Below are 144,179 nucleotides of genomic sequence, written 5' to 3' on the forward strand. Positions count from 1 at the left end.
TTTCCCTAAGCAAAAATATATCAGGTAGAGCTTGGGCAGAAAAAAATATGCACTGCAATTTCAGTAACATACAGTCTGAACTACCCACCATCATGATAAAGATGGTGAGCTAATAAGAAAATGCATATAATGGTTCATGAAACAGTTCTATTTTAAAACTTTTTTTAGGACACCTGAAAAGACAAAATAGTCTGATGTTGATGGAAAGATCTGAAATTTAAAAATCACCTTTTATTCTCACAATAGCACTGTGCATGCCAATCATAAATAAATGTCAGATTTTAAGGTGTATCTCTATGCAAAAGGACCTTACACAGAAAATGACTTAAAATGTCTGCCAAGCAAGGTAACTCAGTCTTATAGTTTACCAGGCTATATGAAAAATGAAACCAAACCAAAAACCTTCTGATCTTCCAGAGGAAATTGCTCTTTGCTTAGTGCAGTTTTGGGTAGCAGTCATCCTGTGACTGCAGTTCCTTGAATACTGAAGAACTGTCTATGACTGACAAATAAGTGCAGGAGACATTGGCTGCATAGGTAAGGAAAAGGCTTCTGTTTCTCCCTAACAGTTTATCTTGACTTTATTACACAAGTAAAAGTAGTAAGCAATTAAGTAACGTTTCTCTTCCCATTGTCCATAGAAAAGATGCATTGGAATTTCCTTCGTTTGTGCTGATCAGTGTCAGAACCTATTAGGTTCACAGCTAGCAGCTCTCAGAAATTAAAGGAACTTGTGCAGTTATAGGAGAGAGGAGGAGAGTAATGTACATGCTAGTAAAACATCAGTGTGCTCTGCGTCATTAAAATAACATTTTTAGCCTTTTTGGTATATACATTCCTGTTTGAACAAAGAAAAGAACTTTTCTGAAGTTCAAAAATAAAAGCTTTTGGGAACAAACTGGAAGGAATATGTAAGAATTAGGAAGGTATTGCTCATTATATGCATGCAACGTGTCTCATTTGTTCAGTTTGATGTTAGGTCTCATTTTCAGTGACAGGGGACTCTGCATGCACAGTGGTAGGTGTACATGCCTTATTTCCTTCTGTGCTTGGTGTATCAACTGCATTCCTGAAAATAAGTTGAATTTCATTTCAAGCAATGCATCTCATTGCAAGTTTCTAAATGTATTACAATGCTCTTTCTGAGTAACAGCAAAAAACCTTGAGCAACTCTTGATGCTGAAGAAATGAGTTGTGCAACGCATGCTCAACATGTGCACAAAGAAACTATTCAACATAAGGTAAAACTGAAGAGGATACCATAAGGTTGGTGTTTTAGGGGAAAACAGGAACTTCTTGAAGCTGAAAAAACCTCTCACCTAGCTCACTAGACTTCATGGATGATTAATATTCTTTGGGCCTTACACAGACATTCTACACAAACTTTTATTTTCTCCTCAGCCAAATGACAGAAAATAAACATGGACACAATCACATTTTAGAAGTTAAGTCAACATTTTTCATGAATATGATGAATACTCTGTTGTGGCCATGTTCATGGACTGCTCAGTAACATATTAAAGTTGATTTTGTGTACAGGACCATGAGAGGTAGAAACCATTAAATTACATTTTTGTCTATGGTAAGCCTTGTAAGTAGTTTACAAGAAGTTTACACCTGCCATATAATATTAGAACTCGGCCAGTTACAACACTGGTTGAGCCTAGAATTGTTAATAAATTGAAGACTCATCTATCAACTTTGTTCTTCATACTTTTACAGTATTTTATGCTCTTACAATTTTTAAACAAAACAATTGAAATTTAAATGTGTTTACAGCCATTTTAGTTTGGAGGATATTGATTGACCCAAAGGTTGAAATAGATTGTCTTGTGGCAGCTTATCACACTAGAGTGCTTTTTTTCTGTGACCACCAATTTATGTTCCATCACTTGCAGCTTGCATTTCAAACAAACAAAACAAAACTCCCCAGACCTGTGGTGGGAAAACAAAACAAACAAACAAAAAAAACCCCAACCAACAACAAACCAAACATGGAAAAGCCAGGTGAGTACATCTACTGTCAGTGTGAGTATTTAGAGGATCTGCAATAGAAGATCCGAAAGATATGAAGTCATACACACACAGAGAAATTAAGAATACTGTCAATGAATGTATAAGCAAAAATGAGAGGTTTTCAGGGCATAAATGAGGAATTTTAGCACAGGAAAAAAGGCCATGATGGTTTTATTCTTATTTATTGTCCAATTATTTGGTTTCCAATGGAGATTTTATTGTTAGAATGGTCTCTTCTCAGGCAGGTGAGACAAGTGTGCTGCTGTTATGGCTACAAAGGCAATGAACCACTGAGTAAATTGTTCCAGAGCAGAGTGGTTAATTTTTCCTTATTAATAAGCTGGTGGTGAGCATGAGCAAAGAGACACAGTGTATTTGAGTTAGCAGCTTGAGAACGTCAGTGGCAGATATGGGAATTCTGAGGAAAATTAAAAAGAGGGAATATGAGAAGTTTGCTTCTTTGGTACAACTCCATATGTAGTATTGTGATGATTAGCACTGGAACAATAATTGTAGCTGATAAAAGATGTGTTTATTGAATCAGATTTAGACTCTCTTGTACAGGAAAATTGTTACAAAACAGAAGCAAGCCCAGCAGAGGGTCCCCAGGATGAGGAGGAGTCTGGAACACAACTCACAGAGAGAAATTGAGAACTGGTTTTGATCAGGTTTAAGAAAAGAGGGCTAAGGGAGACCTTTAGTTGTTTTCTTCAGTGATCTGCTGGGCTATTAAAAAGAAGATACACTCTTCCTAGAGGTGAAAAGCAAACGGGCAAGAGGCAGCTCACACAAACTGCAGAAGAGAAATCCTAATTAGACACGGAGAAAAGCTTGATGGGTGGTTTAGGCTTGCGCAGAGGGGTCATGAATTCTTCATCTTTGGACATATTCAGAACTCAACTGCACAAAGCCTTCAGCAACCTGATCTAACTAGATTCAGATCTGAGTTCAAAACTGGCCTTAGGTTTAGCAGGGATTTGAATCAGGTTATCACCAAGGTCTCTTCCAATTTTAATTGGTCTAAAATTATTTTTTCTTGCTTGAAGATGTAACTTTTTCTTATGAAGCATATACCTGGCTTTACTCATAGGAAAGTTTTTTTCAGGTACAAAGAATGCACATAGACACTGCAGAATATTTGAGATTAAAAGAAGGCCTGGATAACCAGGCTACAGTAAAATGCTGCTAGGTCTGATTCCATGAAGAAAGGAAGCATGTACCAAAGGAATCAAAGCAGTAACTGAAAATTTTGTAAGAAATCAGAATCTAAACTACAATGTTGTGTTCTACATAACTGGAGACAGGCAAAGATCAATAGGCTTCAAGTAACTGAAAAAGAAGGATAAGCCTAACTCCAAGTCACTATAAAGTAAGGTAATTGTGAGTTCTGACCATGGTGTTTATAGGAAATTTAATAATTCCAAAAATGCAGCTAATAGTCCAGGACAAAGAGGAAATATCGTCTATAAAAAGTTGCAATTAGTAAGTGCCTTCCCTGTCTATAGTTTGACCCATTAGCTCTGTCATCTTAGTTTCTCTTCATGTCGTGCTGAGAGAGGGAGTGAATGAGTGGCTGGGCAGACACAGGAGAGCAGCTGCCATGTTAATCAGCCCAAGGCAGGGAGTCTCCGTACTCCAAACTCCTTTTAGCTAAAACTAGCACTCCCCGTGATAAACAAAACACGCTGGAATTATTCTTTTGGAAGTACAGTTTACTGGTAACTGGTGGGATGATTGGTGTGGCAGGAATGTTAACAATGTGTGAGGAAAAGGGCAGGAACTTATCTCTGTAAAAATGGCATCATCTGTTTCCAAGTAACAGCTTCTGAGTATTTAGGGCTCAGTGTTCTAACAGATAAAGTAGAACATGGAGCAGCAGTAATTCTTTAGAGAAAGAAATCTCATATGAGCTTAGAGCTGCAGTTACGCGGGGTATTTAGGGCTTCCTGTGTATGTGCAGGAGAAAGCAAAGCTGCAATGTCTTTTGACTGAATGGTTGTTAAAAACTGAAAGGTCTTCTGCCAGTTGCTTGTCATGCTCAGAGTCTTAAATAGCAATATATTAACTCAGAACTAGTTGTATTCAACATGAGGAGGGAATTTGATATTTGATCTTCTTTTAAATTAATTGCAGAAAAAAATATCTCAGGTTTGAGTAATCATCATTCATGTACATTTTCTGCATGCAAAAACAGTGAAACTCAATCTAAAATAGGTTCAGGAAATTACATGGCAAGTTTGAAAGATAAATGTACAAGAAATAACATTGTTAGAATTGGGAAAACATTTTTCATCAAAAGTTAGAACAATACAAAATCAACATGACATAGTATAAATTAACTAAAAACTACCAAACTGATATGTCTCAATGAATTCATCAAACAGGGAATTGCACATAAATCTTTTTTTTCCCTTAACATTTTAATGATGAACTAGACTCATAATAACGATGACTGACAAAGTTTGCAATGACTCGAGGATTAGGACAGTAATAAATGAAAAGGAAGACAAAATACTCATAATAAGAAACACTTTCAAGTGGTTTAATGTGTTAGGTTCTTGTTATAAGACAAAGGAAATACCCTATATAAATGGAGCCAAGAATTTGTTAGTCTTAATAAAAAAATTAACAGTGTAAACAGAATGCAATAAACACTTATTAATAGTTCAGTTACAACAGTTACATCAACTTACAGCCCAAAATAATACAGTGAGGTCTCTGTAATAACACAGTTAAATTTGTTATACAAGAAAATTTATTGATATCTACCCCTTTTCTTTGTTGTACTCTCCAATATCTCTGTGGGTCTTATTGTCAGCAGTTGCAGCTTCATCAAGAATTGCGTGCATGGAGAGGGGCAGTTTATGAAGAACCATTAGTGTCCAAAATTGAACACTGGAAGGAGCGTGATGCTCTTGCATGGCCCAAGGACAGCACTGGCAGAGCTCAAGCTCAGGCTGAGGAGGCAACAGGCACTTGGCCTGAGGCAGATGCTGAAACCAGCTCGGCCCTGCTCCAGTCAAGGTCAGTCCAGGACAGCCTCGAGAGCTCAACTCTCAGCTCAGGACAGAGCCCAAGGGCTTCACCTACCAGTGGCAAAAATAGTTGTAAAAGATACAAATGACTTAATCTGTAATTACTTTATGAAGAACACTCTTATCAGAAACTTGTTTCTGAAAACACCTTAAAGAGTATCTGGTGGGTAGTGCACTAATGTGATGTTGTGGTCCAAGTCTGGCAAAAAATTTTAAGAAATTAATTTTTTAAGTTCTGATTCCAATTTATTAAAAATGACTTTTTTATAAAAAATAATGAATGCCTTCTCAGGTAGAGGTTAGTTTGAGGAAGTCTTATATCCAGTGTTATTCAGGCTGATGGACATAGCAACTGCTTTTGTCACTTTGATGCCATTTCACTGTTTTGATCAATAAGAGCAAAATAACTTTTGCTTTTTATTCTTGATCAAAGCCCACAAGACAGATGTCAGACAAAATGCTGAAAGCTGTTTTAAAGAACTCAGTCTGCTGTTTTACTGATGGATTCAGTGAATCAGATGGAGGAATACAGGGGAACTGGGAAGAAGCCAGAAGTGGCTTCTTTATGGGATACTATATGGCCCCTTTTGTAAGCAATATGGGATGAATAGATTTTTGGTACATTAAAAAAAAAATAGTGTCTTTAATCTAAAAAGCAATGGAGTAACACAAGTTTTTGGTCTAAAACTAGGGAAATCTTGCAAATGCTACATATATTCCAATGCTCTGGGCAGAGACTGAGAGCTCCTAAGTCCTGTTGTTTTTCACCCTATTTGTTTTTCCTACTTTTTAATGACAGTGCAGAGTCCAATTTTATGGAGTGTTACCCTTAACCAGGTATGACCCAAGAATCTGGATACATATAAAAAAATAGCTCCTGTACTGTCTTTGTGAAAGGAAATTCTTAGTGTAGAAGATAAAAAAAAAAATTCCAGTAAGTTTTATTTTTATACCTGTATCTCCTGATATTTCTTTAGGTACTGTCTCAAAGATAAATAGACATATTTCTATTGTAGATAACACTTTATTAAGTAATATATGTTAAAATGAGATATGTGACTTTTAATTAGGATTTTAACAGCTTAGATGAGATCTTAACATTGCATTTCTTTGCATAGGCCAAAACAGGTCAATCCAGTTCTTGTCAATTGACATTTCTTAATTTTTGTACCAAATTCGGCTACCACATATTTCACAGTGACATCTATACTTGCCTGATTTGCATTGTCCTGTTTTACTTAGAAGTGGTTAGACTAAATGTACCATGCAGAGGTTAGAAGTAAAATCAAGAGGAAAAGAAAAAACTACTGTGAGAAAGTCAAACTTCTATTTTAATGCTTCATTTAGGAAGATAATTTTCCGGCTGCTTGCTTCTTTTGCAAAATGGTTAATTGGGGGAAAAAAAAAAAGCCCACCTGAGAAGTATTTATTTTTACCTGTTTATTAGAAATAAAAACATAAGCACACTAAAATTATTTATGTTCTGTACTGAGAAATTAACTAATTATGTTCTTACTAGGTTGCTGACTTTTATGCTCAGTTCACACAATGCAGTTAGTGAATTTAAAAACTGGGACTGTTCAGATTTTATTTGGGAAGGAACAGAGTACACAAGTAAAACTTATCTCTGCCACTTAAGGAGTTGATAATTTGGAGGGAGGTTACTCACCTGGATGGCATCAAAACAGGGAGAGGGAGAAGGGATATAGAATTCTGTTTCACTTTGATGCCATATCACTACCTGGGAGTTAAGTGGGGCATGCTTTCTTCTTTATTATTTTTTTTCCTATTTTTTTCCAAAACTTTTGTAATGCCTGTACATCAGTTTGCCCTGCTGAATAACTGTAGTTGTAGGACGAGTAGAAACAGCAGCATACACTTTTGTTACCCATCACTTCATTATGATACAATGGGTTTGTTCTAGATAGGGATATGCACGTGTTCTCAACTGTGGCAGTCAGCAGTATGCTTTCAGAGGTTATTCTGCATTAAACACAGAACAAGGAATATGAACACGTATATCCTTGTTCCTGTAATCACTGCTACAAAACAATAGCCATGTTAAGCTGGTCCTCAAACTAAATAACACTGTGTACAAACAAGTCAAATTCTGTTTGCATCTTGAGATACAAGTCAGTACAGACAGTTATATGGTACCACGCCAGACAATGGTTTAAACAAGGAAGTGTCTTAGTGGGAAGGCAAAGTGAATAAGCTGCAGGAGAGTACATACAACCTTTCTTGTAATGCCACTACTACAGACAACGTCTTCTCTGTTTATACAACCAGGAAGATGTTCCAAAATAAAGGTGAACCCCTTTAAAAACTGTTCTTGGACTGGTAGGGCTGGAAATGGTATAGACTCACAAAAATCTTAACTACTGGATTCTCTGTAATGTATTTAGCTATGGATTCAAAAAAAAGTGATCATATGCAGAACTCCTCCTATCCATAGAGTTATGGAATTCTTTGTCATATGCAGTTTAGTTTGCCAATGCTGTGACCACTGGACTGTAATGCAGAAGCTGTTTTTTCCTCTGAACAGGACAGACATTTTTGTGGGCACGTAGAATTTTGTGAGGCTTTGCTTAGAAAGAAAAAAATAGGCAAAATTCAGAGGTTGTATGCCTAGACCTAGATCACTGTGTAGCTCTAGGCAAAGAACAGAATGGGCATTTCTGATTATATTTGACCTATGGAACTCTTAAGCTATGTAGTGAAAAAATTAATCAATGGAAGTAACTAAATGATCAGACAGACTGGATTATAACCTGGGACTTGGATAGATTTAGTCATCCTTGAGCTACTTATTCAGTCCCCAAATCCTTATACACTACGATGGAAGTGTATCTGTGAACATAAAGTCTTCATATGTAAACCATTAATTGATATAGGCTGAGAGATCTTATAGTGGCTAATAGGAATAACTGTCAGAAACCTCACATGTACAGTTTTAAAGTAAACAATTCATATTTTAAAAGAGAGGAACTGAACCTCTGAAAGGTGTATTCTCTTTTTTGTTGTATGTGGGTTTTTTAGAGATGGAATTATAACCCCATACAATGGATTATTATACAAAGCACATGTAAAATTCTTGTTGATATTAATTAAGCTTTCCATAAATCTTTCCGCCTCTTATGACCAAAGATGAGGTACATTCCTGCCCAGTCAAACCTTGTGTGATGTTCAGTAAAAAAAGACAGTGTTTTTGGAAAGTTTCTTGATGGATAAAATTTTATAATCTGTCTGAAATATGTACATGTGTATTAGAACTTGAAAAATGTACTGATAATGTAAGACAACCATGTGGATGTGCATATTGGGAGAAGATGATACCAAAGGACACGTTAAACAGGACAAAATTCATGTTACGCCACTCTGGTACTTTAATTACAGTTCTTACCTGTAACTCCTGCCACAAAGTGAATTTTCTGCTGACTGCTACCTTTTGCTTCAGATCATTACAGACACCAGAGATTTATCTGCCCATAAATTCTTGATTCTTGAGGAAAGTAATTAAAATATAAATGTTTCAGAGTTTCTCTTGTTTAATTCTTTTTGACCTTCATAGTGAAAACTTCTTTCATTTCCATAAAGTTTTTTCAGATTCTGTGAAATTTCAAAAACATTTTTGAAGAGATTTATTAAAAACTAGTTAATGCAATTAAATAGGCTATTTCTAATGTGCAACACTTTTAGATGTTACTGATAACTCAAAGATGTAAAGCTGTAAAATTTCTCAAGTTGTGCAGCTCATTGACATCAGTATAAATGCCACCCATTTTAATCATTGTCAATTTTTTTTTTTTGTACATAGAAAGTTCAATTCTGTCTGACATAGAGCCAAAATGAATAAAATTTCTATTTTTTTAAAAAAAAGCTTTAATAGGAGAGTATGTTTCTTGTTTGGTTGTTTGCTTTGAATTGGACAAGTGGTTAAAAATCGAACTTTTGAATTAACAAAGCCTAAAATATGGAATATAAAAAGCTAAATGTATACTGCATTCTTTAAACATATTGAATAGCTTTTAGCTTGTGTTTTATTGAGAGTTTGCTTATGGTATTTAATGAAAATATTTGTTATGGCATGAAGTCTGAAAACACTGCTCAGAAAAAATGAGGTTTTGACTGCATCTCTCCAGTTCTTACTCATCAGAAGTTTATAATATGTTCTGTGGTAACAACTGAAGTTCAGATAGTTGTCATGGGGGAGCCACCCCTGCCTGAAAGCTGTGAAATGCATCTGCGCTCCCTAATGCTTTAAGTATGTGGGGAAAAAAAACCCAAAGCAGCTCATTTGAAGTGTTAACAAATTTACATCCTTGTGATATATTTAGGACAGGATGTCAGCAGGAGATAATGATCAAAATGATGAAAACTTAATTGCTTTTAGAAATGGAGAAGAATGACGATATCTGATTAGTAAAGCCGTTTGTGGCTTATAACCACCATCTGAACTACCAAGAAATATGTAACTAAAAAACCCATCCCCTTGGGCATGGCAAAGGAAGAACGACTCAACCACCCCACACATTTTGTGCCATAGACGAAGACTCTGACCAGGGAACTGAATTAAAATCTACTTTCTCAAGATTTTACTAGTTGCATATATCCTGTTCATGCCAAGAAAATGCCAATGTGAGATAGTTTGTCTGTGTTTGCCTATGAATGGCAAAGCAATTTTCATGAAGTATATTGTAATTTATATCACTTACAAAAAGCAGGTATCCTTCACCAGAGAAAAGGGTAACTGTGGTAATGAGAGAGGAAAAAGCTTTTGAGTGAAGCATTCAGAGTTTTTTCTTCCTACTTAGACATTATCATTTCTTTTCATAATGACAACCTGAGTAAACTGGCACTTAAGTAGAACTTCTACTGATGCAGTAGTTAAATAAAATCCTGTGCAGAATAAAAAGGTGGCCTCTAGGGAAATAGGTACATTGAAAGCTTTATTGTAAGTTTTATTTATGAAGCTGTTATAAAACTGTTTTTCCATTTATAGTAGATATTTGACCAAGGCAATATACATGACCATACTCCAAGTGGGGAATTCTAGTTTACTTTTCTAATCTCTGTAGAAGTCTTCATGCCTGTAACCTAAGTTCTTTCCTATTGTATATGTATATAGTGAAGACATGATGATGTTTGCATCAGTAATTTATTCTTTTATGAAAGATGAAAGGAAATATGAAAGGCTTTTTATGAAATGACCTGATGAAAGACATAAAATACTGAAAACAAGAAACCAGATCTCCAGTTAATATTTTACACATCTATTTGCTGCAGTTGTATTGAACAAAAATGAAAACAACTTGCACCTCAGTTTCCAGTAGGAAAGTCAGTGAGAAAATCTTTTTCACTGTTAGGACAATCAACCATTAGAACAAGTTGCCCGGTGATGTTGTTTTCAAAGCCTGACTAGACAACGGCGTGAGCAAACTGGTCTAGCCTCACATCTTTGAGCAGGAGGATAGATTGGTGATCTCTGGACATCCTTTCTAACCTGAAGTGTTCTATAATTCTATGATAGTATTTACCTATTCACGTAGAGCTGGAAATTAAAAATATATCTAACTCTCAGGAGAATAAAACTCCAGATAATGATTTTGTTCTTTTTAAAATATGAGTAAGAGCAGAATGTATGCTAAAGCCAACAGAATTTGATTGTTTTAAGAGTTTGAAACTAGAGGGGCATTAACAATATTAGCCTCACTGAGATGTGCCAATTTGTCAAGTAGATGCACTTTGGCTAAAATATTTTAAACACTGCTCAAAAAAGGGAATTGGCAAAAATCATAATCTTACATTCAGATAATCGGAACTTCTGGAGGAAAGCAATCAGGTTTGGATCTGATTTTTACAGATGTTCCCTGTAACAAAATAGACTTTAAAAAAAATATTCCTGATTAAACAGTTACAAACATTTCAGATGTCTTATGCTCATAACTCCATGGACTGGGATTTGTATGAAAAAACCCAGACCCATACATGTGTCAGCATTTCATCTCTGAGACCTCTGTAAGAAGTAGCTATCAATGTTTCACCAATCTGTTCCAGCTTCTTACGTGACTCTGTATAGGGGACACATGCAGGTACAGTTCTGTCCCTGTAGTATCTTTTATATCATCCCTTTGGTCAGCTGGGGCAGCTGTGCCAGTTGTGCCCCCTCCCAGCTCCTTGTGGCCCCCCCCCAGCCCACCTGCTAGTGGGGTGAGGGGCAGAAAGGGCCTTGGCTCTGTGCAAGCGCTGCTTGGTGGTAGCAAAAACATCCCTGCGTTATCGACACTGTTCTCAGCACAAAACCAAACCATAGCTCCATACTAGGTACTATGAAGAAAATTGACTCTACCCCAACTGAAATGAGCAGATATGGGTAGTCTTATATTTTGCTGATTTAATAAAATTATTAGTGACAGTTTCTTCTGCATCTCATGTCTAATGGAATGCTAAATGTTCTCACAGACAATGTTGTGATCTCAAAACATTTTTTTTTTTTTTGGCCTTAGAGGGAAAATCAGTATTCTCATCTACTTGTCTACTTGAAAAGTTGTTTCCCATCATGGCAAAATTTAGTGTGAAAGAATAAAACATAAGGTACATATTGAATTTTGTTGAAAGATAAAGAAAATTAGGAATACATACCCATCCTCAGATATGTAATATGTTTGAAAGCTGCTGGGTGTGGTTTTTTTTTCTTTTTCATAAATACCATGGAAGATTATATGCATTGCAGTCTTCTGTTTTCCTTAGAATGTACAAGCATTCTAAAACAAATAGCTGGTAACTACTTTCCTTGATCTTTTAAATATATGGTTCTACTGTGCAACCTAAGTGACCTGTCTCCGTGTACTCCCTAGTGACTGAAATCTCAGTGTTGAAATTTGCCAGCTGGTGAAGCAGAGATGTCAGTTACCCATTATTCACCATCTGCATTAAGCAATCCAACACAAACAGGAAGGTGATAGCAATCCTGCTCATCTCTCAGCAAAGCCCCTTTACACATTATGTAAAGGCTCACAGATTGAAAAAAACACAGTTTTCTCAAAAGGCAGTGAAGCTGACTTAGCCAAAAAACCCCCATGATTTTGCAGCTGCCTGCTCAGTGGTAAAGAATTTGTAACATGGTGCAGAACTAACTTCCTTGCAGTTTTAGCAGCATTGTGAGCTTATGCCAAATATTTTGCTGCATCCTGTTGTAATAATTCCTGTTCATATCCTATCCTCCTTTTGGTTTAAAGAATCATCTTACATATATACAAAGTTGATCTATACTAAATTACAGTGAAGATTAAAAATAATTACAATTGAAAACATTTCTGGGATTGTTTTTAAGTGGAAAAGAGAATTTAAATTGTTCATTCTAACTGTGTAGTATTCCATAACCTGACATTTAGAGGGTATGGCTTGAGGACAGGTTGCATTACTGAATCCTCCAACTCAAAGACAAATGAGAAGAAAAAGAAAAATAACCTAACATTAAACAAAGCTGAGTCAGAAAACCCATCAAGCCAATAAACACTTGATGAGTAGAAAACTTTCAGAGTATAATGAAAGTTTCTCATGTTAACAGAAGGTAATGCATCTCTTGTATGGACTTCTGTCTGGTTTTTAACCTTTGCTCCTCACTTGTTACCTTGTATTTTGGTATATCCTACCAAGTAATTTTAATAAACTTTGCTGTTTTTTTCTTTGTTTTTCTTATGTTGCCAGCTGGCATTTAGCAGATGCATTAGGCTAATTTGTGGAAGAAAAGTCTTCAGGAACTATATAGATGGAAGCTACATCTATAGTGGTAAAGGAACCCTTTCCAGGAAATGAGCTGTGGCTCTCAGAACAGAGTAGAGTAACTCATGTTCACGTGGCTCAGGACTAGGCACCACTGGAGTGGACTGATAGATCCATACCAACCGTCCTTAGGCCCGGGTCTCTTCAAGGATGCAGTCAGTACTCCATAGTCTCCAAGGTAACTATTAATTTTTCTATTCTCCCCCAGACCCCTGGGTTCAAGTACCAGAAATGATACAGAAGCGTTGGGAGTATGGGCTGAGGATGTGACATAAAAAAAAAAAAAAAAAAAAAAAAAGTTGTGTGAAAGCACAGCATGCACTGGGACAGTACCATCATATACTACAGGAAGGAAAAACTGGTGCAGTTTTGTCTATAAAGACTCCATGGGGTAGTTTGTGGAGTGAACTCTCTCCAGAACATCAGCCTGGATTTGTCTGGAAGTAATCATTTCAATCAAAAAGATACCCGGGGAGTGAGCTATTCTAAGGGTTAGGGCCTAGGGATGAAATCCGGTGCTACATTATTTGCCAGGAGAGACATGAACTAAAATGTTATTTCTTAATCTGGAAGTCTCAAAGCTATTAATTTTCAGTGGTTGGGATAGTATGCTGGGGAAATATCGCTTTATCTTTATTGACTTCCTACAATGTTTTGTATGCATCTGCTACCTCCACTTCTGAGAGACAGGACACTGGGTTAACACCATCACTTTCTGTCCCAATATGACTGTCTTATAGACCTTTAGTGGCACTGCAGCACAGATCTTTATGCTTGAGACAAGAAATGAATGGAGCATGCAGGGGATCATAAAATTCAGAGGACAACTGAGAAGACCTTGAATTGTGCTTCCTTCCCCCCCCCCCCCCCCCCCTTCATTTATAAAGGAAAATCTGAAATGTTATATTCAATAAAAAAATGTAGCTGATGCTCAAGAATACGCAAAAGACTAAAATTATTTTGATAACTTTTGTCACATATAGTACAATACATGCTGCCATACTGCCTTCTATTTTAGTCCGTTTGGTTACGGAAATGATTTAAAGGTATTTAAATGGATCAAAGCATTAGAGAGAATTGTCAAAAAAAGAGAACAGTGAAGAAAAAGAGACCAGTAGGGTGAGTTGCATAGCTATTCTTTACCTTGAAACACCTTTGGTGCTTAGATATCACCTGCATCAAATTACACTCAATTGAAAGTAATGTCATTAATCCTTTCTTTCTTCTTGCCTATGCAAGACATTAGTTAGAAGTATTACATTTGTTCATAGACTGATTAGTAGCTATTTGCAAGGGGCACTTCATGACCACTATGCAGTTCTTTTAACTTTTTAATTGTGTATATATAATTAAATCTCTAAAAAGTCCCCTGTAATTCACAAGATGTGTTGTACTTCCAGCTCAGTAGTAGCTGTGCAAGTATTTGGCACAGAATAAAGGTTTATATTTGCTCACCCTCCTTCAATTTCTGTAAATATAGCTTGATTTCTGTTTCAAATATGTTTTTTAAATCATACTCTTTGAGTCTGGTTTCTCTTGGAGCTAAAGACTGTTTTAATTCTAAGGATTGTTTCTACAGGGGACAGTTGTTTTCTCCCTATAGTTTCTCTTAAGTTGACAGAGGAATGACTTGAAAAAAATCCTCCCTAGCAACACAGCTCCTTTCATAAATTCTAACAGAAATAAAACAACTGATTGTCACCCTCCTCTCCACCAAAAAAACAAACTAACAAATAAACAAAACCAAAATGATAAAACCTAATCAAATTGCCTTGGAAAAGGTTCATTGTTTCCCACACAAAACGACTTTGCCCACCAGCGCACTTCTATTTTTCACGGAATCAGAATTCTGACTTTTTGAAACATGTTCAAACATTTCACAAGACCCATAGGTCAATGGAACATGTCCCCTGTTTCATGGGGAGCAACAGTTTTCTTATAGCATGTCTGACTCTAGAAATAGAAAGTACTAGTATTAAGGGTATTTTGCCTTACTTCCTTCCTTCTTCTTTTGAAAACTAAAGCTAAAATACTTGTTAAAACATATAACATGTTTTATATAACATATACACATATATACACACAACATAGATATATGGACTTTCTGAATTTTGTCTGCTAATAGCAAGTAGTTTGCTTTTCTTCTTCAAATCTATATCAGAGAAAACCAGAAAGGTTAGAAGTAGTCAAATGACTATGGGTACTATTCTAAACCAGCTATTATTTACTAAAAGAAGAGATACAGCCTAACAGAATTCTGATTTCAGTATTGAAGCTTACAAAACTCAAAATCATCTTCAGTCTTTTTATGTCATAGTGAAGGCTGAAGGTTTTTCAGAAAGTTGACCTTCAAGAAAGTTTCTGTAGCAGGTGAGCAGGAAAATGGAAAATTTTTATTTGGATACCTATTTCAAATCTAAGTGAAGAAAAGCTCTCTCATAGCAAATCTGAACAATCTAAACAATCTAGTTATTTGGCTTTTGTGTGCAACAGGGACATACGAAGAAGGTACATCCTTTTCCTTTTTTTTTTTTTTTTTTTTTTGAGAAAAGGTTTTTAAATTGTTTTTGAATTCAACTAATAGAAATAGGCAGCATGTTGCAAATTCAAACTCTACGATAAATGTATTTGAAAAAACTTTTGCATAAGCTTAAGAGTTCTGTTTGATTTTGCTGGCATAGTACTTGAACTCGATGGTAAGCCAGCCTCATGACTGCCTGTGGGTAGACAGGAATATTCTTGTGATCAGGAGCTCCTCCTTTTTTCCAATTTCCTACAAAATTGCCTATCTCATATAAGGTACACAGATACTGCGTCAGTCTTTCCTGGGCCTCATTGTGATCATGCCTTTCCATCTTAGCATTTTTAACCATCTGCTGAAGTTCTTTAATAATTTATATATCTTTATAATACGAGCAAGACAATGAGAGAGTTACCATATCTGGGTTTTCAAATCATGATGTCAAGGATGTATATCACGTGTGAGAGGGCACTGTCTGATGAGGGATAACAGAATAATAGATAAAAGAATTGAAACGTTTGCTGAAGCATTGTCATGGGACTAGGCTAGAGAGAGTAGGCAGAACCTGGAGCCTGCAGGAGCATCTCCTCAAACAGTCAAACTCCAGACCTGCTTTGGGTTATGTCTTGGGAAGTACCTAGTGAAAGGACTATGTCAGGAGGCACGCACTGTAGGGGATCAGTGGAGAAGGTTCAAGCTAATAATATAACTGAAACCTAGATGTCTAACATCAGTAGCAAAGGCATGTTGACACTGAAGAACAAATCCCTGAGTTAGGACTAAGATTAGGTAATTTACTCAATGGAGTGAAATTCTGTGAGGATGTCTTATGAATTTGAGACTGGTGCCAACAGTTTTATCTTCTGGAGTAAGGTGGGTCATTCAGAGCAGTAGCATTTCAGGGTTTAGGGTTAGGCACAGAACACAAGTGTCTATAAATCTATGGCATAGACCTCAAAAACATGTCTGACTAATTTTGCATAATGGCCTAAAAGGGTCCAGAATGTCTAAAAATCAGTTATGATGCACAAGCTGCCTGGATACCTATTCATACCTAGTTGACATGAAAATAGAATTTTATTACCAAAAAATATTGAAGATTTGAGTCTGAATTGAAGTTTTCTGTTTTATAATGAACAGAACGTTGGAACATGGACAGCAAGAATATCCGATTTTTCTGTTCATGAAGGTGTGTTTTGTTTATACTGACATGTCTGCACTTCTGAGATTTTTTTTCACTACCAAGTTATGTAAGGGAATGTGATTTTAAATTTAAATATTTCCCTGAATAAGACATGGTATGAATTATAAAAATTAGCTAAAAAAACTATGGTCTGAATTTTATTTTGTTGGAGGCTAGAGATGCACAGCTTGTATCCTGCATTGTGACTCTTCATAGGAAAAGGCAAGTCTCATCTATTGAGCAACTCTGTTGCAAAGCTGAAACGAGGAAATGAAAAGCTAGTATTCAGTCCGAGACCAAAGTCCACAGACATGAAGGATACTTTGAGCATAATAGTTAGGACAAAAAACCCCCAAACAAACCCACAAAAACATTAGCCTTACCCAGTAGTGTTACAGTGAAAAGAAACGATGTCCGTAACAGACTCTTTCACAAGCTTACAGACATGTTGCAGCATTGAAGACTGAAAACCCCTGCCTATTGCTTAATTCTAAATCAAAGGCATTTCTGAGAGTCCACAGCAGAGTGCATAAAGTCAGAAGCTCATTTAACATGATTTCTTCTTATAGGGAAGCACAGTGATTTCTCACTTTGCTTTTACATATTTTTTTTTAATCTTTTTTTTTTTCCCCTTTACTATGTCAAACAGCTGCAAATAGTATCCATTCCCCTATGATGTTACATATCAACTATTTCCAGAAAATATTCTTAATGGGCCAGAAGTTTTCTACAATACAGTAGTCCAAAGTTCCAAAGGAATACATTAATCATACAACTTTTTGTGTAGTGATGACCAATTCTCTTATATGATTTATATTTGTAGACCACTATAGCACAGATGGAAGTCCATGTCAGAAGATTTTTGGGATCACAGAGTCTGGATAGCTCTATTACACTTAAAACTAACAATAACAGCAAAGATTTTATATTTGCTTGAAAACATTTTAAATATGTATTTCATATCAGGAAGATGTAAAATGTGTTTGTAACATCTGTGTACAGAAGTGAAACATTGGAAAGAGAAACTCTAGGGATACTCTTCATTAGCACGTGTCATAATTGAACACCCTGCAAGAATATTATTCAGGCTCTAAGTTAATCATACTGACAAACTCATTGGGTTTCCCTACATTGCCATCTTTGGTTTTCCTCTACCAAATATAGCACCACTTCCTTGCAGTAGAACTTAAATATATTAGAGAAAGAGATATATTAAAAAAAAAAAAAATAATAAATATACATACACACCTATATGTTGCAGCACTCTCCAAACTAGCCAGCTGCAACAAGGTCTTTTACCATCACATACCAAGATACTCTTCACATCAGTCCCTCTGCTGCCTTCTCCTTGTCCCTCCTCACCCAGGGCACGTGCTCTTTTCTCTCTGTTCCTTCCTCCTCTCTCTTCACTGGTTACCCAACCCCTTAACAGAACCAGCCACAGCTGCACCTTGTCTACATCAGCCAGCCCGCCACCCCTGAAGCCAACCCACAGCTGTATGTTATCAATATTAATTAACCCAGCTTCATTCCTCTACACCTATATATATTTCTTATTTATTTATTTATGTATATAATTATACATACACCCATATATATATGTAAGTTTAAGTAACAGTGAGCTGAGTTGCTGGTTTATACAGAAGTGAATCTAGCTTAGGTTTTGCTGTTTTCAGCTATTGGATGGAACAAACCATATGTGATGAAATTATTTATATTTTTTGTTACAACATAGAGAAACGGCTATGTAGTTTTAGTGTTCAGCATTTGTTATGAAGTATCCAGACTGGCAGCTTTTCTTTGAAAACTATTCACATTTTAAACCAGAGGTAAGGATCTGATATTGAATGTAAACATCTGCACATGTTGTAGGTGAAGCCACTAACTGGTATGTCCTTGTTTTCCTATGTTTTCCAGTAAATAAAATTAAAGGAATAACTCATGTGTCAACATGAAGCCTGATATCTCTTTGGGTAAGGTAATAAAAGTATCCATAGGAATACGATGAAAATCCCTTTGTATCATTAAGAGATATATTAACAGGATGAGGTGAAATGGTCTCAAGTTGTGCCAGGGAGTTTAGATTGGATATTAGGAAAAAATTCTTCATGCATGAGAATAGGCTGCCCAGGGAAATGGTTGAGTTGTCATCCCTGGAGGTATTTAAAAGAAGTGTATATGTGGTGCTTAGGGACGTGTAGTAGTAAGGACTTAGTAGTGGACTTGGCAGTTAGTTTTATGTTTGGACTTGATCTTCCGGGTCTTTTCCAACCTAAATGATTCTATGATTCTCTAATCCTTTGAAATTGTCTTGACACATTTAGGCTGATTTCTTCCACTAAGTGGCAACTACTCCTGGGATTAAATAATTTTTAACAAATAACAAATAATTTTAACTTTGAATAAGTAGAACACATACATATAATTGATTTCACAAAATATGTGTGTATATATATACATATATAAATGAAATAATCTTTTTCATATATGTACCAGACTTTGGTGATATGTTTAGAATCTACACATTTGGGTATTATAATATTATGAAATACAATTCAAAGCAGAGTTCCACATGTGAATAAGCCAACAGATGGCAAGAATCCTCTAAGGCAGTCTGTATGCCAGAGTATAAATACTGCTGCAGTAAAACTAACCACAAGAGGAAACTAAAGCCTGTAGATGATGTATCATTAAGCAAAATAGTGCAAGAATTCTGGACTCTCAGCTTGGCTGATTCAGTTAATCTCACCATGTCACAAGTTATTGTCAAGTTTTCTTTTCTGAAGTAGAGAAAAACAATTCTTAATTTTAATGGCTGAGATACATTTGCAGGGAATGGTGTAGAGAGAAGTTGTATTTGTCCTTACTAGGTGTAAGAATTGTGTAAAGCCCCAAACATCTTTGAAAAACATTCTGTGAAAACACTTGACTAGAAGCTGTGTAAATAAAAGCATAGGTAATGACTACAAGACTTATTCCAAAGTGAGGGTACAATTTTCTGTCCGCACCCAGCTTGGCTAGCACCAATCTATTTGTATGTACTGCCTTATGCTTCTTGACTTCCAGCCTGAAACTGGAATCTTAATCAGACTTTCCAGCGGTGGTGTAACTCACAAATACATGACATAGTCTTCTAGAAGGATGATTTCAGTCATATCTTTACTATTTTCTGCTTACTGCACTCTGATAATGAACAACCTATACATCACCTCCCAGAAGTCAAACTATACAGTTAAATACTTGGCCTAAAGTAATTGAAATAGAGATGAAAATCTAAGTGTCTTATTTAAGACACTTTACGTCTTTTAAAGCACTTTACAAAAGACCTTACAGGATTACAGGAACGGTAAATAAAGAAGGTGCCATGATATGCTTCCCCAAGACCTGCCTTTGATTGCACTTCAGCCTCAAAGATGACAAGTCAGACACTCCTGGAGATGATCACACCTTGCACTGCATGTTCCACATCATCTTAGGAGTGAAACTCTTTAAAAATTCAGTTGCATCTTTGTAGAGCATTGAGAAAATAGTAATTACTGTTTGCCTCAGTATGAGCTTATTAAACAATGAAACCCAAGTTAGGCAGCTCACGCAGTGTGATTCACTGCTGTTCTGTACAACTGACCCAGCAGATTTGTCTGCATGAAGGGCTGATGAATCTGGCTGAATCAACATTGGTTCTTTGCCCACAGTTTTAAGCAGAATTTCACTATATCATCTCAAAGGTGGGATATATGATTTTCATTTTTTGCCCCATTTGTAGGAAGTCTTAAGCCCTAGACATATTTTAGCCGTACCTGGATGTATAGTACATGTTGAGTAATTGGTTACAGTTGTCCCTGGCTTTGATAAAAAGAGCTATTTATTAGTATCTAACTGAAATCAGACTGCTGTGCTCAGTTTTAAGTATATCAATAGGCCTTTCCAATTAAGCCAAAGAGTGGGAAGGTTTTGCTATGAACAGATATACTGCTAAAGAGATGGTTCCTTAATAGAATATGTGTGTAGATGTCCAGAAGATCGTTTTGTGTTGCCTTAAACTGAATAATCAGGTGGTTTTAACTCTAGCAGCACTTCATGTTTTCATTCAGTTTTGCTTTTCTTTCAACATACACCTAAGAACACATTGTCACTAGTGCTGATGGCTCTTTTTGTGTAAAAAAAGACATGTATAATACAAAATTTTCAAAAGAATCGAGAGAAATAGATAAGACTTCCTTGGAAATATACCTATAACCCTCTAGGCAAGGCATGTAAAAAAGCGCAGTCCCAACGGATGTGTTATGCTAACACATTCACTCTCTCTGCCTGAACATTTTTAGGCAATCCCTCTGCAAATGTGATTGCTGGCTGGTTTGATAGCAAATACAATCTGCCACACTGTTGTGTGAGTTATGCACAGCTGTGTATATAAGCTTCTGTAAAATAACCCATATGCTAATTAGATGAATTGGAGAAGGCTGCACTAGCGCAGGAATGAAAATAAGGGGGCAGTTAAGGTTTTCTTTTTTCTTGACACTCTCCCCTTGCTGTGTTCTCTCATGTTCCTTGTAAATCTAAAGTGAAATGCATCAGTGACTAAGATTTGGTACACTATAAGCAGCCACCACTTTGTCACTCTTCAGTCCCTCTAGTACTCCGGTGGCACGATTCTGGGTTTCCCAGCAATGAGGTTCTTCTATGTCCACCTCTTGGTGGCCCTTCATTTGTGATTTCCAGTGCTAAATAAGTAGCAAAATGTTGTTACTACAGTTACACAAAAATAGGGTTTTTTTACAACACAGTTGCCCTTTTTTTTCCTCCTAGCTTTGCGGAATATCTGCCCAATGTTTGTCACTCATTTCTGGGGACCAGTGCAGAAGAAGAGTACCAAGACTTGCTTAGAACATCTCACTGCTAAAACCAACCTTCTGTAGGATCCTACCAGCCCAGGTGAAATAACAGGCTTGTTTTCCCAGTTTATAGTATTTGTTCACAGCTGGACTGCTATCTGTTTCTCTCCAGCCAGCCACACAACCGCGACGTCATAGCCTATTCATGAGGGAAACTGGGCTTTTTCTGGGCAAAACCAAGTCTATTAAAAACATTTTAATTAATCTAAAGAAATGTATTGCTAAATATTTCCTTTGTATATTTGATGCAATCAAAAAGAACTTCAGGAAAAAAAAGAAGACGTAAGAGAGACAAAAAACAGAGATATAAAAAGAAAATTCAGTCCTCCTGTGAAACAACAATGCTGCTCTGACAGAAACAAAAGGCAGAGAGCTAAATGCAAAGGCAATTGGAGGGAGGTTTCAAAAGCTGTCTTGTAGCAAAATCCATTAATGAAACATAACAAAGAGGCACCTTTGAAAGAGAGTAGAGTATTCCAGTCTGGAAGAAAGCGGGCAGAAGAAACTGATTTGCTGAAGGATACTTTCCAGGTTCACATTCCCCACTACAAGACATTGAAAACAAAAGAAAACACAAAAGAATAAACAAACAAACAAACAAACAAACAAACAAAAACAACGCAGCCAAACCCCGCCAGTAGCTATCTTACTACCACAACAGGTAGTAATCTTTTCCAACAGGCTTCTGTTTTCCACTGTGTCTTGTGGAAATAGGAAAATAAATCTTTAATTTGATTACTTTTAAATTTTATTTACTATTATCTAAGCATAATAATGTTGATCAGACTTTTTGTTCCAGTTCAGTAATACAGCAATCTAAAAAAATACAAAAAAAACAACAAAAACAACCAACCCCCCAAATTGTAGAATCTTTGCAGCTCATTTACAGAGTCAGTTAACCAGTTATAAGTGCAAGTAAAATACAAAATGAAGATGTAAGAATTTGTTATTACTGTACAGGACATATTTATATCTGTAGTGTTTGGGTAAAACCAGATGTTGACACTTAAAAAAATTAATTTCTATATTTCTATGTATTGTTTACCTGTTTCACAAAATTGCAGACTGGTAATTGAAGAGCAACTGGATACCTACACTATTATCCAACAACATTCACCCTTTTTTACATTAAAGAAAAGGTATGAATATGCACTCACATATATATACACACCCATGTGCATATATGTATATATACAAACACATACATATTTATATAGAAATGGATATCTTTGGAGATTATGTTTCTTATGATGCATTTACACATGCAGTGGCCAAAAGCAGAGCCCTGAGAACCAAGTACCTTTTTCATTAAATGAACTTAGGTTTGATTTTTGTTTTCACACTCAGAAATGTTAATATTTAGAAAATTAGTGATAAAACTCAAATTAGCTGAGCACAGTATGCCATCAAATCCAGAAAGAATCAGGTGGAATATGTTTTATGTTAAAGCATTCAGGGCATCAGTTATCCGCTTACTCGAGTCAGTGTTAAAGCTCACATTGCCTTTAGTATGGTAAGGACAAAGATTAGGTCTGTCTAAAAAAGGGAGAAAAAACCTCAGTGAATTATAAAAGAGTAGCAGAAAAATATAACTGAGGTAAGAGTTAAATACAACAAAAATGTTATTGTTAGGTAATTAAGCAGGGGAAAATAATTAACTGCAACTGAATTCAGTAATCATTTACTTCTGATAATACCAGGTGTAATTGTCACTGTTGTAATTCTTCAGTTTGCTGTTTATTTGGGGCATTTCATCTTGTAGTAGGAATCTAGACATCATTTTATAAAAAGAAAATGCATGCATATATAAATACTTACATGCACATACATATTTATATACAAAATAAACAAGAATGAAACAGCCTCTTCAGCCACCCTGTAGAAAATTGCCTAAAATATACAGTAGAAGATGTTGTAGCATGGTTTATAATGTCAAAGCCTGGTCAGAAACCCAGGTCTATTTCCAACAAAAATCAGGGAGAATTGAAAACTACAAGACAGATTTTACAGGCCTGATGGAAAATTATCTGATGTCAGAGGAAGAATTCCCAAGCAGCTAGATGCGGTGGAACGATTGAATTACATTCTGGTTTACCAATGTTCATCTGGGTTGTTCATCCGCTGCATTTCCAGTGGATTATAGAGCTTCAGTTATCTGGACCAGGCATGGCAAGAATTTTTCTCACTCACAACAAATTGCCAAAATGCCCATGTAAGATAAAATCTCAAACTTCAAATACTTTAGTATAAATGATTACAGTTATAAAAATCAACTATTATCAATACATTTATGAAAATTGACTTAATTCTATTTGTTTTCTCAATGTCTATAATCTGGGTTTTAGATTTTCCTGCATCAGCCTGCTTCCAAAACTGATTATATGAGAGCTCTGGAAATGGAAAACGCAAGATTATAATCTGTTCTTCTAGACTTGCTTAAAGCCAGATATATTATAGCATTAGCATCCCAGCTGAAAGGTAATAAAAATATTCAAGTGTACTTCAAAGTTATTGAAAATAATGTTTAATTATAAATTTGATGCTGCAAATGAATAAAGATCTCTATAGAAAATTAAAATGGCTTAGTGCCAATGTCAAAGCAGTTCTATCCATATTTCATCCAGAGTTTGCTTATTTGTGAAAGTTATAAATTTTCCCTGTACATAAATGTATTGAAAGGGGTTCTCTCAAGCGTATTCTCCCAAAGAAAGAAATTCTGGGTATTGCATATTTTTCAGTGTTTGGCACATCCCTGGATTTCAAAACGGACTCTTTATGTAAATGACTAGTGTCAGCGACACCAGAGCTGCAATGTCCCAAGCCTCAAGAGGACTCATTAAACGGAGACTGTTTATAATCTCATCCTTGATGTTCATGCACGAGCATCATTCTGTCAGTATCCTTCGAAGTACATTCCTTTTTGTGGCACATCGAGGTGCACCGGCCGGGTAGGTTGCATGCAGGATTAGCTGCAGTGAAAAAGGAAACAACATGTGACTTAGAATTAAAGTCCAAGCTTCCATCACGAGCAACATTGTGACAGGATAGTATTACAAATCGGCTTGACTTTTCTATTGCACCTAATGATTTTCCAGGTTTAATATTTTTCCTAACCAGAGTGCCACAAAGGTGAAATGTGCAGTTGCATGTTGGGTGGTTTGCTTGGTTTGGGGTTTGTTTTTTGAAGGTCTTTCAATCCGCACGGTGCCGCATTGTGTATCTCATGGAGTTTAAACCAAGTCAGGATCAAAGTAGTTTATCGATTTCTTAATGTCTGTGTAATGACCAATCAGTGAACTATAGAGTCAGGATCTGCCTCAACAGATAAACTACAACACCAGACTGTTACAAAATGTTAACAAATGTTTTATTTTTTTAAAAAACATCCTTCTATATCTGAATCCCAAAACCTGGCTGCTCACAGCCCACGGTGTTGGGCCCACGGCCGCCCCTGGGTAGAGGGCAGAGGGCAGGGGCAGGGGGCAGGGGCAGGGGGCAGAGGCAGAGGGCAGAGGCAGAGGGCAGAGGGCAGAGGCAGGGGGCAGAGGGCAGAGGGCAGAGGGCAGAGGCAGGGGGCAGAGGGCAGGGGGCAGGGGCAGGGGGCAGGGGCAGGGGGCAGCAGGCTGGTGCCGGGCTCACAGCGGGGCAGGTCCCTGCCCATGGGGGGCAGTGCCCAGGGCGCCCCAGTGGGGCAGCGCTGCCCACCACCCCGGGGTCTCTCCTCCCCGTACAGATCTTCACACTTTGGTGCCACTTTCCAAGCCTGCTCCTTTGTTTCAAATTCTCCTGATTCATCCCCTGGGAAGTGCTAAATCCAGTTGGTGGTGGTCTTCAACAAGAGCAGTGCGGGGGCAGGCGCCCTTCTAGACAGTCTGGTGTATGTGATTCACTGTCCTGACAAATGTTGTTACGCAGGACTCTGGCCAAGGGTGAGCCATGAAAGCAACCACCAGTGTGTATACATAAACATATGTGTGTGAGCATATCTATACACACATATTTTTGCAAAAGACACTTTACATTTGTTTACCTATACACAGAGATACAGGTATGATATCCTTATCTTTCCTCACCATCTTTCCATCCTTCCCCAATATACTTTTTCAGTTTTAACCTCCAAACAATTAACTACTCCTCTCTAGCCCTTTTTCCAGTAATTTTAACTAAACTGTTGACATTTTCTCTTGTCAGGCTTAAAGCAAAATTGTTTTGATTTAATTATGGCCATAAAATTATCAAAGCCCTCTCATCTAAATCAGAGAATGATGTTAAGGTGTCAAACTAGTCAAGCAGTGTACATGCAGATTTGCGAAGACACTGGTGCAGTGCTGTATGAAGATTGATACAAATAATATCATTAGACGTCAATAGAGGGGAAGACCTCGTAAAGTTGTTTGCTCGGGATTCATGATGTGATAAACATGTCTGCAAGAATAATTTCTAATTTATATTTTAGCCTACAAAATTTCAGTTGCTTCAGCAAGGTGTTGTAAACTCATTACTGATACAATCTCCAACGCACTGCTGCAGTTCTGAAGCATAAAATGTCTCTTTCCCCCCCCCATCATCCTTCTGCTTTTCTCGCTGTCTCCTCCATTTCCTGGTTTTAATTTCTTGGTCGGTAGCATTACCTTATCTCTTATACCACCACGTTCTCCCCATGCTATCTGTTGTAATATATTAATTAAAAACATACAAATCAAATCCTCCCTCCCTACTATGAATGACGATTCACCTGCACTTTGACAGCCATTAAGTCTCACGACTTAAGTTCTGTGCTTTGTCCCTCTGTCTTCTGCTTTCTATGGGATTTTACACTGTTCAGTGATGCAGGAACCCGGTGTAAGGTCTGGTGGAACATTAATACATAAAGATTTATCCTGGCCCCTGACAAACAGCGGGGAGGCACACACATTCACTACCCTCCTTCCCCCACCAAGAGAGAGTCTGTGAAGCCACGTAGTTGTGATGGCATTATATGCACTGAATAATGTATAGTTTCAGATTCCACACTTCCATTTGAAATTTGTGAAAAGAAATAGTCAAGTGACACTAGATAATAAAATAATTTGGTGCAGCATAGGCATACAGGCCCACTTGGCTACCTGTACTCTGCCTTTGACTTCAAAAGGCATAGAAAAACGTATTTGTGGGCTGTCACGGAGTTTATCAATTCTGTGCCACATGTGCAAGGGATCTCGCATACAGTGTGTGTTCTGCTGTTAAGTGTGATGCATTCTAATGTAACTGGTTTTCCTGCTTTGAAACCCAAGTGGCTATTAAAAAGAAACTATAAGTGACTAAGCACATGATAAAGCATAAAAGGCAGTTTGTAAAGCATGGTTTTAAAACTAAAAGTCAAAAAATGGAATAAAAATAAATAAATGAAATTAAAAACTGAAAGGAATTGGAATTTACTAATACTCTTTCAATTTAAGTGAATGAAAATAAATCCTCAAGCACTGATATATTTTTTTCTCTTCTTTTTCTTTATCTCTAGAAGTCTGGGACATCTGTAGCACCTCACTTTGTTTTCCAGTAAAATACAGCTCAAGACCATAATGTAATTATTCGCATTTTGAAAATAAGAAAGTGTATGATGCACAAGAATATTTCTGAAATAAACTATTTTATTCAAATTACATCATATCTTATAAAATAGCTGAGGAACATTTTTGAATCTTTATCAGGGGCCTTTGAAAGCACCATGCAATAACAACTTTGCATTTCTATCTTCAGAAAACTTGCTTCATGGAGAAGAAAGCTAAGAACATCAGGAAAAAAAAACCACGAGGACCTACTAAAATGTAATAGCTTAAAAAATGCAAACTACTTTCAAGTTTTACAATTCTTTGAACCTTGAGACCCGGACACTAACATGATCATATTCATCATGTTTTGGCAGTTTTAAAAAATACAAAATAATAAATAAATAATACAGCAGAGCTGGGAGGGAAGAGATTTTTCCCTTCCCATGAATCTTTTTCTGATTTTAGGTGTTGCGCATTGCATGTGGACACTTAGACATGATCACTGTATGTCCACATGGGATAGAGAGACAAAGTTTTCATATTCCTGGGCTGAATTAATCATGGAAAAATCTTGTATTTAGTGAACTGAAAGAACATACATTTCCTCTTTCCCTCACTCCCTGGAACTATTTCTCTTTGAATAATTACAGAATACCCCAACTACCCAAGTGTTAGTCTCTTTCCCTGTCTGTCTTATTTGCCTGACTACTTCTGGTTTTGAAATGAACCATTTTGCCTTTTTGCCTTTTTGGTGTGGTGTGGTGTGTGTGGGCTTTTAGGTGTTTTTTCTTTCCTTTTTTTTAAATATTAGAACAGGCAGTATGGTGGGCAAAGTGGTAGATGATAGGAAATCCTGCCAGCAAAATGATTAAGAGGCAGAAATGGAGAGGAGACACCTGGAGAAATAGAATGCTGATAAAGGAAAAAAGAGACGTTTTATGCTTCACAACTGTAGCTGTATGTACTAGAGATGACATCAGTAATGAGCTTCCCCAGTTGAACTGTCTCCTACTCTATGTATTTATAGCCATGGTTTCCATTTTAATGGGTCAATATTTTCCAGCAAAAATCAACTTCCCTGAAAAATGCCCAGCTGCATGTTTCCTGTCTACACCTGTTCATGGCAGGTTTGTTTTTTTTTTTTTCCCCTGGAAGTTTTAGACAAATACATTGGAAAACAGTTGTGTGTTTCCAAACACCAATCTAGAGTAAGTAAATAAGAGATGTTTGTCTTTTTTTTTAACAGATATTCAATAAAGAATATTCAGAAAAATATTCTCTGACACAAATATATGAATTAAACAGTTACAGAAAAGTCCTGTGACCTTTAAGAAAGGTATATCTAAATGTAGATTGCTAGCTTGGAGTTTCAGCTTCCAGAAGTCCTTATGTATGTGTGGCAAAAGTGAGAATATGGCTGTAAAACATGGATATTTTGCTATGCTACAATCTTTACCTTTGCTCTGTGTTGCTTCACAAAGGCATAAACATAAAGAACTGAAGGATGAATGCCATTAAGTTTTACTTCAGTGTGTAAGTGTAACTCATTGCTTCTTCTGCATTGTGCTAGAGAGTGGCGGAGTCCTGCACTGAATTAAGCTCAAAAGACAACACACATGAATGGGTAACATTTTCTTCCCCTATTCCTTCTGTATATATCACACCATGACCAGCTTAGATGGTTTTGGAGCTTTAAATCTACATATAATGACACTGATCTAGGCTCTAGGGACATCATCATATCTTTTCTGGATGGGTTTGTACTGTCATGGAAAGCTCTGCATCATACCAATTAAAGAAATATTTATTTGCATCCTTTGAATAGATATGAGTAATATTCAGGTTTTATTACTGCTAAATAAATTCCCTTGGACCAAATCAGTGATCAGAGTTCCTAACACAAATGGATGGCATACTATCCAGTCCCTTCCTCACCAAGAGTTTGCACATAATCGTTTGGCCATTTTTCAAAACACATAGTGTTTTGACTCCAAACACCTACAATGGGTCATAGGGTGTGGAGGCGGAAGAAAATAAGGCAAAAATATGGTCTTTAAGAATATCCAGCTTTCTGGTGGGAGTAGCATAAGATTGTTTTCTTTTAAGCAGCAATGATACTTTTTGATTGATACATTGCAAAGCAGTTTGATGTGATTCCTAAGCGTGTTATACAGCATTACACTGACTTTTGTTTTTCTTTTCTAATCTCTTGCAGAGCCATGTCTAATATTTCACAGATTTAAAAATAAGTATTTGCAACACATGTGGTAATCGTATAGATTGTGTAACTAAATATAAGACATGATTACACAAAATATGCAACTAAACAGGTAGGTCTGTTCAGTTCTTAAAAACAAAAGAGACTTAAATGAGAGCTGAGATATTTCAAACTAAATTTTTGCTAAAAAAAAGATTCAGTTCTTTGCTTCTGTATTATTTTTAACTGTCCGTTATGACTAGCATTTTTTTCTGCAGAATAATCCATAACTTACTGGCTGCTGGATTTTCCCCCAGAGCAAAGCCCAATTCTGTACCAAAAGACAGGTGACTAGGGAATTGCAAGTACCCCAAGAACGTTAAATTCTATGACAGAGCACCTGCAGGTGGCGCTGTTCCACCACATTTCCTACAGCAAAGCGGATTAAAATGCATCAGTTGGTCTGTTCTTTCCTGTCTCATTATATACTGCCGCAACCCGCGCGGAGCTCTCACATAAAATGGTTGGCTGTGTGTGAAGGCCAAACTAGACAGAAAATGATACATAAAGATATAACATTTCCCCGACCCAAAGATCCTTCCTTTTTTTCCACCCCCACTTATAATATTAGCAGTTATCCAGTGATGTCATACTGCTTCTTAATAGGATAGAGCATTTTAGCATGGTTGGTTGCGAGACCAAAAAATGTAGTTACTCAGAGAGGCTACATTTAAAATTGTGTTTCTGTTTCAAACATGCTACAGTGTAGAAACAATTGTTAGCAAATGTTCTCTATAGAACATAATTACTTAGGGGCTACAGATTAAGAATTATACTTTTCTCACAAAGACTGTGGGGACTGTAGAAATAAATTATTGCTCCGCAGAGAGAAAAAATTTCAAAGCTATTTATTGCCAGAGCAGAAGACTGAAGGCAACGTGTTATAAAGTGAATTATTTCATCCTTCTATGCTATAAATTTAATGTTATTTCCATTGAAACTAGTTGTATTTCTTTTACTATTCTATAGTTTTTGGTTTTTAATCATGAATGAAAATATCACTACTACTACTAGAACTACTATGACTGCTACTACTACTTCTACTATTACTACAACTATCAATTTGTACAAATCATGGCTCTATACTTCATTGTCTCTATGGAGAGCCTAATTCTAGTCTCCATTCCAATGGAACAGTCTTGTTTAAATCAATAACACTGCACCAGTGAAAATCAAATAAGTGTCTGAAAGTAAATTATGATTTCCATATTTTAGAGCATAACAAGACTTTGTAACTGTATTTGAATAGGGAAAACGCTCAATTTCAGAAAGATTTCTATAGGACATTAACACACATTGCACAAGAAGCCCTAAGTAGTTCAATGGAGATCTTTTTTCTAAGTGATTATCTCAGAACATGAATATTTTATAACAGTAAGGAATAACAACTATTTTCACTTAGACATTTAAATCTCCAAAATTTTTGGCAGTATATAAATCAAGAAACATTAAATATTTTTTAAAATAAAAAAGATATGTGCATGATAAACAGATGTTAACTTTTAGTTACAGGGCAAGTTGGAGAAATATGAGTGGTTTAAATGGGAAATCTTTACCCACTGGCACTAGCGAGAGAATTTTCATTAACTTCACTGGTGTTATAATTACATATGCTAATCTTCCACAGTCAAAGCCACTCATTGAAACCAGTGGGAGGCCAGAATATTTCAGGGGTATAAACATAATTATTGAGTTTTCTGTTGGTTTTGCTGAGTTATTTACTTTGAGGGCCCATGTTATGCCTTCTAAAAAAGGAATAAATCAGAACTGATTCACTACTATTTCTTTGGAGAAGGAATGAATCAGTTTTTCTCACTCACTCTGCAAAGTATGCAGAGGATTTAATAATTAGCAGTTTATCATGAGATCCTTCGTATGCCCTGTGCATCTTCAGTATCTCTGACGCTTCACTTCACTTGCTGTTTGTATGTGGAAATTGCTCTACAGAAAAATATCTTCAAAACAAAACAAAAAAAATCAAAATTTTAAAATTTCAATCTAAATTTTGCAATGATATCTGTCAATACTTGAGGAAATTGATTTGTGTCATGTATACCTATAGTTCCGTGGTCATAGCCTGTGGACATAGGCTGCTATGAGTTCATTTGTGATATTATGATGTTAGATCCTAAACAAAACTCTTAATTTTAGCTCTATCTTTCTTCCTTGTTATAAACTCAACCTACTGCAAAGCTGCTTCAGATCTATCAATAACACACATGTTCTCAAATGGTCAGTCTAATGTCTGTCCATACCAGGTACTTGGATTCTTGAATCTTACAGACACACATTGAAGTGGTTTGGATTGCCTGTTGCTGATACCCATTTTTTGTCTTCAGACAGTAGGATTTTTCAAATTTGCTCATACTCAGGTTCCACTGTATGAGCTGTAAAGTGACTTACTCAAGCAGCACAATGCAATTCCATAAAAACTTAAAAAATATTTAAATTATTTTTAGTAGAAGTTCACTGAAGATTACCTTTGTTAATGCAGATAAATATACAAATAAAATATTGACTATACTTGATAAACAAAAAACCCACACCAGATTGGTAGTTGTCCGTGAACGGGTGTGGGTGTGTGTGTGGGTCACACCGAGTCAATACCATGCAATCCCCAAATTCCCTGCTGTTGATTTTTATTATTTTTGTTCTTTGTACATAATTATGTCTACCGTTAGGGACATGGAAAATATTAACTTTTTCAATACATGTTATGTATCTGTAAGTCAATTTGTAAATATCCATACTGAATTTACTACCTATCTCTTCTATTTGACTATGTAACACTAGCACATGCTGTGCCATTTAGACAGAAATGGATTCAGCTTAAGGACTCACCAGATAAAATCCCAGTGTTCTGACCATATGCACAATAGAAATATTTTAAAATATTGTTTTCTTGAGGAACTATTATCCCATTTTCATGCTTTCAGAGGGTGGGGAACGTTTGGCAGGAGGGTATCCCTGCAGGATAGCTGACCAAGAAAATGATGGGGCATTTGGCTAATTAATGTATTCATTTAACTACTATTTAATTGCATACACTTTCTGGAACTGAAAATTATTTTGTTGCATAATAAAGATAAATTTAGAAGAAAGGAATATGAAGTAACTCATTTATCTTGTCATAGAATAATCTACTAATGTAAAATTTCTCATTCTGCTTTCAGAGTTGTGGTCACCTGCAGGCATAATGTGACAGTCTTAAAATTCATTCTTTTCTACTTATGTGATACATATTTTTCAATGGCAGTAGCTGGTGTACAGTGCATAATACACTGGTTGTATTATACAGAGATTAATCTTTAACCCATGCTGAAAAATATTTCCAGGGTTTGATTAGTTTTCCCTACTCTTTATTATAAAGATCTTATTTTCGTCCATCCTTAGAAAGTTGATGACCCTAACTTACTTCTGTCTTTTGAGTCTCTTGATTTTTTTCTCTCCAGTTCTAATTTAATTTAGCAAAAAGATTAGAAACTCCCTTTTTCTCTTAAAAAGGAGATTTACTAAGCTGATAACGATAGTCTCCTAAAAACAAAAATTAGAAATTAAACCCAAATGTGTTCTTATATGTTCAGAGAAGGGCATCAGAAGAGGAAATTAGGTAACATTTGTAGAAAGTTATGCCATATATCACACAACATGTTTCAGTTCAGTTTGGTGAAATGCCAGTGCAGGTTTCTGTTTATGTTGTGCAAATGACAGCCTGCTCTATGCTAGCAAAATGTTTGTTTGGCAATATGTATAACAGATTTTTGATAATTTAAAATTATAAATTACTTAAATATATTTAATTTCTAAAATAACTTTCTTTTTGTATATGAATTTACTGATTTGACCCAATTCTCCTACTTCTTATTTCAATAATAATTACAATTGTGTGGTTTATGATGGTGCCTAAACAATTCGTTACAATTGTGTTTAGCAAAGTTGAAAAACTAGTCATCTAAAATTTTAGTTTGTCATCGAATAGAAGTCTAACGTTTCATCTAAAATTTTGAATTCTCTATTACTGATCTGTGTCATACCAGGGAGCCCAGCACTGGAGACAGTACTCCAGCTGTGTCTTACCAGTGCTGAGCAGGGTATCACCACTTCTGGGTTGCTACTACATTTCAGTACAAATACAAGATTACACCATATCAGTACATCAGCTTCTCATAGTAGAGTGCTATCACATTTAAAATTATTTTTTTAAACAAAGACTTACCTATAAACTGTTCTGAATACCAGAATAATTTACATCATGTGTTTTCCTCAGTTTTGACTTCAGCAGAGCCATTGTACCTGGAAGCTATTTCAGCCCCCAGGCTTCAGAATTTTAATTTTGAAAGGAAAAGTGAAAGTGGCCCTTCCAAAATGGAAATCATGGCCTTGTGGTATCCAGTTAGTACAACCTGAGCTAGGGTGTTCATGTAGAGATTGTTTTCAGTTTAGTTCAAAGAGAGAGAAAGAGAGAGAGAGAGAGAGATAATTTCTGATACCACTTACCTACCAGTTCAGACATTAGTTTGTATGACTTGTGTACCACCCACTTAATGTTCATCTAGTGTATGCAGATGGGGGGGGTGGGGGGGGTGCGTGTGTGTGAATATATTGCTGAGAGTGAATATTTGCCCTATATAGCTAGTAAAAATGTTCAGATCCAACAAGCCAAGAAAAAGCTGAAACAAAGAAACTCAAATTACAGGGTCTTTTTTCTTCTTTTTTTTTTTTTTAGGAAACTGAGTCAGGGTAAAAGTTATATACAAAGCTCTAATATTTAATGAGGTTACCAGAGTAGTGTAGGGCAACAACTGTTGCACTTGCAATAGGACTGAAATATATCCAAGGTTACTCAACAGTTACTTGCTGATTCTCAGGTCCTCTGTTACCAAACTGCAAGGCTGTGCATGCATTAATGCTCTTTTCCTGAAAATGAAGGTGTTGAATTTCCCCCTTTTGTAATATTTTTCATTAAAGCATATAAATAAATGCAGACATTTTATCAATACAGCACTCTCCATCATCATCTCTAAAACAGGTATTGAATGATTGGGACTGTGTATTAACAACTGAATGTCTGGTATACTTACATGGAAAAATAAAATGCTTAACTTGAATGCATAGAACTATCTCAAAATGCTTTAAGATAATAGCTTTTTGTAATTAATTAATTGAACTTGATTCCTGAGGATGCCTTTTCCATGAATTGCTAAAGGGATAATTAATTCTTCTTCATATCTGAGGAGACTCATTCTACTTCAGGTTCACTGTACAGACCTTGCATGTGTCTTAGAGTGCCCACGTTCAGGAAGCCAGGCTCCACGTTTGGCCCTGGGAGAGGTACAGGATGTCACAGGGGGTAGTTCAGAGTGGTGGTGCTGGGCGCCCTGGGTTAGGTAGTGCAGATGATACACTATGTCGTTATTCGGCTGAAGTGCTGGCATAGGCAATACAGATGTGACTTCTTTTGAGCACAGGCCAGAATGTGGCCTATCGGAGTTACTGCACAGGCAATGATCTTAAAAATAATTAATTAACAGCAGGATTCCCCAGGGATAGAGACAGACCAAGTTTTTTCAGCATTTGAAAGAGGAGTTGGTCTTGTAAAAATAACAAGTACAGATCCTGCTAAGTGACTCGTGCTGTCTGCCATACCAACATCTGTTTCTGAGTTTAAGAATCAAGAATCACTTTGTAGTCGGTGGGAAAATGCAAGCACTTGAGTATTTAGTTCACCTATAGCCGATTTTGAATGCCCACTTTTATCCAAGAAATGAATCATGACTTCAGAGTGACTGTCTCCTCCAACCATAATGGAAGGTGAGGATGGCTGGATACATACAGCATATTTGTTCAGGTGAATCCCTCCTTACAATAGTCCACGTCGCTGGGACTAAGTGTCTTCTAATCATTAGACCTGTAAGGATAATAAAACAGGCCTACAAATAAGATGGGGGTTGGGAGAAAAAATAACAGCACCTGCAAATCTTTCTTGCAGTCTTGTGTTCCTGTTAGATCAACTACTCGTGCTGAGTAATACAGTCAGTGCAACATTGCAACTGGGTAGATCTCTTGGTCATTTCTAATTGCCTTTATAAATCAAAAACCTTTATAAATAACAACTCCTCATTACTGCCAGATCACAGTAAAAAAGGCGTATGCAACCTCAAAACTGGCAGGAAGATAGCATATTCACCACTGGGAAACCACTGGTTTGTGTGGATACCTTATAGTAGCTCATGTACTGCAAATAGAATTTCACAGGATTTAATTATAAATTTTAAGAGCAATTTAAAAAAGCGCACTTCAGCAAAGTGATTGCTGAAGAAAGATAGTAAAATAATAACCCTAAGGGTAACTGCTGAGGTTATCTGTTTAGGGTTTGTTTGGGCTTTTTTCTTTTCACCCCTCACCCCCATCATTCAGAAAAAAAGGTAAAACCTTGCACTTGTAAGACTAAGTAGATTTCCCCCTTCCTCACCTTTCATGCTCACACCCATGTCTCTACCCGTCTCTTCCACACAAAAATGATTTGTGAGATAATATGCAGCGAAGAAAGGAGGAATGACACATTTTGAAGAATAAATTGAATCTTCTATGAGAGCTATGAGGTATAACAGGTCTTGTGTATTTTAAAGCATAATGGTCTGATTTCTGTTTGCATCATTGTGGTGATGCCTTTATTTTCCAAGGGCAGCATAGGAGATTTTACAATAAATGTAGGATTGGACGTAGGATTGGACTCAATATTAAGCAAGTGTGCATGTGGGTATTGTGTGTGTATCTTTACTGGTGCTTTGAATTAAGACATTGATAGAAATAATTCCATTTTTAAATTGCTCTTTTGTTTCTTTCTCCTTTTTTAATAAGGCCTTTGATTACAAATGATTTATACATAATTTGAGAGAAACATATCATCTTTAATAACTGATCAAACAAAGTAAGATTAAGGAAAATAACAAATTCCTATCATCTAACCTTAATAGTGTTCAGTTAATGATAATGACATGACACGTTTGAACTTGTATGATAAACAGGAAAGAAAAAAGAAACAAAAATAAGTTGAGTCAGTGAAGATAATTATGGTAATTTTATCCAGCTCAATTTCTCTTTCAAAAGAACATATAATTGCTTGTATTTTTTTCCAACCAACTTGTCTCTGAGCCAATTTAAACTAACGGCAAACTGGATTACCAGCTCCCCCTTGTCCCTGCTGTTTATCAAAACTTTATCTGACTGAAAGATTCAAAGCTCTCAGCCACCTCTTTGCCAGTTATCATCATGAGATGAAGGTGTTGGGATTAAGGGAACAAGAGATTTCAATCTGGGGGGACATGATACCTCATGAGGAAAAAATGCCATCTGGTTCCAAAGACTGTCTGAGATGCTGGCAATACATCACGTATAAAGAGTGTTCCTTGACATATCTTTTGAATGTATTGTTAATTTTTAATGTGCATCCTTTCCCCTTTTAATTTCCATAATGCTAAAGCAGTAATTTGTGTTCACAAAATACCTTTCAATAATTTTCTCAATTTCATTCAAAGTAAAATGGATTAGATAAGTTTAAGTTTCAGGACTTATCCCATCTCTGAGGCATGGTCCAGGGGTGGTGGTACCCATCCAGTTACAAGAACAATCTCATTTAGACACCATAATTACAATAATGAAAATCATCCACTGCTGCTTAATTGTAAGCTCCTGAAAACAATCAGTCAGAAATTAGCTAGGTTTCAGAGGTTTTTTTCACCTTTCTTAATAAGGTGTCATGACTTTAAATATTTTTATTCCTCTGAAGTTAGGGTGATTAAGTACTATCAGCTCAGAAGTGAGATTTCTCATTTTCTTCACCCTATCTTTGTACTTTAAATCATATTAAGTTGGTACCCACTGCAATAACTTCTAACATCCCTGAAGTGGGCTTTTTGGTACAACTAGTTCTATGGGCTTCATAACCTTTCTGATTTAGGTAATTGTCATGGATACCAGGTGCCCACCAAAGTCACACTATCACTCCTCCTTAACTGGACAGGGGAAAAAAAATATAATGAAAGGCTCATGGGTGGAGGTAAGGACAGGGAGATCCCTCACCAATGACCATCACAGGCAAACAGGTGCAACTTGGGGAAATTCTATGATTCTATGAAATTAGTTTAATTTATTACCAATAAAATCAGAATAGGCTAATGAGAAATGAAACCAAATCTTAAAATATCTTCCTCCCACCCGTCCCTTCTTCCTGGGCTCAACTTCACTCCTGATTTTTCTGCCTTCTCCCCTCCAGCAGTGCAGGGGGATGGGGAAAGGGGGGTGGGGTCAGTTCACCACACAGTGTCTCTTCTGCTCCTTACTCCTCACTTTCTTCCCTGGCTCCAGCGTGGGGTCCCTCCCATGGCAGATAGTCCTCCATGAGCTTCTCTAACATGGGGTCCTTCCCACAGGCTGCAGTTCTTCAGGAACTGCTCCAACATGGGTCCCTTCCATAGGGCGCCGTCCTTCAGGAACAGGCTGCTCCAGTGTGGGTTCCCCATGGGGTCACAAGCCCTGCCAGCAAACCTGTTCCTACCTGGATTCCTCTCTCCAAGAGTTCACAGGTCCTGCCAGGAGATTGCCCATGGGGTCACAGCCTTCTTCAGGCTTTCCCCTGCTTCAGCTCAGGGTCCTCCATGGGCTGCAGGTGGGTATCTGCTCCATAATTAAATTCCATGGGCTGCAGGGGGACAGCCTGCATCACCATGGGCTTCACCACAGGCTGCAGGAGAATCTCTGCTCTGGCACCTGGAGCACATCTTCCCCTCCTTCTGCACTGACCTGGGGGTCTGCAGGGCTGTTGTTCTCACATATCTTCACTCCTTTTTTCTGACTGCTGCTGGTGTTGCACAGGTTTTTTCCCCCCTTTCTTAAATATGTTATCATTGAGGCACTACCACCATCACTGATGGGCTCGGCCTTGGCCAGCAGCAGGTCCACCGTGGAGCCAGCTGGCTTTGGCTCTATTGGACACAGGGCAAGCCTCTAGCAGCTTCTTACAGAAGCCACTCCTGTAGCCCCCTTGCTACCAAAACCTTGCCACGCAAACCATATGCAGTAATCTAAATATCGTCATTACACCACTAGAATCTGAATGGTACTGAGCATGATAAAACAGTTGGGGAATTCCAGTATCTGCTCCAAGGTAACACTCTTCAAATGCATCAACACCCAACCTGCACTTCTGTCCAGTTTCATTTTAATACATCTATCTTTCAAAGGTTTATGCAAATCTATACACAGATATAATACTTCTTAAATCAGTACTGGATTTATTAAACATTGGTTTTCATGGTGTGACTTCTCAGGAACATTAAATAGATATTAAAATATGGAGGGAAAAATACCAACGCTCTGGGTGAAGAATGGGTGTCTGCTTGCATTTGTGTGATACCTCATACAGCCAAATGCTACCTTTGAAACATTTAAATTTATCTGCAATAGATACAATTAGGCAGTATTTTGTTTTGTATTCTATTTATGGAAAGAAGTTAAAAAAGATACTACAAACAGAAGTAGTATAGGTTTACTAATAATGTCAAAGTCACACTATTATAAGGCATAGTATAAGCACTTATTTTCTTGTCAGAGTCTATAAAAATATGAACTGAATGAATGTTTATTATAGATGTTTTATTCATGTATTAATTATTTATAAACTATATGAAGTTCCATTTTATATATAAAATGTGACTGTCAATAAATTCTGAGAGCAACTGGAAGAAATTTAAATGTCTCTCCTAGAGAACATAGTCATAAAATGCAAAATGTGGACCGTTTCTTACATGTGTCTCTAGAAACAGAGTAATTTTTCATGGCTGACACATCTGCTATACTTTATTTTGGTTTTCATCTTCTCAAATTCACAATAATTCTCAGGAGTAAGGTCTTTTCTTAATAAGTGCTGCTTGACATTTACCTTTACATACATGATAGATATTTGAAAATGATTATCTGTCAATGTTATGGCGTCAAATTTAAGCTTATTAGTCATGCAAATAACCTACAGATCTCATCATCACCTTTTCAAATTTTCAGACAAATAAAAAAAAGAAAACCCTAGCAGAACAAAGCTAAACCAGTTCTCCTCTTCGCCAGCATTAAAGAACTGCCAGTAAGAAACTGGCACATCTATTACTGTAATACTAAAGCAGAAAAGGATGTTTAAAGGTTTGGATTATATTAATTCACCTTTTCCTCTAGTGAATTTAAATTGAAAGTTTAATTTACAACAATGGATTAAAAAATGGATGTTAGCTGTTAGCTGTCGTGATCAAAATCCCATGATGCTATTTAAAGGACAAAGTGAATTAATCCTTATCCAAGTGTTTTAATGTTACATATTTTGTCTAACACTCAGAAGAGATACCTCAAAGAGAGTATTCAACCTGAACGTTGGGGTATTTTTTGCATAGAAGATTTTTTTTTTTTCTTGAATTTGAACAAATCTGAAAGGGAGCAGATAAGTCTTTCTTAAAATATTTGTCACTTCGGAAACAAAAAATATTCAGATGTGTTTTATTTTTCTTTTACTATATTATACTTGAGGTTTCTGAATATTCACAAAGATTTATTTTGTAAACCTCTTCTGGAGTGAGGAGGCAAGGAAAAATATTATAGAATTTAATTTTTAGGGATTTATTCCATTTCTTTTTGAAACACAACTGATTTTCAAAAAATTGCTACAAGAAGTTGAGTGTGTGATATGTCGTTGAAGTGATGACACCTAACCGCATATGGGGCTGCATTACTAAGAGTATAGCCAAGAGTTTGAAGGATTTCCCTCAAAGTATTTACTTCTATTTGGCACTTCTGAGACTGCTTGTGGAGAACATATGTAGTTTTAGGCTCTGCAATGCAAGAGGGGAACTGATACATTGCAGCAAGTCCAGCTAAAGGTCACTGAGATGCTTAGGGGCTGGAGCACATATAGAAGGAAACTTGGAAAGTTCAGTTTGAAGGCAAAGCTATATGGTTTGTATTGCTGTCTTCAATTACCTAATGGAAAACTATAAAGAAGATGAAGTCAGACTCTTCCAGGAGATGAACAGTGGAAAGGTAAAAGGCAACAGACACCAGTTGTTGGAAAGGAAATTTGAATTAGACATTAAGACAACAAAATTTGCAATGAGTTCATCAAACACTAGAAAGCAATTTTCAAGAGGGGCTGAAGAATCTCCAGTATTGGAGAAAGCCAAAATTTGACTGAATAAAAACACCAAACAACCTGACTTTGGAGTTGGATTTGATTTTCAAGCTGGTTCTGTTCTGAGTGGAGAGCTGGGCTGGGCTGGTTTCATGCCAGCCTCATAGCCAAGCACCTGTTGTCCCCCCTGCCTGAGCTTGAGCTCTGGCCAGTGCCCCTGTGCGAAGGGTCAGGAAACACAGTTTCTTGGTTTCTGTCTAAGAAACCAGAGCCCATAGGGAGGCTGAGCCTGTGAGAAGGCTGTGGGACCACACTCACAGTCAGCTGCAGGCAGCCAGAGGGGATCAATTGATAGAAATTACAAAGATAAACCCAGAGAAATCAAGACCAGGTGGACTTAACCTCTACTTCAAACATTAAACTCCTTACAGTGAAGTCTCAGGATGCTGATGGTTCATGGTAACCATCACTTGTCCTTCTTCAGGAAGACTGATACTATCAATCTTAGGACCTAGAGGGACATTGGAAGGGTCAACATAACACTGGTAAAAAGACAGAGATACTAGAAAGTTTATGTATAACAATTTTAGCTGTATTTTAGTGAGACTTTACCATGTTAATTTTGACTGTTAGGCAGTCAAAACATCAGTTAGATTGATAATAAAATTTTGGCTGCATATATATAGTGTGTTCCCTTTTGCTCATAACAGCTATAACACTGGGCTAGCATATTAAAAATATATACACTAAAAAGACTTTCATTCACTTCTGTAATTGGGCCATTGCTATATATAAAGAAATAAAAAAATAATAAAAAAAAAACATTCAAGTTGTAGGGGGATGAAGACAGTGGGTTGTTTGACATTGATAATGTGCAGCTGTGGCCCTGCTTTGATGATGTGCAGCTGTGATCCTGCAGCAAAGTGGTTAAATAGCTTTGAGGGAGTGTAGGAGAAAACCTAGATGAAGCAGAGACAGGGATGATGAAAGGCTGGTTGGAAGAAGAGCACCGGGTGAAAAGAGAATCTGGATGCAGCAGACAGTAGCCTGTGGTGGGCAGCAGGTGTGCATGGACAGTAAAGTTTGACCAATGGTAAATCTTTTGACTGTGTGTGTACAGAGTACAAACTTATGGAAGTTGTGGCTAGCTAACAGCAAAGGTCTTTGCTTCACCATCCCTGCAAGGTCTGTGCTATCATATGCCACACAAGTGACCTTAAAACTCATTCTTCTACTGCAGGAAATTATACTGCATTTTTAAGAAATTAACATTAATTAATTAAGAAACACATCAAAAATCACCCAGCTGAGCAACAAACAAGAGGAAGGCAAAAACCCCCCAATGATAATCAAGAGATGTGTTCTGGATATGGTTTTCCAACGCTTTGCTATGCTGCTTCTGATCAGAAATGTACTAAAAAAATTACTGAGTGTGTGTAGTTACTAAGAGCATCAAGTGCTGCTTGCTAAAGGATAAAATTGTAGCTGCCACTAGAGACCATCAGTACACAGATCTACATCTCCACTCTTATCATTTTACTTCACTTCTGGTGCTAAGATGAGGAAGTACTACCACCAGTGAGCTGTGACAAATGAGGTTGCATTAATTTATGAGGAAGTAAGAAGCCAGAGAGTAATGTAATGTATATTTTCCTGCAGATTGAGGTAAACTGACTCTTTTGTGTTGGGTAACAACCCACTTATGAGTTGTATGATTTGAACCAAACTTTAAACCTATTAATGTACAGAGTAATTAAATTATTTCATGTGGGAAGGCATTGCAACTCTATTATTAGGTAAAATATTGTCTTACAGGATGGTGGCAGTGGCTATCATTCAGTTGTCTGAGATTTCCTGAAGAGAAAAATATTGCTGTGTGCCAAAATCCATTTAAACTGTATAGGTTCAATGCAGCTCTTATTTTCAAATTATGTGAATTTACTGTATATGCCCACATCACCTCCACAGAGCACACAGGATAGGCCAGACTTTCCAGACCTGTTAAAATGGGGAGATTGACTGTGTGTGGAAAGATCTTTCTGAAAAAGAAATACTTTTACCTTAGTAGTATTGAGCCTATTGAACAAACTGATGCTTATTGACTGTGGACATGTGTGGTACATTGGTCTACAAGCTGCCTGTTTTGAGCTTCTGTGTAGTACCAACCAGACGGATATGGCTGGCAGTCACCTGAAAATCTTAGACAAATATAAAAAACACCCAAAAGCCAACTTAATTTATGTCATAGGAAAATAAATCTACCTGACAATATCTAGATATGAAATGGCATCACTAGACCAATGTGGTATTATTAAAGCCAACATTTTAATATTATTTTCACCACAGAAGAGGAATGAAGAGTTGAAATACTGAACATTTAGGCATAATAATGATTTTTTTACAAAAATCCAGTTTAATGACATCATTTTCAGACACTTCTAAGGTAAAATAAGTACATTTCTTTTCAGTTTTGAATTTCTTAGTTCTACCTCCGTTTCCCATTTTGACACTAGGATTAATTCCATTCTTATATGTTTGCCAAGAAAGCATGACACAAGTTAGAGGAGAAAGTAAATTGGATCAAAGGTCAGTTTAGAAGGAAAATGGACATAAACTGAGGAGGAAAAATGCATGTCATTGAAAAACATGAGCATCGCTACCATGAGCTAAACCAGTACTTGTAATCACCTGCAGAGATCAGCTCAAAAAGGGAAATATTTTGAACTGGGTTATAGAACCCAAAACAAGTTACTTTGTATTTTTTCCTGTAGGTAATTTGAAAATATGTTTCAAGAAATCTACAATTTTTATCAAAGAAAAATAAATTTCTCCAGATGATATAGACAAAGAATTCCTGAACCACTTTTTTAATGTATGCAAATACCTACTAGGCCCAATGAGGAGTTTGGGTTCCAAAGCTGAAAAGAAATCTCTGTCCCAAGAAGCTTACTTTTTACATGAGAGATAATAAATACAAAGAAATGTGAAAAGCATATGATAGGGGAAGGTGAAAGTCTGAGATTCTTAAAATATCTGTTTGTAGGGTACAAAATGTCCGGTTGGAAGGTTCCATCTGTCCTGTCAGAAGTTTTCATCAGTATCATCACTGTCTTTTCTTTCACCTTCTCCTATTAATTTTCTACTCTCTGATGTCTGATGATCATTTTACGTGCCTCAGCTTTTGGTTTCTTATCCTTTTATGATCTTACCTTTCTGGTTGGGCTCCTTGTGTCTGTTGCAGTTTGCCTTCTCTGCTTTGCTACCTTGGAAATCATTGAAAAAAAAATTCTACTTCTGTTAACATAAAAAAAGCAGTGTGTGCTTATACGGAAAGCAGGTTCTAAGACTGAATAATAAAGAAGAAGAGTAAAGGAAGAAGAGGATAGTATTTCATACTACTTTCTACTCACAGCTCTGCTGTGCTTACACTGACTTGTTTTAGTCATGCCAGCTGTAGGCATGCTATGGAAGTGTGAAAGAGATGTTTGTACAGGACAGTGCACAGACCCAGGCAGCCTGAACCCCCGGAGTGAAAGCAGAATGTAATCTCAAACATCTCTTTAGAAGACTTCTTGCATTTGGTGAGCTCAAGAACTAGTTGGAGGAACAGCTTTCAGCTGTTCAACTACTGGAAGCATTACAAATTCCAGAAAGAACTTCTAGTGTCCTAACCCTCTGCGTGCTGGCCAAAATGTGGAAAACCCATCATGCTTTTTCCTTTTGTACAGCCAGGGTCATTGCTGCTGCTTATTATGTTCCCAGAGCTCTCCTGCTGACATTACACCTCACATAGAATACTTCTCACTACTGCCAGCTCTGCAAAGGTGATTGCCAATTCATACACTTAGCAATGCCTTGGTATCCTATGCCAGATTTACTGCTTTGTGTGGAAATAATATGTTTGTACAGAGAGTCCACCTTTTCTTCTGTGAGTGGAACTGTTATTTATTCAATTGAATAAGCAGCATTTGTATGCAGCCTTAATCATGAACGTTTTGGAGACTGGCATCAGGCACTAAGTACAATCCTGTCAAATAGCTGGCAGTGGATTAACTTTGACACCTAGAAACATGCCAAATTCTGACAGAATAAGAACTCGCTGTATACTCAATGTCAATCATTCACTGAGTGCCACTCCAAATGCTTATCCTGTTAGTGATGACATCAATCTGCATTGGCATTCAAAATGCTGCTGCCCTTTGAATACAGAATTGAAAACAATGGACGAAACCTCAAAATGCATGCATTTCAGCAACCACTTATCCTTCCTTAAGAACTGGTGGCCACCTCCAATGTGGATATGCTGCTTTATTAATGGGCCGGGCAATTTACACAGCTGTTTGAAAAAAAAAAAAAGAAAAAAAAAAAAGTATTGCTCTACAGTTAGGCTCACTTGCAAGCAGTCAAAGTGATTTCCATCATGTTCACAGCAGTTCACAGAGCGATTTAGGTCTAATTCTACTTACATCCCAAACTGTAGAAGTCTACTCACATTAGTAACACCTAATAACTTATGACAAGGGTCACACATACTTTTTATAAGCTAGCCTGGTTATTAAAGCACTCACTTCCTAAGTGACAAAAGAGCAAGGTTCATCCTGAGGGGTCTCTGAACTATAAGCACCAAATATTTAGGTTTCCATTTTTTTTTGATCTTCTCTTGTCTTCATAAAACCTGCATTTCTGCCTGTACAGTGACCCAACTCAAGAGTAGCTTTCCATTTTCTCTTTCCCTTTTTCACTCTTTGATTCTATAATCCACCAGAGTGAGCATGACCTTGTGAAGTAAGAGATGAAGCTGAAAAGGAAATTGAACACATCTCCTATTTCCTAGGCAAGTGTTCTATTAAACTGTTCAAAAGATGAGTAGCTCTGCAACAATAGTGATGGACTAAAATGTGGCATATCTTTAGTCAAGTCCTTGCCCTTGGGAAAGGACTTCACTAACCAGTCATACTTAGCTAGAGTTCACTAATAAACAGGTCTGAAGCAAGTTCCTAAGCTTTCAAAAAAGGCAAATAACTTAATAAGGATATCTGTCCTTCCCTTCATCTTGCAAAGTTACTCACAACTAAGAAAAAAAAAATTCTAAGTCTTAAATATCACTGGAAATATACTTTTCCAACATGTATTTCCTGTTAGCTATGGATAATCCTTTGGTCATCATGTAGAAGCCACAAGCAATTCTTTGAAGACATGTCTCTCTTGATGGAAGTCTTGCTGTGTGATCCCCAGAAAAACCCATCTTGGACCCTGTAACTGGTTTTTATCTTTGAGGTACAGAAACTGGGCATTCATTTTAGAGATCTTACTTCTAGGATCAGATCATCAAATAATCTTATGAATCAATCTATCACAAATTATATACCTGTACTACTGTTTAGCTGCTATCATCCAGTCTGTAAGTTTCAAGTGGTGTATTTAGGCAAAGTACACATCAGAACTTCCATTCAACTAACAAACTCAAAGAGGGACAAGATCCTTATTCCTCTATCAGACCAGCAGGTTCTGATTCTAAGGCACTTGCAGGCCTATTTAAGCCATCTCAAAAAATTAGTAATGCCTTAATCTGGACTAGCTAAATGATATGGCCATTCACTAACGCAGGGCAGTCATGTTCTCAAGGAAACTAGATCTCCTATCATTGAATACTATCCCTTTATCATTATCAGATACACCCACATATAATTTCTTTCAAAAATCTAGCAGCCTCCTTTCCAAAACATGATTTACTCTATTTGACCTTCTAGGAGGTTCTTCCAGAAACAAACTTCAGCTGAGGAAAGTCCAACAAGCCTAAAGCCAGTTCTTCACAAATGAAGGACCACGGTAGCATGTCTATTACATACTGCTATGCAAATATTGTAGCTTACTTAGAGCTGAGCTATTGGAACAAGGTCAACACTGCTGTAAGTTTAGACACCTGTCAACTTGGCAGTTTCATAAATGAACCTTTTTTTTATTATTTTTTATTTGTCCTTGACAATATACATAGCTGATTAGTTGTTTACAAATCTTGTTATTAAACATCCAAATCTCACAAGGAGCCTGAACTTCTGATCTGAGTCTGATAATTCCACCGAATAAAAAAACACAGAAAATGTTAGATATTGCACTGCCAAAGTACTTCTAAGCAGCTGAGCTCCATGTGTGCAATCTAGCATCGATGGCTCAAAAAGGTGTCTTTCTGCTGCTGTCATGTGGAGGTCAGTGTTTGCACTCTAGTAAATAGCTGTGATAAAACCTGAAGTATTACTGACTTGCTTAAAATTCAGGCAACGTGGAACAAGTGCAACTGTCAGCAATAGGAGGCCTTGAATAGCTGTAAAGGTTAAATATCAATTTGTTTTAAAAAAGAAGTCAAACTTGTTCCTCTATGATAAACTGCAAATCTGATGGCCTTCAACCCATTAACACTCCTGTCAGACATTTGAATTTAAAGTGTTTGACACCCCTAAAAACCAGTACACACTTTTATTAAATATAGATTGCTTTGTAGAGGTTATTTAAATAGGTTCTTAATTCTATATACAGAAGCTTAGAAAACCTTGTTTAGGAATCCAAATTCTACATTTGAGGCCAGCTCCAAAGGCAGTGAAGGTTTTCTATTGACTCCAGTAGGTTTTGCATCCAGCCCTTAGGACTGCTTGAATACATCAAGAAAAGGGAAGACTGGATGCAGAAAGGACACATTTCTGACTGACCTCCGTGCTTTTGTCTTATGGATTTTTTTTAGGATACTTTCTGTCTTTACATGGCAAATTATCTATCTTATGTTTCCTATCAAGAAACAGAAAATGTTGTTTCTATAGTAATGAATGTTGTCTTTTATTCTGAAAGGCATATCCACAAATTTTAAAGGGTGCCAAATTTGCAAAGGCTTAGATCTAATTTTTACTTTGTTTTCAATGAAGGATTAAGTGATGGGTATCTTCGAGAGTAGAAAACCTTTTTAAAAAAATATTTGTGGAAGATACAGAATATTTGAAATTTAAAGCTTACAAGTAAAAATCTGATTCCAGTAAATCATGGTAATTAAAATAACAGCAGCAACAGCAGCAACAATAATAGCAGATACACTGAGTCTTTCTCTACCATTGCAAGACTAGAAAGTGTTGAGATATGAAACCAAACAGAAGTTATTTTTCAACGTTCAAGTCAATGATTGCAACACACTAGTTTTCTGAATTCATGTGCAAGTACATGATTCAGTTTCACCCATTGATAGAACACAGCATTTCTTCAGTTGTTCAACACAACTATGGTGGGTTTTTTTGTTTGGTTTTGTTTCTAACATATTTGGTATGTAAAAGCACCCTACCAACTCTTGTTGGTATCTACATTCATTTATTTTTTCTGCCTTTGAAATCTGGACGGAAGCTGAATGCTTTCTTTGGCGGATACTTCAAATTTTTAAGGTATTACAGATTTTCTTGTCTTATGGTAGAAGACTGATTAATTGAGAAGATTTCATTCCCAGATGATGTAAAAATTGGATAGGTTTGTTTATTTCTGGTATGATTCCCAAGTTGCTTATAGATTACCTTGAGCTTTTTTAATTATATTCTACCCCTCTTTCCTTTGCAGTATTAACTTGTAATAGAGGCTGGAGCAGCAGAAGCCTTTGTTGTACAGCTTCTTTGAACTCCTTGGACATAACAGCATGTGTGTCTATATTTTAGATTAAAGTACACATGCATATAAATCCCTTGTTTTGTAGGTGTATAGATTAGACATTTCTCAGGAACGATACCAATTAATTAGGGTGAAAAATTAGTATCCGCCCTATCCCTGCTTGGTCTTTTAGGATAATTTATACAGGCAAAGCTGCAGGGGCTGCGTGTCCATCAGGGCATATCCTCCAACATCCCTACATGAGTTTACCCACCCAGCTCCTGTGAGTTACAGCCCTTTTGGACCCCGTCCTGGTTTATCCTCACGCATATTCTGGCATCAGCTATTCGCTCTGTTCTCCTGTAGGTGGCGACAGAGGAGGGAGAAATCCCGAGGAGTACTACTATAATGGAGCGAAAGGATGAATCAAGAGAATGAAAGAAAAGGGAAAGAAAAATGGGAGAGAGAAGGGGAATGCTTCAAAGAGTGCTTCTTTCCTTGTCCTCCCTTCGTCTACAAAAGTAATGTTCCTGAGCAGATTATATTAACCAGCTTTTCATAGTAGCTTTAGTCGTTTGCTCTTCCTCACAAGCAGGGATGGTGGAACAGGCTTCCAATTCGATCAACGTTGTTCTCAGCAGTGGACTGGAGTCCCTTAGTGCCTTTGGACTGACTGCGGACCTGGGCAGCCTTGCCTGGGTGGAGAAGTAGCTGTAAGAGCTGAGCTGAGTTGTCAGGAAACACTGTGGAAAGAGGGTGAAACATCTGCACAACTTTAATGGATCCATACTTTCTGACACATTTTAAGAACAATCTTGATATAAAAGCCTCCTTTTTAAAAACACTGATGCACGTGAATGCTGATATCTTGCAAGAAAGTACCATTACTTAGTGTTAAATTTTACTTATCTCTTTTTCAGAAAAAAGTAACTTTTCTTACTGATCCAAAGAAAAAGCAAAGTTATTCAATGACTTCATACATATTAGAGCTATTTCTGTAGATTTTGCTGTATCAAATGAACAAACAACTTTTCACATATCAGTAGCAATTATCAATAATTACAGTTCACAGTCACAATGCTACGGTTAAGGCTTTATCGGTGCCCCCATAATACCATAAAATGTTATTTTTTTAATAAAAAGGTGTTTGAATTTCTGATAAGAACTAAAAAATAATTCTGCAAAGACCTAGAATTGGATAGTTCTAAGTCCTAACCTGTAAGAAGGTAAAACTTCAGACAATAATTGGAATTCACATAGACACCTGAAAATATGTTTGCAGTATTTTTTAAGTGATGTCCCTTAGTATTATTCTGATATTGTTGCACAGAAATGTGTACTATTAGATCGTAACCAGCTAAAGAAATAAGGCAGCCTGGGTGATCCTGGAGCTCACATAACATTCCTACAGCACCCAGACACAAACATGATGAGAAGCCACCACATCAGCTAGTCCTCGGACCAGAGGTGTTGCCAAGAATGATTAAAAAGGAGTCTAAGGAATGCAGGTGTGGGGAAAGTTCATTAGTAAAGAGAGGCAGAGAAGACTGTGATCAGTCATTGTAGGATGACACAGACTATAGGAAGCGAATTGTAACAGTGCATTAAGAATTAGACTAAATCCGGTTTTCCTATAGATTTGAGGAGACATTCATGCACAGGTGTGATATATGTCTTCTTGGCTACACCTAAAGTGAGGAACCCAGAAGGACATATAAACAAGTCAGTGCGATATATGTGGCAACCTAGCAGTAAGCCAACTTTAAAAGATGGGGCACATTGCAGTATATCCCCAACAATGTCTCCCATATCTGTCCTCAGTTATTTTAAAACAGTTTTTGACAACTGTGCACTTCCTGTGCATGCTTTTTTGGAAAAAAAGTTAAATTGCTTTCTCTTCCCTGAATTCTGTATGTCTGTAACTGCTAAATAGGAACTACTTACAAATGCAGTATTAATTTGACCTCCTAACTATCATGGTTATTAGCTGTAGGAAAACCGTTCAGAGGAGAATTGGAGAATGGCTGTTCTGTGCTGATTCATGGTTGCATCTCCAGAGTAGCAGAAGAGGAGATCTGTACTTGTAGGGTCAGAGAATCGTCTACCAACAAAGATCTAGGGACCATGGTTAATGAAAACAGGCTCAGATAGATAGTCCCTACAAACCCTCATTCCTGTAGGTGTGTTGGTGATGTTAAATAACTATACATGTAAATTCCAGAATCTCTGGAATTTTTCTTATTATGTGATGACATTACAGGTTGGGCTTCAATATACAGAATTCAGACTTGAGAATTACGTGATTTTGGATTGAAAAGAACGTAGAATAATGGTTATATTGAGAAGCCCTTTGTAGCTTTCTTCTTTACCCAGATTACCTTCTGGACCACATTCTTCACTTTGACTGAATCTATGTTAGGCTCCTCTGTTCTCTTTCTGACCTGTTTAGTGTACACTTAAAAAAGCCTTGGTTTGCCACCCAGGTTCCAATGATTAGTGAGACTTCCAGATGATCCCTCCTCTGCAAAGCTTTCCCAGTTAGATCCAGCACAGGTGCAAGGGACATGAGTCTAGAACCAGGCTGGGGAGGTACATCTCATCTCCCGATTTCATTAAGACATAGCACTGTCTATAAAGGATTTGTTTATCCTTCAGGGCATTATCTGACTGTACCAGAGCAGCTGGACAGTATGAAAGATTGGAATAGAAAGTCAGATTGTTATTGTCTGTCTTTCTAACACTAAAACCTACTGTTTTCAAGCTTTATTAACTTAATACTTACAGCTTTATATGTCCAAGCATCACAGAAGGGTTATACTATTCCTTTATGAATGTATAAGGTAATTCCTGCCTTCAGTGATCCATTTAGAAGAACATGTCTCACTGGCTGAAACAGAACCTTGTCAAATGAGTGAAGAAATGAACTCAAGTTTCTCCAGAAGGACATTCAGTATGTTTACACAAGATGACACAGAAGTGTCAAAGCAAAAAAACCATGTCTCTCTGATATGATTTCAGCGTAGAAAAGAAATTATACACAATCCTTACAAACATGTCTCTTGGGAATATGTACTTTCCAAACCTCTAAATTTAAAAAGCATGTCCTTGGGCAGTCATTCTGCACCTTATGAAATCTCTACAGAATATCTTTATATACTTATCTATAACAGGCATCCCAATAGGTTTGTATGTCTGTGTTGATACCTTTAACTGTAAACTAAACATGATGAAGTGCTGGTGTAGACCATTCATGCTGCTTAATTCTTATCTGAGTCTCTGTTATGAGTTTGACCTTGGAAAACTAGCTATGTCCCAAAAACCCATAGGAAAAGTTTGAAAATTAGTGCAGATCAGAGGCCATCCCTAATAAGTAGGCTGAATGTGCTACACACACACATCTTAGTGAGGTAAGAGAAGGTGGCTGCGTGAGCATGAGTTGTACTGTGCCAGGTGGTCTTAGGCATGGAGAATGGCACCTTATCCACTCTATGCACCAGTATAAATTAAACTTTTGTCTATTTATTTAAATCGAGACTTGGGAACCTTTTTTTGGTGAGATCTGTTATTGTACTTTTAATTTAGACAAGTAGTCCTTAACAAGTATTATAGCATTGATTACATGAGCACATTCGGTTTCTCCTTCAGTTGAACTTTAAAGTCATTCTTTAAAGCACAGTAATTACGTGCCCTCTTTTGAGAGCTAGCAAATATCTATTAATTCAGCAGTATGTGTATATTGATCTTCTGATCTTAACCTATTCTGGTTATTGTCCTTTAACGGAATTCTTCCACGCACATTAGTGCTCATGAGAAAGCAGAAAAGAGATTTATGTTACCTAAGGAATTTTGATGCCTATATTTAAAGATTAAGACTCCACATAAAGATATGACATCATTGTACTAAAAATTGCACTGTAATGTGTCTGTGGATTTTATCATGAATTACAGGATAATAGAGGTGTGCATATCTAACCATTTATTTGTCTTTCAGTAAGAATAACTACAGATACAGCATACTCTCCATATAAATACTTAATGCAACATAAAGATAGAAAACACTATTGAAATATTTAGATTTATGAACATATTTAGAGGGAATTTGCCATGTTCTAGAGTAGAAGCAGTTACTATGCATTTTCCTTAGCATATACTAAAATGATCTCTGTAATTTAAGAAAGTAGATATGAATTATTCTGTGCTTTAGGATATATTTTATGACAGATGATTGGCAGGTCTAGTTCTACCTAAAGTCTGCAAACAAGTTGAAGTATTCATTGTAACAGAGCTGTGGAGTTTATCACTTGAAGGACAGGCAGAGAGATATTTTTCTAACCACAGTGTTTTACCATTTCAAGGCATATCCTAGGAGGCAAAATACAGAACTTTTCAGGAACTGCAAAAAGAGATGTGGATACAAAGCTTCTTTATGAAAAACAAACAAACAAGCAACAAATAACTACCATCTTGGTCATTATGTTCTCTGAGAGTTATTTCTCTTTCAGGCTGGTACCGCTGTCATTTCTAACATCTGAAATAGAGGTAGAACATTGCTTTCTTTTCTGAACAAGCCCACAAGTGCCTACCCATTCTTGACAATAATAGCAACTGTGTTGTCTTTAACACTTTGCATATTCTTCAGAAATATATTCAGGTTATGGAACGTGCAACTTTACCAAAGTCCAAGAAGCTGGGAGGGAAAACTTCTGGGCTACAAAGGTGAGTAAATGCTGAGGCAGAAAAGAGTAGTGAAGATGGAAAGGAACCCCCATTTTAACTTTTTCTGCTACACTCGGCCAAATAATCAGTACAACCAGCACCAGCTTTTGTGACAGGTAGCTCCATGAAGTACCTTCAAAATGACAGTGGTTCATCTCATAAGCTATATATCCAAAAATATAGGTCCAATGAATAACCTGATAAAAGTAAATATTTTCATTAATCATTATAAATAAATACAGAGACACATAAATCAGATAGCAATCTAAACCTGGCATTTCTATACTGTTGGCAGTTTCAATGAGATGAGTTAAATCCTAACCATTTTTGTGCTGAGGCTTCTAGGGAGACATTGCAGCTCTGTGTTATGCCTGTATGCACTCATGCAGTTAAAGCAGATTTTTATTGCTATGCAACGTTTACAGTTCAATGGAGTTTCTACTGGAAATTAAAATCATCAAGAACTTTTATTTTTATTTTTTCCCATCACCTGATATTTTCATATTCTGTTAATATTCTTCCTTACATAATGGTATACAGCTTTCTCACTGAGGAAACATCACTCTTACTTTTCACACCACTTACTAAAGTGCTTGAGTATCAGTTTATCAAGACAGAAAATCACTCATAAGACCTTAATGGTGTACTATTAAAGGAATATTCCACCTACTCTTTGCAATTCCCTCCCAATTTTGGAAGTGTTAGAGAAGATAAGAAAGTATTGTCTTTGTTTCTGGTTTTTTCATGCGTCTCTTTGACTCCTATTCATGCTTCCTGTAAAGTTTTTCCTATTTTTAATGCTCAGATCAAAATCACCACTTTTTGTTTGTTTGTTTGTTAATGTGTGAATTTAGAAGAAAACAAATGTGGCATATATGCATTTATTTGTTGAAGAAAGTATGGTACAGATTTTCCAGAACAGGAACAAAACCAGTAATAGACTGTCATGGATTTTAATTCCTGCAATAAGTTGTGACATTAAAGAATGTTTATTTCCTTCAGTTTCTTTACTACAAAACTGAAGAACAGTTCCAAAACTAGATTTAATTGTACCTCTTGGTTAAGGCAACAAAAGAACCTTTGAATTTTATTTTTTCTTAATATATATATAAAAATAATTTATATATCTATTAAGAATACATAGTAATTTTAGTAGCATGTATTTAAAATATGTATACTATAAATTATAGAATGTATAATTTAATATAGTGTACACTATATATATTATGTAATATACAAAATATAGTATGTAATGTGTAACATATACATATTCATTTTATATATTCCTAGAAGTGGAACCCATAATCATAGAATCACAGAATGGTTGAGGTTGGAAGGGGCCTTGGGAGATCATCTGGTCCAACTTTCCTGCTCAAGCTAGACCACCTATAGCAGACTGCCCAGGACCAAGTCCAGAAGATTTTTGAATGCTGCTAGCAACACTCTTCCTCCTGCAGCGCAGGACGCTGTTCATCGTCTTTTCCACAAAGGTACTTTGCTGGCTCATGTTCAGTTTTCTGTCCACCAGAACCCTGAGGTCCTTCTTTGCAAAGATACTTTCCAGCTGGGTTGCCCACAGCATGTACTGTTTCATGGTGCTGTTCCTCCCCAGGTGCAGGACTTTGCACTTCTCTCTGTTGAATTCCATGAGGTTCCTGTCATCCCGTTTCTCCAGCCTGTTGAGATCCCTCTGGATAGCAGCATGACCCTCTGGTATGTCAGCCACTCCTCCCACTTTTGGGTCACTAGCAAACTCATTGAGGGCACACTCTGTCCCACCATACAGATCATCAATGAAGATGTTGAACAGGATTTGAGCTGCTATTGACCCCTGGGGTACATCACCAGTTACTGGCTTCCATGCTTTAGACAACAACGTCAGGTTCACATTTCAAGTCAACTGTATTGTGGATATAGCTCACATGTTCGGTGATAGTGAAATGTGCAAAACATTGCACAAAATGTTGATGGAGGCCATGGAAACTACTAACAGCTAAAGCAGCTTCAAATATAGAGTTGTCAATATGGACTCTTGTTCTCATGGAACATTTTGATTTATGAGATATTGTATATATAAGTATTTTCTAAGTATAGCCAACATTCTTGAACTATTAGTACATTCATATGTTATATATATAATATATGATGTGGCCGGCATATATAATAGCATCACTTGTTAATTTAATAATGATCAGAATGTTCTTTATTTCTTAGACCTGAACCTCCACATATGATGATAAATATCAAAACATATCCATCAAATTGTCATGTGCTGTTTGAAACAAGATTTGTTAGAGCGTATAGGGACAATAATTATAGTTTTTTTATGAAGTGCAGAAAAATAAAAAAAAAAATATTTCCAATTTTGGAAGATTAAAAAAAAAAGTAATTTCTCTTATTTTTAGTTATGTTCAGAAAAAAAAGAAAAGAAACCCCCCAAAATTAATACTTTCACTTGAAAAAATAGCTTCTATTCGCTGTAATTTCCCTAGCTCTGTATCTGGCAGTTAAAAACATGTTCATTAGTAAAAATAGCTACATTTCGATTACCTTTATTCATGCTGACTAATGCCATTCTTCAAATGGTGCTATTGACTTCATTTGGTCTATTTATAAAGTACTATTCAACACAAGAGAGAAGAGAGGAGTCAGATGCCTGATACTCCATCCAGGTCAGTGAGTCTAAAGATGTGACACAAAATCCTTACTCTACTACATTCTACAGGAATTTTGTCTTTGAGCTCAATGAAACCAGAATTTCATCCATTATATACTTATTTCTCTGGCTTTTTTGGAGTTAGACATTTAATTTTTTTTCTCTGACATCTTTGCAGTCTTCCATTAAAGTCAAATACTAATTTCATTTACAACACAGTGAAAATCTTCTGATGTTCAGGGGAGTTTCTCCCCAGCAGAAGTTCAGTCTTAGGCTGATGTTCAGCAAAGGAGGTTACCAGGTATTTAGTTAATGCCCCAGCTAATTGTTACGTTAGTATTTAGTATTCTTCAATCTTTAAATTGAAGAATCTTTAAGTATGCTAAAGTCCACACTGAAATAAAGAGCCTTTGTTGGATAAGGTCTATGACTAGTAGAAGTAAGTGAGAATCAGAATATTTTGAAGGAGTAAAATTGCGGTTTATGGCACTGTCAAAGCAAGTTCCACAGGCTGTGAGTTGAAAGCATTACAGCAGCACATCCACTGAGCATGTGAGCAAGGGGAAGGCTGTCACAGAAAAGGGACTTGGACTGTAGGCCAGTGTATGTTTTAGGAAGCTGAAATCAGGATTTCAGGATTTCCAGGAGGACAGCTGGAATAGGACAATGGGATGAGGGGACCAAGAGGAAGTAGGGAAGGCAACCTCAGGGAGGGGGCCTTGTTCTTTCTTTTCCCCTTCTCACTAAACTTGTATCCCAAGGCTCTGTTCTGTAATCCAGTTCACACATCTTTTTTTTTTTTTTTTTTTTTTCTTCTTTAAATCCTCCTTCCAGCTCCTGGAAAAGGAGACAGAAGTCTCATGGCATGCACCAGTTACAGGGAAGAGGGAAAGGGCAGAACCAGTCAGGAGTGGTGGATTCCTGACAGCTACTGCTGCTGTTGTCAGAGGTGAAGGGACAAGGAATGTTGTTTGTACACCATGCAGCTGAGTCTGTGACAGCAGCAAAAAAAGACAGTCAAATAAGAAGGGCCCTTGATGGAAAGGCTAATCACCACCTCTGACATTAACAAAAGAAGTCTACTGCACTAATTAGCTGCCTTCTTTATTTACACCTTTGAACGAAACCCAAGGAAACTAAGTTTGTACTAAATACTTTTCTGAGTGGCAGCTGTAGCTGAGATTATTTTCCTGGTCTGTATGGAAGAATTTAGAGAACTGTAATGGGCCTATGCTTCCTTCATTTTTGCCCTTGACTACGATTTTTTTTTTTCAGGTTCAGCCTCTTATTTGGTGTCTAAGATTTCTAAAATTGTATTTAATTATCAGTAGGAAAAAATATTACAAAAAATATAATTGTGAGCCCATAAAAAGAAAACATATCAACTATTCTAGCAATGCAGCAGGGATTTTTAAGAGATTTCTTAATATAACAAGAAAGCTTTATACATATTTTATGCTGAAGGTATTTCAAGAAATAAACAAAAATTAAATACCAGTAATTTTTGTAGATTTTTATATACATTTTTTTCCTAAGCTGCTGCTGAAAGTCTTGTGAAACTCCTTTGAATGTCAGTGATTCTTTCAACCTTTTCAGTTTAATGAATAAAAGTTAAAATTTATAATTACTTATGTATGAATGCAATTAGAAGAGTTATATTAATAATATATGAGAGTAATTTTTTATGAATATAGTCCAGAAGTGGTAATTAGAGGAAGTACCAAAAATGCTGTAATAATTTTCACACTGCAATTATTTAGCCATTCTAAAGCATACACACGCTTGAAAACTAGTCCATCTTATGAAAAAAATTTAGTGTGTAAAGTGGAACTGAATTGAAAGGATTATGCTTAAACTTAGGAACTGAAAATTTCCCAACTTAAGAAGTTGCTAGTTAAACGTAGAATCTTGGAATAACACAGCCCTGGAGTGACTTCTGGAGGTCATCTGGTTAAACTGGTTGCTCAAAGCATGACCAGTTTAAGTGATATTACTCTGGGTTTTTTCCAGTTGAGTTTCAAATACCTCTAGCAGTGGAGATTTCATAACCTTGCTGGGCAATCTGTTTCAAATTTTGACTACCGTCACTATGTTTTGGTTGTTTTTTTTTTGTTTTGTTTTTTTTTTTTTTTTTTTTTTTCCTAGTATCTGATCAGAATATCACTTCCTGAAAATTGTTATGTGCTTAAGCACAATGGATTGCTGCAGGTGCAGAAGCGCTGGTGATCTCTCCTTCTTAAACATTTAGACAAAACAGCACAGTTTGATCCTTCAAAAGATAACTCCTGGGAGAAAAAAAATCAGGAAATACTGCTGCTTTATAACTGGAATTGACCTCTTCTACGTCTTGATGTAGTTACCATTTCAGCTGTCAGGAAAATTTTCATACTATTTCAAAAGAATTGAAAACCTAGCCAATGCCACAAGCAGGTGATTATTTTTTTATATATTTCATGTCCAGAAGAGCTTTTCTTTCCAGAAAAAAAAAAGTTATTGTTTGCTGTTGGTCATTTACACACAGGTAAGATGTAGATCATTTAATTAGTTATATATGTACAATTGCAAAGAGGTTTTTTTCCTCTTTGTTTGCTCTTTCTTCCTTCTCTAAAAAGAAATATATTTAAATCATCCACTGAAAGGTGGGAAAGATTATTCTTTTTTTCCCTTCCCCCTTCCCCCTTCTCCCTTCCCCCTTCCCCCTCTCCATTCCTTGCCTCGCCTCCCTTTGCCTTGCCTTGCCTCCCCTCATCTCGCCTGTTCCTGCCTTTCCCTGCCTTGCCTTGCCTTGATTTGTCATCTTGGTCTCTGGGAATGTGATAGAACAGTTAATCCTGGAAAACATTTCCAAACACATGAGAAGCAAGAAAAACATCAGGAGCAGTCAGCATGTATTCATCAAAGCAAAGGTCTGTTTGACCAATTTGATTAATTTCTATGATGAATTGATTAACTCATTGATGTATATGAAAACTTGAAGTGAGGCAAAGAGGACAGAGCTGAGACCTTTTCAGCGGTGCCCAGTGACAGGACCAGAGGCAACAAACACAAACTGAAATACAGGAGGTTCTGCTTGAACATCAGGAAGCACTTTTTCACTGTGAAGGTGACCAATCGCTAGCACAGGTTGCCCAGGGAGGTTGTGGAGTCTCCATCCTTGGAGATATTCAAAAGCTGTCTGGACGTGGTTCTAGGCAGCCTGTCCTAGGTGAATGTTCTTGAGTAGGGCATTGGACCAGATGATGACCTGAGGTCCCTTCTAACCTCAACCATTCTGTGATTCTGTGAAGGAAAACTATACATAATCAGTACGGGATAATGTTGAATTAGCTCATATTTAATTCCTGTAACTAGGAATTCAGTTCAAAATTTCCTCAGTATAAATCATCTTATTCAAGCCTTTGTTGTTTCCAAATGGAAACCCAATGCAAATGTTCCAATTCAGTTTGTTTTAGAGGTTCAATGCAAAATATTTGCTTTAAATGTAACACAAAATCAGTAAGAAAAAAAAAAAAAGGCAAAGGGAAAAGGAGAAAATAATGATTTTAGCAGGAGACAAAGTAAGATGCAATAGTTTCTAAGTTAAAATTTATACCAGGGCACTTAATGTCATCAAATGCATTACAGAGAGTGTAAGAGAGAACTGATTAATTATTTAAAAAAAGTATCTAATTCACTTGATGGATCTTTGTAAATTAACTATTTGCAGCCAGTGTAGCTAAAAGTTGCTACTACTCATCTTCACAATCTGGGTAATATTGGGTATTTTGGGTTGTACATTGCATTACATACTGATTTGGGTGCTCGGATGTTATTAACGAAATACCCCTCAGACACCTAGTTTCACCCTTCTATTATGGTCTTAGAATTTGTCTAGAACTGACTTCTCAACATTGCAACATTTCATAGTTAAGTAGGAGTCATCAAAATAATTTATTTGCCGATAGACTCCTAACTGTTTTCAAATACTATCATCCTGAAAAAGAATATTAATAGAAGACAGATAGCTGTGCCCACATCTCTTTCATTCTAGATAAGATAATTAAATATGCAAGCAAAGAAGTTACCAACAAATGCATAGAAACAATTATTACATGAAAACCTATATAGAAATAGGTTATCCTGCATTCATTAATTTTACACTGATGGATTGATGCCTTTGGTGTTTAAAGATCCTAACCTTAATTCTTATAACTTCAACATTGTCATCCAAGTACAATAGCACTGTGTTATGAATAGTATATTTTATCTTTTATGAGGCACAGTAGTCATGAGACCTAATTCTGCTCACAGCAAGACTGTGCCACCCCACTGAGCTCAATGTATCGTTTTCAGTGAATACCAGCTTTGGCCTGTACTTTCTAAACATGAGCCAAAATATTTTCTGAGACAAGCATAATAGAAATCATATTATTTTTTTTCCTGTAGGCATGACTAAAGGGCTTTTTATTTCCTCTAATATTCATCCTAATGCATTAGACATCAGAGCACCTTGCATGTGGGAAATCCCTTGTTACTGCTCAAATGAATCTTTAAGTAGAGAAGGTGTGTCTTAATAAAATAGACAAAGACCAAGCCCTACGGATAACTCTATAGAGAATGCTGGTTATGTCATTATATTGAAATATGGAAGATATAGGTCCAAATCTCATCAGATCCATAACTATTAATTCTTTATATACTTTATTCCTGGTGAGATCTCTACGGAAAATTGGTGGCTGTAAAAAAGTTGTGTCATAATTTTGTTTTCATATGTTTAATTCTGTGGGGTTGTGTATGTATCTCTTGTCTTCTTGCTGAGAGAAGGATTGCACCACACTATTGAAATCAGGAGGAATCTGAGGTCTATATGAACCGAAAACAAAAAAAAGACTCCTTCCTTAAAGCTCATCATTTTCCTGACGAAAACACCATCTAATCTTTTGAAATTGTTCACTGGTATCATCCAAGCACTAAATTAAAACAATAAGCAACATAATACTAGATGCACTATTACAAAAAATCTGTTTCAGAAAACCACTGACTGTGGGGATGTACTTTTTCTGAGCAGGTACAGATGGTACCGTGTAAGAAAACATTAATTTGAAACTACTTATATTTTTTTTCTTGTACACTTATACTATATTTAAAAGCATTTCTGCTTTGCCAGATGGAAAGGGGTCATATTTAACAGATATGCAGAACTGATGGAAGATGATTTTCAGCACTGAGTTACAGTAGTGAGAACTGTCATTAATGTTCATAAAGTGCTTTGAGAACCAACAATGAAAGATACTGAAGTTCAAACATCACAGTGGATGGTGAAGAAACAGAAATTAGGTGTTGAATATGTGCAAGATAATTTTTCTATACTAGATTACCCTGTGTTGAATCTATTGTACTAAAGTGTAGATCGCAAAATTATTCTAATAGCTCCACAGACTTTTTTTCCTCCCAATCTATGATCTTTAGACATGACTTTAACAGAAAATACAAAAAAAACACCCAAGCACCTGCCTTGTTTATTATTTTTCCTATCATGTTTCTTATGCCGTGCTGAGAGACAGTAAAATGTCCCAGTGCATTTTACTTCTTTCCAGTACAGCCTTTCCAGATTGTTTCTCAACAATCTAGAATGATAAAACTTCTAGAGGATAGAAGCTAGAAAATATGAAAAATTTCTAGTAGTGGTGGACTTGCATTTTTCAGTTCCACTTTCAATTCTCCTCCATTTCCTCATGGACATGTTGGCCAAAGATGGATTGAGGTTAACCTTACACAGTTTTTCTAGTCATACTTTTCTAGTCATACCTTTTCCCTTCTAAATACCTCTGTGAATACTCAGCATCACTTGTACATAAGCTCAATAACAATCACAGAAGACTGCAGCTCCTAATGTCTATTACTCTGTTCTTGGGAATCTATAGAAAATAATGAAATATAGACAGTCTGATTCCTTCATTTGCTACTAAAGAAATTCAAGAGTTCAAAGAAAAATCCAAGCTCCAGTGCCATTATACAGAGCCCAAGAGGCCAGAATGTCTATTGTGCATTTGTGATTAACCCTTTACATGGAACACAAGATAGGCTTTCAGAGTTTTAAAAGTGTGAGTACTGACCATAAATTTTATCTTTGTTTTCTATTGAAGCATTAACCTGGCATTGCTAAGTATTTGAGTACAAAGCTGTTCTTCAGAGTAAGCTTGTTAGCTTTATAGGTATTTCTTTCTGATCGAATAATATTTATCTTTGCACATGTGAATGTTCTGAGTCCACCATTTCACCATCCTATGCAGCTTCTCTGATTTTCATTCATTAATGTCATCTATTATTTTTTTTTAAAAAAAACATGCAACTATTTCTTTATATTCTTCATGGGACCGTACATTCACATGTACATATATCACCAGAAAGGTTCACAGAATCACAGAATAGTTGAAGCTGGGAGGGACCTTTAGAGGTCATCTGCTCCAATCCCCCTACTCTAGCAGTGTCACCCATAGTAGGCTGCCCAAGGAAATTGTCCAGACAACTTTTGAATAGCTGTTGAAGAGCTGGTAGGGTTGTTTGGGTGGGTTTTTTTTGCTTGTTTTCACCCCATAACTACATTTGATGAAGAAGAAAAAACTTACCAAAAAGCCTACATAGACCAAAATTTTTCCATGTCAAAGCAGCGAAAGACCTCTTTATTTTAGACTCGTATGATTTAATAAATGAAAAGTTAATGACTTAATAACAATTTAACTTTTTCAACATAATTTCTTATACTTTGTTATTTTTTTGTAGTTGAAAAGCTTTCTTTAACGTTGATTTAATCCCATTGACTAATTCATACCAATTCATGGGCTGTTATAAGTAATTTACAAATTTGCCAGCCAAGGAAAATTAATATGAACCATCTTGTCTTTGTTCAACATCAGAATTGGCTAATTAAAAATTGTCATAGCAAGGTAATTAATAAACAAACTTTAAATGGCAATCAAATTGTGGTTTGGAAAAAAAAAGTTTGCAAAATGGTCTTTTAAAACTTTACTTTCATGATTCATGAACAACAACAAGAACATTAATTTAAACTTCAGAGTCTGGAAACTTGTGCTGAATTTTTTATAGGTGCAACAGTGTAGAATCTGATTAAATGTCACTTCTTTTTGTGGAACATTATACATTCACTTTGTATAAGATAATGTCTATTTCACAGGTCAAAAGGTGAAAAACATCAGCTAGGTCATCTATGTTGACTAGAGAAATAACTATTATTCAAACTTCCAAATGCAAAGCTCAATTTTTATTTTTATTTTATTATAATAAACTTTTTTTCCCTCATTCTCTTATTTCTTCTGAGAGAAGAAAGGGGAAAGATGTCAGGAGGCACAGTCTGTACCTGCTTAATGAGTTAAAGACAAATTGGCTTAATATTGTATGGATGATTTTCAGATCAGGCTGACGTATTGGACCAAACAGATTTCTCTTGAGGCTGGTCTAAATTAAAACAGTTGGTTAGAATAAAATAGAACAGAATAGAACAGAACTCTAATTATCTTCAGTGTCAATGAATAGCAGCAGCCCTTCCCCATCCCTTACAATAGTATATCAGATCCTAAAATGAGAACTAAGTTTTAGGAGAAGCAGGATGAAACTTTGGATGTGTGTGTCGGCCGCCATTGTAAAAACTGCAGGGATTCTGAACAGGTAAAATTAGGTACTGAAATGAAACCAGGAACCTAAGACAAAGCAATAACAGCAAATCTCATATAATATTCATTTTACCAAAGCACATTTATATTATTTCGGTTGTGTTAAGGAAATATAAACTCTTACCAATTCTTTGTGTCTTCTGCAATCAGATGCCTTCATCAGGGATTCATTCAAAAAGGTACTTAAACAAGTGCTTTGTTTTAAACCCACAGAAACTGTAACAACCAAAAATGTTTGCACAAGTCATTAAAGAGTCCAAGCAATGGGGCCCTTGAACATCATGCACTCAGCAGGCTTGTGCTGCTTAATATGGTGTTACTTTGTTTCTTCCCTCATTTATTTTTTCCACTGAGGAACTAATACTATTTATGAACTCATGATGCTTGATGTCTTATAGTGTCTTGAGAAATGAAGTACAGAGTTTTTAATACCATATCATGTTTATATATATGTATATGTGTTTATACAGTACAGAACATTAAGTTTTATACCCATTAGCCAAATTCAGAGAATACCCAACTGCATAACCTGTTCCTCTACATGGGTAACATGAGTATTAAAATGTTACAACAGAAATATTGCAACAATAATTTGGATGCTTCTTGGATGAATGTATTTCCAATTCCTTTTTTGGACCCTGAATAAGTATTTTAATTAGCCTGATCAACTGTGGAGAATTATTTTTGAGGTTCAAAGTGTCACAACTTTTAAAAGGAAATATTTCAGTGCATATGGATGCCTCCTAATGAAGGTCAAGCAGCTGCTCAGAGGAATCCCAAGATTGTAAGTCACCAATTTCTCTTTAACAATCAGGTCCTTAATGGGAAGAAACCAACCCCAAAACCAACCCCAAAACAAAAAAAAACAATCAAAAAAAAAACCAAGGAAAAAAAAAGAAAAAGTCAAAAAAAATAAGAAGCAGTAGCATATGCATGTGTTTTCTTGTATCTGATATGCCTTGCATAAGATCTCTAGGACAGACTATTTAGTCTTCAGTTTCAACTGTTCTAATGTGCTGACAGTGCTATTGAAGAAATGGTAAAAATGTAATTTCTCCAACACTAATAAAAAGAAGGATGGTTTGCTAGGGTATTAAGGAACTTGTGGTTTTGATCTATGTAGTGGCAGCATGTGAAAGTGATTATATTTGCCCATTGGTTCCTTTCAATAGTAAATAAAAACACAATGCAGAAGTAAAGCCAAAATATAAAATAAAAAAAAAATCTGAATTTTCATATGTAGCATCCTAAACCTATAGCTTGTGCTAGGAATTGTATCTACTGGTCTTGCCAACAGGAAATGGAACTTGAAATGTTTGAGAGCAGCAAGGCAGAGGGACAGTACCACGGAAGAGAGAAATTGTAAACTACCCAGTTAGATTATAGAAAAATAGGATAAACATAGCTTTCTATTCTGTTGTGTTGATCAAGTTCTCAGTACAGCTGACTGCAAAGTAATGCAACTATACCAAAGACCTAATAAGAGTAGATAGCACCATGGTCATTACATACATCTTCATAGAAATCCTAGAAAATTAATGGGTTTCTGCTGCATTGAACATCCGTGCCATGTCCTGTATGAGTCAATATCACTGGCTCTTTACAATATTTTGTGACTAATGAGAGAACTTTTAGTTATGTAGATTTCAAAACTATACACATTCTGCTTGACTGTTTTTGTTCGTTTTTTTTTCTTTTCTTTTTTTTTTCTGTTTTTGTTACCTAAGTCTCTTCAATTCCATAGCATTTTCCAGAGTTGATAAGATGATTCCCTGAAGAATAACTGCACTTCTGAGACATACTCAACTTCTGATAACACCAGGTTGCTCTATTTTTTCATTAAATTTGTATTTACTATTGCTGAAAGTGGTAGGCAGAATTGATTATTTGCAAATGCTTCTGCTTGCTTTCCTATGACTACATTAAACCTTTTTTGTCTCTCTTTTTTTTTTTTTTTTTTTAATAGGATAGAGTATTTCTCACCTGGTGGTATGCTTTTCTGTTCATTTACCTACATGGTGATCTGAAAGAGAAATCTTCATACCAGTGAATGCTGGCTGAAAGTTAGTCTTAAATATAAGCTAGTTGTACTTACATCAGTAAGTTAGTAAGCCTGCTGTCAGTCCATAATTAATGAAGAGTTGTATGTCCAGTTGTATGTCTGGAGAACTTTCTTAGGTTGCAATGATCTTTATTAAATACATTACTTTTTTTTAATATACTTTTTTGCATTAGCCTAAACAGAACATGTGGTGGCTTATTTTTTATGCATAATTTAAAGAAAGTAAATGCTATGTACAGTTATTACAATAATGTAAATGCTATGTACAGTTATTACATTATAGTTATGGAAATCTAAAGACATCTAAAGGCTTATACAGTAGGCAAACACAAGAAATTAGAGATACTGGAAGAACAGGGTCATAGAAGACATAAGCTATCATAATAACAACACCTCTTCCTGGGAATGATTATTCTGTTGTCTTGTAGATCTTTATTTAAACTAAAAATCCAAAACTTTTTTTTTTTTTTTTTTTTTTTTTTTGGGGGGGGGGGGGGGGGGATAAAAGAAACTGTCTTTCAGTACAAAAAGCTTCCAGCAAAAAAGTTCAAATTTGAACTTGTAAGCAAGATGAGATGTTCATTTTCAAAGAGTTCTCTTTGTTTCTTTGCTAAAAACTGCCCTAATACTCATGTATTAGTTTCATATTTACAGTAGGCTCATTATCAGAAAAGAAAGTACATCAATCATTTTTTTTAGTGGTTACTGCACTGTGAGGAATTCTTTGGTGTAAGGTCTTTTCTATCTTTGTTTTTGTTATCCTCGTGTTTTCTTTGGCTGGTGCACAAAACATAAAAATGGGATTTCAGTTCAATTTGAGATATGAAATATACTGTTATATAGGAATATATCTCTGTCTCTTTAGTGTCTTTTCAGAGGGGCTTCTAGGGATCCAGTTATTAAAAACTTTATGGGTTTGGTTTCAGTTATTGAACTACCATTAAATCAAAGGCATTATGTCTATTCTGTGACAACACTGGCACTCTCTGTACCATGTTCCTTTTATTGCACTCTGATGACTATAGTAAAGTAAATTCCAAAACGGCAGTTTTGGCAAAATGGCAAAGCAGGAAGCTAATAACAATGCAGACAAAAGAGTTCTGCTTTTCTTTGGTTTATTTTCCTTGCACGATGCTAAAGTTGACTTTGTCTCGTTTCTTGTTTCTGTTGTTGTTTGGTAGGACTATTTATTTTCTTCATATGTGACATGTTAGTTATAATAATAGCAATAACAACAACTTTTGAAAGACTGCTTACTGGGAGACAAGGTAAGTGATATATATATAATCTTTTTAATTAAAAATAATAGCAAAGATAACGACAACGTCCTGTGACAGCTAACAAACTGGAGGTTTTGTGGAACTTGTCATTAATAAGCAAGTACTCACTCCTTCAGGACAAGTAAATTATCTGTCTGCTGTTTAATGACTTGCCTGGTGTCATTTAATAATTTACAGAATATGTTTAGAGTATTTTGTAAGACCAGAATATGGGGGAAGCTTTTTGTTGGTAGCAGGGCTGATAAGCAGGCTACTGAGGATACTTAACAGTTAAAGGAAAGACTAAGTTAGTCTACTCATCCTCTATAATTACTGCAGGAAAAAAGATATCTAGAAATAGGTGGGTCCATGAAACAATTTACATCTTGGGCACCTAGTCTGGAGTCAGAATAACAACTTCTGTGTTCTTCAGTCACATTTTTTTCCATTATAAATGATGCTGACTAACCATATTTGATACATGCCTTTGGTTTATTTGCTTAAAGTGCTTTAGCGGTGTCTGCACTGTTCAGAGCTCTTCCTGTGGTTGCTCACAGTACGGTTCATATCACAGACTCAGACCAATCCTCTATAGAAAGGACTAGTGACATCACCCTGGAGTAGTATTTGGTCCAGGTTTCCTCTGAGCCCCACATGGAAATTCTGTAGATGTGTTGTTTTATTTTCTAGTTTTGTTTCAAGTTCTAAGTGGCTGAACTAATATGCCATGTGATGTTAAATTGATGTTTTACAGCATGCAGGTTACATTACAATGCCCCAGGACACTGCATGACTTATGAGAGTGAAGTGTTTGCAGGTGGTGTTTGGGGGTACAAACCCTATGAAAATGTTGAAGGACAACAGTGCAGAATAAAGGCAGCCAAGTCTGATGCAATACTTCCCAGCTGCCTGGGCTGTGAAACAAACTTTTCCCACTGAAGTTCCCAGTTTTTTACTGGAAGGAGAATTAACTGGTTCACTTAATTAAAAAAAAAAAAAAAACCAAACAACTAAACAAAACAAAACAAAAAAACACACCAACACCAAAACCAAACAACCCAAAATAAAGAAAGAATCCCCCTAGGAGATATTAATATTCATTGTCAAAATCAGAGGACTAGGAAATAAAAGGAAACCAGGCTGATATGTTTTCTGATATTGCAATTCAGATCACAGCATTTAGGTGTCTGCTTCCACTAACTGTAGAAAAACATCAGGCAATAAAAATCTTCCTTCGCTTAGCATCCATACTGACAGTTCTGAGGACAAGGGTGATAGCCCTGCATATGTGTATACGTACACATATAAACACACACATATACACACAGGTATATGTATATGTGTGTGTATATACATGTTTCTTAAATAGAAATTATTATAATCTTTCCACATAAAGTGGAAAACCTGTTTTTTGGGGGGTTTTGTTTGATTTATTTCATCTATGGTAAAGATAGGTGGTTTCACCAAAGCCAGTAATACACTGGATCTTAGGATAGATTCCCATCTCACACCACTGGGCATATCTACATTTATGTTTTTATATAAGCAGGCTGTTTGCAAGTTTAACAGCAAAATGCAAAGGGATTTTAGCACCTTCAGAATTAGGCAATGCCAGCACATATGGGGGTTGGACAGCTGTCAGAGCAGCAGCTGGAATGCAGGCAGCTGAATTCCAGTGAGTGAAATTTATTTGGACTAATAAAACAGGACACTTGGAAGACAGTAAAAGAAGTAAGATACCTGATAGATAGCTAATGAAGAAGAAATTTTTGTGCTCTAGAAAGATGCTAGTTTGGCAAAGCAGTAGCATTTTAGAGGAATGTTGGTTTGCCTGAATATTTCAGTAAAGTCCAGACGTTTTATTTAGGAAACCTGATTTCATGTTGGTGATTTACCTAGGAAACTATGAAAGAGGACTTTGTACCAATGCATTTTGGCTGAAACAAACCTTTCTGGACTTTCTAGTCCATGCAGTCTGAAAACCTGACTAAGCTTCACAACAACTTCATCACCCCCTTTCCATAAGATGGACTAAAAAGCCTGTTCTAGTTCCCTTGTATGAAATAGGATGCATTCTTGTTGCTGATTGACCTTTTCCCACTTCCAGGCTTTTCTGACTCTCTGCTGTGAGACAGGAGGAATGACACCAGTTCCCACAGCTTTCTGAAAGAAAAGTAGTACAAAAATTTATTGCTTTTCAAAAGAGAATTACTGAGCTTTTCTATCAGTAGGATATTTTATAATTTGTGGTACTTTTTCCTGGTGTAGAAGCAAAAGCCTCGACATTTTTTAATTCCTTGGGAAACTAGGCTTTTGGAGATTGACCAGGGTGATGCTGTTTTCTCCCCAACTATTGGTATGCAAATACCTAAGAAAATAATTGCTAGCCATGCAGTTCTTGGTGACCAAGTGTGAACATTAAAGTAACAGTAAAGTAGTACAGATTTTTGCTACAGAATTGCTAACGTTACACCGTATCATCCTCTCAGAGCCTACAGATATGTGACTGTTACACTCTATGAACATGAAAATATCCAGACTCTGAAGAAAAAAAAATCATTGTCTCTCACTTCTTGCTTTTCTTTGGAGTAACCCTTTCAAGTGACAAGACTTCACTGAGCTTTGACACCTTTTATCATGCCACATTCCACTTCTTGGAAATATCTCATGACTTCTTATACATACATACCTATTTTCTCAAGCAGTATTCCATTTTATGGGTTTTGTTTTAGACTTAAGAAAATGTTTTCAAATAATTTGAATTGTAATTTAACTTAATTATAAGGATGGAAAGCATTCCCTGGCATCATAGCAATATTTATGAAGAAACTAATTGTGCACATCCCACTTCCAGTCATGTTTACTTCAATAAACAAAATGGAATGTATTTTGGGTTGCTTATATAGGCATGGACAAAACCAAATCCTAAGAATAACTCTGCAGCCAGAAAAGACTTGATTTTTACTTCTTTTTAGCACTAATTCCTTGATAACTTTGAATCAAACTTCTCCTATTATGTCACAGATGTGTCCTAATTTCTCCTTTTCTGTAACACAGAAAAAAAATAGTAAGAAAATTACAGAATATTTTGAGAAATCATTGGTTATGCTCAGTTCCTCAGTGCTCACTGAGTGCAAAGATGGAATGCTTTTCTGGAGTGCACCTTTTGCTTCAGTTTGTGTGGTCTGAGGCTGTGATGCAGAAGGAAGTGTGGTAAATTTGATGACTAGGGAATATGCCTGAAAAGCAAACCCCTAATCAGAATTACTATAAAACTAATGTAGACACATTCTTATGATTAGTTTTCAATTCCAGTAAATTATCATAGAACCTGTCTGGATTTGACAGTCTGGTAATAACAGAGCACTTAATAACACTGAAGCCAAGCAGCAGCAAGACATAGATGGAAAAGTTACATCATTATTTCATTGATACCTCTTCCAAAATATAAAAGCTAATGCCTTGAAATTCACATTTCAGTAAAATAAATGTGTTTACACTTTAACTCATGGCAGTATATTGGCTTTCACTCTCCAAGCATATGATGAAATGTGAGGTTCCCAGCATAATAATAAGGTAGATTTGGAGACAAGAACGTTCTAGGAAGGAAGAAAATATTGACCAGAAGCAATGGCCTGAGAGTTCATGCCACTGAGAGAATGGTCTGAGACTTCATGTCTTTGGATTTATGATAACAGAAATTGTGCTAAAGGATTATTTAAATAAGCATTTTTCTGCCCTTGCTGTAAAACCCAACCAAAACTTAGCCAAGATTCCAGCCTATGAAAAATTCAAATGACTCACGTTGAGATTTGGAGTTTGGAATATTAATTATTCAGAATCCATCTGTACTTGGGATACTCCAGACCCAAACAGCTTTGTTATAGCAAGTGTGCATGCATCCTCCTAAAGGAATGAGCACACATGGATCATAAGCCTGAATAAACTAGACTGAGCTGTCTTTGCAATTCCTTTTTACAGCAGGTAGGATAGCTTGAGCATCAGGAACAAGGAATGAAAATAGGAAGAGTATCTCTTTTAGATTGATGATTGGTACAGAGGTAGTAGAGAGAACAAGAAAAGAACTGCCTGTCCTCTTTTGCAGGATAAAGAGCAAAGCCGAGACTGACAGAGGGGATACAGGTTTGCAGAAGGGGAGGCAGCAAACAGCATGAGAATCCAGGGCAAGGTAATTAATAAAGGCCTAATATACAGAGAGGTTTTTCCTTTTACAGCGGTTCTCTTCCTCATTCTGTATACATCACATAGAGGGCCTACAAATTTTGCCTTTTGAAATATCCCTAACTACCACAAGTGCTACAGGGAGGAAAAAAACCCACAAAACCTCGAGCATGTAAGCAAAAATTGTATTTAAAAAATGACAGAAGAAGGTATGGATTACATCTGTATTTGTATGAACAGAACTAATTCTGATGAAATGACAATCTCAAATTTTGCATTGTTCTTCTGGGCCTCAGCCTTGTAATATTTTATTTTTTAAAAAGAGCTCTCTATATATTTCTAATATATATATATAAAGGAATATCTTAGTTGCTGCTCCATAGTCCTTACGTATGTACTTTTTAATTTGAATTTCTCCCTATCATGTGTATGTTTTATTTGCTTCTTTTCCCTTGAATCCTTTTCCTTTATTGTGTTGAGCTTTAGAATTCTCTCCTCTCTCCTCCTTTCCTACCTGTGGGGCATTACCTCTCTAGCTGTGCTCTCAGTGCTCCCTTGGCTGCTGAATCTGTGAGGAGATGATACAGATAAGAGGGAAGGAGCCATCCAGCTGGGCAAAAATCCAGGTAGCAAGGACTGGAACAGCAGCTGCTTCTCAGCACAAGGGGTTTCATGTTGGTGCTTTTAAGGGTGTACATAGTCCCTTGCACAAATCTCAGCATTCTCTGCCAGATCTTTGTCCCTGTCTTCCCACCACATTCACCATAAAGAGCTTTCCAAAATGACTGCACTTTAAATATGTAAAGATTATGGAATTATTTAGGGAGCAGTTGCTGTCAAAGTCATCACTTTCTTATGTGGAAGGAAGTCCAAATTCCACAAAAATGATTCCTGATGAACTTTCATTGAGGGGTAATTCTTGGCCATAGGGAGATGTCAGATTATCCCATATGTGAGTTGTACTAGGAATCTCATCCCACTGCATATTAGAGTTTTTATCCCACTTCCATAGTTCCTTTTCAGGTGTCAAACTCATTCTCTTTGATTAGGTCTTGCTGTATTAGACATGTAAGTCCGCACAAGATGATTTTTACCACACTGCAACAAGTCCAGGTCCTGAATAAGCCCTAAGATTTGGAGAAAAATAAAGTGCTGTTCTCAGGTAGGTATATAGTAAAGTCTTACCTCATACTGCAGTGAAGTAACCACTGAAGCAATCAGAAAGTTGTCGTTATTTTCCCTATCCCCATTCCTTACCCATTAGTTGCAAAAGAGAGGGAGTATTATTTGCAAGTTCAGAGATGCAAAGAATAATCAAGTAAAAATTATTAAAGTGAATTCATTGTTCATTTAAGGACAAAAATGCACATTGACCTTTGAATTTTAATTAATTTAGTACTTTCTTCCATTGCTATCAAATTCATATGTGCTGCTCACTCTTAAAATGAAGTCCCTGAGTTTGCTCAAGGAAAAATGGCAGTAGAATAAGCCTGAAAAAAATTAGATGAGGCACACTGAACTACTGCAGAGGTGACAGATCCTCCTGGAAATCTGTGCAATAGACACCCCTGCAGCAAAGAAGCCATATAAACATACAAATCACCTCTGGGCTGCACATCCCTGGGAAGCTCACGAGGTATAAAAGATACAGCTAAAGGTTCATGATACATATTTTTCCTTGGGCAAAATACTGTTTCCAAAACCTTTTCATGCTGGGTGAAGCACTGGGAATAGCCAAAAAAAATAAAATCCTTGAATGAAAGAAGTAGCCTCAGAATGGATGAAGAAGCACTAAATACTCTGGAATTCTAACAAAACCGTGAGGTCTGGACGTATTTTGGAAGAAGCTAAGGATTTTAAAGATAGATTTGATGCCTCTAACACTAGGAACAGAATTTCTCAGCAATATATTTCTTTACTGACATTGTATAAATAATCTCTTGTTAAGACACCAATTTGGTTATGAAATGTGGGATTATGTAACATGGAGATCAACACGTTACTCAGTCTTCCAGGCATGCTTCCTAAAGTTTGCTTACATTTTGACACTGAAAGGTATTTTCAGACAACTATAGTGAGTTCAATACCTCTTCCTGTTGAAAACGTTGGTTTAGAGACCATTAATCCATATGTAAACTTTGTGGTAGCTGTTTCCCCATTTGCATAACCTTGCATTTTTAGATGTTGGATGCCGTTTGCCTGTTATGCCTAATCCCTTAGTATATTCTGCATCTCTTTAGAGACAGATTTATTTTTTACTGGCATGAATAACTTTTTTCAGCAGAAACTTTGATCACATCACTGTTTAATCTCATTTTCAGATTATTTCTGAGTATGATAAAAATTTTCACATGGATTGTTGCACAGACCTCCGGATCTGCAGTGGAAAACTTACGGTGGGAAAACTGTTCCCTTCTCCCTTAATATTTTAGCCAGCCCTTTCCAAAGAAATATAGGAAAAATAACTATGAGGATTATACCTAAAAAAAGTCATAGAAAACTTCTGACACTAACTACCCTTAGGTGTTGGAATTTGTAATAGAAATATGCTGGGTTAGGTGTGGTGTTTTGTCATAGCAACTGCTGTGCCAGAACATATAAAGCCTAGGATAAAGTATCATCACCTATGAATGTCCAAGCATGTAGCAGAAAAATACAAATGCAATTGTGGAAACTTAAATGGAAAATATGAACTAATTGAAAAAAAAAAAAAAAAAAAAAATGTGTGATGCTGCGCAAGCCCTATTTTCCAGGGCATATGTCCACACTCAGCAGCTGCGGAACAGGTAAGCTGTCATATACATAATTATTCTAGAGATTCTTGCAACATCTTTTGCAGGTGCCCAAAGTAAGAGAAGAACCTGACAGAACCTGGTGACACTGGTTTTGTCATTGAGTTTGCTCTGGCAAACTATTTTACATTTTTCACATTCTGAAGTCTCACAATTCACTTTTATGGTAGCTTTAACTGTGTAGCCTTTGAATCACTTTTTCTTCATAAATCTTAGGTATCTAAATTCTACAGTGACTAAGTAACATAGGAATTTACCAGTAATTAATCTAAACCAATATATAACATTTAGTGCAACCTCATTTCGAGGGATGCAAATAGGTGTGTGGGAGGATCTATAGAACAGTCTGTCACACAGAACCACAAAAAACAGTTAGATTGTCTTAACAACTGAAAATGAGTCAGTTTAGTCTTTTCAATTTGTACCTGTAGTAGCTAAATTTCATGCGAGATATTCTGATATCTATTGAAGCATTCATGTAGTTACAATAGAACTATGGATTCAGAAATGTCCTCTGTCAAAATTTTTATCTCTTCCTATATTTTTTAACAAACTTAAACATTTCCTTTTATCAGTTTGGAATCAATATTTATTTTTTTAATTTTGTGGAAAGCTCCTTCATTCTTGCATAATCATAAGATTATAAGATAAATTGGGACCTCAACATGTCTCTAGTCCAACTTTCTGCCCAAAGAAGGATGAGCTCTGAGGTCAGACCAAGTGGCTCAGGGCTTTATGCAGATGAGTCTTGAAAACCTCCAATGCTAGAGAGAGACCGCACAGCCTCTCTAGGCAGCTCACTCCTCATTGCCCTCATGGTGAAGAAATTTGACAACCTCCTGATACAGATGATTGAGAGGCGAATGAAGGCACTTGTGCCATTGGACCTCATACTTGCAAACAAGGAAGTATTGGTCAGAGAAGTGAAGACGGGGGTCACCCTTGACGTCAGTGAGCATGATATGATAGAATTCTCAGCCCTGAGAGTATGTAACAGAATAAAGAGAAGGACCACAATCCTGGACCGGAAAAGAGAAGAATCTGGCTTGTTTAGAAGTCTGCTTGCAGGAATTCCATGGAAGAAAGTCCAAGAGAGAAGAAGGGTCCAGGAGAGCTTGTTGATTTTCAGTGATCTCCTCCAAGCTCAAAAATGGTCCATCCTGATGACCAGGAAATCAAGCAGAGGTGGCAGGAGGCCAGCATGGATGAAAAAAGGAGTTCCTGATTAAACTCAGATACAAAAAAGACCATTCAAGAGGTGGAAGCAGGAACAGGTGGACCAGGAGGAATTCCGAGACAATGTGCAGCTGATCAGAAAGTAGTTAGGAAAACCAAGCCCACTTGGTGTTGAATGTGCTGAGGAGGGCAGCCCCCCTTGTGAAGGGCATCAAGAAGAGCTTCCATAATTTCTTAATTTCCATGCTTTCTTAATTTCTGTCTTTACTGATAGGATTTGCTTTCAGGAATCACAGACACCTGAGACCTGTATGAAAGTCTAAAGCAAGAAAGACTTAGTCTAAGAGGAGGGAATTTTTAAATTAATTTGATATACACAAAACCATGGCAATCTGATGAGATGCACCTATGAGTGCTGAGGAAGCTGGTCAGTGTGGTTGCAAGACCACTCTTGATTGTCTTTGAAAGGTCATGGTGACTGTGGAGACATTTGTGAAGACTGGAAGAAAGCAAATGGCACTGCTACCTTCAAGAAAGCAAAAAAGAATCCAGGGAATTACAAACTTCTCAGCTTCACTGCAGTCTCTGGAAAGGGGACATCCCAGATCTGAGACCCTAGCAAGCAGCAAACTTCCAAGTATAGTAAGTCAGGTTGGAAAATGGATCCCCTCTTTTCCCACAGAAATCTTCTTCTACCAGCATTCACTACTTTCTCACGGTGCAGATGTGTGTTTCAGGCTCTACTGTTTCTGATGCTTTCTCAGACATGGTTTTCTCCTTCTGACCAGCTACAAGGGCATTGAAGACATTCTGCAGTTGCAGATGGGGAGAATGAGAAAAGGAAGATAGGTAGACATTTGTGTCCTACCTTCTCAAGGCTATTTAATACTCTGTTGCACTCCGTCATATGCATTTTTACTTATTACAATAATTCTTGCCTAAACAATATTAACTTTTGACATTCCATACAGTTATTTTTTTCTGCTACACTATTATTTTGGTTTCTTTCTAGCTCCTCTGACATTTTGGCTTAAGTTTTTTGGTATTGTCAGGATTCCAACAAAAACTTTGTGATTGGTTTCTGTAAAAAATGGAATATTTTGGAGGTAATTCTTTATACCACTACTGGTGTTTGCTTATATTTTGTTAATATTTTAGACAGTGTATCTTAATTGAACAAAAGTTTTATTGGTGAAGAAACTCCTAAAAAAGTCTGGAATCGCAGTACAGCAGAATAAATTTCCATGGAGTCTTAAGACACTCTTGCTTTAGCTTCTCTTATTTCCTGCCTGTGTCTGTCTGTTGGCTATGCTTGGGGTTTTTTGTGTGCTTTAGATGTAGAAGTTGTTAATTTGCAATTTGAAAATCTACCCCATCACCTGAACCTATGGCTTTATCATTCTCTATGGTTATTTCTCTTAAAATGAAGCAGTTTATTTGATATACCATTTGGCAAATCATTACCACTTCAGAGTTTTCAGTTTACAGGTTAAAACCAAACCGTGACTAGCATAGTGTGTCATATGTCATATTGCTTGCAGGATCTCTATTACTATCGCTGACTTGATGCATGAGGCAACAGATAAGTTTGAGTTATTTTTTGATTGTTTTTTTCCTGGTGGTGTAAAACAGCATATGTAGTTGAAAACAGCTTTTTGTTGTCCCTCCCCCCCAAAAAAAAAAAAAAAAAATAAAATTCTTTATACTTCAACAAACAAAAAAAAAAAAAAGCAAAAAAGTCAAGGTCATGAACAGAGAAAATAAAGATTAAAAACTCCAGCATTCAGAAATCTTTTTGCTCTATCAAGTGTTATTCAGTATCCCCAAGGTTTTTCAGTGATTGTTTCATTCACTTCATCATGATCTAGAGGGTTCCTGGCTACCCCCATTGCCTCTTATCCACTTCAATCCATTTCTCTTTACAAGTACCCTGTTGGTCCCATAGACATGACTGTGCATCTTTGGAACATCTCCATTATTAAATTATCTACAATCCATGATCTATTATTAAATAGGCACTGCTTTACTAAAGCCAGAGCAGCCCCATAGGCACAGAAACTTATTAGTGTAGCAGTGTGCTTGTGAAAGGTGACAGATGGGAAAGACAGCTCCAAGGACAGTGCCGGACCCCACTAACCTGCCAGAGATTGAATCCATCAATCAGAAAAGACACAGTAAGAGTGCAAAGAAGGAAGAAGAGAAGACAGCGCTCCTGACTTTTATCAGGCCTGTTTTGTGTTCTCCTTTATGCTTTTACTTTCATGCAAAGGGAGGAAGGGGACATATTCTCCCTGTCCTTTTCATGGTATCATCATATTTGTTTGTAATTTGAGCTCTTTCTGAATTGATTGGTAATTCTAATGGCAAGCAGGTAATCTTTCCCAGAAATTTAATTCTCAGATAATGTCCCAAACCTAATCACTCAATGCACCTGTGCAGGTAATTTCTACACCTTGAGAGAGCCCTTTGAGTTTCAGTGGGCTTTGGCAGCCCTGGTAGCACTATTGCAGCCCTGAAACCTTGGAGTGAGGTTTTATTAAATCTAATAATTTAAAATAAAAGTGCAGAATTAATAAATGAAATAAACATTCAAGACATCTAAACTACATAAACATTAATCAGAAACCATAATAAATAACAGAAAGTCATAAGAAGAAATGATTTTTCAGCCTCCTCTTTTTTCTTGCTTTCTCTGAGCAGGTACACTGGAAAAGTGCAGAAGTCACTTTAAGGATCACATTCATTAAACATTTAGTTATTCAACTAGAACAAGCTTTTTGTTTTCCTTGAAGGATTAAATGGAGAATTTGAAGTTATTATTTTCACAAAATGGGAATAAAGAATACAACTATATTGTAAGAAGAAAAAAAATTCTCAATTGCTGTAATTTTGATAAATGTTTATAATGCTTAGAGGAAGGTTTACTATGTTACTAGAATGGAAAAACTTCAAGCTAGGTTGTTGTTATTTATTTCCCTTCCCTGTCTTTAAATTTGTCTTTTAATAAGTGAGCATCCACAGATAGCTTCTGGGCATGTAATTTATACAAAATTCATTACATTGCATAATTTTCTGTTGCTATTTTTGAAATGCCGAAATTATTTTAAATTACACTGCTCCAAAGTTGTGCAAGTTCCCTAGTCTCCCTTTTGGGACTAAAAAAAAATATTTGAGATTAAGGAATCAATTGAAGGCTTCAATCTTAGTGTTTCTGTAGTGAAGGATAACATACAGGAGTTTTATAGAAATGTTTTTGGTATTGTCAGGATTCCAACAAAAACTTTGTGATTGGTTTCTGTAAAAAATGGAATATTTTGGAGGTAATTCTTTATACCACTACTGGTGTTTGCTTATATTATGTTAATATTTTAGACAGTGTATCTTAATGAACAAAAGTTTTATTGGTGAAGAAACTCCTAAAAAAGTCTGGAATCGCAGTACAGCAGAATAAATTTCCATGGAGTCTTAAGACACTCTCTTGCTTTAGCTTCTCTTATTTCCTGCCTGTGTCTGTCTGTTGGCTATGCTTGGGGTAATTTTTTCCACTAGAAAATGGAAAAAAAACCTGTTATGTCATCACATGTCCCCATATTGCTATTACGTCTATTGTACAAAAGTATGGACTGCAGAAAAATGATTGCCCAAGGGCCACAACAAACCAACAATGCAGTTAGGTGTTTAATCCCAAATCATTCAGTATTCTTGCTCCCAGTCTCAAATCATACCACGCTCAATAGAGCTTATTGTTTCTAATTTGTGGTGTCTGATCCCACTCAGTAGTCTTTGGGTCAGTTTAGGCCATAGGCATACACAGAGAAATGAACACTTAAACAAGTCAGCTATACAGGAATTTAAAGTACATAGGAGAGATCTAATCAAGTGATCAGCAATGAAGACAGAAAGCTTCCAGAGCAAGTTACATACTTAGACTCTGGGCATTTAGAATAGGGAATTAGAAGACTGGCTATGTTGTTCATTAACCTCAGTACGTTAAGATTCTTCAGAAGACATGCAATGCATTGACTAGACTTTGGGTATGTATATTTTTTCAAATCAGCTTGTCTTTATTTCCTAATTTTTAGAACACTTCTCAAATTATGATTAATATGATAAGTTTGAGACTTTGATACCCAGATCTACTTTAAGAATTAGTACTGAGATCTTTATTAAAATCTTTGGACAGTTACATTATTTTCAGCAGATAAAAGGACCCGTATCAAGATCCTATGCAGACTGCATTTATTAGTCATCACAGAGTGTAATTGCTTAGTAATTTACAAGTATCCTAACTCTGCTTGTACACACAGGGGTTGTCCTAACCTTCCTGGTTTCTTGGAGTCTCCACCATTCATCCCAGTTCTAGTAACAGTAAAGTTAGTAAGCATTATTCCTTTCCTCTGCTTTTAGCTTACTTCCTGTGAAAATGAAGCTTATTTAGAAATATATATTAGTGTTGTCACTAATAACTTTTTATTCTTCCAAGCAAATTAAAGCCAAATTTGAATGCAGGACATAGATCTTAAAAATATTAAGTTTCTGCTGGTCTGGTGAGAGTCAACAATGTGCTCAGGAGACACATCCTGCTAGTATTCCTTGAGAGAAAATCAAAGAGCTCAGGTTTTGTTTTGTTCAATTTGTGTCAATCAATCATCACAAGTAAATCCAGACCCACAGCAACAGGTTGGACAGGTCAGCCCAATCCTCATGTGTGAACCTCATGTGAAACATGATATGAGAGTGGACAGGAGCTGGAGTGCAAGGAGAGGAAAGGAAACACCTGTTAGGGTAAAGGAGCTGCTGAGGACATGGGAATGACATGGCAAACTGTGAAGGGCACGAAAGGTAAAAATAATCTGAGATTATTGCAGTGACTGCTGTAAGATATACCTAACATGACCCCTAGGTATTTGCAGGAATAGAGTCACAGAGGCTGTAGGAGACATAGAACACAATTATACATAGGCTGGACTAGGTTTCATTAATATGGCTTCTGACAGTATAACTGAGTTTCTTTCTTATTTAAAAAAAAAAAAAAAAAAAAGCCCCAGGGGGAGAGGGATAGTGGAGAGCTTCTGTCCTTTTCCTGGAAGGGGAACTCCATTTTTCTAATTAATTTTCAGGATGCTCAGATCATATCAAGGTATGTTCCTTATTCATTTTTAAACACATTTTCCTGTTTCTTAACAGGTAAAGAAATAGAATTACCTCTATTGAAGATGGTTTATATTTCACATTGTGTATGGGTTTTTTATTATTTCTAGTTATTCCTTGCACATCTTTTTAACTCTTTCTTATGAGCTGTTCAGAAAGCAGTAATCCATGATCCTGGGGCCTTAGCTATCTTTCTCTATTGCAAGTAATAACTACCAGATTTCCCCCCCAGAATCCAAATATATTTCATAATATTTACCTTCAGGGCTACAGTATGGTAGGCAGGAATCAGCAATTAATGTTTTGAAATGTAATCAAAGTTAAGCTATTATGCAATTAGATTGAAATGAAAAGAAACACTCAGTTTTATGTGAAATTTCACTTTAGTAAATGATCTGCGCACATTTGTAGTGTTTTAAAGCCTTCCAGTTTCATGTGTCTGGGCATACCTGTCTATTATGTCTTGATCAGTACAACGTGTTTATTCTATGGATTACACTGAAAGGTTTAAGGGATCTACAAGGAATTTTCATTTGCTGTTTTATTCCCTGCCCAACAGGAAAACTGAAGAAAGCTTTTAAGTTAGAAGTAGGCGTGTTTGTAGGAGCTTGAGTCTCTGGCAAACAGCTCACTGCAGTTCTAGTTTAATCAGCTCATTCTTTGGCATTTACTTGCTGCTTTCTTGCCTGAAGGGCAAACACTATCTTAATGAAGCACACAAGGACAAATGACTTTTCCAGGCTGTGATTAATTTTCACAAGCTGACTTTAATCACTGGTTAATTAATAGAAGATTTGTTGATTTACAAAAAAAGCACAGTCATTATAAACAGTATTATATCGATTTGTTTTTCATGAATTTAATGCAGTAACAAGCTTTTATTTAGAAACTAACTTAATGTGTTGAGGTTCCATAGTAGAATGAATGATAGTGTACTAGAAAAGAGTACAGAACCTATATTGCATATTGTGTTTGCCTGCTTGACTGGATCTTTTTAAAAGCAGAAACAGGTATCAATACAAATCTAGCTCAACTCTACCTGTTACCCTCTCCCCCAGCTTGACAACCAGGATTAAGACTTTTTGCCCTATTCACATCAATATTTTAAAAATAAATGGGTATTAGTAGTGTACAACTCATATAACAGATACAGCAAAGATCACACGGAGTTCAACAAATAAATCAAACAATTCTTCCTACCATGGTGTATTTTCTACATGATGTTTTTAAATCATTATGCCAGCAGCTGGACATTGTTTAAAACCAAATTTCACTGAAAGTGTTTAACAACATAATTTAAACTATTTATTTCTGCATGGTATTCTGACAAAAATCATGTCAATTCTATAAAATACATGCTAACGGGTTTAGATCTGCTTGATGAGGCACCCCATCGTGACGTAGCAGGGGAAGCCATAGGAAGAATCTGTGACTAGAGACTAAAGGCAAACAAATTTAGATTAACAGCAAAATGCAAACTTTTAAGAGTTATGGGGCAATCAGTCTAGGAGATTAGATGATCTATCATTTGGTTTTTTTTTTAATAGAAAAATAATCGGCAGTCTGGAAGATTTACAAACACAACTTTGGGAACTCAATATGAGAATAATATGTGGAACATACTGGCAACATGGTCTGCAACAGATTAGAATAAAGAAATTTCTGGTTTTCTCTGGATGTGAAATATATTAATCTTGAGGTCCACTGAAGTTGCCTGACAGGTGACACCAGACTTTTTTGGCACACTCCAGTACCTACCATAATCAAATGAGCATTGTTTATTATACAGATGTATTTTATGATAGTTTAAATTATACTAGACTAATAATCTTCTCTTTCTTGATTCATCATATTATGTTCATCCCTTCTTTTCTGCAAAAAAAAGTATAAAATCCAACCGACATTGACAGAAGTCATACAGTACATATAGCACTGTGACATTTGTTCTCAAAACATAATTTTTCTTTTGCCTTTTACAAATGAATATTGACCTTCCACTTATACAGTGTGGGGAAATAGTATAATTACAAGATTTTTACTTACACAGTTTCTTGTGTTTTGTTTGGGATTTTTTTTCCTGTTTTTTAATAAGTTGCAGAGAAAGATGTACAATCACTAAAATTTGGTGTATACAAGGTCTCGTTCATTTTATAACACCCTTGAAAGTGTCACATCGTATAAATTGACTACCACATATTAATGAAAAACAATTATCTAGATTCAGTGTTTGCATGCTGAAATCTGGGATTATTTGGAACAAGTCTGACTTTAGTTTTTGACTCTTCAGAGGGGATATTGCTCAGTGCCATTATACCTGTGATTTTTCTCCACAATAACACTTTTCTACCAATGGCAGCAGCAGGATGCTGAAAATGCAGTTTAACACATACTATGTGATAGCGAATTTGAATAGCCTTTGTAGAGAGGGAGCATTACACTTTAACTGTGCACTATGCACAACACCATTACATAATTAAGCATCAATTAAAATGCTATTAAAATAAAATGTTATCCTGTTGCCTTTTCAATGATGTTATCTTAGCATTTCATCTGCCTAATGTCATCAGTTAGCATACTAGACCCAGTGCCATTAAGGTTAATGTGCAACATGTTTGTACTGTAGATTAGTGTGTCATAACATATGTCAAACATGAAACCTGATCATAATGATGATGACGGATTCACAAAGGAATATACAAAGAATAAGGAAAATATGTGAACTGACTCCTACCTGAAAGATTGTTTTGGCTTTCAGTTAGGTGTTTGATGATTTCAAACATCCACAAAGAAAAAGGTAAATAAAAGTAAAAGTGGAATGAAGCTTGCGTAAGTCTGTGTAGAGATATGACCTCAGACAAATGTATTCAGGGCCTAACTTTGTCCTAGAGTCCTCAAGCACACCTCTAAAAGCCAACTGCAAATATTCTGTTACAGTCCTCCATGATAATTTACTGGAGCCAGTTTTTCACCAAAATGGATAGCAAAAGTGCCATCCATGTGTATTTCAGAATGTGCAATACACAGTCTAGATAACGGTAAATGCTGGGCAGGGTATATTTTTTCCATGATCTCAAAAGTATTCTGGGCTTACTGAGCCAACAGGTTGATTCAAGTACTGTTGGAATAATAATTTAAGACCATCAGAGACAGAATTCACTTTTTTCTTTTTTTCAAGACTACTTACAACAGAGATAAAGAACTGTACTAAAAAGGTACACACAAATTTAAAGTCACTGTCACTTCTTCTATTTATGTACATGACATATTGAAAAATAACATGCTGTCTTAAAGCAAGTCAAATATATATTTTTATACATTTCTCCAACAGCTATCATCAATCAAAACATAGATTTGTAGTCAAAAGATTAACTTCTTGATACATTTGAATTTTCTCTGTTGTATTAAAATCTTTCAGTATGAAATGGATACCTCAGCATACTCTTTAGTGAAAAAAAAAGGCAAAAAACATTGTGAAAAACATCATACAGACTGCTAGCTAAAGTAATTCTTAAATACTTTAGATGCAGTAGCAATGTTTACCTAGTTAAGAGCTAAATTTATGTATTTAGTTTTAAATTCCTTGTGCCAGAAAAAGAGATTCTTTGCTGAAAGGAAGTTTGTGGGGGAAAACAATATTCAGTAGATAGTTACCAGAAAACAGGAGTGTCAAGTTTATTTGCCATATAGCACCATCTAAGCAAATCTGCCAAGGTTGGTTTGGGGTTTTTGGTTTGGGTTTTTTTTGTTGTTTTTTTAATGAGTGACTGGAAACAATCTATCAGGGAATGATGACTAAGAAGTGTGGAGGAGAGAAATTTAGATCTCACTATGACTTTCCATTTAAATGAATCTTAAAAACAAAGCTTAAAAAAACGAACAAAAATGGTCGATGTTGTATTGTCAGATCCTGCTGCCAAAGTGACAGTGGCAAAATTCCCACTAATTTACCTGGAAATCAAAGGAAAACTTAAATGCAATGTCTGATTTCTAGTGAACTCAGTATTCTCATTGAACTGCCTGGTAGTGTTTGATGGGTTTGGGAGACATTCAGTTCCATTGCTATCCAAAGGAGCCTTTGTTTTTAATCTGTTCTTTTTTGCAGGACCTAGGTTGCTGTGTCAAAACATCATGATATTGCTTATTGTGAGTCTCTAGAACCAGTGTTCCTTATAGAAGGAAATCAAACAGATGTGCAGCTTTTAGGTCCCGCTGTCTTTAAAACCAGAGATAACAAATTGCTAAACAAATTTCAGGCAAGGTATTGTTAAAAGCAACATTCATTTTACCTTCCCAAACATTGAAGTAAGGAGCTTGATAGGTAATAAAAAAAGCAAAAATCCTGGCTCTACCAGTCACTAGTAAAAGTTTAAGCGGGGGTTATTCCTTTTCAAAGGTTTTACATGCAGGGATAAGACTCCTCTATAGTCAATTTAGAAATTGGGAATCCAATCTAACTGTACAATCAATGAATATATGGGTTGATTTATCTCTACACTGAGACATATGAATTATATTGTTGAAGTTTCCCTGTATTACCACCTAGGGAAACAAGACCTATGGCCAAGATGAACTTGATGTCCACATTTCATATAGCAAAGTTAGACTAATCCTACTCTTCATGTTCTGAAGAAGGTGAACTTTCACCTAAGAAACAGATTATTTTAGAATCTGAAATCTTCCACATCCTTGTTAAAATGAATGTCCTATGAGCTATTAAGAGATTTTGAATATTTTTTACCAAACAGAAATAAACTTGAATAGGAATATATTTGTAATTGTCATAACTAAAATAGCCACTGGACATTAATAAAAGGTAATGAGGTTTTGTTTCCATAAAACCATCCTGCAATTACTTTTCAGAACAGAAAATTTGTGTTTGTTGAACACTACTACTCAGACTTTAGATCTGTTAACATGAATGAGGATACGCTGCTCAGGCTTCATTGTAGTTCAGTCAATGACTATTTGCTTTCTTCAGGAAAATGTTATGATGCAATATGGACAGCTGAGAGAACACTATCTGCTTCTAAGTTTTAACCTGCATAAAGAGATCTCTCCAGTAAATAAACACCATTGCAGATATAACACAGGAAGTACAGATTTTAGGATATTGAATACTATGAAACAATACTTTAAATTAGAGTAGATGAAGAAAACCCTTGAGAAACAAATGTAAAATATAATGTAAAAATGTAAAATGTAAAAGAGAATTCTCGACCTGGCACATCACAGTTACAGTGATCAGGAACTGCCTTCAATCCTCTGGCAAGCGGAGGAGAAAGAAAACCTCCCAAATGCTTAGGTAATTATTATTATCTTTTTTAATACATAATCATCTGGAGTGTGTGCCAGAAACGATTCATCACCCATCTGTGGCCATGCACAGAAGTCATCACAGCCTAAAAGCTGGCATAATACACTACTGGCTGTGTGACAGCTGGTTAGAAGAGAGACTGCAGAAAAATCTGTGACTAGAGGAGGGAACCTGGGCGTTCGACCTACAAACCTTTCCCAGTCTCTTATGTAAGTAGCCATGGTAGATCAATTAATTTACTTGTAAGGAACTGACTTTCCATCATAAGCGTAGCATTTTGCTAAACAGCATAACCTCTAGGAATGTAAAGTCATGGCCTCTTGGCAAATTGATGAAATACAAGTCTAAGCATAACTTTGTTTATTTAAAGTACCATATGATTACAATTGTCATATTGATCCTATATGCTTAAAATGCATCTTTATGTAAACTATAACATACCCTACCAATTTCATTTTTACCAAAAGAGAAATTAGAACTGTGACGAATTCTGAATCCTTGCTTTGCATAAATACATCAGCAATTTCAAAGAGACATTTAGACATAGCAAGAAAATAGTCTGATCTTTTGGTGAGCCTGTTCCACATAAATGAGACAACTTCTGTGAGAAAAAGGGAACATTCCAGACATGTCATCTTCATAGATTTTGTGATTTCAATTAAAAAAACATTGGTTACTATGTTTGACATTCATCATCACTAACTTTAGCCTAAACTAATCTCTTCCTGGACTTCTTTCATTCAGTAGAAAGACCTCCAAGACAAGACAAAGTAGCAACCGAGCTTTAGGCAATCTGAATTACGTGGGTGGTGGAACACTTTTCCTGTTGGCTGCAGAGAGAGCCAAGGGAGCTGATCGATATCTGCAAATGCTTCTTCTCCACTCTCCCTTCTCTATGTAGGTGGGTCTGAGTAGGCGCTGGTGGAGTCATGGCAGCCAGAATGAACTCACAAACTTCACTACCTGAAGCCCACCTCAGGGCAATGTCCACAGTCATAAACTGTGCTTTTGATGCCAGTTCAGATGCAGAGGTTAACACTCCCTGCAGACGTAGAAACTGTAGTTCATCTGCAGGAAGGAAGTTCAAAGCAGATGGAACCAGATGGAGCAACAAAATCAAGTGAACCACACTGAAGTAAAAGGATCAAAGTGAAACAGGAGGGCAGCACAAGCTCCAGCCTCCTCCACCATTTTTCTGAAATGCTTTTCCTCCTGACTTCTCACTCAGTGAGTCATGACAACAGATGCGGGGTCTCAGAGCTGTGGTGTGATCTCACCAGTGTTCACACAACACTTCTATCACAGTTTGATATTTTGAAATTCTGGTTTAAGTTGTCTAACTGGAGTTATTAAACTTAGTTAAATGGTGAGCATAGAATGTATTTCTTTGCACCACCTCAATATCCATGAGACATTTACCAACAATAAAAACATGAAAATATGTTACATTTCCCTCAAGCAGAAACAATACTTTGGGCCAACACTCCACTGAATTACTATGCAAGGCAGATGTTCCATTTGAAGTTAGGAGGATGTAAGTCAGCTCAAGATTTTTCAACTTGTCTGCACCACACCTACGAACAATGACCACTTCCATAAGGTTTTCAACTTCAGAGAACCAAAGCTCAGACAAGACTTGAAAACTGTGAACTGGCACCACTGATACCACAAAGAAACCAACCTCTTTGCTAACTACCACCAGAACAATTTCCACAGAATTAGCCAAAAAGTTTCACTACTCTGATCTGAAAACAATGTGTCTTGACAATCCCTCCAGTACTGTTATTTCTCCTTCAGTTTCTTCAGTTTTTTAATCTATCACTTCTAAAGAGCTTTAGCTAAATCAGTTGTGTAATGTCTTTATTTGAAAAATGGAAAAAAAAAATATTCCCAAACCTATTTCTCTTTTGTTTTATGACAATTTATATCTTATGATCTCCTCTATTTTCAGAAAAATGAGGGTTTATTTATTTGAACGGATGTTCATTTTGCTGTGTATTAAAAAATTTTACTATCTAATGACCTCAACTGTCTAAGCTTATACTCCTTCTTCATAGATTTCAGAGATGATCATCACAGGTAAGGGTATCTTTCTGTGTTAATTTGGAAAGGATTTTGTTTTCAGCAACATGACAATTGCCATGTCTTAACAGAAAACCAATGTTCTCTCCAAACACCAATACTGGGACTTTTTTGAATTGCAGCTGCAAAACCAGAAAGTTAGTTTGTTGTCTTATGTCTGTCAAGACATGTCTGCAGGGAGACATGTCAAGAGAGGCAATTCACATTTCCAGCATATTGTAATATCTTTAACCTTATTACTAGTCAGAGGAAAAATTCTTTTTTTTTTTTTCCCTTTCCTTCAAAACATTTTGTATAATGATATCTTTCCATAATATATTTTCCTCCTTTTCTCATGAACGAGGGTATATAAGGATGCCTAAAAGTCTCATTTTGAACCTTCATTCTATTCTTAGCAATATTGATTAACCACTTATTTGTCTTTGAAAATTTCTATGTTTCTTCTAATGCTGTCTCCTACTTTAAGGATTGCATTCAGTTTTGGTAACCTCCTCTCAGCAAAGTGATGCTGCACCATCATTTTATAAAATCTTATATTGTAATAAACTGAACACTTTTCCAGTATGGAAATACTTTACTTGCATTTTTTATTTTCTATTTACATATTTTTAACCCTAATTTACACCGAGATGTTATTATTTAACAATCCACAATGATTCTTAGGTTAAGTGATTACAGATAGTTTAGAATGCATCATTGTGAACTACTTAACTCTTCATTTAGTTATAGACTCTGCCATTATGTACAATGAGTTTCATTCTTATATGTTCCACCATCTGACTTTTTCTGGGCAGAAGGACTCATCCTTTAAGATGAATCTAGAGTAACTTATGTCTAAATAAACCACATACTGTAAGATTCATGGACCTGAAATACACAAAGGAGGGATTCAGCAAAAAGATACAAACTGATGACAGAAATAGAAAAGGAATTGTTTTTTCCCATTTTTTGCATATAGATTTTCCAATTCTAAAAGAACTTGGAGATAATAAATTTAAAACTGAAAATGAAGAATTTTCACATTTATTGTGAATAGAACACAGTTTGACCCTGGAGAGCAATTTCCTACCTCTAAAATGGGCAGAAATCTAGATATAACCTTTTAAATAGATTTTTTGGAATCTCTATTAAATTAAAAAAATAAACAACCCTAAAGCAAAGTCCTTTCTGAAGAAAGAAAAAGTACAACAATAAGCATATGAAAACATGCTCATGAAAGCGTATAAGGATATGAAAATATGCCTATATACAAACTTGATTTTGTGAGATATCCACCTACTGCAATGATGCATCAGGTATAATAATTTCAAGAGATTACTGCAATATTGTAATACTTAAATAGATTAATGTAAAGATTTTACAAATTGCTGATGTCTTTGCATAATTAGAACAAAGCTGAATTACAACATGCAAAATGTAACACATGTTGGTAATAACTATTTCCAACTGTCTGGATCATTATGGATATATTGTAATTAATTATAATAATCATGATTATGATTAAATCATTAGCTTTAATAGATTATGGATAATTAAGAATAATTTCATTCTATGAGTTAGTTTTGTGTATACATACAAATGCAGCTAGAAATGAAGTTCTTTGTAGGTTCAAAGATTTCACCGTCAACCCTAATTACGTGTCAGTGGTATACTTCAAATCTTCTGAATCTAGATGGAATTAGTGTGCTTCACTAAATAATTTGTAAGGCCCTTTGACTTTCCTATGAGATTTTATGACAGTATTACATATAATATGGCTCACTATAAAACAGAAGTATGTCAAATTTGAAGAATCTCTCAGCTTTGAACTTCACAACCATTTAAATATAGAATGAAAAGATGTTTTAATATGGCACTTCTCCTAGACTACTTGTCTTGTCATTAGATCACAACAAAAACACATTCAGAAGTGAAATATATAAATTTTTAAAGTAGAAGAACTAATCATTTGAGAACTAAGTATTCAATTATAATTTAATTTTAATAGCTCTTCTCAACCAAAATATGTGAAATATCACTTAACACAGTAAATCTTGAAAGTGTGTGGTATATAATGGAGAACTCAGTTAGACAGCATTTATCATTTAAAGAACAACACCCATCATAGCTTTCAACATTATTTTTCATTAATGGGGTAGTATTAATGATAAATAATACTGGTAATAGCATTCATTTAATCATGTGTACCTACTGTTCTGGTACATTTCTAAAAATATTGTGCAATATGCTAGTGTTTTATCCATTGCATGGTTTAGTTCCACTCTGCATAGAAACAGGCATTTATAACTATGGAAGATATGTTGATCTTTATAACGTTCCTTCTAAATTCCAAATTTTATTTGGGCCATACTCCCCCTTATCTTGCCTCAATTTCTGAGCATCTTCTGTTTCTGTAATGATTTTCAGCAGAGAAGGACAGAAAATAAAAGTCTGTGTGCAGAGAAGCATGTATCCAATCTTTCAGGCTTCTTACAGTTGTGGTTTTTCACCCTTTCTCTGCCTATGTACATTATGAATCAGAATCAGTCCTAGCCTCTGTTGTTCACTCCAACTTAAGCCCAGGAGAAAAGCACGTATTCAGAAAATAATACAGAAGTAATGATTTTAGAACAAAATATTACAAAAGAAGACTAAAGTCAATTCATCTGAGATGCAGAGCCTTTCATCTCTCATTTGCCAGACTTAAGCCAACAAGCTCAGCAATGCCTTGCAGTCAATACTGTCTGATGAGTGTTTGGTGGCCTATGAGAAATGAATAAATAGTCTATTTTAGTTGCTTCTAGACAGAATTTCCTGTTGCAGAAAAATATACTAAAAATCCACTGGCAGCCTTCGATGGAAAGAAAAGGTGCACTAAATACTTAGAAAAAGCGATCTGCTCTGGCCCTCAGTAAACCTTCCAGGCACAGTGTGATAGATACTAGCAGAGTTTGTATCAGTCTTACTTTATTTGTACTGTTGCTGGATATAAATGAAACACTTGCTCAGAGGATTTTCACAAATACTAACAGTATTCCCTTTGAAATGATATCACTTATAGGGATTACTGATTTTATTGGAGAACTGTTGAATAAACATAATGATATAAAGGTTTTTACAAAGAATTAATTAAAGTAGGCCTCATAGAAGGTGTAAGCAGATAGACTGGAAAGAATGTGCTCGCGAGGTTGAGATGACAATGTGAGAGTAATAGTCCTGGTATATGTAGAAATATATCTATACATACATATACATACATGTATGCATAAGAAGAATAAGGGAAATCTATTTGTTGGCTGCAGGGTGACCCAGTGCCCTATATGAAAGATTTAATTTTAAACAACCAGTTAGGAATGCAAGTAATTTTATAATGCTATAAAAAATGAGAGCAAAAAATGAAGTAGACTTTGAATTAGATAAGGAAGCCTGTATACCATTGTGACAATATTTTGCCATGTCCATAGAATAAGTAATCAGTAATTTTATCATTCAGTTCTTCTGTGCATTGTCATTTTCCAAAGTCATAAAATTATTAAGGAAGGATTTATTATAAAAATAATAAATTGTATTTAGATTAAGATTCTGAGAATTATCTACTAATTTGGTTGAGGAAATCAGAATTTACTAGGGAAAAAATAAGCATAATTTAGACAGGAATCTCATGTTTGTTTGAACTCCAGGCGAGGTTACATCAGACTGTTAACGAATGATGACTCAGTAGAGTAGCTAAGAGGATACTGGGAGAAGGAACAAAAAAAGGCTAGGGGAAAGAGAATTCTTCAAAGAAAATTAAGGAAGCAAGAAACAAAAGAAAAAAGTGACAAAAACCCTGTTCATAAATGATTGTTGACAAAGTCATAAAAGTAACCTCACAAAAAATATGAGTAACTCAGCAAAATATTAAAACTTTTAATTTTTTCATTGTTTATTACGAAAATATAAAAAATACTAAAAAATTAGCATTGACTTAAAAAAAGAGGCAACTGTTCTGAAATCAATGCTCAAGATAGTACAGTTCATGTGGGTTAAGATCTAAATGATTAAAAGGATGGCACACAATGCAGCCTTCTACAATAAGAAAGGTTCAGATTTGGTTATTTTCAAGAAACCATTCTCAGTTCTGTTTCAGTCTGGGAAATTTCCTGCAATTCCTATTCCAGTCAGTAAAGCCCCGCACTCAGTTCGGGGCGGCTACCTCAGGGCGGCATCTCGCCGCCTCCCCCTTCCCGCCTCCCCCTTCCCGCCGGCGGGCGCCACGCGCCGCTCCCGCTTCCGGCCGCGCGGCCCGTGCCGCCAAGGCAAACGTTCCGCCCCGCGACAGCTCGGCCGGGGGGGGGGGGAGGGGGGTCCATGCGGCACCCGGACTGGGATAAAGACGCAAACGCGGTCAAATGCCGCCAATGAGGAAAGTTTATGGAAACGGAGTGCTCACAAGGAAAGCGCGGTGGGGAAGGGAAGGAAGGAGACCCAGCACGCGGTCGGGATGGAGTTGCCAGAGGCAGTCACTGCTACGGACACGGCGGCGTCCCGCTGGCCCGCAGCTCCCCTGCCCGTCGGTGGTGGGGTGCCCTGCCCGTCGGTGGTGGGGCGCCCTGCACCACCGCTTGCTGCCGGATTGTGCGGTCTGCCGCAGGGCAGGCGGTGGGCCCGTTTCCCTGGCAGCGGGGCGTGCTGCGCACGTCCGCGCATGCGCACCAGCTGGGTTCCGAGGGGTGCAGGTGGTGCGGGGTGCGCGGGCCTCGGCGGGCTGAGGCGGCTGGTGGTGCCGGCACGTGGCCCCCGAACCAAGGGGCCCGTGGTGGGGCCCAGCCAGCAGTTTGCGGCCGGTTTGGCCTGCAAGGGCTACGCGGGGGCAGGCGGTGGGCAGCCCTCTCCCAGCCCGGCAGGGCAGCGAGCAACCTCCAGTGCCAGCTCCCGCTCGCCCTGCCACCTCCGTGCCAGTAGTGGCAGGAAGGCTTTAGCAAAGGAAAGGAAGAAAACACCACAGCAACTCATAGTGTGTCATACACATACGTAACTGGAGTAGTCCTAACTCTGTTAATCTTAAGAAGTTTACAAAAAACCTAGGCGGTGGACAAAACTGCACTGCTCTGATAGTCTGACAAAACTGTTCCCTACTTTGATAGTCTGACAGACCTGAACCTGGCTAAGAATAAAGGTGGAGTAAAAAAAAACACCCTGCATTGATACATGCTGCAAAGTATTCCCTAGGGCCCTGTGGGACTCACAGTTCATTCCCATTGTCTTTACTATGTTCTTTATAAACAGCCTGGGAGAAACCATACATTCATTACTTTTACAGATAATGCTTCTGATTAATCAATTAATGCTTGCAAATCTATTTGATAATGCAAAACGTTATTTTGTACTAGCTGCCAAACGTTACAATAATACTATGGGAGATGCTGTAAATAGGGTAACAACAACATTTAAAAAGATACTTGGAGGAATGATAAAATGTAGACTAAAACCGTGAAAATTGACGTACCTGAATTACGCATCTACAGCGTATCTGCTCAATATGATTGAGTCATGAAGCAGCAATGTACAAAAAGACCTCGAAGTAGGAGAGCACAACAAAAAAAGGTGTAAATAGTTTATAAACAGTTGCAGATTAAGAGGTGTGTGACAGCTGCTGGGAGGGCTGAGTGTGCTGTAGTACTCCTGCTGTCTTCCTCCCCTATTAACACGACTCACTGCAGCAAATACACCTCTGAGCTCATGAGAAGTTTAGAACTGCACAGCTGTGCAGCCATCTTTCCTTCAGGTAGGGCTTTTCAGTAGTAAGAGTACAGGTACTAAACTCCAGGGAAGGGCAATTATTTAATCGGTTGGATATAACCATAAGAATTCCTTTATTTTTTTAAAAAATAATATATATATATTTAATACTCTGTTATAATTCTATTAACTTGATTGAACAATATATAATTCAATGTTTGAGCACTGTTTTTAACTCTTTAAGAGATGCAACACCAACATGTGACAGTAATTTCCCAAGGTGGTTCATGCAAGTATTAGTCGCTCTGTTTCTGGACGTAGGGTGAGATTCCTGATTAATTCTCCCTTTGAAAAAATGCATTCATAACTCAGTGACACATTTTTGTCACCAACACATTGATCAATATACATGCTGACAATAGCTGGGGCCCAGCTTCAACATCCTTATTAACAGGGATTCTGAACCTAAACCTGTGATCTCTACTATGAGCTCTCAGACATCAGGGTGACCACAGAAAGGAAAGCTGAAGTTCCTCAGCTTTGCAGGATGTTACTTGTTGTAACACTAGAAATTTAGAAGCCTTGTTAAAATATTGACTTTTACCTTTTGGTTGCAACATTCATACACCAGTTAGAAGATATGGACTCTAGTCTTCAATTAATGACCAAATATCAAAATACAAAATAGGAGGAAAGCACAGAGTAAAAGAGACATTCTCACCAAAATGATCTTGTTATTATAGGGTTAAAGGACTGACTTCACATGAACCCCTTTTTTTTTTTTTTTTTTTTTTTTGCTTGGTGGAAATTAAAGACTGCAAATTAGAAAGCCAATTGGTAACACAAAATTATTTCCTGCTTTTTATTTTTAGAGTTAATTCTTCCACTTTCATTTCTACTACTTTATTTCCCTTTTAAAAATCTTCAGATGGAAGTCAAATACATTGTTTTGAGTAAAAAAGTACAGCTTAATATTTTATTATAAATACATCCATGCATAAACAAACCAGTTCTCTGTATATAGAGAGAAGCTTTTCTCGTCAAAACAAAGTAGATGGAAACTTCATTTTGGTTAGATTGTACCAACCCTTATGTAATTTTTCAAGTTCAGCATTCAAAACAGAAAACATTCTTTCCCAGGCCTAACTAGGTTAAAAACAAAACCCTTTATTCTGAATGTGTTTCCATCATATTTAAGCTTGTAATTTTTTATTGTGATTAGTAGGAAACTGAATTGAAAGGTATACTTTGATGTAGTTTGTATGAGAACTGTATTTTCATGGTCCTCAAAATGACCTGAAGGTTTCATGTCAGAGAATTGGTACAAAGTCTCACTGCAGGTCTAGTTATGTATTCTTATACAGTAGTAGTTTAGAGCATCAATTGGGTAATTGCACAGGATTGTAGTACACTTCCAAGCAATTTAGTAAGACTTTTTTTTCTCTTGCTGTACCCTCTGATATGTAAATATATAGTAAACCCAAAATTCAGCTCCTCATCTACTATAACATGTCTTAGCTTAATTATAGACAACAGAGTATGGCGATTTGCAAGAACTGATTTTCTAGCATTTAATGTTACTTTAAGCAATAATACAAAATACATTACATGCAGATGGGACTAGCTGAAGTCCCTGTATCACACTGTTGTCCTGTATTAGCTACAGCCATATTACGGTATTTCACAGTTAAAGAAAGTATTCAGTTGAGTGTTGTATTTCATCATCCATAATATATTAAAGGTTAACAGTGGGTGAAATTTCTTTTACCAGACTTCAGTGTCTAGGACTCAATTCATTTGCCATCCCCGTAAGGCCTTCAAATCTGATACAGCACCTAAAAGAGACACATAATTTTTTGAGTTGACAACTAGAACCCGTGCGGGGCACGTTACAACTTCCTAGATGGTTGTAAGCACCTCTGTTCAGACAACTCTGTCAAGTTACTAGAGAGTAGGTACCAATATATGAATGAGTTGTCCATTGTCCTTAAGTGGGGTGAAAGGGATATCATTCAACTGACCTATTTTCTACATCCATGTTAAGACAAGATAAATCACATACTGCAAGCACTTACGTCTCACCACTGTCTCTAGAAAAACTGTCTGACTAGCTCAGCTGACTGTGTACTATATAGTCAGAAGTGAAGTGAAAGGAATCCCACTTATGGTTAAGTGAAAGGAATCCCACTTATCATGATTTTCTGGTATGGCTAGGTTTTTTGAAAGATCTGTTGTTCATAAACCAACCTGCATAGCCTGACACTAAAAGCTTTTTCCTGTTTTGGGAGAAATGAAATGGCAGATTCTTAATAGTAGATGGCATCAAATGTTCTATTCCAGACCATCTACTTAAAAAGGAGAATCTGGTTGATCTTCTGAAGAGCTGGCTATCATTTTCACATGCTAAATGTTAAAAATCATTCTATTTATATTAAGCAGTGGGAAATATACAATGTCAGTAGGTTTAAAACATCATGGTTTGCCAGGTGCATGGTATTGACATAAATATCCCTTCCTATAACAAACAAAGTCCCCATCAGTAGAGGGCTTTTTTATACTTTGATATCAGTCTGTGGTTATGTTGCTAATCTTCAGCAGTAACAAATATGTTTAGGTGATAGTTTCATCAATGCCAGTGCTTCAAATAACAGTTTCAATGAGAACAATATGTTTTTTTCAAAAAGTAAACAGGTATAAATGAGAATGTCAGAAAAAAAAAGCATCTCAAACTGGGTTGAGTTATGAATTTGTATTTTGAAAAGTTTGACCCCATGCCATAAGGAGAAATATAGGAAATTCTGTCAAATCTCCTATCATAGTGTAAGCCTGGTGGGCAGCTAAGCACCACACAACCACTCACTCTCCTCCCTAGTGGAATAGGGGAGAGAACCTAAAGGGTAGAAGTGAGAAAACTCATATGAGTTGAGATAAAGTCAGTTTTATAGGTAAAGAAAAAGCCACATGCACAAGCAAAGCAAAACAAGGAATTCACTCACTACTTCCTATCGGCAGGCATGTGCTCAGCCATCTCCAGGAAAACAGAGATCCATCACACATAATGGTTACTTGGGAATGCAAACACTGTAATTTCAAATTCCCCGTCCTTCCTTCTTTTTCTTCCTCCAGCTTTTATTGCTGAGCATGATATTGTATGGAATATCCCTCTTGTCAGGTGGGTTCAGCTGTCCTGGCTGTGTCCCCTCCCACCTTCTTGTGCACCCTGTCATGAATGAGTGGTTAGATTAAGTCACTTAAAGAATCACCCCCAAAAGTGTAAGTGAAATAGTTTTAATATGAATTTGTGGGAGTGCAGTTTCACAAAGTTTGATGGCAAGGTTCACTATTACTTACCACACAGGTAAATCACACAAAGAAGAATCAAATTAAAATGAAGCTGGAATGATTAACACAGAGGTTAGATGCAAAAGGGCAAAGGAGACCCTCCTGTTGAGTCATGAGGTTCAGAGTGGACCCCCTTGCTTTCTAAACTCTTAATAGATTTTAGGTGCAGCTGGATCCAATACTAGTCTCAGACTTGGACAACTGTTCCTATCTAAAGAATGTAAGGAATAAGGGAAATCCTCCCATTGACTCATGGGTTTCAGAGTGGATCACCTTGTTTTCTGAGCTCTTGGTAGAGCTTAGGTGCAGCTAGATCCAGTCTTAGGCTCAGACTTGGATGATGGTTTATGTCTAAAGGATATAAGGAATATTCACAGTTTAAGGTTGATCATAGGATTTTAGCAGAACCTAATCACTGACTAATTTATCATTTACAAAGTGAATCAAATGGGATTTACTTAAATTATAAAAGTGGCTTAACTATGGATTCAAAATGGTAATACTTATACTAATTATGAAGTTACTAAATCCATTCACACACACATGCATACGGACACAAAGGAATAGAAGTATAAAGATATGCGTACAAAAGTATACCTGTTAAAAGTTCCCCTCAAGTTCCGTGAAATACATCAAATGCCTTTGTGTTTCTCAATGGGTGGAAGGTTGAGCCTCGAGAAACAAAATCAGCCCAGGCCCCATCTTCAGCTTTCAGCTGCAGTCCCCCTAGTATCACAAACTTGGAAGTTTGCAAGCTTTGAGAGGAAGATGCTGTTTGCAGCTCACTGCAGTCCAGGAGAGCTCAAAGAGCTTCACTTAGGATTCCTGTTTATAGGTTTGGAGGTTATTTGGTTTCATCATCAGTAATTTTCCGTCCTGACCACAATCTGAGTTGATAATTAAATGAAAGGTTTTAAAAATTTCTAGTGACAGTTGTATTGTAGCACTTGGAGTCATAGCAAAGTGTTCACAGGCTTGTTCAGGGATGATCAAGGCTGCCAGGTACTGTTATTCAGATAACGGATGTTTCTGGTACAGCCAGTGCAGTTTTCCCACCTCAGCAGTGCAAGAGTTGCCAGTATGGTCAAGGGATGCTTAACTGCCCAACTCACTACACAGAGGCTATGGCCTAATGGGGATTCATTCCTGAGACTGTGGAGAGGCCAAGGGCAGTGAACAAGATGCACCACCACACACCCCCAGCCTAGTCACTGGTGGGGTGGTGATCAACTTAAACTGTGAATATTCTTTATATCCTTCAGACATAAACCTAAGTTTAGTTGTCTAAGTCTGAGCCTGAGACTGGATCTAGCAGAACGCAGAACTCCTTGACTTTGCATAAGCACTGCTCAGCATAGCTAAAACATCCATATGTTATCAACACTGTTTTCATTTTAAGTCTAAAACGTAGCCCTATACAAGCTACTATGAAGAAAATTAAGTCTGTACAAGCCAAAACCAGTAATTTCCTAATATACTGAAATGTAAACTATACCTGAAATATCTCTTATTTTGCTTTTTTGGTATCTGAGCAGTATGCAGATATCTGTGTTGCCGTATGTATGATATATTGCTTAAATATTATTGCATCCAATGCATGCCATAAAAATGTTCTATTATTTTCTCATCTTTACTCCTTATTTTAATTACATCTGTGTTGTGAGCTGTGGTGGGTTGAGTCTGGCCAGCAGCAAAACACCCACACAACCACTCACTCACTTCCCCTGCAGCAGGATGGGGGAGAGAATCAGAAAAAAAAAGAAAACTGGTGGATGAAGTAAAAGATGGCTTATTAAATGAAGAAAAAAGAAAAAAAAAATCCAAACCAACAAGCAATGCACAATCACTCGCTACCTCCCACAAGCAGATCAATACCCAGCAAGTGTCTGAGATCAAACTCCCAGTTTTTATTGTGGAGCATGATGTCAGATGTTATAGACTATTCTTTCAGTCAGTTTGGATCAGCTGTTCAGGCTGTGTTCCCTCCCAGGCTCTTGCCCATTGCAGTGTACTCACTGAGGGCTGGGGCAGAGTAAAGAATGGCAAAAGCCTGGATGCTGTGCAAGCACTGTGTGGCAGTAGCCAAACCACTGGTGTGCTACCAGCACTGTTTTCGTAACAAATCTAAACCACAGCACCATATGGGCTGCTAAGAAGAAAGTTAACTCCATCTCCGACATGCTGAGCACAGGAACACAGCACAGCAGTTTCATGCAGAATGACTTGCCATGGCAAATAATATTTAATAAATTTGTTCGTTCATTATAAATGTTTTTCTTTTGAATTCTGTGCAGGTTTCTTCAAGAAATTACTTCCTGTTACACAGTTGTGAATTATTTTTGCAAAATCTCATTCCAGTTCTAATAGTAGATCCTGGTAAACATTTGGATTTCCTAAATTCTGCTGGTTTCCTGTAACTTAAGAGTGGTCACAACAGTCTCTTCCCACCCCCACCCCACCCCCTTCATTAATATGGGGCACTTTTTTGTTAAGAAATGCTAAGAAGTAGCATAAACTCCCCAGAGTTGAAGTTACCTCTATATAGTCATTAGCAGGAACACTCTAGTCTAAAGATTTCTCAAGCTGTATGTCCAGGATCTACACTGGAGGCCGGGTTTGCCTGTGTTTTCCACCAGTTATGTTTACACTTAAACATGTCTCAACTTAAAGCTTCACAGAGTATGTCACAGAAGAAAAACAAAGTGGCTGGAGTGAAGATTTAAAATGCAGAAGCAAGGACATGAGGAGAATTATTTTTCCAGTTCAGTTGCTGAAGGAAAAATTAGGAGAGAGTGGAAGGAGAGAAAAAAAACCCCACAACACCACAAACCCCAGCGCTTTATTTTAACACCTGTTTGTTTGGGGTTTTTTTATTCTTATTGAAACAATAGTCCTAACAGGTATCGTATGGAATGAGTGAAATATTTTTCTTTCAATTGTTTAAGGAAAATATGGCAATGATTTTTAAAGAATACACCCAATTCTTTCAGCTGGGATATCCCCCTGCTGCCCAGCTGCCCAGCATTTAAAGCATCATCCTAATGTGTCAGACCCCAGGCTGAAATGTGATAGCCTCAGTTGCCATTTTTTTGCCTAATTTAAGTTATTATTTAGTCATCTTGGGAGAATTACTCTAAACCAGTTGTTCTGATACATAACTGAAAGAGAAGAAATCCAAGCCTGATCTGTAGAACTTGTTTTCCATCTTTTTCAAGAGTACTAAATTTAACAAGAAAAATATATTTTTATTTTTTACTCTTAATCACGTCTGTTAGAGATATTATTGGCACAACTTTTTTTAAGCTGGAGACAGATCATGGACATTTTCCATGGAGAAAGACTTTCACTTCAGAGATTTCTAGAACTTCCAAATTCTAGTTTATACATCAATAAGTACTTAAACATTTTAATGCAACATAGAACCCTTCACAGTTACCTCTTACCCGATATTTAAAGCACTTCTTAAGGGCAAAAGGACAGTAAATTTTGGATTCAAAACTGTTCAGCTAGAGTAGAGAACTGTATCCGTTTCAGTCTCCAGAATAAATATGTTCAGTATGTAGATCTAGATTTAAAAAGAAACAGTGACATTTAATGCATTGATGATGATTTATTTTAGACAAAAATAATTTTGGTTAAAAACCTGATAAGGATATCACTTAGATGTGATTAGTTAAATATTTTATTCTTTGATAAATGGCTATGGCAAAACTACAGATTTGGACATGAGATTTTAGATTGATTTGGGATAGCTGCTTACAGAGCCCTTCCTTTGAACAGAGAAAACTTCTGGAAGAATGAGTGTTTATGGCTTTTTTTTGGACTGAATTCCCTTCTTGCACTTACGTGATTTAGTAATTTTTTCCTGTGTGAGTTATATCTATATTCAGATATATTCATATGGAAAAATGTTAAGGAATACAAAGGGCAAGAATGCACTATTTCCCTTTTTTCCAAGAGAAATAGATTTTGTTTTCTTTTTTTAATTGATTGCTTTTGGAAGGGATTTTGCTTTGGACTGAAAATGGATAAAATTTATTTCAGTGTTATTTTGGTTATTTCAGTTAGTGCTATTTTTAGTGTGTCAAACAAATATACTTGTATTTTTATCTTCATATTTATGTGTGTATATATATGTATTTCTTCTCCGTATTCCTTATTAGAGGCGCTTTATTAGGCATTTCAATAATTTTCTACAGTCCCTTTCCTTCTACTGGAATCTTCTAACACCTTTTCTGGTTTATTTGCACCTTTTCTTTCTTTCTGCTGTAACATTCAAATTATTCCAGTAATAAAGAAACATAGGTCAGATTTTACAGGTTCACACTTTGCTAAGCTTAAGGTATGGCATGTATAAAGTTTACTTCTTTGTCATATAAATACAATTCTACCCTTAAATTAGTGGTAATATGTGGTAAACATATCTCAACTCTTTTACATCTCAAACTGTATGAATCCAAATGTGAGTAAACCCCTAAAATTGTAGTAATAACTAGTTTCCTTACTTGCAAAAACCAATCTTATGTGACAGATATTTTCACTAATTTGTTTTGAATTGCAGAACGAAGCAATGAAGCCTATATAGGACAGCATTAGCATAGATTTAACAAGGATGAAAACAAAACAATATGGTGAATGAAAATTTGAAACCCATTAGTCCTGACACAGCAACATCTAGTTTTCCTTCCATCTTTAATTCACAAAATGTTTTTATTTTTGCCCTTTTTTATTTCCATTGGCAAGCATACTCTTCACAATGGAAGAAAAAGAAGAAGAAAGAAACGAAGACGATTTATTACTTTCAGGCTCCCTAAATTCTTTTTTCACTGTCTTGGGATACTGGTGGATATTTTAGATCCACATCTTCTTTCTTGTGATTTTCTTTCCAGCTTCTGGTGACATGATAAAATTGGTGGTTTAGTCTTTTTCTGCATCAGTAGTTCTGTCTTTGTTAGCTAAGGCATGTTTTTCATATCTTGTCAGATAGAAATCCTTGTACCCTATTTTACAAGACAAAGCATCAGTAAAAAAAAAATAAAATTGCAAATTATATTCCTGTAGTTTCAGCAGCTTTTCACACTTTTTCTATAATAAAGTGCCATTATCAAGAAAGAATCAGAAGTATTTTTATCAACAACATCAGAAAGAGAATTTTGTAGAGGCACAGCTCTCCTAGCTACAGTAAGCAGAGGAACAGTCACTGTCAGAAATGCAGAGAACTGTTCCTCTTGTGAGTGTAAATGTGCAGGCAGATATATCAGCATTTCATCCACTTCTTAAAAAACCAGAAGATTTAGACAATGCTGCCTTTCAAAGTTACTTCAAAAGGCAGGGGGGTGGAGAAAATAATTTTTCATTTCTGCATACCCCTGGATTCTGTTCTCTTCATAGTGATAATTTATTTCTGACCAAAAGAACTCTGTGTTCAAAATAAATAGTAAACTTTTAGAACTTCATACCTATTTTGTAGAAGAGCCAAAAGAGCTTCCCATGGCATTGTTACAGGACAGCTGCCTTAATATTGACTCACTGTATAATGCCCTGGACTGGTCAAGAAAAACCCATGGATAGATGAGAAAAAAATTAAATGTGGAGACGAACCACCTGACTGATCTAAGCGCTGTTTAATTTTAGCAGACATTACTGTTGAAAACAGTTCAGTCCATCATTACAGATATGCATGTATATCTTCAGAAAAACGTTTGGTATGTGAGCCATTCCTCTCCTTTTTGCTCTTACAGTGAAGTCAGGGATCTGTTATTCCAAATTATAGCATTTCAATATACTATGAGAATGTGTGATGACTATACAAAGCACATAGAGAAGTAACTTCCTATGAACAAAATTACATGCTACATCTGTGGTATGCAGGCTCACTCTTTTCTGCTGCTGTAGAACATAATTAGGAAATCATGTATGGCCAAACTCTGTAATACCTTCTGCTATATTTCCTATTCTAAACACTATATATTCTTGTTAGTAATCAACAGACTTTCAGGAGCAAGTAAAAAATAAAGAGTTTGCAAAAAATAAAAAAAATAAATAAAGATGAGAATTACAGGATGGTTTGAAGCACAGCTGAGTATAGGAGACAAGTCTGCGTATGCTTGTTTTTGTCTGAACTATAAAAGAGAGGAGTCAATACAGAAAAGATATCTTATAAGAGCAAATGAAACCTTTAGCTGTATTTTCAATCATTTCTCTGCTTAATTTTTTGCTGAATAAACAGCAAAAAATACTTTTGAAAATGAACACAATCTGTCCACATGTAACTGAACAATAATAGCATACATTGTTCTTGTAGAATAATAAAGTAGACATTGTCATATTGGACACTTAGAGCTAGCTATTCAGACAAAGAAATTATCTGGATCATAAATATCTTCATTGAAATTTGTCTACCATATGATGGAAAGCTGCTGCCCAGGTAGTTTGGCTGGCTGAATCAGATATGATCAAATCAGTTCTCTAAAGACCTGCTCTAATTAAGACAAGAGGTTAGAATAAATTGAACTCTTTTTAAAACAGTTTGGCTTCTTTCAGAAAGACTTCTTAATTCAGTAGCCACTACGAACTCCAAATAAGAGCATGAAAGTTTAAAACATGTTTTAGTAAAATATAGCACATTGATATAAATGGAGCAATGAATATTTCCTTATCATCTCTGTTGTGGTTTAACCCCAACTAGTGACAAAGCTGCACGCAGCCACTCACTCCCCCCAGTGGGATGGGGGAAAGGATTGGAAGATGCTCAACTGAAGTCAAAATAACCATTGATATTTTATAGCAACTGGAGTTCTAGGTCTTTACTCTGAAGAACTTTTTTTCCCTTTACCTTAAAGTACCTGCTGATTAGTTTATACTTTTCAGATACTGTAGTGGTCACTCTTCTATTTCATACCATTTGATCCACTAGTATATTTCATAGACTTCTATCTGTAGCAGCTTTTTCCCTTAGGAAAACTTACACATATTATTCTATGGTACTGACAGTATTTTCTGTTTCCAAAATATTGCTTTCCTTAGTCCCTTACAGGAACTACAAACAAGAACTTACTACAAAATCTATTTTCCTACATTTTTACCATTTCTGAAAGGAAAGCAAATGTATCAATTTTATTTGGTTTACCTTAATTATTTATTTTGAGTTTCATCCTTTTTATCACTAGCTCACTGCCTTTTTAAATCTTTGTTTTTATGAAACATTGTTCTTTCAGTAAATATATGTATCTCCATTACCCTCCAGTACCTCATCTTGAAGGTCCCTTCAGATGACAGCATGACCCCCTGGTGTATCACACACTCCCCTGTTTGCTGTCACCAGCAAATTCTCAGGATACATTGCCCCATCATTCTGATCATGTTGAATAGGATTGGACCCACTATTGACACCTAGAGTACACCAGTAGTTACTGGTCTCCTACTAGACTTCTTGCCACTGATCACCACCCTCTGGGCCTGGCCATTCAGGCAGTTTTCAATCCACTGTCTGTTCATCCAGACCATACATCAAGACCGTCTCTTTGAGTATCTTATGAGAGACTGTTGAAACCCTTACCAAAGTCTAGGACAGCAATATCAACTGCTCTTCCTTCATTTATGCAGTTATGTCATCATAGTAGTTTATCAAATTAATCAAGCATGGCTTCCCTCTGGGAACCCATGCTGACTTCTCCCAGTCACCTTCTTGTCTTCCATGTGCTTGGAAATCGTTTCCAGGATCAGGTGTTCCACCACTTCCCCAGGCATCAAGGTGAGGTTGATTGGCCTGTAGCTGTCTGGATCCTTCTTCTTGAAGACAGGAATGACATTTTCCTTTCTCCAGTCCTCAGGCACCTCACCCAATCACCATGATCGTTTGAAGATTGATATGGCCTCACAATGGCAACAGCCAGCTCCCCGAGCACTTGTGGGTGTATCCCATCCAGGGTCCATGCTCTTATGTATGTCTGATTTGTTTTAGTACTCCATAACCTGATTCTTTTCCACCAAGAGTGTATCCTTATTGCTCCAGACTTTCCCCCCATCTCCAAATCCTTGGGTTCCTGAAAGCAAGTCTCACTAGTAAAAACTGAGGTGAGGCAGCATTCAGTACCTCAGCTTTTGCCATGTCTGTGTCACCTCGTTCAAGCAACAGGCCCACTTTTTCCCGTGGTCTTCCTTTGCTACTTACATACTTACAGAAGCCCGTCTTGTCACCTTTGACACCCCTTACCAGATTCAACTCCAGGTGGACTTTGGCTTTCCTAACCACACCTCTGCATGGTCAGTGTCTCTATATTCCCCCAACTTATCTGTCTCTGCTTCAACCTTCTGTATACTATCTTATTATGTTTGAATTATGCCAGTAGCACCTTTTTCATCCATGCAAACCTCTGGACATTTTTGCCTAATTCCCTGCTTTTTGGAATGAACTGTTTGAGCTTGAATAAAGTGATCCTTCAATATCAACTAGCTTTTCTGTGCCTTTCTTCCCACTACAGCCATATTACCTGGCATTTTTTCAAGAAGATATTTGAAGTGGACGAAGTTTAATCAAATCCCTGACAGTAATCTTGTTTTTGACCTGTTCCCCCTTTTCATGATCCTGAACTCCACCATCTCATAGTCTTTGACCTTCATATACCAAATGAGCCCTCCTGATTTGTAAGAGGTCCAGCCAAACTCCTCTCCTCACTGGCTTCTCTATCACTTGGGTCAGGAAGTTGTCAACAGTACTCTTCAGGAACCTCCTGTGTTGCTTACGCTGTGCTGCGTTGTCCCTCCAGCAGATGTCAGAATGATTGAAGTTCTTCATGAGGGCCAGGATCTGCAATTGTGAAGTTACTACCGGGCTGGTAGTAACCTGCCTGGTCAGGCAACCTGTAGCAGATACCTACTGCAATGTTACTTTTATTGCTCTTCTTTTTAATCCTTACCCATAAGCTCTCTGTTGGCCAGTCATCCATCCCCAGGTACAGCTTCATGCATTCCAGCTCTTCTTTCACATAAGGGGCAGCTCTACCTTCTCATCTTCCTGGCCTGCCCATCCTCCCGAGCATATAGCACTCTGTTGTAGCATTCAAATCTCCTGAGCAATACCACCACATCTCAGTGATCCCAACAAGATTATAACCCTTCAACTCAACTGCATACGGATCTCTAGTGCTCATATGTTCGCCATGTAGGTATGGGAGTGTACAGGCACTTCAGAAAGACACCCGAGCACGCTGATTTTCCAGAAAATATCTGTGGGGTGTTTCCGTGTAATGTTGCCTTACAGGTACTTCCTTCTTTATATGTAAATACTTGAGGTGGCCACACTTAAACCCTGTTATGTTGATTTTGTGCCCCCCTTCATTCACATCACTCCAGACTCTGCTTGCCAACCCTGTTACCAATGCCTCACAAGGTTGCTGGTAACTGTCTCCCTCTCTTATCTTTCCTTGTGTAATGCCCTTTGTAACCAGGTCAGCCATTCTGTTGACAAATATACAATTGACCCACTTTGTGAGGCGGATGCCATCTCTCCTAAACAGACTGACTGATCCTCAGTGTCCCCTGGTCACAGAAGCCAAAACTACAGGTTACTGACACCAGTTCTGCAACCTGTAATTGACATGCAGTACCAGCTCCATCCTCCTCGTACCCTGTCCCCTCACCAGCAGGACAAAGCCACCTGGGTCCCCAGGCCCCTGACTATTGATCCCAGAGCTCTGTAGTCAATTTTGTGCTCTCTAGATTGCCCCTAGCAGCATCATTGGTGCCCACACAGAAAAATGGCAGGGGGTAATAATCAGAAGGTTGGTCAAGCGTCAATAGCTTCAGCTCAGAATCCCGCATCCAGGCCCCCCAAAAGCAGGAAACATCCCCAGATGACAAGTCTGACTGGCAGGTGGGTGCTTTTATCCCCCACAGGCAGGGAGTCACCACTGCTATCATTTGCCGTTTCCACCTGGTGCTCCTCTGTGTCTCAGTTAGCCCAGATGCCTTGCTTGAAAGCACACCCAGCTCCTGCTTGGCCTTAAGGACAATGAACCTGTTCCACAGTTGCAAACCTGAGGCAGAACAAGAGCCCTTTTGTTCTCTTGGTGCCAGAAGTGACCAGCCTTCAGCCTTTGTCTTCTTCTGAGTTTCCACTTACCATTCTGCTAGGGACACTCTGCCTTGGATCTCCGCTACACTCAAAGTAGAGAGAAACTACTGAGGCTGTAGGGTTTCTAAGCAGATCCTGTCTATCTCTCGCTCCTCTCTTCCCTCTACCCCCAACCCCCCTCTTTTTTCTCTCTGGTTCCTTGCAGACTGTTTACTTCCATAACTCCTCCATTTGGAAAGGGGACAGTGTCTCTCTCAGAGAGGGGTCACGGGCACTCCCTCCAGCCTAGGACTCACAGGACTGTACCCACCGTCTGAACCTCTGTCTGGGTTGAAACCTCTGCCGTGGCAGGGACAGCGGCTCCAGTGCCTGTTGAGCAGCATGCCCCGTGGTGTGCTGCCACCGCCACACCTGAGGATGTTTATGTGGACTATGAAATGAGACGAGACCACTTCTTTGCACCCTGCTGCATGAACTGCTGCACCTGTTAACTGTGCTTTCCTAGCTATGCTGTGCCAGCTGCTCTTGGCCTAGCTTTTATATTGGCCTTGCCCTAGTACCAGCTAAGAGGGTTCTTGACCCTCTCTAATTAGCTGTCAGCTAGAACTAAGGTTGCAAACACAATTGAGTCAAAGGCAGTTGACTGAGCTCATAAGAGGCTACTGGATCTTTCTTGGGACCTTACCTCTGTGGCTCCCATTGTCTTCTCCTTACATGACAGTTGTGTTCTCAATCATGCCTCTAATTTACAAAATTAACAAGCACAAGGCTGCAGCAGAGATCACTTTTCCTACCGATCTTCTATTTCTAGGCAAATTACTTTTATGAAGTGGAGGAAAACATTTTGTTTTCAACCTCTCACTGCATTTCCAGTTTGGTTTGCTTCAGTGATTTCAAGCTTACTGGCATAAGGACTTTGTCTGATAATCCCTGGGAAAAATGTCCTTCCTACGGTTAATTTACTAGATCGTTCTTTTTTTTTTTTCTTTTTCTTTTTTTTTTTTTTCCTGTGGGAGGGACACATTTTGTCTTCCACACTTGACCAAGTGACTCATATCAGTCTGTTCTGTTCTTGTATTCTTCTATTGACATCACCTCAGAAAACATGCCAGCTGAGCAGACTGATGGGTTATATTTATTTATCAACTTTCACAAGGTAGATTTACCACTGTTCACGAGTAACTCCCACTGATTTTTGCTATATAATAATAAATGAACGAGGCATGACTCTTCATCATCATTGTTTAGATGGTTGTCACATCAGAGCTGAAAGTGCTTTGTGGTTGTTGTTTTTTTTTTTTTTAATTATTATTTTTAAAGACATCAGAGGCTAAGGGTAAAGAATACAGGCATTTAAATTCCTATTTATTCTAGCTCTGGTCACTGATGTCCAAAACTGCCATCTTCAATCACCCAATTCAATGGCACTGAATCCTGGAGAAGTCCTTTTTTTTACTCTGCACTATTATTGATATACTTTTGGGGCATGCCAAACAGTATTTCAATTAAACATCGATAGAGCTTATTGGACCAATACCTAACTTGTTCCCAGTTTCCTCAGGAACTGCAGACTTAGCATTCTTCTATATTTTCTGAGTGTCCTATATATGTCCTACGTTTACTGAAAGATTTAATCAAAATAGGTTCCATGGCAGTGTCACTACTTTTTTTAACTCAAGAACTAAATAGTTAGAACTCATAATTTAAATATCTTGCTTTCAAATCATTCTTCTGCTTTAATATGTTCTGTGCAGAAAGACAATGTAAGGTTTAAGTCCTGTGTATCATTAGTTTGGAAAAAGTAATAGGGAGAAACCCACAGAGCTACTGAAGCAGAAACTAAACAGAAATGTCTTCTCTTCTGAGTGACAGCTCTAATCAGTAAGCTAGAAAGTCACACATGCATATTCTCTCCCTTGCTGTCTTTCTGTCTTTGGTCCAACAATCTTTGATTATTGCATGAAAACTGGAACAGTTTCAAAAGAAAGGAGTGAGAATGCCCTTGATCTGTGTATGTGTCCCTCAGGCAGAAAAAGACATTTTAACTGTACCTCATATGAGTATTCAACTAACCACTAAGTGATAAAAATGGGAACAGATAGGTACCTTCTAAACTAAAGGAATTTTATAATGTTATAAAATATTATTTAAGTATTTAAAAGAAAAAGAGATTGTGAGTGTTGTGCTTTTGAAAGGGGTTCAGAGGTACAACTCCCATAGCAGGAAAGTACTTCTCCAGGAGACAGATCTTAGACACAGTCTGAAAGAAAGTCGTATCTGTGTCCTCAGATGTGACCTCTTTGCCTTCAATGTACCACCTGCTTCTCATCATCCAATGCTTCCCAAGCATTTCTTAGGGGTGGACATTAAAAGCCAAATCCAGATTATAGGCTGATCTTTAAGAATCAAAGTTAAAATGTAGGTGTTACAAAGCGTGCAATATATATTTTCACTTAAAGTTAAAATAGGTAACGGGTATGCTTTGCTGATACTTTGCCTCTGCTTCTAGCTCCCCTTGGAAAATTTTAAAGCACAGATTTAGACAAGAAATTTGGAATCTGATCAAGTGGGCTGTCAAAAACAGAATCTTAAACATAAATATTTAATCCAAGTTTTAGGTTGGTCCCATCTTAATTAGCCAGTTGTTCTAGAAGATTCCTCAATTCAGCATGCCATTATTTCTCATTTTGAACATCATACAGTATTTTACTTAGCAAGAGACATTAATAAATAATGGATCTGTTACCTTCCTGGCATTAGGTAATTTACCTTGGTGGAGGCATTTAATCTAGCACCAGTTTGGACATTTCTTTAGAATGCTTCAATGATAAATGCTAACCAAACAGGTAGAAAATATTTCTGAAAATTAAGATATTATGCACTCTAGTGTCTGTGAAATTAGACACTAGATTGACATCAATTAATAAGCATTCAGGATAGAATTATAGAATAGTTTGGGTTGGAAGGGACCTTAAAGATCACCTGGTTCAACCCCCCCTCCCATGGACAGAGACACCTTCCACTAGACCAGGTCGCTCCAAACCCCATCCAGCCTGGCCTGAACACTTCCAGGGATGGGGCATCCGCAGCTGCTCTGAGCAACCTGTTCCAGTGCGTCACCACCCTCAGTAAAGTATTTCTTCCTTATACCTAATGTAAAACTACCCTCTTTCAGTTTAATTCTATTTCCCTTTGATGACATCTTCAGCACTAATTAAGACACTATCTAGTTCACAACACATTTCCATTTTTTTCCCCATCAACTATTTTTTCCTGTTTGTCTATTGCCTCTGACTAGTTTCTAAAAGCACTCAAAAAATCTAAGAAAAGTGGTTAGGACAGGTTTTTTCCCCAATATTTCTAATAAAAGGTCAGAGAAGTAGTTTTTTAACAGTCAACTGCTACAGAGAAAGCTGTGTTACAGTAATACTGATTTATGAGACTCATTTAAAAGTAACTAAGTAAAACAATCATACAGTTCTTATGCAGTCTCCATAATTGTCATACTTTCAGGTTTTTACTACTTAAAGTAATATTTTTCCTTTAAGCTTGAAGGTCTTGGAGTCTGCAAACTAGCTTCAAGACTTTGAGATATAGCATCAGATACTCATATTGTTCAATTCAGTTGCATCTGGCCAATGATAGTTGCACCCAGCCTCTTTGCTGTAAGATAATTGACTTTGACAGCACTGAAATGAAGTGACAGGATGCTAGCAATCACTGTAATTGACATCTTCTGTCATTGCACCTGAGACAAAGTATTTTTGGCTTGTACAGTATGTAAGAACTTGTAAGTAAATTATGAAAAAATAGAAGATTACCTTTTTTTAGGCTTGATCACAATGAGGAAAACAAAAGCATATGTCAGAATTTTTCTTTTTGTGTGGTCTGTACTTCTACTTTTTTTTTTTTTTTTTTTAATATGATGTACTTCTAGCATTTATCCTGTAGATTTATAAGGCAGAAACATGAAAATAATCCTGAAACAAACTTTTCCTGAATTGGCAGGCATTATCTCCATGGCATACAACTTATTCACGCATCAGAAATGCTCTCCAGGCATGCCAGAAAACAAGTCACATCACAGATGAAAAAGATGCTTGTAAACATTGTAAATGGAGGTTTAAAGTCAGCAAAACTTCCTTTATCTTAGCACTGTGCCAGGATACTTCCTTGTACTCCCTCTCAGTCTTATGCGCCACATCCACCCTCTCTTTGCTGAATGTTTTCCTCAGCTGGTTAAAGTGATTACAAAAAAACATTATCTGCCTTAGGATACGTGAAGTAATATTCCTTCATTTTTGTCCACTTTAATTTTACTTTTCTTCATATGATTTCCTAAGTCAGTAACAGTTTCACTTCCTCTGTGGCAAGGAGAAGTAATTATCTGTAATTCCTGGCTGTCAATGTTTCTATCACTCCCCACACTGAAGGAGTTGCTTATATCAGTTAAATGTAGTTAATAATTCCCTGATTAGCATAAATACTCACAACCAGAAATTACAGCTTTCTTTCACTGTATGGAGGGCTCTGCACTGATGTCAACGCAAGTAAACTGCAAAATCTTCCTGTTACAGTTTTTATCTTCTTATCTACCCCAGGGAACTGCGGTCCACTCTTCGAAAAGTCTGGCACAGAAGGCACTTTTCTTAGCACTGGGGTGGTTGCTCACTCTTTACTCATCATAGAAGACTAAAAATGTTGTTAGGGTATGTGTCCAGATAGCCAACCTTGATCTGTAGCTACACCAAGATAATGGCACAACTTGTTGAAAGATGTTAATAGTAGTAGCAAAATAAGAATATAGCCTAGACAGAGAGAACCAAGATAAGAATATGAGAATATCAGAAATGAGATGTGTTGCGGATAGCCAAAAGGAAGAGCACTCAACATGATTGCTGACTAAGGTAGAAACTTCAAAATTGCTGTATTACAAATGCCAAAGATTTTACAAAGTCAGGGGAAAAAAAATGACCAGCAGACCCAACGGGGAAAGAATAAACACAGGAGGTTTGTTTGTTTGAGAGGGGATGAAGATGGCAAAGGGAAAGAACCTGGCATAGGAAAAAGCATGTAAAAAGCAACACAAGTGGAAGAAAATGCTGTGATCAGTGTTGCACAGGTCCTTGCTGTCATCTTTGTGCCTGTTCGCTGCAGAAGAGCAAGCCTGCTGTTCTTACCATATGGGTACCTGATCTAGGGGAGATTTGGGGTGCTTTCTCTGATGCTAATGAGTTATTACCAAGGAAAAACGTCCTAAGTCATAAAGGTCGCTCTGTGGAAGCAAATTCACAATAAAAGGGTAAAAGGGGAGAAAGATATTTCCTGTCTTAGCAAGATTCTATTGTTCAAGGTACTGACAGTCCTCACCTGGGTGAGATAACTCTTTTCTTTCTCTTAAGCGTTTCTAATTGCTGTCCCTTGCACATCTCAGTGTTGGAAATCATGAAGAACATTCATTATAACAGGTTAATTCTACACAACGCCTTGCCAAGCTGTAGGATGTTTTGGAGCCTTGCAGAACTATTTCCCATTGACAGGGAAAAATACTCATGGATGTGGGGTATTTTAACAATTGAATTACATTTTTCTTTTATTCCAATACTTCTGTTTCATTAACGGAGGTGATAAGAAAAGGTATAATAAAAAAAAAAGTCTCTTTCCAAATTCTCAGGAAGTACCTAGTTCTCAAGAAGTGCATCTGTACTAGTAGCTGAATCCAATTAGTAAGAATAAGGCAGAGTATAATAATGTTCTTGAGTGTAGAAGAATGAAGCTGGGTTAATTAGCATTGATAATACACAGCTGTGGGCTGGCTTCAGGGGTGGCGGGTTGGCCAAAGTAGATAAGGTGCAGGTGTGGCTGGTTCTGTTAAGGGGTTGAGAGCCGATGAAGAGAGAGCTGTTGAGAAAGAAGTAGAGGGAGGAAGAAGCAAGAGGAGAGAGAATACATGCCCTGGATGAGGTGAGGAGAAGGTAACAGAAGAACTGGTATGAGATGGTAAATAGACCTTGTTACAGCTGGTTAGTTTTGTGAGTGCTGTGACACTTGAGGACAAAAACCTCCCCAAAAATATATATTTTAAGATTATGTCTAACAGCAGCCTGTGTTTATTCTCCCGTAGCGACTTGAGTAAAAGACAGCTGAGTTTGATAGCATGCTACCTGTCAGCCCTCAAATGAATTTGCCAGATTTTCCTTCTACCTATGCATAGCCAGGCATTTGTGAGTTTCTGTTTGCTGATGATTCATTCAAGCTGATTGATGTGAATGTTCTGGGCTAGGTAATTTTCTCATGGGTCTAGAGCAGCTGGGTAGCCCTACCTGACCTACATGTGGGGTTCTACACTGCCATGTGCTAGCATGGGATAGCCTGTGAATGTAGCCCAAGCTGTAGTAGAAACTGTGATGCTGTTTGGGTTTGGTTTGGTTTTCCAATTGCTTGATTCTACAGTCAAAACTGGGCTTGGGAGTGGAATAACCATATATAATCTTATCATTAAGCAAGTGCTATACCAAACACTTTTATGAATTTGCATGTAACTATTTGACTTGAAAGCTAACATTCATTTTGCACTTTTACAAATGTGAAACATCAGCGATTACTGCTCTGGAGTGTTATATTTAATACCTATTGCTTGGTTTAAGTAAAATATGACAACTTAGAGAAAGGAGGAATAGTAGAAGTCTCTGTGTTCCTTACTCTATTTCTCAAAGCACTTTTTTAAAATGGCATTTTAAAATTTATTACTGATGAATATTCACGGAATTTCTCACAAACTATTTTTTGTTGACTAAAACTCACAAAATAAAAAATTATAAAATTTCCAAAATTCTCTTCATTTGAGAGATGACAAAATGTTAAAAATATTTAGAAAATAATCTGAACATCTATCTTGCATAAAACATGATGAAAGAGTAATAAATTACATATTTCATATCTTTGTATGTATGGGCATGAGTGCATGCATGAAGGGTGGATTTGAGTAAATATAAATTAATTGTGTCAGGTAAATGGTAGGTTAAATCAGAAAACTAAATATTTGTTCTCACATTTTTGCCTTCTCATTTGTTTTATAATTGACTGTTTTTGTTATCCTTCATGAAAGTTTTAATATTTCTGGTATTTGCAAACACTTTTGTAAATTCACTACTCTGGAGTTCAGAATTAGGTCCCTTCAAGTGGTGTGAATATAAACATTTGATCTCTCTGCTGCATTCCATGGGATCTCTTCGATCTTCCTTTTTCACTGTTGTCTGTTTTTTTTTTAATTTTTTTTTTTCCATCCCACAGACAGCTCACTACATTGAAGAAATCTTGAGAGGGGGATAAAGCTCTTAAGAAAGAATTCACATGGATCTTTTTTCAGGAAACCAATTTCTTTTGTTTACAGCACATTTGTTTGGAATTGTCACACCAGCACTGGCACGGCTGCAGATTACATAGTGATGTCAGGAAAGATGACAAAAACAATGGGCTTAAAAAGTAAAATCCAATGAACATTAGAATTTTCCCTTAGCCTAGCTGTGTTACAAATTGCTGAGGGCATTGCAAATAAAAAACCTGACAATCTATTGTGTACTGCTATTAAGAAAGTCCCTCAATCCTTGAACTTTTTTCTTCAAAAAGTTTAGAATGTGCATCTTCAATTTAATAGAACAACATTTATGAGATTAAAAAGCACAAAATTTGGAGCTGTTTATTATTATTGATTGATAGAAGTTGCTATATGTACTAATTTTATTCATTCGGAACAGGGATAATGCTTATTTAATTCCCTGGTGGATTTTCAGCGTGTTTTATTCTATGGACATGTTTAGTAATCAATGTTCTAGGCTCTTCTGCACTGTAAAAAAAATAAATTAGTAACTGGAAAGGGTGGCCCTGCTCTGAAGAGCTCATGGCAACCAGCCCGGCCAGATGGTCAAGTTAGACAAATGCTGTGGTGGCACACAAGGTGATTGCAAAATGGATGGATCAGGCAATAGCCTTAGCTCGCCACCTGCTTGGTCATTGTCATGCTCACTGTAATGGCTATGACCATTGCGTATTAACCTATTGCAGGGAGCTCCTGAGTTTAATGATGTTGCATCTCTCAGTCTTCTGAAAATGTTATAGTAATCCAAAGAGCTATCTAAAAAGTCATATCACTCATACTTACTACTCTCATTATTACTACTAACTATTATCTGTTATGGTGGAAATGAATTGAAGTTTGGAATTGCCTGCTTATATGTGGCAACATCATGTTCTAACCAGATGTGAGTTTTATCCCATATAAAGAATGACACATTCATTCTAATCCAGTTAAAAGAAAAAAATAATAATTTGGTGCCATATATTTTGTTTAAACTTTTTTATTTGTATTTATTATTAACAACAATAAAAACTTACTGTTTTTCTAAGCAAAATATGCTGTTTATTAAAAAAAAATAATTTGCTTACTTAGAAATGTATATGAAACTGTCCTGGAAATTAGTGTTAGTACATTTGATTTTATTACTGGGCCAGTTTTTTCACAAGAAACTTAATTTGTTGCTTGCAGTGATATTCTTTTTACCTCATTTGCTTTGTTTTTCTTTTCAATGAAAGTTTCTTAGCTAAGTCAGATTTACAATCACTGGGAAATGTCTCTGAGATGTAACACAGATATGCTTCTTTATTATTATGTATCACTTTGTCATGACTGTTTAAAACATTCTTGTTTGTCTCTTCTTGGTGTTTTAGCTCAGACACCCCTATACATACCAGTGAATTGAATCTCAGAGCGTCTGCCTGAGAGTAGTGTGTTACATAGGCCAGCCCAACACTTAAATACTTCTTTATGCCTTTCCTTTATTTCCCTTCTCTCTTCTAAATACTTCTTCATGTCAGGAAGTTAAGAGTAAAGATAAAATCATTAAAAGATCAAATTATGTAAAAGACAGTTAATGAAAGCTATCATTAGAAACTAGATCTGTCCTGGCTTCCCTCCTCCCATTTATTTTTAGGAGAAAAAGAAAAGATACTGAAGAAACAAAACCAAACAAACAATCAACAACAACAAAAAAAAAAACCAAACACAACCAAACCAACAGAAAACCACACCAAAAAAAAGGAAAATATTTTTTTAAAATCTCATTTCATTCTTTAGTAGTTCTCAGAATCTGTGAAGCATTTCTCTTATTTCATCTAAGTATTCTTGAAGAATTAGCTATGGATAGGAAAAAAACACATTTGCATGACAGCAAATTTAAGATATGTGAGCCAATTCTCAGTGAAAAAGAATATACTAGCAAATTGGAAATATGTCTCATAGTTTGAAATTATTAAAATGAAATTAATTTTGAACACAAACTTGCATAGAAAACAGATTTTAAAATATCTTAGATATTTTAAAATAAACTACTTAGAGTTTAATTGCATATCTGGAAATATTTTGAAATAGAGTGAAATTTGGGGTATACTCAAACCATTCACTTCTACTCCTGTTTTCCAGTTTGGGCCATGAAGGAAGAAAAAAAAATAAATTTGAAAAGTAAAAGTATTTTGTTCAGAGAAACAATTTGTTGGATTTCACAGAAATAGATCTTAAATCAGCTATTTATATGTTTCAGCATTTTTCTTATGTGGAAAATACATTTTTTTGAGCAAGATAACACCAATGGGTATTTTTCATCTTACTTAAAACTGAAAGATACTTTCTAAAAATCTGTATAATCATTTTCTGACACAGCTCTGGTTTAAAAACAAAAACAAAAAAAAAAAACAAAAAAAAAACACAACAAAAAAAAACCAGCCCTGAAAAACGTAATGACGGATCACAATGACAATTTGCTGTGTCAGAGGGTTGACCTATCCCAAGCTGGAAACGATAATGAAAATATTTAAATAGTCTTCAAGACTAAAAATGTAGAAGGTAAAATAATGTTTAGAAACATCACAGCAAACTTAGTGCAGCATTTAAACTCCCCATGATTAGTATGGAGAGATAAAAGGTTTTAGCTGGTTTGACTCTAGAACAGAGAGACTCACCCAACAGCTTCAGTGACTTTTGCAGAAAAGTGAGAGAATGATGAAGATAAAAGCACGATGCTTCCCTGTAGAGGAAAAAGAAAATTAAGAAGTTCCCTTTTAACTGTACAGTACTAGATACTGTATAAGACCAAGAGTTGTGAGGAAGGAAAGGGGTGTTGTGTGCGTTCCCTGGAGGTGATACTGCATTATACAAATGTAAGAAAGTGTTTGAGAAATGGCCGTGATGAGAATGAGCAAAAGAAATGTGACTCGGTACTTCACTGTCCTTGCTATGGAGGTAAGCCTCAGGAGTGGGGGGGCTGCCGTCACCTCTAAGCATCAAAATTTTGAATTAAGGGCTGTGGTGTTTTTTTTTTCAGCAATAGCCACTGTGATCTCTTGTGAGAAACCTTCTGTCATGCTTGAGTGGAGACCACCACCTTCCCGCACAGCACCACCTCCTCTCTCCTGCACTTTCCCTTACGCCTTTTGCTGCAAACACTCTTCAGGGACCTTTAAAGGCCTTCTGCAAACTCTGCTGGTTCCTCTGCCTTCATCCACAGGATTCACACAGCAGGACTTCCACAGGATCCCTTTTTTCTCACTAGTCTTTTCTTTTTGTGACTCTGCAGACCTCCAGAGGACGGTGTCACTCCGTGGTAGTCCTCCCTCCTCTTTTTCAGACCCACTGGCAGCCTTGGGGCTCTGGGAAGATGAGGGTAAAGTGTTTCTTTTTCTATACAGATGTACTAATTAAAGGAACAGTGCTGTACATAGAATTCTACGTATCTTATAAAAGTAATGTAACATGCATTAATTGTCAATATATGTAGTTTTCAATGATACTGTGAATACTGTGGATCTGTTTCCAAGTTTTAATTTATTGATGAGATGGGCTTTCAAAAATGAAGTTTGCCTTCACAACTCTTCTTTAATTTGATCCTGTGCATGCAAATCTAAATTTGCAAATTAGAAAATTGGTTATTCTAGTGAAATAAAATATGCATGATTGATGCATCTAATATCCTGTCTTTGTATTATGCTGTATTATAGTTACTTTTCACTTCCATCATTAATTAAAATTAAGACAATAAACTAGTCCTTGAAGAAGCAACAAATCACAGTAGCATCTTGAATATCAAACTACAGCAACAGTGAAAACGAGCAGTACAATTTTGACAGCTAAGAGTTTACTTCAGAACACCCCGAGTTATTTTTCTCATGTTTTCAAACTGGGTTTTGCAGAAAAACAGTTTAGAAAGGATGAAGAAAGCTAGTCTTAATGACATTTTAATATCAGACATTCTCATTTGCTAGAGTTGTTGTTTATTACTATCTGATTCTGCAAGATGCTGAGTATCTTTGGTGATAAAGAGAGCCTCTTAATACTCAGAGAAATACAAACCGAGAAAATAGCCACTTTACGGAGCTCAGTCTGTGTTTCACAGGATCAGGTCCTAAATGAGCTTTTCAATTAATTGTTTCCACACCAGTGCATTTTTCCATTCAGCATTTATCAAGAACATTTATTCATGTTGAAAATGGTTGCACCATAGGACATCATGCAGCTATAGTAAATAGCAAATACATTGTTTAATTACTCTGTACAAGCAGAAACAACCAAGTATGGCAAGCATTAAATAAGTTTTTTGTTGTACATGCTTACTTGTAAAGACCTCAACAGCATTCTAAATCCGTTAACCTTTCTTGTGGTTCCTTCTTGTTTCCAGAAAGGTTGTGTTTCTGACAAATTTGACATAAGCATGATAAATGAGTTATATTTGCAGATGTTGATTATATGACCTGTTTAACTTGCTGTCCACCTGTCCTATCATGCTAATAGATGCCCAGTAGCATAAATAAAGACAATTCCCGTGAGTTGTCGATAATAAAGCGTATCACCTAAGATGTTCATAACCCCTGCTGCACACATCTGATGAAGAGCTATGTATGACAAACATTATATGAGCTTTGAAGGAACACAGAAGAATCATATTTTCTTTAAGGAAGAAATTTTTCAAGACAATTCCAAGTGACTGAATATACATCTGTCTTTTCTCATTGCTATGGCCAAATTCTACAGTTATAAAAATTATTTAAATGATGGTTAAATGATGTGAAACCTAACAGTAATAACTAATAACTTTTTTTTTTTTTTTTTTTTTTTTTTTTTTTTTTTTTACTCTAGTGGATCACTTTTTACATTGCTAAAATGTCCTCCTTGAGCAGTAATAAGAAGTAATGAGACATTCTGATTAGTAGGACAAGGGAAGATGAACATTTCTCTGACTGTACAAGTGTTCTTTCTAGATCAAAGCATAATCCAAAAAGCAGTTAATCATGTAATTTCAATGGAATTATTTGATGTCTTATATTTATTAGTTAGAGCTTTCAAACCTACAGAGGTACGTGCTCCTAAATCCCATTGGTAATTTTTTGACAAAGTATTTTGCTGATGTGTTTGGGCAGCAGTGATTGTAGAAATCTCCACTGTAAATTTTTCTGAAAACAAAAAGAATATAAACTTTACTGTCTACCAGAGAAGTCAGGTTTATATCCAAGTGTATATCAAGTAAAAATTTAAAGATAAATATGCAGTAAAAATACGCATGATAGAGGTAGGTTTCCCCTCCAGAAACTGTCCTTCTGACTAGCCAGATAAAGAGCAGAGATACAATCTGGAGGAAAGGAGCCAGATTGTGCATTATTTAATAACATAAATGGACTGTGAAAAAGACATAAAAGTGTCCCCCATAGAATCACAAAGTCTTTAGCACTACCCATGAAACAGTCTTTATCATAGGGACACGGTAAGTTATGCCAGAGACAGAACATCAGTGGTGTTCACTGGGAATCCATTACCATGGGACAGGTCAGCAGCTCATGACAATCATGGAAGAAGCTAGAATTTCATAATGAAATTTCTAAGGAAAGTCTAAGGAAGATGTAGTGCAGGCGATAAATACCAATAACAATGTATATAATGACACAGTTCATCCAAATATATGTAAACAAGCACATTGCTATCTATGAAAGTTAAGCTGTGTCAAGAAGACTGACCCTTTTGATGTTAATTTATGTGAAGAAAAAAAAAAAAAAAACACCACACAACCCAACAATAATACCTGAGAATTATTTTTAAAAAAGTCTTTAGAATTTTCTTTATACATAAGCCCTCACCAGTTTACAATAATTATTCTCCTCATTTTATTTCCTTTTTCCCTACTCATCGTCAATATAGTCCCCAGTAAGTTAGTATTGCACTGTCCTTGAAACCTCAGGAAAGGAAGGTATGACTAAAATTCTCATCAGCCATTTGGAAACAAAGTAACCACACCTGATTTTAAAAGTTTGTATTAGCAGGCATTCATGCAATTTATTGAGTAATAACTGTATTGCTTATCCTGAAGCACCATACAATAATATCTAAGGCTGGGAGGGGAAAAGGGAAGCAGTGAGAAAGAAGGAAAGGTTGAGTTCAGGAATAGGAGATGGAGAGGAAAGACAGAGAAATAAAGATAGACAACCAGTTTCCAGTTCAGCTATCCCTTTTCAAACTGTTTACTAGTACAGGTACTCTTTGAAGTCAGGCCAGTCTCCCATGTCTTTTCTCTGCTGGTGGACAGATGATAGATTTGTCACTGTGCCCTCACACCAACTGCATCCAGCTGGTTCTTTTTCCAAATGACCTCCTAGCTGTGCCTGTTTGCTGCGTATTCCTAGTCCCTTGATGTTCCATTTATTCAGTCCTGTCATCTTCTCCTAATGTAAAGCTTGTGCTCTCCTGGCAGGGGACATCAGCATCAAAAATCTCTTTCTCTAAAGCATGACCAGTTGAATTTGTACTACCAATGCCCTTGCAGATGCAGTAAACCCATTCCATTTGTTACTCTCATTTTTTATAATCATGTGTGATTTGAGTATTATGATTAGGTATGAAATTTTGTTAAGAATATTTATAACCAACGTAGTCAATAGCTCTGTGAAATTAAATGTTCTGCTGGCTCTCACCAGAAAATCAGTGTAGGTAGCAAAGACAACTGTAATTCCCCACTGTGAAGTCCTTACTATCGGACCACCTCAGGCAGGCTGCGTTTCATCTCTTTCATGCAAACTTCAGATCAGGATTTGGGGATGAAGCATTTCAGACCGTATTGTTTCAAAACCCTTTTCAAGGTACAAAAGTATAGAGCTTTAATCTGCAGTTTTAATTTAAAATCATTGCACTGTTATGTAGAAATAAACACAAATTCAGAAGAACTATAAAGACTGAAGAATGCTAAACTATGGATAAATCCATATAGACTGAAAAAAGTGTCTGATTAAAATCTTAATATGTAATGTTTATTTTTGTAACCTTAGAGGGCTCTAATTAAGCTGAAAAGTTGAATAAAAGCTTGGATAAAATTATTGCAGGATGACACAAGTAGCAAGATAAGATGATAGATGCAGAGTATCGAGCCAAAATAAATATTGAATTTACAAATGCCCAGAAAGGTACTCAACAGAAAGCAGCACTACAGAGCAATTATATTGTGGACAACAACAGAAAACATTTTTCTGCAATCATTCTGAGCAAAAAAAAAGAAATGTGTGCATAAATGAGATTATTTTCTCTGCTAACATTCCACCAGAAAAAAATATAACCAACAGAAAATAAATAAAAAAAGACCAGATTCTGCTTAATTTCAGTGGCTTTTTGAGCAAAAAATGGTGAAAATATCCAAGAAGAAGTTAAAATTCTCCTATCCCTGAAAGAATTAAGAATGTGTTTATATGGGAGGAAAAAAAAAAAAAAAAGAAAAAAATGAAAAAGAAATCATTGGAATAGGCCCCTTGTATTTTATTTTCCCACTTTGAAAAGGTTTGGTTTTTTTTTCTAGTCAAAAGTATTAAAATATAATATTGTAGCATATTATCCTTGTTCTGTATTTGTCCTTCAGCTCGTTGTTCTGTGGTTTTCCTTCAGCTTTGAAGAAGTATTATTTCAGAGCTAATTTGGCCAGCTCACTTCTGAATTAGTATAAACACTGTGGAGACAGAATATGACTTTAAGGTTCTGTCTACATTCTTAAAATAATTGTCAGGAATTCTTCTCTGGTCCCGAGGCTGAGTGGCAGAGAATGACGACAACCACACAGAACAGGGTGTTGTTCTCCCCTGGACCCTTTCAGGACTGTGTTTTTATGGAGTGAGCGTCACTGTGTGTGTTGTGTGTGGTTCCAATCATCTGAAAATGCCTCAATTCACCAAAATGATGTTTTCATGGCATGATACTGAAGATACTCATTGTATGTTTTGGAGCATATAAGAAAGACACATGGATGTGTTTGAGGGACCAAAGTTTGATGGCAAAATAGATCTTTTTTTCTCTTACATTTACTCTGTTGTCATGCCAGTTTCAAGGTTACAAGGACTTAATTATTGAAATACAAATGTTCCTATGAGTGTTCCTCCTTTTTGATTTTTCCTGCAATTAAGCTGCTACTGTCAGAGCACATATGAAGCTAAAATCTACTTAAAGCATTTTTATTTTTAATACATCAGTATTTAATGTCCTGCTAATTTCTTCGAAGTACACACACTATATCCTAAACCACTGAAAATCTATCTGTTTATCACTATTTTACTATCACATCACATTAAAGTTGTGTCAATTTGTTGTGCAGAAGACAGTCTCTTCTGATGACCTTGTGATCACTTCTGAAGAACATAACAGAAAAACAATATTGTTTGACTCATTGTTTCCTGTTTCATTGATTTTTGTAAAAGGTGCAGTCCAATGATTTTCTACTACATCTCATTTGTCTCTAATTGCTTGGACAAATGAAAAAGACACCTTCTCTAATTGATTCTGTTATATTTCCACATTTGTTATCATTCCAGTTTCTGTGTAGAAATAATCTATCTGAATAGGCTTTACATAACTGTCATGGTGGACATTTCCTTTTGATTTTTTTTGCAGAAAAGATACTATTTATATGAACATATTAGTGATCAGAACAGTTAGCCAAAGTCTGGCCTCGAGTGCAGACAGAAACCTTTGACTTCATCAGTCTGTGCTTTCTTCTTCCGTGTAGAATTGCTGCTACAGAAATACAATTGTACTTCAGAGAACTTTCACACTCATGCATGTTTCAGATTTGTGAATAGGGGATAGTCATTTGATAATATGTTTATTATAAAAAAATAATTATGATAATATGAAAGAAAATATCTTTCCATGTCGCAAGCAACAAAAATGTATGACTTAACTAATTTTTATTCTATTTGAAGAGAATACCAAAACATTACTCACTAAAAAATCAGAAATTTCAGCGCACAGTCATCTTGTAGCACCTCCAAATGTTGACACTGCCTTCAGTTCATAGATAATTAATAGTGAGTGCAGAGAATAGATATCAATATGACTTCTTATTTATATTTGTTCTTTCAGCATAGTATGCACTGTCAGGGTGTGAGTTTCAGCTCCTTTATGGATTTTCATAGTTTCAGAGCAGTGCTGAGATTAAGACAACTAAAGAACAAACATCAATGCCATCATTAACATCCAGCCACTAACATCCAGCCTGGCTTTCAGCTGGCATCATGTCATGTAGCATAAGTATCATCAATCCTGTCCTAAAACTGGTATCCCCAACAGAGTAAGAGGGAATGGACTAACAGGGTACCATAGCATAACACCATACAGCACAGCGCAGCGCCAGCATGGCGTAGCTCAGTGTTGGACAGAACAGAATAGAAAGTTTCTGCTGGTAATTTTCAGTTGCTGTTTCACATTTGCCTCTTGTTTCTCAGGCTAACTAGAAAAAGATCCAGTTCAGAATTCACTAATACCAACCTCCTTATTACCAATTGCTGACAGCTTCTGGAAAATAAGACCCAAGGGCAAAAAGGATGAATATTACGATAGATAAAATCTTTCCTTGCAGTAATTAACTACAGCCATGTTCACAACAAATGCTTGATGAACATCTTGGAGCAAAACAAAACTGTTTCCTTTTCCCTCTAAGGATTTTTTTTTCCTGCAAATACTTAGAAAATCTGTACTTAGAATTGTTATTTTAAAAACTAATGTTACAGTAACAAGCAGTAACCCTGCCGTGATGTCAGCAGCAGTTCTGTTTCTTTCTGTCAGAGGCAAAATAAATGAAATGCTTCTGTGATTAAATAAATAGAAACCACTCCAGTTCTAATAGTCCCTAATGATAAGTCTGGTGATGTGGAAAAAAGTCTGATTCAAACCACTTTCAAGTAAATAAGAATATTTGGATTAGTTGAACATGTATTGGTAAGAACAATATTCTCATTGTTAAGAGAACTGCAATTGAATTTCTTCTCTAAAATGAGATAGCTTTGAGTCTGGCAGACTCTTTTTCTAGGATGACCTTTTTCCCCTTGGATCTAAAAAACACCATTCAAAAAGAAGCTGTTTAGTTCATATTCCATTTTGTCAGAGATCATGCCTGTGAAAATTTCCACACTCAACATATAATTCAATAGCTTGTTTTTCCTAATAGGAATCTTGCCAAATATTGTTTGGTTTTTTTTTCCTTGAAGGGGTATTTTTTGTCCTTTAGTGGGTGCAAGGAGATTATGCACCATGTATTTTCTTGATGGATTAAGCAGCAGAATCGGGTTTGACTGGGGCTGGGTCTTGACTTGACCAATATTTGTCATCAACCACTTTTTTCTTTCTTTTTTTTTTAAACACTGGGCATTGACTATCCACAAAGGGCTGAACCGTGACTTAGGTGGGCAAAATGCCTGAATGTATTCAGTTGATTTACATGTTTGAGTTAAAGGCTAATCTTTCTATGGAAAGGAGTAAGTTCCCTTAGAGAGAAATGGGATCTGTGACTGTGGTGTTTCAACTGTCTCATTAAACAGTGTAAGTGCAGCCAGAGATACACCTGTGCAGCTCCATACGTGAAGCACCCCAGGAGGAGGTCTGTGAGCGCCGCAAGCTCACGCAACCTGGTGCCACCTCATGCAGAGCTAGGACATGGTCATATATGTGCCTGGAGGTCAGACTCAAGAGGAAGATCTGAATTCTACAGTCTGATTCACCATGAGGAAATGTTTTAAATGTAACAAATGTAAACATAACTACTGGGTTTTGGAGGGGAGAGGGGGTTTCTTTGTGTTTTGTTGTTGGGTGGTTTTTTTGTTGCTGTTGGTTGGTTGTGGATTTGTTTTTAATGCAGAGAAAGAAATCAAAGTAGGAGGTAGGTGGACTGCTGTACATAACTATGGAGATACACTAGAAAAGTTTTGTTAAAAGCATAGACAGCGTCTGAACGCTTTGTAGCTAGTTACTAAGTATTACTACAGACATCTTTTCAAGACCTTCATCTTTACTCAATATTAGTTGTTTATCTACATTTAAGAATATTAGAAAAAGTATTTCAGCAGCAAGCTATAGTCTTTAGCCATTAATTAAGCAAGATAGGATTGTATAAGCAGTTGTTTCAGCATAACAAAAGTTTGCTGAAAGATTTATAGCTCTCTACCTGCTGTATAGTTTTAAAGGCTTGCTTACAGATATCTATGCTTCTCACAATTTAAACATATTTAGTTTCCCTGTCTTAAATATATATATATATATAAATATTATACACAGAAAACAAAAGCACAGAAAAGTTTAGACTCCTGAAAATTTATAGGCATCGATGGATCCGAAACACTAAGCATTTCATGGGAATTAGGTAAAATCCTTTGAAATTTCACTAAGTTCATACCTGCACCATTAACTGCTTATATACCTTTAATGTGTATTAGGGTTAAAATATTTAGGTACACCTACAAATGTCAGTGAGATGCTGTTTGTATTTTAGAATCTAATTAGTGTTAAAATATAGTCCAAAATGAAGTAAAAAAAGATAACATGAGAACTGTGGAAAATTTCCCTGATGGAGAATATCGATGTAAATGCTTTTGATGTTTTTTTCTATCCCAAAATGTGATATTAAAAATGCTCAAGTTTAACAATAAAAGAAGATACAGAGAAAACACTATATTAACTCATAACTTGTGATGCAGTACCAGGACCGTGCTATATCTACCCTCTATAGCATCCAAGTATCACATTAAGAGCTCTAGGACAGGTGGGGGAGCCAATAAAGATTAATGCAAGACAGAAATTATGGATGAATAAATGTTTGTGATTTAGCAGATTTCGGTAGCATCTAAAAGCCACCAGTGTAGTGATTGGATGTTATTGCTCATTGCCTGCAGTTTCTTGAATAGATGACCTTTCAACTTAAAAGTAAAACCAGAATTTTCTAAAGTGCATGAATATGGGGGAAAAAAATAATAGTTTTCTGTTTTACTGCCTCTTCTTTTATGGTTAGACAGTAGCAGTACTTCTTGCCCTGAGAAGTCATGTTGCTTTTCTAGGTTTCTTTCCCTGAGAGTATTACAGCCTTAGACATTTAGGGATCTGCTCTGGGAAGAAGCCTACCTGTGGTTTTGCATCAAATCTGCCACGGAGGCCTTTTTCCAAAAGAAACAATGCCATCGTTATATCTTAGGAACTGGTAGGGATCCAAGTACCCTTACTATGTCAAACTATAAAAGGTTACAATGTCACTGTGTCTACAATTACAGTGTTCACACCACTGCTATCAGGTGTAATATTAAAATCATAATTATAAAAGCATAAATGCTTTTAATTTATGATAACACTTTTAAAAGTTATAATTTTTTTACTGTTTTTCTGATATAGTGGATTTTGACACATATCTCATATCTCTGTATTTTATATATGTCATATAACTACTCACAATTCCAATTATTTTAAAGACTAATTTCAAGATTTCTCAAATGAAGACATTTCCAATACTATGTTCTTGCATTGTAAAATATATATATGTATATATATAAATATATATGTAGTGGTTTCAATATACTTTTAATAAAATCAATGTAAATGACTGTAATGTATTACATTGTAAATCATGATTAGATTATTGTTATGTATCCAAAATAAGATTCAAATTTCAATATCATAAATGTGTTTTCCACTGGTGTCATAATCCTATATGACACTATTTTAAAAGAAGAAAGTGCATCATTCTTTTCTAAAATTCTGCTTTGATGCATTTGCAATGTTAATAACTACTTTGTTTTCAAGATGCCAAATATTATTGATGAGAACTTAATATACAGTTATGTGGTATATTTAAGAGTATTTCTTCTGAAGATGAGTAATTTCCTGAAGATCAATACTTTGAAAATAAACTTTATTCCATGTACTGTCATCTCTGATCTCTGCCTTTCCTTGTGGCAGAGAGACTTTTCCGGTTTGGGTGAAAATTTTCATGTAACCTCATAATGAAGTTTTTACTTCCATCACAAATCTTGTTGGAAGCCGTAATTCTTCATCCATTTTTTCTAAGCAGTTGGTCATCGTAGCAGTTTATCACCCAAAATGAATACAATATATGGGAAAATATTTCTATAGTTCATGACTTCCCCCCCCCCCCCCCCATTAAAATTAATGTTGCTAGGACTATGCAGTCATCAGCACAAAAAGTTCATGTTTTCAAGGAGGTCATCTCTGAACTACAGGGATAGGGACTAGTTGATCTTTTGAGCTCTGTTCAAGTCCTATAATCTGTAATTATGTGGTTTCTAAATGAAATAGAAAACAGCCTAAAGAATGTTTTCTGGTCAAGCCCCTAACAAGCCCAGTTTTTATAACTGTTGAAAAGCATATAAAAAATATTAGGAAAAGGATTATTGTATGCAGATTTCAGACTTTTAATACTTTGTCAAATTGTCCTTAGCTCTCTGGCTAAGAAGTTCACACAGAAATTTCAAACATAACATTTACATCTATAGAGACACTGAAAGAGGTGTCAGGACTTTGTCATGTTAATCGAGTGCTTTTTCAGCTTATAATTTCCTCAAAAACTCATATGAAATGGGACCAAAAAATCAGGGTGATTGATTCAAATGAAAGAAATACATGGAAGGAATAGAGGAAAGAATAAAAAGAGAAGAGGAGAAGAGTTAAATCAATGTGTCATATTTTGAAGTGTGAACATCATAGGATATAGTTAAGTTTTAGTGTTTTGCCTCATGCTAAAGCATCCTTTTCAGTTTTTCACTACGGGCTTCCTGCAGGTATCAACTGGGATCTGAGGTGACAATTTCTAGTTTTATATTTTTTCATGATTTTGAAATACTGTTGGTGTGAGATCAGAAGAAAGAAAAGAACCTGCAAAAATTAGTGGTAATGTTACTGATAAGGTCAGATATTAAATTAAAAGTTCAGAAATCCCTGGGGTGTCATTCAAAATAAGTGAGAAATGACTGAAAAGCATTGTTCTCGTACAGTTACCTGCCAGTGAGAGGGGGAAGAAGTGCTAAGTAAGTGAAGGCATTTGAAGCAGAAAATATATCTTTACAACAAACCTATCAAAAGCAAATTCTCATGACACAAGCTTAAAGTTCTTTATGATCAAGAGTCTGGTTTCAATTGACTTGGAGAAAACTGGTGATGCATAGTAGTCTCAGGAAATTCAGTTCAACAATAGATTCACATTTGTCCAGTGAATATCCTGTTATAACACCTCAGACAGCCTTAGTAGTGCTGGTTCATCAGTAAAAAAAGCTTACATCAACTTATATGTAAACAGAATTCTCTACACTTGCCCGTGCTACAGGAACAAAGTGGAGTGAGGCTTGTAACTTGTTCATGCCACCACAGTGCTGCGTGTTTACCTTATTGTAGGTGACATGTGCTTGGCAGTTAAATCTGACAATATGGTAGATGTCCTTGTAAATGAATAGTGTGAACAAGAATATTTTCTTTTAATCTTTTGCTTTTCTACAAATGCTGGTTTAGGTTTTGTGAATGTATGGAATGGAAATACTTCTCATAAGGGCTGCCCTCTTTTAGCCCAATTTACTGTATTACAGGGAGGTGACACGGAGGTCAAAGCAGAACAAAGCAAACCAGCTTTCTTTTATGACCTTTTATTCTCAAAAACAAAATAAACCAAACAAAAGAACCAAACAAAAAAAATCCCCCTACCAAACTGTCAATAACCGATAAAAGGGTGGGTTATAAACATCAATGCATCTAGCAGTACTTATGTACATGGCATATATATGCCCAAGAGCTCAAAATGTTCTTAGTGAGGTTTTATTCTGCTGTAACATTACAAATCACAATAAAATACAGAGGTTGCTGCAGCACTGAGAGCTGATCCTGGATAACTCCTGTTTCTACACAGCTTTTACTAACTTCTATAATATCTCTAAAACTCTTTTTCTCTGATCTAAAAACCTGATCTCACCCAGCAAAGCTTAAAGGTATGACATCTTAAAAAATAGGAAGATAACATTGAAATTGAGAGAACAATATTGACAGCGTATGTGGACGTGATTGTTTCACAACAGTATTTCCTTCTGTTTCAATTGACAGTATGTAAGTCTTAAGGGGCTACAGGTTAAAATTAGGTTAAGTAAGGCCATTTCTGGTTTATTTAGGGTTTTAAATGTAGAGGCATATATCTGAAAAAATATTATGAAGTCTGTTTTCCTCTTACTTTTTTCAAATAGTTTAGTGCCGTATACTTTCTCCTGGTTTTCAGCATGCCACCTCGAACAGTCGTTATCAGTAAACTGACAGTATGGGGTGGGTGGGTGGGGGTAAGTGTACAGATGTTTTCTCAAAACGTTTACTAGTATCCATAAGTTTGCACTTCATAGACTCAAGGACCAGAGATATCTTGTATATAATACCTCTTTTTTTTTCTTGCACCACTTCCTGTTCATTAGAAATCTTTTTATCAAAAGATACAGTTTTGAGGAAGTCTATACAACGGTATTTATAAAAACATTTCAAAAAAATCACAAAAGTAATAATTTTCTAAAGGAGTCCATGCATCTGACTCATAGATTGCTTAGGGAAGTAACTGTCCTGAAACCAGTGTGGGTAATCATAAAGTTTAAGTAACTGAATTTGCATGACTGTATGAACTGGACAACTAAAAACTGCAACGTGTATTAAGGATTGATTCTGGACAGTTCTACAGATTAAATACCTGACTGTTAAAAATGCTGTTCATTTACGCTAATTTTGCATTTTTAAGATAGAAAAGATCTTTAAGCACTCTTGAAAAATCTGAATTACTTTAGAAAAAAAAATTATTCATCTCACCTTGCTCTTTTCCCTTGCCAGTATGTGAAAGGAGCTTACTCTACAGTCAGTATTGCAAAAAAAAAAAACCAAAAAAAAAAAAAAAAAAACAAAAACAAACAAAATAAAGCAAAATAATCTCAATTTAAAAGCCTCATGTGAGGTAAAAAAACCCCAAATGATGTTCTCAAGAGAAGCAGAGGGATACTTCCCTGAGGCACAAAGCAGCCATTATATACCAGACACCAAGATAATGACAAACTATGATTATGAAATTTAATACAATGCTAGCAAATACTGTGTGATTATTATGAATAGTATTTGAATATAAGCAAATGGTTTGAAAAATAGCATCACTGAATGATAGGAGTGTGCTTGCAACCAAAGCAACTCCTGCCTTCCTTTCTGTGAAATCAAAGAAAACTGTGCTTATGGATCTAACTGAATATGTTTCACCTTATATTTTTCGTCTATTGTTTGCATTCTTATCAACATTTAGAAGAAATATGGAACCGGTCTGTTTAGTGTCTAATTTTTTCTTTATTACATATACTATTTAAGAAACAGAGTGGCTAAATATTTACGTGTTTCCTGGATTTAAAATTTTTATCATCAAATGTTTGAAATGGTCTAACCTTACAAAACCAAAGGGGAATGTCATAAAATAAAGTGTAACCATGCTACTAAAAGTAATTTACTACTAATGTATTAAAACTACAGCACAGTCATTTTATCACATCAGTAAGTCTGACTGACTTGTCTCTGAACATCAAAAAAGCAAAAACTTTTCTTCTAGAACGTTTACTCTGCACAACTTAGTACGAGTCTAAAAGAAATGGCAGCGAAAGAATAAAAGTTTCTAAAAACAATTGGCTTATCTCTTCACAAACTAAACAACATCTAAAGACATCTATTCAAATTTCAGAGGACTTCACTGAGGTAGAACTGATTTGTCCAAAACCTGATGAAGTTTTAATTGATGTATTTTTTTTTTATCTTTGATAAAAATAAACTGTATGTCTGGATTAATTTTAAACTATTAGACTTGACATTGGCCTCCTGCAACAAGTATGCCTTAAAATGACTTCATGAAGTAACCCTGCTACTGAAGTGCATCATTTTACTAATTCTTTTCTCCACTTTCATGCATGTGAAAACAATTTCCATTTTTATTATCTTCATTAAGCTGTTTTATATTATCTCAGAAAGGAGGGACATAGACTGCAAGGATGATAGGAAGAAGATAGAGCAGGAAAATTAAGTAGCAATTTGGCTACCTTATTTACAAAGACATACCGTATGACAAAAATATTGTTTAAATAAATCCAAACCAATTTAATCTAACATATAATTAGTGGAAAAAGACAAAAACTTGGAAAATAAGTCATCCCAAGACTAAAGAACTTGGGATCAATTGTCCTGTAAGAGTGGGAGTAAGGAGCTAAGGAAACCAGTGTGTATTGTGTTCCTAACATATAAATGACTAAACTATGATGAATTTCTATGATGAAATTTTTCACTTAGGAAAAAAAGAGAGTATTAAAAGTTATATTACAGTATAGTATACAGCAAATAGTTGCTCAGGGTTTGCTTTTCTGGTCCTTCCCACTCTTTCAGGAAAGTATGTTTTAAATAAATTAAATTGTAGTTTCTAAAAGTCTTACACTTTCCTTGAGGCCACAGCAAGCGCTGCATTGATCAGAGCTGCATTCACAGTGGTCTAACTTACTGCGGTGTAAGCTCATCCTTGGTGCACTGCTGCTTTTGACTTTGGGAGGCCTCATGACACTGATTCAGCAAGGATCTGTTAGTATATTACAGATGCTTACTTCTTTGAACTGGATAATTAAGATTCTAAAAAGTCTTTGATGCTATTTGCTTACGTGGCTTAGTGAGAGCTTATGATGCCAATATAATGTTATGGCCCAAAGTAATGGTAATTGGACCAATACCTGAGAGGATGAGTATTGTTTTCTTGTAGTTTTCTTGCCAGCTGTACTTCAGGGTACTAGGTTGGTTTTGTTTTTTTTTCAATAACAGTTGTTAGTATTGATGGAGGTGTCTACAGATCTTGGTTTACTTCTGTGTGTGAAAAACAGAAAATCTTTTTCTTAAAAAAAAACCTCTACAAAAACTGGCTGGACTTATACCATCTTCATTTTCCTCTAACAGTGGATATGAATGTTTCAAAACTCAAGAAGGAATACATGAAACTTGTAACATTTTTATAGTCTGTTTTTTAAGACCAGTTTTGTTTATACATCAATTCTGATTTATATTTTAGTCCAGTTTTGGTTCAATTACAGTTAGATCTGAATTAGGTAAAGATCGGATCTGTCATTTCGCAGATACAGACAATAAGAAAATGTTATCTTCCTTTACCGTTATGTGTGTCTTATTTTACTTTATGTCTGTATACTTCCAGAAATCCTTATTCTTTAACATTTCTGATTTAGAGAATTTTAGAAAATTTCTTCTTCCCCTATTTGTAATCCATTGATTATAATGCCCATATAAAAATAAAAAAAATATTGCATAAATGACAGGAATTTATTGGTTATGGAGATATTTATAAAGGGAAAAACTGTGCTGAATATGTTTATTTGTTAAGCCCATCATGACATTACTGAATCTCAGTAGAAATTCAAATGGCATGATAAAGAAAACAAGGTTATAGCATTTTCAGCCCTGAGCAACAAGTGAAAAAACCATCCATTCAATACGAGTCAGCCATTTGTGAAATATGTAATTGATTATTTAAAAGAAAAACTATATCACAATCTCAGCACAAGAGGGAAGAAAACATCAAGAACCTTTGACAAAAAGCTAAACCATAAGAAAATGCAATATCTTCAACACATACAAGAAAAAAGGGGGGGGGGAGAGAAGGAAGGGAGGGAGGGAGGAAGGAAGGAAGGAAAAGAAAGAAAAAGAAAAAAGAAAGAAAGAAAGAAAAAGAAAAAGAAAGAAAAAGAAAGAGAAAAAGAGAAAGAAAAAGAAAGAAAGAAAAAGAAAGAAAGAGAAAGAAAAAGAAAAAAGAAAGAAAGAAAGAAAGAAAGGAAAGAAAGAAAGAAAGAAGGAAGGAAGGAAAGAAGGAAAGAAAGAGAAAGAATCAATCACAGGAAAAGGGAAAGCAACCCTAAGGTTTGCGTTTTGGGCCCTAAGATGCGAAAGTAGAAAAAGTTCTTATGTTCTCCCTGAATTATTTCTGCCATTATCCTAGAAATGTTTATTAGAATCATGTAGCCACACATTGCAGAAATGGAAATGCATGGTTTTGGAAATATTTTGGTAGTTAAATGCCATTATTAATATATAATAATACTATTAATATTGTCCTTTAAGGCAGTCAACCAGAAAAAAAGAGCACCTATGCTTGTATTAAAAACCTGACAAAAGAAAAGGCAGCACTCAATAAATCAAATGTTTAATAACTATGGTATTCAGCACATTATAACTCACCTCAGAACAGTTCTGTATCCTGATTATGTTTATAATTCTTTTTTTTCCTTTTTTTTTTTTTTTTTTTAACTTTCTCTGCATTCAGCTCTTACAGGAATTCCACTGAAGCATTTCACTCTTACATAATTTTTATATTTCTCCATATAACTTGTGTATTTGTGGTACTTTTCTGGAAGTTATGTGTTACCACACAGATCAAAACACTCTCAAAACCACTTCAAATATGCCAACGAATAATTTCTATATCACTAACAGAATTACTAACAAGTAATTCTCACTACTAAATGTTTTATAGAATATTTTCTTTGGGATACTACAAGCACATTCAAACACATGGAAACTTTTAGCGTATTATAGATGGACAAGGTTTTCCTTAAATACAAACATCTGCAAAAGCAGAGGAAAAGAGTAAAATATGCTTAGGTGAAAAAAAGGCCACAGAAGAAAAAGTTTGGAGAAAATAATAAAAATAAGTGGCCACAGTCAGCCAGCAGTGTGTTCCTCTGTCTGCCAGCATCTGTTGGGAATATATTACTAAAATATTGCTGCTTTTACAATGACTCCTGTAGGACAGAGCAAGAGAGAAATGAGGCTGCATTGTGCTGGGAGGGATCACATAAATGCACCGTTTGGACATGGTAGGTAGAGCAGCCTTGTTTTCAATCAAAGCTGTGACTGTAGAAAGAGATCTGCATGTTAAATTTCCCTTTCTTTTTAAAGCACCATACATCCTTCAGAATCCTGACTGGATTAGGTAAGGTTTTCTTCCTTTCTCCCTCTCATTTTATTACGTATCCCTGCATAAATGGCTCCAGTGCAGCTACAGCTCTGTCTGCTTAAATGTCTGTAAATGTTCCATTGCTCTCAAAACAAAAAACCCTAGAAAATCTACAAGTCTTGTTTTTTTCATATAAATAGAAAGTACTTACAAAAATAAATTTAAAAAAAAAGGCAAGGAAAAAAAAAAGCTGAGTTCCTCTAAATAGATATACCCAGGAAATACCAGTTTGACAAAGCCAGCATATTTTCTAACTATGTATTTTCCCTCCTCAATTTCATCAAGGTTTAAAGAAAAAGAAAAAAAGTGATTCTACTACAAGGTAGAGAATGCAGAATTTCAAGAACTGTTCCTTCTTTTGAAAAAATGAATAAAATTATTTGAAGTTACCAATGCAACTGACAATAGCTTCAGTTCCATTTTAAATGAAGTAGCTGCTTCTACACCCTTCAGTGCTCTGTAAACATGCTGCACTAGAAAAATTATAAAACAGGCAAACTGTGGGTTTTTTCCTAAACTTCAGAAATTAAAATTTTCGTTCTTCATGTTGATCATTGTTATTCTGTGGTTTTATATTTATATGTCAAAAAAATTATGTGTAGGAAGGTAAATGAAACCTTTTAATAACAGTAATGTGAATAAATTACATGTCTACTCTTTATTGTAATACAGATACAATTAAATGTATGGTAGTAATTATTCCACATGTGTATTTCATTAGCTTACTAAGTAATTACTCAATTTTAAATAGTAATTAAAATACATTCAAATTTATCTTCATAAAACAGTATTGAAAAACACAAGAAAGTTGCTAAAAAGTTTAGCAACAGGTCTACTCTTTAATGTAATGTAGATATAATTAAATGTATGATAGTAATTATTCCACATGTGTATTTCATTAGCTTACCAAGTAATTACTCAATTTTAAATAGTAATTGGAATGCGTTCAAATTTATCTTCATAAAACAGTCTTGAGAAACACAGGAAAGTTGCTAAAAACTTTCTTTAAATAGTATAATAAGGTAATTATTGTTTCTGGCCTAATTTTTTTTTTTAATCCTTTGAGTATATTTAATCCTGCTTTTGCAATTAGTCTTCATATCATTATATGTAATGGATGACTGAAGAAAATTACTGTGTTTTGCAAAAAAAAAAAAAAAAATCTATAGGAGATACTGTTCTCACACATATAGAAGACCAAAACAAAGAGATTTTAAAGACTCTTAGATTAATATTGATTTCATATTTGAGCTAATTAGATAACTTTACTAGTATTTTTAATAAATCAACATAATTTTAATAAACTGAAGCAATAAAGTAACTATAAGATTCTAAAATGATTCAAAATTTACATACATATGTTAATAAGAAACCAAAATATTTCATGTTATTGTATTTCTAATATAGCAAACTTTAGTACATAATACTCTTATATTAGATGCAAGTAGTTTTATTACCTGAATCTTAAGGGCTGATATTGTACACAATGTAAATATGAATTAGTTCATCTTGGCTGTATATTTTAGAATAAGGTCAGAAGTTGCATGGTAAAGCCACAATAAAGAGGTTTTACCTATTCCTTTTTCTCTTTTTTTCTTCCCCCGTTTTTTCACTGATGTCCACAGAATATTATTGCTTGTTGATTTAATTATCACATGCAATATGGACATTTTTATCAGCCTTTATGAGAAAGTATATACTGTGAGTCTGGAGTGAACTATTGTGTGAAACACTTAAAGATGACTGCTGAAAAGGTCTGTATACCCAACAGATTAATAAAATTGCAAACTTAGTTTTCCATTAGCATTTTCTATTTTGGCATCTTAAAAAGAGTGGAAGTTGATTTCAGCAGAACATCCTGTGGGGAAATTAGTTCATTTTGCTAAAGTATCTTAATAATTACAGTGACATCAAGGTTAATTGCTTAATCTGTATTGCCATAGTGCAGTCCTGTAGAAATCCCAACACAATCTGTTCTATAATTAGTGCCAGAATATCCATATATAGAAAAAGCTATAACCTAAAGAAATAATAATAATAAAAGAACTGATATGTTTGGTAAATAAGATCTACCAAAGTGTGTGTGTGTTTGTGTGTTTATATGTGTGTGCAGATATATATATATATACATATGTATGAAGGGATGGGGGAGATTTCAGAAAAGAGAGCTCTTACAAACATGGTGTGTTAAACCCTTGAGGAGATACAAACAGCTGAGGTAGAAAATAACTTCAAGCAAGATGTTTTTTCTCCCTATTCTTTTTCCAGCTCCAGAATGTGATTGCTAGCCAGCACTGTCAGTTTTGCATCAGGTGCCATTTTCATAATGCACTACATCAGAATAGATAGTGTCTTAGTCAAAATATGCTTAGCTCCTAAATAAGATAAATGTTTTTGTCTGAAGAACATAGAAATGAAGTTATAAAAAACATTATGTAGTATATATTCAAGCTAAATGTATACACACTTTGTTTTTATTCTTCAGGGCAATTAGTATTTAGGTCCTTTGTGTTTCTTCAAAATGTCAACGACTTGATTAACTCAGTAGAAAATGCAAAACTTACAGAGATGTTTGAGTTGTGCATAAAAAACCTAGTAGCGTTTAAGTATTTGTTATCTAAACTAGTACTTGAGACCAAAACTGACTTTTAATTGCCATAGTGAATGTTATTAGTTGGCATATAGTTGCCGTATATGACGCTTATGTAAATATATTGTATTGTACAATATTCTACAATATCTGCACAGTAAAGATTGTATTGTACAATACTGTATAATATAAACCTTCATAATATTATGTTGAGTATCCAAAATTCTTAATGATGCTGAATGTAAAATGTCATAGTTGAACTGGTTGTTTAAATTTCTGTTCTCAATATTCCTTACATATACAAAGTGAGCTTTATTTGATAGAAATAACAATGTTCCACCAAGTCAATGAAAATGGACCATTTCACAGCAATTAGTACACCCTGGCTGTTATCTTCCTTTTCAGGAATTCTGAACAAGTTCACCAAGATCAACCACGTAAATTGAAGACTTCCTCAGAAGCGATATCAGACTCATCCAGGAAAGCAACACATCACATCAAATATCTTACAGCTCTTCAACAATATTATACTGAAGAAAAAAAAAAAGTATTTAAAATTTAAAAAAAATATCCACATTTTACATTATATCATCACTCTTTTCTTCATTACTCTCTTCTTCATATTTTTTAATAGGTGTGTTATTAGTTTTGTTTCTATCTCTTCACAGAACTGGCCAGCCCAGCATTCAGAGATTTGGTCATGAGATTATTCTTTCTTTGTCTTCATACTGAGTTTCTCCCGTATGGCATTCCTGTCCCATTTAATTGCATTTTCCTCTTTCTGCACTTTATCTTTCCACATGCATTTTCTTTATATATTCCTAATTTATGTATTATTATTTTTATGTGCAAATGCTCTATTTTATTTAATATGCAGTAGTTCTTTTGTGTATTTTCTCCATAGAACCTCCTTCTGAATGCCCTAAATGCACAGTAATTGTTTTCTTCATGCTGCTACCAGAAACTGATAGACTCACTATGCTTTTCTTGTCCCATGTCAGAAACAAGGTGGTCAGAGTTTATAAAGTAATTGTAAACATTCTTCTACTTCATCTTTGGGGTTAATTTCAATAGTATTGCCTATTACTGACCATAATTACAGATTTGTATTACATTGGCACACTTTGTTAGCACACGATCCCATGTGGTTTTATTGACTGTTCAGATTCTGATATGCCATACCAAGGGGCAATGTGGTGCCCCTGATAACTCAGGGATGACACAATGGTTCCCTTCCTGCTCTCTGCTCCTTTTTGGAAACTGTGCATTCATTTGCACATTACTGCTTCATATCAGTCATCAGTTCTTGCTGAATGCTTATTACATTTGAGGCAGAAGCTGTGTTACTCTGCATTAGCTAACATGGTTTTCAAATAACCAGTATCTGGAGATAGAAATTAGCAACTGGATTTGTAATAGTCAGCTGTATAACTGATCTTATTTTCAGAAGGTTTACAAAGAGAAGTTTTAAGGTATTCACTGAATAGGTAGCAACATACTAAAGAAATTCTGCTTTTAATGACCTTTAAAGAAAAAGAAAGTTCTGCAGGTTATATGTGCCCTATTTTTATAGAAATTGGATGACTAAATCACAGCTGGCACAAATCTCAAATATGTTCCTCTGAGAAATATAGCAATAGAACAAAACACGTTGAATCATCCTTCATTGTGTTTTGTATAGCAGAACTGAAACACAGAGCCTGTATCCTTGAAAATACACAGTTCTTAAACATCTTAAGATATACTTTCCATTATCAATGTTAAGATCACTCAAATGGTGGTATCGCTGTGATAAAGCCTGATGACGGTTTGATTGCTTTAATAGTACGACTTTTACTTTGAGGGAGTTGAGGAGGGAAATTAACCTTAATTTTTCAAAGGGGAGAAATCTGTCCTTACTGCTCTCAAGCACATATTCTCCAAAGTGTGATCATTAAATAGGGAAATGTCTCCAACAACACATACTTTAGATTATGCTATATTTAAATTTCCAAATATCATTGTCATCTGCCTTGTCAGCCTCTATTCAGCTATGTAACTGTTTGAGTAATTTTGAAGGCATATACCTTTAAATCATATAGATGCCACAAATAGATACAGCTAGATATGGAAGTGCATTTCAACTTGGCAACTTTTAAAATAGCCACTTTTTTAAACCAGTAATTAAGACTACCATGCACTCAAAAATAAAATGAGCACACCTTTAATTTTCCTACATTTTACTTAGTTATTGCCTCTTATTCAGTTTTTAATCATCTCCAGGGAAACAGGAATCAACTCTCCCACATCTTGCAGCAGTTCTCATTTAAATGTTTTCTCAGCTAAACACCACTTTAAATTTGAATGTTCATACTACATTGTGGGAATTTATGCAATTTACAAAACATTTACCATAGCAGTTGAGACACTGCTGTTGAGGAATTTCATAAGAATCTTATTCAACTCAACAGAAATTCTGTTCTTTCAATTCATATTAAAAATACAGTTGCTAACTTGATAAGTTTATTTTGGCAGTCAAACTGCAATTAGTAACCTGCGGTATTATCACAGAAAGTTGAAACTTCAGACAGCAGTGAGTCTGTACTTGCATGTAATTGCAGCTTTCTTTTTCTTTTCTGCAGAAGTCAAAACAGTAACAACTTGCCAAAAACTGAGAGTCTTGATAATGCTCTAAGTTTTTTAAAAATCATATTTTAATGTGTTTGTAGCTGAATAATAGTATTTGGTTCTCTATTTTCCTCTCCTTGTCACCATAGATACTGCTTAGAAAAGTTTTATAACTTGCAAAATATCACCCCAGCTGAAATCAGGTAGCCACTAAAAGGGAAACTACTTAACTCTGTTGATTACCTACTGCAGTGTAGGGGACTGAGGGCGGTGGGTTGATCAGCATTGATAACGTGCAGCTGTGGCCTTGCCTCAGCAGCAGTGGGTTGGTTGACATGGGTGATGTGCAGCTGTAGATCGTTCCAGCTAAGTGGTTAAATAGCCCTGAGGATGGTGGGAGGGGGGTCAGATGAAGGAGAAGCAGTGTGGGCTGACCTCTGGAGGAGGGTGCTACAGCACAGACAGTTGAAGCTGACCAATGGTAAAGCCTTGTTGCAGCCTGCTAGTTTGATTGTACTGCAACCTATTAATCTTCATCCTTTATTTTAAAAGTGCATGGAGGCATTTGGTTTGTGCTCTCTTGCAAACCTCTCTGGTTTTTCTTTCAAAAATATATTCAGCAGAAGCTGAGGTTAAATGAGAATTAGCTGATTTTAAAACTGCTAACAAACTGCCTTTTAGTTCAGTATTTCTAACTTTTGATAAATGCCTGTCATAGGCTGGTAAGTTCTCTTGAACTGTGCAGTGTTGTCTGATTTCAAGTTTTGGTAAGAAACTTAGAAGACAGAATATTTCTACTTGTTTATTTTAAAAATACTGAATATTAGATAAAAGATTGATTAGACTGTGTTTATATGCACAAGTCTATGGGTTGGATGGGATCCACCTGAGGGTACTGAGGGAAGTGGTGGAAGAACTCCCCAGGCCCCTCTCCATCATTTGTCAAATTCCTGGCTAACTGGGGAGATCCCAAAAGACTGGCAGTTAGCCTGTGTGATGTCCATCTACAAGAAGGGCAGGAAGGAGGATCCAGGCAACTACAGGCCTGTCAGCCTGGCCTGGGTGCTGCGGAAGGTTATGCAGATAATCCTGAGTGCCATCATGTGGCACATGCAGAACAACCAGTGATCAGGCCAGCCAGCATGGGTTTATGAAAGGCAGATGCTGCTTGATGAACCTGATCACCTTCTGCAATAAAATGACCCACCTAGTGGATGAGGGAAAGCTGTGGATGTTATCTGCCTGGACACTAGTAAAGCCTCTGACGCTTTCTACACAGCATTCTCCTGGAGAAACTGGCTAATCACAGCTTAGATGGGTGTACTCTATGCTGAGCTAAAATCTGGCTGGATGGCCAGGCCCGAAGAGTGGTGGTGAATGGAGTTACACCTGGTTGGTGGCCAGTCACAAGTGGTGTTCCCCAGGGCTCTGTATTGGGGCCAGCCCTGTTTAATGTCTTTATCAAGGATCTGGATGAGGGGATTGAGTGCGCCCTCAGTCAGTTTGAAGATGACACCAAACTGGGGGGAGTGTTGATCTGCTTGAGGCAGATGCTTGATGGTTCTACAGAGGGATTTGGACAGGCTGGACTGATAGGCTGAGGCCAATTGTATGAAGTTCAACAAGGCTCAGTGCCAGGTCCTGCAGCTGGGTCACAGCAACCCCATGCAGCGCTACAGGCTTGGGGAGGAGCAGCTGGAAAGCTGCCTGGTGGGAAAAGACCTGGGAGTGCTGGTGGACAACTCACTGAATATGAGCCAGCAGTGTGCCCAGGGGGCAAGAAGGCCAACGGCATCCTGGCTTGTATCTGAAATCCTGTGGCCAGCAGCAGTAGGGAAGTGATCGTCCACCCCCCTGTACTTGGCACTGGTGAGGCCGCATCCCAAATATTGTGTTCAGCTTTGGGCCCCTCACTACAGGACAGACATCGAGGTGCTGGAACGTGAGAAGGGAAATGAAGCTGGTGAAGGGTCTAGAGTGCAAGTGTTGTGAGGAGTTGCTGAGGGACCTGGGGTTGTTTAGCCTGGAGAAAAGGAGGCTCATGGGAGACTTTATTGCTCTCTGCAGCTACCTGACAGGAGGTTGTAAACAGGTAGGTCTCTTCTCCTAGATAACAAATGATAGGACAAGAGGAAATGGCCTCAAGTTGTGCCAGGGGAGGTTTAGTTTGGACATTAAGAAAAAAAATAATCACTGAAATGCTTGGTCAAGCATTGGAACGGACTGACCAGGGTTGTGGTGGAATCACCATCCCTGGAAGTGTTTAAAAAACATGTAGACATGGTGCTTGGGGATATGGTTTAGTGGTTAACTTGGCAGTACTGGTTAATGATTGGACTTGATGGTCTTAAGGGACCTTTCCAACCTAAATGAATCTATGATTCTATGTTTATAGATAATACAAATCCACATTCATATTTAACCAGTACTAAGCAAATATTTTTTCCAGGACTTTAATGTACAACATTAAACAATGTGTTTACAATGTACCTCCTGTCATTTTCACTGTGGAAGACATCTGCCATTCAGCCTTAAAAGGTCACATAGTCTTGGCTGCCCTGACTTAATCAATATGGACTACATGTCTCTGCATCAGAATAAACAGACACTGCTGCCTCTTTTTTCAGATGAAGTACTGTGTTATTCCTTTTCTCCTCTTGCATCTGGGTCAGTTCTTCCCCCACATTCATAGTGCATTGGGTGACAGGAATGTCTGTAATGACAAGAACGCTGCAGCAATATTAATGCAGTTGTATGTAACTGATTGGATGACCTCAGCAAAAATTGATCTTCCCATCACACCTTTGAGTCCACTAATGTCGTGTTGTTTTTTCAAAGAGACTTAAGCCTACTTGATAGACTTGTTCTCAGGTATTCCATTCCAACCTCAGAGGGAGTAAAGTGTGGGGTGATAAGCAAGGTCACTGGCTATTGAACTGAAATTAATTAAATGATGAACAGCCCTTCAAGATTATCATTATCATACAACTATTTCAGCACATTTCTGAAGGCCTCCTACTCAATACAGGACCATGTTCAGCTGGGTTTTTAATATCTCCAAGGATGAAGATATTACTACCTCTCTGGGCAACCTGTTCCAGTTTTTGAGTACTGGGTGTGACTGAGAAGAGTCTGGCTCTACCTTCTTTACTCTTTCCTATCAGAAATTTCTAGAAAGTTTCCTCTCTCTCTCTGACAGCCTTGCATGGGTTTTTGGAGATTTGGAGTGTGGTTTTTTTTGGTGTTTGTGGGTTTTTTTTGGTTGTGTTTTTTTTTTTTTTATTATTAACTGGTTGATTTGCTTGTGTGCATGTTGGGGATTTTGTTGGTTTGTGGGTTGTTTTTTTTTCTCTTGTATAGATTGCTCGTGTTTTAGAATGAAAGTTTCTTCAGGTCAGAGGATAAAATCTGAGACCATAGTATAATTAATTAATTAGGTGTAATGCTAAAGAAAACATTTGAAGGCAAATTTCAGATTCATTAATCACTATGTATTCATTTTAGTTCAACATATTACAGCTTTAAAAGCTTTAAAAACTTCAGTATGTATTCCGGATGGATTTGGGAATGTATTTTTAAAAGACTGGCATTCTTAGTGTTCTGATAATTTAAAAAATTACCTTGACTGAATAGGGAACACATTTCTTTAAAAGCATGATGAAAAGTGAAACCTATAATTTAGACCTTTTCAGGCCAATATCTAGATCTGTTGAATAATGCACAATGACTTTTGGCATAATTGTTGGCACTATGTACAACAGCACCTGTATAAATGGAGGACACTGTAAAATATGTTTCTAAGGAGTTTCTATAGATTTCAGATAGTAAAGAAAATTAATGAGACCTACACATATGTTTTGTTCTATCATTATTTTAAGTCCTCTAAGGCTGTTAGCTCTAAATAGAAGCTCTAAGCTTCTATTTTTTTCACAGAATAATAACAAAATGTTTCCTTTTGCTGGACTATTATTCACGGGTCTGTTTATCCTGAATTGTTTTGTTAATCAGATATATAATACAGCTTTGCAAACAGGAGTAGTGGCACAAACAAAAGTGTGTTTCACAGGGAAGAACATACAGTTCTGGTGTATGAAGTGGGGAATACCTGAAGTCAAAGCTATTGTCAAAGGAAAAGGAGAGAGAGAGAGAGTGTGTGTGTGTGTGTGTGTAGCTTGAGATAAGCATCTTTGGGGGAGTTTAGCATAACTATTTGGTCTTGATTTGGTGTTGTGCATTCTGGGAAAAGGGTGTTGAATATTGGTAGGTATAGATAGACCCACTCAAACAAAGGACTCTTTGCAATCTTTTATTTTCCTGAAAACTTCTTTGTTTATAATTAATGACAAACAGACAAACACAGGTTGTCATAGTCATTAAAAAAAAAGTAACTGAAAGAGATGTGATGGCCTAAGTTATACAGGAGGTCAGAGTAGATGATGTAATTACTTCTGTTAGTACAATTTGAAATCCATTGTTACATCTAAGAAGCCAAACTTATAAAAGTGAAGACAGACAAAGAGGCAAATGCAAGAGTTTAAAGTTTTGACTAAAAGTCTCTCTAGTAGGAGAAGCAGCTTTCTAAAGCCTGCCATCTTCCCAGTATCAGGAACATACTCTCATATAGTTTCTCATTTCCTAGGTTCTAGCAGAGACAAATAGGTGTCTTATAAGTTGATTAATCACATTGAAATCACATTAATCACCTTGAAAAGGAGGTGGCACTAAACTTTGCTCTAGGCTTTGCTTTGGTTGACAGAAGTTAAATGAAAAAACAACTCACCTGGTTTGGGCACCTCTGTATTTTTTTCAAATTGGTTTTTAACTTTGATTTATTTTTTTTCTTAGAAAATTATTACGTGGTTAGATCAAGCATGGGGTACATTTAGAGCTTCATTCTAAGGGGTTGCAATCTATTTTTGGAAGTCTGGTCCTTAGACTTCTGTATCACACAGTCTCAAATCACTACAGAAATAATAAAGGGAGAGAAGGAGGGTGTATATAGTGAAGCACTTCAGTGCTAAGAAAGGAGAAACCAATCTAATTTTTAGTGAGAATACCATGTTGTTTATAAAATTACAAAGGTTCATTTAAAGAGAAAGTAAAAATGCAATTATAGAAATCAAATGACCAACTTAGGAGTTCAGAACACATTATTCTGCTTCTCACAAAGTATAATTATAGTTGTGTCATTTGTTCAGTTATATTCAAGGTTGTAGCAGCACTTATAAACCCTATTTTTCAAGGGTTTATAACTTGGCAGTAAGAAATTTACTTAGAGAAAGTTAACATGTTGTGTCAACCCCAGAACATGTTATTTTACAGTCTTATTCTTAACATATAAGTGTAAGATTAAAAAGGAGGAATATGCTAGCTGAGCCAGAGGTATGTTATATTGGCACTACAGCTGAAAATAAG

The sequence above is a fragment of the Falco punctatus genome (assembly GCF_963210335.1).
Source record: "Falco punctatus genome assembly, chromosome: 6".
Classification (NCBI taxonomy): Eukaryota; Metazoa; Chordata; class Aves; order Falconiformes; family Falconidae; genus Falco; species Falco punctatus.